The 116,825-nt window shown below is 37.1% G+C and overlaps 7 protein-coding genes and 1 pseudogene across 11 annotated transcripts; 4 read left to right on the top strand and 4 right to left on the bottom strand.

The window, feature by feature from the left end:
* The first annotated feature begins 3,268 nt into the window (after positions 1-3,268).
* Positions 3,269-34,322, top strand: LOC114464925 (neural Wiskott-Aldrich syndrome protein-like). 4 transcript variants are annotated; one of them, XM_028449594.1, is made up of 12 exons: positions 3,269-3,648; positions 13,335-13,469; positions 14,754-14,840; positions 16,925-17,021; positions 17,938-17,961; positions 21,473-21,653; positions 24,833-24,875; positions 26,565-26,718; positions 26,832-26,849; positions 28,778-29,331; positions 29,428-29,536; positions 31,757-34,322. In XM_028449594.1, exons 1-12 carry the CDS (start codon positions 3,544-3,546, stop codon positions 31,813-31,815), a joined length of 1,566 nt encoding a protein of 521 aa, XP_028305395.1. In that variant the 5' UTR covers positions 3,269-3,543; the 3' UTR covers positions 31,816-34,322. The 4 variants fall into 4 exon arrangements, with proteins under 4 accessions (XP_028305395.1, XP_028305397.1, XP_028305396.1 ...); XM_028449596.1 differs by lacking the exon at positions 17,938-17,961; XM_028449595.1 differs by lacking the exon at positions 26,832-26,849.
* Positions 34,323-39,162: 4,840 nt separating this feature from the next.
* Positions 39,163-47,550, bottom strand: lmod2b (leiomodin 2 (cardiac) b). The gene is made up of 6 exons (XM_028450692.1): positions 46,918-47,550; positions 45,672-46,112; positions 44,084-44,344; positions 43,799-43,996; positions 42,881-43,315; positions 39,163-39,763 (listed from the first exon to the last, which is right to left on the bottom strand). The coding sequence occupies exons 1-6, from the start codon at positions 47,191-47,193 to the stop codon at positions 39,737-39,739; spliced, it is 1,638 nt and encodes a 545-aa protein (XP_028306493.1). The 5' UTR covers positions 47,194-47,550; the 3' UTR covers positions 39,163-39,736.
* A 4,261-nt stretch (positions 47,551-51,811) lies between these two features.
* On the bottom strand, positions 51,812-53,957 carry LOC114465508 (ankyrin repeat and SOCS box protein 15-like; annotated as a pseudogene).
* Positions 53,958-61,862: 7,905 nt separating this feature from the next.
* Positions 61,863-70,582, top strand: LOC114465665 (uncharacterized). Its single transcript, XM_028450821.1, has 7 exons — positions 61,863-62,018; positions 63,887-63,994; positions 64,086-64,142; positions 64,324-64,482; positions 65,849-66,008; positions 66,314-66,414; positions 69,743-70,582. The coding sequence occupies exons 1-7, from the start codon at positions 62,007-62,009 to the stop codon at positions 69,908-69,910; spliced, it is 765 nt and encodes a 254-aa protein (XP_028306622.1). The 5' UTR covers positions 61,863-62,006; the 3' UTR covers positions 69,911-70,582.
* Positions 70,583-74,511: 3,929 nt separating this feature from the next.
* On the top strand, positions 74,512-81,328 carry LOC114465267 (zinc finger protein 880). Its single transcript, XM_028450169.1, has 7 exons — positions 74,512-74,676; positions 76,473-76,684; positions 77,466-77,558; positions 77,665-77,757; positions 77,924-78,034; positions 78,384-78,507; positions 78,824-81,328. Exons 1-7 carry the CDS (start codon positions 74,652-74,654, stop codon positions 80,602-80,604), a joined length of 2,439 nt encoding a protein of 812 aa, XP_028305970.1. The 5' UTR covers positions 74,512-74,651; the 3' UTR covers positions 80,605-81,328.
* Positions 81,329-82,466: 1,138 nt separating this feature from the next.
* Positions 82,467-97,058, top strand: LOC114465299 (zinc finger protein 160-like). Its single transcript, XM_028450224.1, has 9 exons — positions 82,467-82,958; positions 89,957-90,304; positions 90,398-90,769; positions 92,093-92,295; positions 92,809-92,916; positions 94,028-94,120; positions 94,262-94,372; positions 94,493-94,616; positions 95,793-97,058. The coding sequence occupies exons 1-9, from the start codon at positions 82,559-82,561 to the stop codon at positions 96,791-96,793; spliced, it is 2,760 nt and encodes a 919-aa protein (XP_028306025.1). The 5' UTR covers positions 82,467-82,558; the 3' UTR covers positions 96,794-97,058.
* A 3,902-nt stretch (positions 97,059-100,960) lies between these two features.
* On the bottom strand, positions 100,961-106,846 carry LOC114466007 (high affinity choline transporter 1-like). Of its 2 annotated transcripts, XM_028451423.1 has the most exons (9): positions 106,732-106,846; positions 105,963-106,156; positions 104,138-104,251; positions 103,076-103,231; positions 102,839-102,987; positions 102,499-102,642; positions 102,231-102,384; positions 101,938-102,155; positions 100,961-101,860 (listed from the first exon to the last, which is right to left on the bottom strand). In XM_028451423.1, exons 2-9 carry the CDS (start codon positions 106,144-106,146, stop codon positions 101,339-101,341), a joined length of 1,641 nt encoding a protein of 546 aa, XP_028307224.1. In that variant the 5' UTR covers positions 106,147-106,156; positions 106,732-106,846; the 3' UTR covers positions 100,961-101,338. The 2 variants fall into 2 exon arrangements, with proteins under 2 accessions (XP_028307224.1, XP_028307225.1); XM_028451424.1 differs by lacking the exon at positions 104,138-104,251.
* A 2,950-nt stretch (positions 106,847-109,796) lies between these two features.
* On the bottom strand, positions 109,797-115,690 carry LOC114466008 (high affinity choline transporter 1-like). Its single transcript, XM_028451425.1, has 9 exons — positions 115,600-115,690; positions 115,294-115,486; positions 115,069-115,182; positions 114,223-114,378; positions 113,139-113,287; positions 112,804-112,947; positions 112,198-112,351; positions 111,719-111,936; positions 109,797-111,487 (listed from the first exon to the last, which is right to left on the bottom strand). Exons 2-9 carry the CDS (start codon positions 115,481-115,483, stop codon positions 110,981-110,983), a joined length of 1,632 nt encoding a protein of 543 aa, XP_028307226.1. The 5' UTR covers positions 115,484-115,486; positions 115,600-115,690; the 3' UTR covers positions 109,797-110,980.
* Between the last annotated feature and the right edge of the window lie 1,135 nt (positions 115,691-116,825).

Here is a 116,825-nt window from a genome sequence, read left to right as displayed (position 1 = left end):
CTATTTTTGTTGTTTCCTTTGGATTTTAAAAGAGCTATAAGTTTTGTGATTTTAAAATGCATTAAAAATTTAGAATAATCATTAATCCACACAAGCATTAATGTCTTTATGGTAAATACTATCTCAGTCAGCCATGTTTTTAAGATATTTTGACCTAGACCTAGATCTAGAACGCTTCAAAGTCAGAGATCAGAGTTTTCCTTTCTTTTATTCAGGAGTATTCAACTCGGAAATGTCAAGTTCCGAGTTTCCTGGAACGCAGCATAAGCTATGTAGACTTAACATTGAATTCATTTCAAAACTCAAATGATCAACCAAATGTTAGGTCCCATGGTTGCTGTAAAAGATACATTTTTTTAAATGATTTATTTAGGATGATTCCTGCAGTCCTGATTCCTTCATGTTCCCTGTGGAGACAAACTTTTAAACAAATAACTGGTGATCTGAGTTTGCACATGTACACTGATCACCACATTCGTCCATGTTTGCACATATTGAAGTGAAAACAAACTGATACGTCTCTGTAATATCCCTCCTGTCAAGTTCAAGCATTTTGTCACAGCGATGACGAGACGAGACATGCAGAGAAATGCGTTTCAGCCAAAAGCCCTCATGAAAACATCCAGCCATAACAAAAATGACATCAGGCTCTGAGATTATCTTAATGTAAAAATGTACCTAAACAATGTATCTAATGGATACATTTCACATGAGTTGGGCTCTGTTTAACATTGTTATGTAAAAAAGTCTTCTTTGAATAAATGATTATGAATAATAAAAAAATAAAAATAAATTAGGGAAGAATACACAAAAGAACAACAGAAATACATAAAATTACAGCAAAAATACACAAAATAACAACAAAAATACAGAAAATGACCACAAAAATATCAAAAGTGAAAACAAAAAACTAAAAATGACAACATAAAGACACAAAATTACATAGATAAAATACATTAAAAAAAACACAGAAAAATATGCAACATGGCAACAAAAATACATAAACTTACTCCAAAACAAACGTGATTACAAAACACAAAAGAACATACAAAAATCTACAAAGGTGAATTCAAAAACACCAAATGACAACACAAATAGACAAAATGAATCCATAAATGTAACAAACTAAATAAAAATACACACAAACCCGTTTCTTCTGTCCTGTATTAATGATCAGAATGGTTTTATTTCTAAATGCTGGCCTGATTAAAGTTAACGCGGCCCTCGAATCAGACGATTGCAGTTTCAACACTTTATGATTAAAGTTGTCCACCTCTGCACTATTGATATTAGTGACACAACGCAACTTACAACAACAAAAAAAAAAACTGTAAAGCATTCTTTCTGCTTTGGTATTTAGGTATCACTTGTAAAACAACAGCATACACTGCCTCTGAGTTTATCCAAGACATTTAAATACAAGGTATTCAGGCTGTTTATGAACCTATTAACATTGGTTCAATATTTAGATATGTAAAAAAATTGCATGTAAACTTCACTTTATGCTAAAAAAAAAAAAAAAAAGGAAGCAGGAAGCTTTATCATGTGATTTATGTAACTTTAGCTTAAATGTACACTTTAAAACCAGACCTTTATTAGCTCACATCCTTCAGGCTATGTATAGTAACTGGAGCGGCCCTAATATAACTTTGCTTTATCTAATTCTATTAAAAGATTGAGAAAGGAAAGTAGTATGCTTCTTAAAAGGATTGTTTAAGATCAAGGGTCAGGTTTTCTTATCACACAGGAAAAGTAGGCCTGTTAGATAACTATGTCACTAGTGCTTTCATTCCAGTAACTTTAGGAATATAAAAGCCTATATATCATCCTGAGGTGAAAGTTATCTGCCGTAGTTTTATAAACGATGAAAGGATTTATTTCAAAGGCTGAATATGCAATAGGTCCGTGTTCAATAAACTTTTCATAAGGAGCCTTAGGAAACTCCATCAGATAGTTTTACCTTTTATTTCCTCCCATTCTGCACCTAGAGTGTTGCCAGATAGTGCTGAGGATTACTGAAAATATGGGGAAAGTGCTTAAATTATCCTCCAAGACTATACGAAATACCAAATATGTATTATTGTCATGCTGCAAATGAACAAATCATCTTTAAATGTTAAGACAATATTAAAGATATGAAAGCTATTTTTCTCTTGCTGTTTAAGAACATTACTGTTGGTGCTAATACTGTGAGATTACGGGCACTAAATTTATATTTCATTGGAGTGAAATTATTATCGTTAGTATTTTTAAATGGCAGTTCTTTCCACTGAAGTTGAAGAAATCTGTTGATTATAAATCTTTGTCTTGGTAAATAATTACAATGTGTGCCTCATTTGTGTGACTATAGAAGCATCTGTTTAAACATATTAAAGCCTCACTCATTATTTGTATTATATAAACAGGAAGTTGCAGACATAATCTAAAAGCAAATGTGAGTGTACAAAAACTTTAATTAGGTATATTTACACCACCACCTACAAATAGTTATAAAAAAAAATAAGGCTATAGATGTTTTTGGGGGGCTTCATCTGTTGCTAAACACATTTTTTTATAAATATATTGGATACAATGTTTTGAAGAATCTGGGAAAGTATATTGGCCAAATCTAAAAAAAAAATAATAATAAATGCATTTTGGCTGTGATTTTTGTATTTAATGTTGCATGTAATTGATGAACAGTTGACTTTTCATAGTGTTAAAGCTTGTTACAGATCTTGAAGAGTCAAAATGTCCATCCTTGCATAGGAGACAATGTACGAGCATCAAGCAAAGGCCTTGTTGATGAGCAGGGTCCATTAATGTTAAAACTCACTGTTTGTGCACCTTCTTTTTTTTTTTTTAAACATGGTTCACTTTTAGATTGTTCACGTTATACATTTTAAGTGTTATTACTAATAAAACATATTCTCAAACGATCCCAAATGTTGCAAAAACTTTAAAGATTTCGATTTTACCCAAACTCGACTGTAAAACAGCAAAAATACAGCGGATAATCGCCCAATTTGGCAACTACATTCACACACATTCCTGCCATAAAAGCCACGGGCGGACGGGAACGAACCATCTAAGCAGGGGAAGGGCTTTCAATTTCATTTTAACATATTGTAAGTTTAAAATGTGATAGTCGTCATAATAAGGAAACTACAGTGAGGCACTGTTTTATATATTGTGCTAATGAGAATTAGCGGTAAATATACGTTGGTGAGCATATGAGACATATTAGTGAAACCGATGAACCCCCATGTTCAGAGAGTGGACTCGTCCCCACACTGCCATGTTTGATTGAACTGGCTCCGGGCTCTGAAAGTTTTCCTCCTTCCCTGTCTTCGCTCACTTACTCCAAATTTGTTCCTACATTGAGGAGGATCTGAGCCCAGTCTCTGGAAGGCTCCTGGTAGCGGTGGCCCTGCTCTCTGTCGAAACACCGGGACACAACGGAACCGGCGGCAGGCCACACGGATGACCGCGGGATTGTTGATGTCTGTGTCCGGGTCTGTGCAGTCAAGAGTCGGCGCTGACTTTATACGTTGAACGCTAATAATGAGTGTACATCCGTCACAACGGCGGCCAACAAATGTCGGCTCACTTGTACTGACACCGCAAGAAAATGACAGCCTTTTCAACTACCTTGGCAGGAAATGCATCGTAAGTTTACACTTTAATTACAACTATTCGATTAATCCTCACCGTAAACTGTATTTCTCATATTTATTAATGTGTCATGGTGCGTTCATGGCCTGCTGCGTAAAAATGACTTTTAGCATGAAGATGTTTGTGTTCTTCACAGGTGTTAAGACCTCCAACATGCAGCGGTGCTTTGTTTTGACGTGTGGGGGCTATAAGGGTCGAACCATTAGGGACATTGGAGGAAAGTGTAGTAGGGCAAGTTTAAACCGAGGTGGTAACCTGAAATCCTTCCCATTACACCTGAAGTCATCCAGGGAATCGTGAAATTCCTGCTGTCACCAGCTTCAGTCGAGGCTGTAAAATCCATCAGCGGTGAATTATCATTATTAAGAATAATAATGATAACATTACATAACGGGGTTTGTTTTCAGGAAGTGTCTACAGGGCAGACTTGGACAGAGAAAGTCCGTTTCCTGTCTATCTCAATAGTGCCTGTATTAGTAGCAGGAGTAGCGCAATGTCACGACTCAATATTAGTCTATTACACAACATGTTTAGAACCCAACTGACTCACAATTACATGCCCTCCTTATGCATATCGTGCAAAGTCTGCAGCATAATGCAATGCTTCATTACATGGATGTATTTCTATATCTCACAAACATTGTATTGTATTGTACATCGAAGCAGATTTGTTTTTTTAAAAAAAAAAAAAAATTTAAATACATTTTCCTAGTGTTTACTGTAACCCAAATTTCCCCACTCACTGTGGCAGAATTTAGGGAATAAAAATAGATTAAGGAAGATTCTAGACTGCATCAGTTCACATCAACAAGAGAGACATAAATATCAGAATTAAAAAAAAACAATACTTTTGTAACAGTGTGACTCCAATCAGAGATTATAACAAGGTGAAAATAAACACTAACAAAAGATGCATACATTATTAAAGTAGAAAGTAAACATCGACCAAGTCAATTATCATGTTAACACAGGAATAAGGATTAAATAGAAGTGTAAACATAGGATAACTATGCAAGAATATACACGTATAGCCAACCGTCTACAGACTACACAGTATAAACCAAGAAAGCTGTTGGGTTAAATGATAGTATACTGTCAAATCTTTGATAATGAATTGAAATCTACAATATTTGCACATGAAACATTTCAACCTGTAACATAAATGTAAGCCTGCACACTAAAAAATATACAATACATGTACACAAATGTACAAATACAGGTCATCAACTATCAAAGTTTGAATACTTTGGCTTTAGAAATATATACATCTCTGTGCTACAATAAAACACAATATAAAATAGGGTGTATTGATACGCTAATTTTTTTGTACTAGAGGGCAATTTGCACATTGGTTTGCATCGCTGTCTTTCAGTGCAAGGGTAGTGGGTTTTTTATGGTAGTGACCCGCTAATGCCCTGAGTCAGATGGGATTGGTGCTAGCAACCCAAGCAACGTGAGAAGATATAGAAACTAGAGATTAGATTTTCAAGATCATTCATTTAGGCTTATGCATGAGCCATGTTTTCGGCCCAACGTTATTATTGACCGATATTAGCCATAAAATGTGATATTGGTTGACACAAGTATAGCTTTTTCATCCGATAAGGTGTTTTAAACAACATATTAAAAGATATGGCACATTTTCTATTACTAAAGTTAAACAAGTTTTCTTTTGCACAGATGACGTTTATAAATGGAATAAATCCAGTGGGACATCCCATTAAAGCTACCCTTAACTAGGGCTGCACAATTATAGAAAAAATATATTGTTAAAATCCTTTAAACATTAAAATCATGTATGTTCACTTTTGCACAAAATAAAACACTTCTTGCACGTGATGTGTCTTTGCTCTAGGTCTTCATCATCAAACCCAAAGTGTCCCATTAGAAGAGAATTTGACTTGCCACTTGTTTACCACGTGTTTTTGCTGCGTTTCTGCTGCCATGTTTCAAGACAACTTTCTTCGTGTTGGCCTGCAGACTAGCTTTAGCTTTAGCTTTGACAGGGGCGGGGTTTAGGTCCTGGCAACTCAAAGTTAGTATTAAATATCGATTTTTCTCATGTGTGCCAAGCTTCGTTGTAGATATCCGAAATCGTGGAAGTTGGCTTTATTTAGCAAATAAAACATATATAAAGTAAAAAAGGATTTTTTTTTTAATGATAATTTTTTTCTAGATTATATTATTAATGTAATTGTTTAATAATCAAAATCATAATCGAATTTCGATTAATTGCACAGCTTTACTCTAAGCTGTCATTTCCATGAAGATATATATTATGTGGCCTAAGATTAGGTTGGTGGGGACTCAGAGGCGACTTTTGGAAATAAAGGAAATCGTTAATGTTGCCAAAAATGATCAATCATCCCTTCTAGGGCTGCTCAATTAATTGAAAGTCGATTACGATTTTGATTATTACGCCCAACGATTACAAAAATAACATAATCGAGAAAAAACTATTATTGAAAAAATAATGGTTAATAATTTTTTTATATATGTGTTTTATTCGCTAAATAAAACAAACCCACTATTTTGGACATCTACAAATAATAAAGCTTGGCACATACAAGATATTAATACTAACTTTGAGTTGTTTAATCCATGCACATGCAAGCTCCTCCCCTCCGACCCGCCCCTCTCAAAGCTAAAGCTAGCCTGCAAGCCAACACGAAGAAAGTTGTCTTGAAACATGGCAGCAGAAATGCAGCAAAAACACGTGGTAAACAAGTGGCAAGTCAAATTCTCTTCTAATGGAACACTTTGGGTTTGATGATGAAGACCTAGAGCAAAGACACATCATGTGCAAGAAGTGTTTTGTTTTGTGCAAAAGTGAACATACATGATTTTAATGTTTAAAGGATTTTAACAATATATTTTTTTTTGTACAAAAAATAAATAACTTTTTGGTTGACAAATAATCGTTTGAATAATCGTGATTTCAATTATGACTAAAATAATGGTGATTATTATTTTTTCTATAATCAAGCAGCCCTAATCCCTGCTTCGGTTGATATCATATAGCACACTAAAAAACAACAGTGTACCAAGATTTCATTCATTTTAAATCGTAGGTTAGATTTTTTACATTATATTTGGGTCATTAAAATAAGACGGACACCTTGAGTCGGCACCACATCAGCTTTATATGCAGATTGATTTATTATTTTTTATTTAACCACCTATGATAGTAAGATGAATTAATATGCTAATGTAAATTATTTTAGAAAACTGTGTCCTCATGGTGTTTATAGCCCGATTGTAACCGATAGACATGATTGTGAACTTTGAGACCATATTTTTTTCAATCATCAACCAGGGTATCAACACCTGCAATAATATCTGGCACAGTGTGTGTTTTTCCTTAAAGCAGATGTGCCTGACTCTGCTTCTATCAGCATGTTTTCATACCTCCACCTTATTAAAAGGGAGTTCATCGTCAGGCTTTAGGTAGAGCTGCATGATGTAGACATCCAACACATGCATGCATAGAGATCAGCACTCTGGTCCAAATATTTTGTATATTATATTTAATTTAAATAATAATAATAATTGATGCCATCACGTATTTTTCCCCCCATTGCTTTAGCCAAAAAACCATTACAATTACAATGATTCAACATCAATACAAGATAATATGGGTGGGAAATATGGAAAAAAAATCATATTGTTATTTCTTTTTGCAAAATCTTGATTTTTATCACTATTTACCAGTAGAACAAACTAACTTATCTCTTTAATCATAGCCCTAAAAAGGGAGGAAATGATAAGAGCATTTCAAACAGTTACTTATAGCAAACTTGTAGCAAGTACAAATAAAATCAAAGAAAAAGGTTGACATGTAAACCGCTTCTAGTTCTTTTAGTTTTTTTCTTGTGCTTAACTCAAAATGAATAAAAACTTAAAACACAACATTAAAGTAAGGAGCATACTTGCTACGTAACAAGGCAGCTTATTAAGTGACTACTTTTTTAGTCTGTAACTTTGTTTTTGAGGTAACACGCTCATGGTATTGACATCCTACTTGGTTGTGACTCTATATTGTTCTTCCAAAGAACAGCGGTTGTGTTTTGTTGTTCTGAAAGCTGCTGTGTTCATTAACAAATCTATCATGATAATAGACTGCGTGTTGCCTGTTGTTTGGCTACTTCCTCACAACAATCATTGCTTCCTTGAATTGTGCAAAGTAAAATTGAACTTTTCCACCGACTGAGAGTTAAGCTCTTCCTCTTTCTGCTCGTAAAACTCAACTTTGTATTTATTGACGCAGCCAGCACGCTACTGGCATGGATAGAACATGCTGGTATGTGTGTGTGCTTCAGAAAAGGCTCCATTTCCTGTCATATGGCACAGACAGCATGAGGTCACGCAGCAATAGGCCCCGCCTCCTCCTGTTCTACGTGAACACACAGGTTTTTTTAAGGTGTGTCTCACAACTATGTAACCTGTTAAATCATGTGACAGCACTCCTCGAGTACTGAGATTGTGGAGTATGTGACAGAAACGCTGGAATTCCTGGCAGTCCCACGCAGTGGGTCGTGCACATGTTCTCTTGCGGAGAGAGCCAGGGAGGGATGAACTGGGCCAGTTGCAGAGGAGAGGGAGACTGGGAGATGCATTGTTTGTCCTCCTGACCAAACTCATTAAAATGCCCAACAGTGATGTAGTGGCTGACGGAATGATTGCAAGTTATGTAAGATGCATATTATACAGGAAATGTAAGAATCACAGCTATTTATGAGCTTTCAATGTTATATACTTGTGGATAGCTAATAGATGTCTTCTTAAAATCAAACTTTTAGCAGCTTTTCATAGAAACATGCATAATGCTTAGATTGAAATGTTATAAATAAAACATGTACGGTACTCTACACCAGTGGTTCTCAGCCTTTTCGGCGAGCAACCCCCAAAATAAAGACATCAGAGAGCGGGGATCCCCACTGTACCTGAAGGTGGTTGAACACAGACATGAACATTGAAGAACAGTCATGTGGAGACAGGGCCATCTGTAAGGGGGAATAAAGGGGAGGGATTTTTGGGGTCCACCCATAAAGTCAGAAAAATGATGGTCCATTGTTCTATGAATGTGTGATAACATGTATTTATTTATCTGAGTAATATCCACTGTTAGTCAGGAAGTTTATTTTTATTTGCATCATAGTATATAGTCATCTTAAAGATGTAAATCCCTGTTTTAAGCAGAAATAAAATGGGTTAAAAGTGATCAAAAAGGGTGGAAAAGGTGGTGAAATGGGATTTTTAAAACCACCAAAATTGGTTAAAATTTGCAAATTAGTGTCCAAAAATGCACTAAAAAAGTGGTAATAAGGCCTCAAAGTGACAATATTGGAATAATTGGTTTAAATAGGCAAATAATGGGCATGACAAATTGTGAATGAGGTTAAATTGGTAAAAAATATGCATGAAATGTGGTGGAAAAATGTCAAAAGTGACAACAATTGGTCAACTTGTGCAACATTAGGTAAACATTAAGTACCGAAAATGTCTTTAAAGTCAAAAAAAATGTGCAGAAATGGGAGTAATGTAGCAAAATGCATTAAAAGAAGCAAAAACATGACAAGAAAAATTTATGAAAATATATTAAAATATGCCAAGTTTGGTTTATAAAAAAAAAAAAAAAAAAGCAAAAGTTGTTCAAAAAATATTCTTAGTTTCTTAAAGGCATCTGGCGACCCCCCCTCCCAGTTTATCGCAACCCCAAATGAGGTTCTTACCCCAAATTTGAGAGCCCCACACACAAGCTTATGCTGATGTAATGATAAGTTCTAGGTTGTCAAACATTAACAATCCAACATTTTAATTGTTTGGAAGCTCAAATAAAATACAACAAAATCACTCTTTATGTAAAATGATTCATCCTGCGTACACAAAGGTGTCCCTACCTGTTGCATTAGGGTAAAAATACTGTGTGATTGTCTGTTCATACTCAGAAGTCCTACTCCTTGTTTATTGGTATTCTCTGAGCTGTGTTCCCACAAGAAACCCTCTGTCTGACTTGGCAAAAGGGGCCGGGGGTCTAACTCGCTGTGTTTGTGGAGAAAGCTTGATCAGCACTTCTCTCCTACAGGAAGTGCCGTGGTCGTGGTCTCATCTGGTGATTTGTGCTGGTGAAGCAGAACGCAACTCTTCTTTCCCTCCTAGTTCTCTCTTTTTCCGTTTCCTTCCATGCATTTAATGTTACAGTAGCCACATTACAAAGTTACTTTAAGTCTATGCAGTTGTTCATATCACATCCTGCACTTAATGGCAAAGATCTCCTAAAGCCCAACCCCCATTCCAGCACATCAGACATGTGCTTTGTTTTTCTCTAAAAAGCAACTCAACATTCAGCTTTGTTTGCTTTCAGTTTTTGGATTATTCTTGTCATTCTTACATCATAGGGTTGGGTTAGAGCTGGGCAATATGTCCAGATTCAAGACGCATCAAGTTTTCTATTTTGGGGATTTAAAAAATGACAATATCGCATATATATATATATGCCCTGCGACGGACTGGCGCCCTGTCCAGGGTGTACCCCAGCCCAGCGTCCAATGAGAGCCGGAAATTGGCACCGGCAGACCCCCGTGACCCTGATAAACGGGAATTAGTGGGTTTGAAGATGAATGGATATATATATATATATATATATATATATGAGATGTAACGATTAATCGTAAGGCAGTTAAAAATCGATTCATAAGTATCACGGTTCATATCGATACTCTGAAAATTGAATTACAGTACTTTTTTCAAACATCTTATTATCCTTCTCGTAGGCGGCGGGCGGGATCGCCTACTACTCTTAAACATGTTCATAAATGATTCCTTACCCCTTTAGCACCGAAAAAATATCTGTAATATTACATGAATATCTGTAAAAGTCACGTTTTTCTATTAGCTCTGTCTGTTAGCGCATAGCATCTATTCTTCACTGCTAGAATAGCTGCATGCCAACTGACCACTGGGTTACCAGCGCCCTCTGCTGGTCCAAACAAATATCTGATGTAAATTAATAGGCTTCTTCTTCATTTGTATTATTCCTTTATTAATTTCATTCAGGATTTATTTTTAGTTAAATTGCATTGTTTTGAATAGTTAATCAAGGTATTCTTTTGACAATGAAAAATAAAAGAAAAATAGTACAGTATTTTCTAAAAAAAAATAAAGGAATATTTTTCAGTCATCATTTGTCTACAGTCCCATTTTGTAAAATAAATCATGAGAGAATCGTATCGTGAACCCATTATCGTGAATCGAATCATATCGGGAGTTCAGTGAATCGTTACATCCCTATATACAGTATATATTTTTATAGCTTAATTAGTTTAAAAATACTTGTTTTAGGAGAAGCTGCTTTATCTACTTCTCAGAACAGCGTTAAAAACACACTTTGATGGATTTCTGAGTGTGTCCTAACCCGGACCTTCATCTAAACAAGCCACACTACAGAACTCACTCACACGTGCTGTCCCTAATAGGAGAAAAAGTCAAAAGTTGCACATATTTTGCAGTTTGTTAATAAATGTGTCTGTGTGGCATTCTGCGTCAGCAAATTTAACCCAGGATTGTCTTGGTCAGACTTAATTTGAAATAAAATTATTTAGATTTATATTGTATATCGCTATTTTAAGGTATGAGTTTTGGTTCATATCGACCAGTACAAGGTTAGGTATAAGTGACGAGACATTATCCACGTTCAAATTACATTTTCATTCAGTAAAATTAAAGGTATGGTTAAGCAGTAAGCCTTAATTTTAAGTGTTCATGCACACATTATTCCTGTCAATTATTATTGTGTTGAATTGCAACTTTATATATTATACTTTATAACTAAACTACCCACAAATATCTCTGGAAAGGTGTGTTTTCACATTGATTTTTCATTTCTCCTTTACTACTTCACATATTATAATAGTGTCTTGTACTTTCAAGCTAACCTGTTATCTTTAAATGCATCTTAATCATCTGTAGGTTACATAGAATATTGGTAACTGTAATGTGTTATCCAATCATGCCTTGAAAGTGCCCAATGCTTCTAGGCTCAGTAATGAATGAGACTCAGACCGTGTTGACTTAGTGCTGAGCTGTCGGTTGTGTAATTTTTGTAGCCCAGATGAGTCCAAAAAAAAAAGTCTTAAGACCAGGAGATGCTTTGTTGTTTCAATTGGCGAGGTCAGTGTTTGATGACATCATGGTTGCAGCTTCACTTCCTCTTGCCCGTGGCTCTGTCACCACCAATCAGAGCCGAGGAAACCTTCGGGGCTGTGGATGTGAGACATCATTACAGCCTGTGTTAACGAGAGAAAAATCACAGAGCAGAATAGATCAGACTGTAAAAGTAATCTAACAAGCTCGACTCATTTGTCTGAGTTTCCATTTTGACATAATTAAAATAATGACAATTAATTTTCATCTTACAGCATCAGGATGTGATTCTTTTCTAACCTGCACAGTTTCAGTCACTGATCCGCTTATCCTCAGCCTCAACGGAAGCTCCACGTTCTGGTTAAAAACCACTATTTCCTACAAAATACAGTCAGGAGAGTTTCTGAGATGTGTATGTCATTTAATTAACTGTTAGGAGCTCGTGCACTAATGAGTTGCTTCATTTAGGGTTTAAGTTTAAGTGAATACATTTTGTTTGCTTTTTGTGTTTTTTTTTTTTGTTTTTTTGCACTGATATAACACATTTGCTGTAACAGGGATATTTAATTAATTTCCATTTCCAAAAAGTATGGTTCAAAGCATGCTGCAGATTTATTAAAACTATGTAGAAGATTGATTACATCCAATTATTTGATTTTTAATTCGTGTGTCAATGCCCCACTTGCATTTTTGGAATTTTGTGACATGCATAAAATCATTTGCTTTGCCTTGCCATCCTTAATGAGTAGGGCTGGGCGACATGGACCATAACTTATATCTCAATTTTTTTCCTCTAATCGGCGATATACGATATAAATCAACATTTTTAACTTGATAAAGTCTGACCGGGAAGACAATTCTAGGTTAAATTTGCTGATACAAATTGCCACACAGACTCATGTATTAACATCTGCACAATATGTGAAATTTGTGACACTTTTGGCTTTTTCTCCTATATGGGACAGTACATGTGAGTGATTTCAGTAGTGTGGCTTGGTTAAGGTTAGGTCTGGGTTAGGAGCACTCAGAAATCCATTCAACTGTGCTTTCCATGCTGTTTTGAGAAGTATCGAAAGCAGAGACTCCTAAAACAAGTATTTTAATACAAAATAAACTATAAAGATATGGATATGGATATAGGCAATATTGTGATTTTTGATATCGCCAAAATAGAAAACTCAATATATCTTGAATCTCAATATATTGCCCAGCCCTATTAATGAGCAATGACTTTTGACACAATTTTACAAGGTTATGAATACGTGCAGTGCATCTAACTATAAACTGTTGAATTTCCGAATGGACAGTCGATAATAAACACAAGTTGAACAACTTTGACCAGACAGTTAGTCTTTGATTATGCCAAGCTATGTCTTTCAGATTCATGTTGTCTTTAGCTGTAACAGAGCTTTTCTATGTACTTGCTGCCGTAAAGATGGAGCTTTGAAATCCATGAGAAATGCATTGATGAAGGTGCCAGAAGTTTTTTAATCAGACATAAAATATGTCTAATACGCGCCTCTCCATTCTCCTTTCAGTCTCTGTCTGCTGCAGTGGTCCAGGTGTACTTTGCTGACAGGAGCTCCAGCTGGAACAAGAGATGCTGCGGAGTGGTCTCACTGGTCAAAGACAACCCTCAGAGATCCTACTTTTTCAGGGTCTTTGACATCAAGGTAGAAACTCGAGATTTAATGAGGAAAATCTGTCAAACTGAATGAATAACCGTCCTCAAAGATCTGATGTTGGGCATCGTTTGGATTTTAACAATTCTGATTCTCAATTTTGATTCCTGTCCTAAACGATTCTCGATTCCGATTCTTTGAGTTGTGCAGGTTCATTTGAAAAAAGCATAGGCCATTTTTTAATTAGTTGATACAGTTTAATTTGGTTGCTGTACTGTAACTAGGGTATTCAATTACAAAGGTCCCCAACTGTAACTGTAAAACTGAAGCTTGTAAATGGGTAAATGCGTGAATTGTTTATATTGTAATAGTTGTATGGCGTGCACGTGTCAATAAAAATAAAAAATGAAAAAAAGCAACAACTGGCCGTCACCGTCTGTAATACCGTGGCAGCAGCCCCTCCCCGGCTACAGAGAGACAGCAGCAGCAGAGGACTGTCCTACACTTCCTCATTTAGCGGGGCTAAATTAAAGCTGTTAACTTCTTTAATATGCCTACATTCTGGGTGAACTCATCCTTTAGTAACTTTAGTAAGTTGATCATTTAAGATCGTGGCTATGGATACGTTAAACGTATCTATAGACTGTCTCCCTTATTGGACAGTTTAGGTCACGTAATAAGTGCGCCACGTAACCTAAAGTTCCGTCAGTTGTATTTTAGCTCATATTTATTTTTAGCTACACGCTAACCTTTTATTTTAGCCCTAACGCTAACTCTGTCCTTAACCCTAAACTAGGAAATACCCTAAAATGTTTTTTTTTGTCGGATATGTGTTTTTAAAGGTGGAATTTGCCGTGTTAAATGTTAAAATGAATGAATTGTTAGTCAAATGTGGGATTCGAACCCTCGTTAGAGAGTGCGGCACCTTAGACCACGTAACTCATCTCTTGACACTTTCATAATTTAAACCTTAATTTAAAGCGGCGTTGTCTATGATACGGCCGGAGAAGAAGTGATCAGCATGCTCTCTCTCCCCTGTCAGCCTATGGTCAGCGGCTCCGCAAGCAGGCACACACACACGCAGACTGCAGTCACTACAGTCGTGTTCTGAATGCACCTTATACAAACCCCGCAGAAACAAACAGCAAGGCACGGAAACAAACTAGTGTTGGCATTTAGGGATCGAAAAAACAAATTGAAATTCAAACAGTCTTCGTAACGGTTCCGGAACCGGACGTTAGGAACCAGTTCCTCTTTGGAACTGGTTCTTGGTGCCCAACCCTACTCAAAAATCTGATGTTGATTAATTTAGTTGATCAAAGCTTTTTTTCACAGGATGGCAGGATGGTGTTTGAACAGGAGCTCTACAACAACTTTACCGTCCAGCTTCCCAAAATGTACTTTATGACATTTGCTGGAGATGTGAGTTCTCTTCATTCATTACAACAGCATCATCTGCATATTGGCTCACAAAATGGTTGATTTCACTGGAAAATAAACAGTTGAACCAAACTCCTCTGTTTCTGTTGGTTCATCTGCAGTGTGAAGTAACCTGTTAACCTGTTCTACAAGGTTTGTCTGTTCTTTTAGCCATACAAAGAGTTCCTCTTATGTTTAAAACCCACTCCTTACTTGAGTCATACCTAATGAACCGACCAGGTTGGTGCTTAGAAGTATTTTCTTGATTCAGTTAGTAAAAACCACAACTCAATTTTAGTCTTACATTACTTTTCCTCTCAAAGGGACATGCCTATATTAAATATAGTTAATTTTATGTTAGTTTTTTCTTCTATGTGCTTTGCAAACTCTTAAGGAAAACCGTGTATACGATGTAGCACCTTACACATTAGGACAACTAGCAAGCGGAATTGAGAAAGTTTGGATTTGAAACTGTACAACTTAATTTTTTAGTAGTCTCTCATGTCATCTTAGACTTTTCTTTTCAACTAATGGCACTTGTTTTAGTTGTAGTTTTATAGGCTGCAGTTATTAATAAGTGAGCTATAAACTCTAAAATTGCCCACAATTACAAGCTGCATTTGAAGAAGAACGCACCTGGTTTTTTGTGTTCATGTAATGTGAAAGTGACAAGAAAAACACTTTGGGTGTTGCCGTCCATCACCACTCCCAGACAGCAAATAAAGCCACGGGCTCCTGCTGCTTTGCATCATGGTAAATATACTGATGTTAAGTGTGTTTTATGAGAACAACGTGTTTCTAGTTAAATAATATATTTATACTGCTTCATAAGTAACAAATATTAATTTTTTTTTCTTGGGAGCATATGAAAATTGGATGATTGTAACCCAAGTCTTTTCTTATGCTTATGTATTAGCATTTTTCTACACTTTTACTGCTAATATACACAAGATTGCTGTTGTTATGGGATGTCTTGATAAATGTAAATAAAATCTCATTCTAGGTTTTCTTATGGACCTTTGCAGCTATTAAAGCTTCAACTCTTTTCTAAAGATTGTAAAGTTTTAGGGATGTTTTAATGGGAATTGTTTACAATTCTCACCGGAGCTCATTAGCAAAGTCAGGCACTGATAAATCTCCACTTTCCTACATTTCAAAATCATCCACTCCAAACTTCCTCCTCTGTCTATATAGACCTTTACACAATAGACAAGTCACAGTCAAGTTTAGAGAGCTATTTTGAGAAGTGCTTCAAGGTGACTATTGTTCAATTTGCGCTATATAGATAAAATTGAATTGAATTTCATGTTCATTTTGTATTCTTTTTTCAAATAATATGTTAAGGTTTCATTTATTCAGAAAACGTTTTTCAGGAAATGTACTTTCAAATTGACTTTGATTGCCCACTGATTGCTTTGATGTATCATATACATCAAAGCAAAGTATTGCCTTTGAGGAAGACTGACAGTTAGCAGTAAATTTCCTGAAAATGTTGTCTGAATAAATGAAACCTTAACATAATATTTCTGTGGAGATTTACAGTTGCTGTTCAACATTTGCTAAACTTGTTCGTCGCTTTATGTTGCTCGTGTTGCTTTCACTTTTTTTAAAAATTTAATACAGCAAAATATTTACGTGCCAATTAAAGTGTTAAGAACACCTAAATTAGGTTGTTTGGAGGAGTGTCCCAATAATGTTTTTAACATTCTGTCGTCTTTTCTCACAGAGAAAGTTGTTTATTGTTTAAGGCCAAATAAAATTAGCATGAGTTTCAGGTGGAATGTGAGAATTTATTTAGTGAAGGTACACGCAGTATCGGCTCAATATTTGAACAAAAACTTTTAAAGTTAGCTCTAAAAACATTTTATTAGGAAATGTGTAAATAAGTCACTTGCTTGTTTGTTCATCGTCATTAATATATATTATATTACTGTTATTTCTGAGAGGATTTAAAGAAGGAAATGCAAGATAAACAGATCAAGAAGACAATTATTTATCCAAAGAACAGCTTTCCTTCAGGGCTGGTGTTTAAGCGTTTGCACGCATCACTGAGCACATTTGGACAAATATGTGTTTTGTGTCGACAGACCTGCCAAGTGGGTTTTAACTTCGCCAGCGAGGAGGAGGCCAAGCGTTTCCGTAGCCAGGTGATGGAGTTGATGACTAGAAGACAGAGAAAAACGGGTACGAAGACATCCATTCGTCGAAAATGCTTAAACCTGTTGCTGCAGGCAGTGGGTTTGAATGACATATTTATAATCTGATCATGTTCTTTTTTTTAAAGGCTAGTAAAACTGAGATGGAGCTGTGCAAAAATAAGTGCACTTCAGTAATTTTTAGGTTCCTAATGCAGTCAAGTTACACATGAGCCCCAATCCCATTAGAAAGTTTGCTTTTAGTCACCTTTAGCTTTCTTATATCCCAGTATGATCTTTTAAAAAGTACATAAGCTCACACAAATTGCACTTAAAGATGGCATTAGTTTCTGTACACATTTTCTCATTATCAAGATAAAACAGATTTTCAGTTATTGGCTGCTTGCATGTTTTCAATGTCAAACAGGTTCAATATCCGACTTGTTGCTCCTTCTCATTTTCTTTTTTATTCTCTCTCCAATGTTTACAGCCTTTTCTGTGTCACTTTTCTGCAAATTCTTTCCAAGCTTTGAAATGGAGACTCTGGATCTCTTTCTTTTCCTTCGTCCTTTGCATCGGCTATCTTATCTGGTCTCCCAGGCTTCCTAAGTTGAAAGCTCTCGTAGTATCATAAATAACCACCTTTATGCCTTCAGCAAGTCATCTCCTTCAGTCATTACCATAAGGGTTTATATGATTGTTGATAAAAGTCCATCCATTAATTTTCTGTTGTTAATTTATTTGTCTCTTTGTTTATGATCTTCTATATCTCCTAAATACACTAACGGAAACTTTTGCTTGGCAATATTTTCTCTCCCACCAACCTCCTTTCTCTAAAAAAAAAAAAAACAACAACTTTTCTCTCTTTGTCCGTCTACGTTCTGATGCTCTGAGTCACTTCTTGCTAACACATGCAGTTACATATAAGGCACGATTGTAATGATACCATTTATCTGTGTTCACAGAGAAGAGACGCGACCCTTCAAATGGTACGTTTTCCACCAGTTTCCTTCTCTAGTGTCGAAGCAGAAACGCCTTTCTGATGCTACTGGCAAACAATCAGGAGCATCTGCTTTGTATGTCAATTTCCTGGACTCTCGGCAAGGATTTCTTTTAGCTCACTTTGTGGAAACTTTTTATCTTCTGTAGCATGTCGTGCTTAGTGGAGTAGACACTATTTCAGTACATACAAAGGGAAAAGCCACTGCTTCCTTTGTCAACATGTGAGGGTTTTTTTCTTGCCTGTTAGTTGAACGTTAAAGTGCAGTGTACACATTTTTAAAAACAGCTGCATAAACATGACTCGAAGTCGCGTGATTGACTGATAAGAAAGCAGGACAAAGTGACAGGCTGTTCCACAAATGAATTTATTTTGGAACAATTCCCACCACTGCTTCTTAAACCAAGGGGAAACAACACAGTTTGAAGATAAACCAAAAAGACTAGTAAAAAAAAGACTAAACCTTGAGGTTTTGGCTGACGTGCATCTAGGCTGGAAATTAAAAAAAAAATCCTTGATTATGGGTGGGACTCCTTGAACAGTTAAGACACGCCCAGTCTATACTATAAAATCTCCAAAGAACAATCTATGCTATGCTAACTAGTTACTTAATACTCACTTAATGTCTTTATTCACAAATCCTCCCAATCCAACCTAGAGTCGACAGGTGCTAGTTTTTATAAAAGGGGCGGAGCCAACAGTGATGGTTATTGATGTAAGAACCTACCATTCTTAGCCAATAGCAAAATTTGGTTATAATGATTGGGTTTCAATCATTAGAGGGTAGTCACTCTTGGATTTTTACAACAAAATTTCATTTCATTTATTGCTTGATTTGACAGAGACAGTGTACATTAATATCAACACTGAAAATATACCAGATTTAGCCAAAAGGCTCTTTTGATATAATGTTGAGTTGGATAAGAATCACTCAAAAACACAACTTGGTTCCCAAATACATTTGTTTACTGCAGAAATAAAGGACAAGGCCATTATCGCCCCCTACTGTTCAGGAGACTGAATAGATGGCCAACCTCTGCACAAAAAAAATTAAAATCTAGACTCTAGACCAATGGTCCTCAAACTGAGGTCCAAGCAATAGCTTGGGGGTCCGTGAAATATTTTTAAGATATTAATTATGAAGTATCATCACAAAAGTGTATGATGACCGATGCTCCAATAAAAGAAACATACTTTAGATGGATACTGGACATAACACATGCAATGGTTGTATAAATGGATATAAAATCATGCAAAAGAGTCCTTCAATGGTTTTTTCGTTGTTTTTATTTTTTAATAAATGTGAACATTAGTTTATTGGTAACACATTAAACACATTTTGTGTTAAGTTCAAGACTAGTAAACTTGAAAGCAACTGTCTGATTGGTCAATAGACTGAGAGCTTTTGTAGACAGACAGGCAGCCAATGACAGGGAGGTGTGTGTATTAACTAGAGATCAGCCAGTGGTGACACATCTGGACCCATCATTACTGCTGTGTGAACGAGCTCTAATATTTATAATCCATCCCTTGCATATCTGCTTTATTATCACACAGTGACTGGTTTGAGTTGGCATCTCTTTGCTTTGAAGCAGCAATGGTCCCTAAGTTCCACAGAGCTGCTAAATATAACCTGAGGCTGGATTTGAGCCTTGGCCGAAGTTTAGCAACTTTTAATTGAGATCCAACTATTCAGTCATGAGCACGTGCAATCCGAATATTATCAGCTTTTTTTCCCTATGAAATAAACGGTTTTCTAGGAAACAAAGCTGATTATCTGATACTGTAATGGGAAGGGATTTCAATTCCAAACTCTGGCTTTCCTCCACTTCCTTTCTATTGATGTAAGCGACTGTTTTTGTTACTATTTAATGCGTTTTGTTCACGTAGAGCCCTTTTGGAAATCGCTTTCCTCTGGAAATATAAATCTGTAATCAACATGTTGGCTTTTGCATCATAGGTATAATTTTACAGACTTTTGGGCTTGAAGATTTAATGTAGGGACCAATTCAGTAGTTAATTTGAGGGTCTGCTCTTTAAAATTGTGCATTTTTTGTCTGTGTAATATATTCCGGTTTGACCCTCTCACAGAAATATTGTCGTCTTTTCTTGTTCCAGTTTTTTGGTTTCCTATTCATTTCCTCAGCTGATCAGCTCCTACAGCATGTCTTTTCCTTCATTTCTGCCACTGCTTCATCAAGTTTTTGAAACCCCCAGAGATTGAGAGTGGATTAAGGCATGGGCGGGTTTTATTTGGTTACGTAAAAGCCTGCTCTAAATCCGAATAATTTGCTGGGATTAGATCCATTTGTCTGGCAGGGACAAGGGAGCGGGTCGTCGTGCAGTGAGCCAATGGGAGCACTTTAATCTAGGAGGAGGAAGATCATGGATGGATGAACCTGGGCTGCTGGATAACTGAGCGTAGGCCCACTTTGAACGCTGGATCTTTGGCTTCCCAGCTGAGACGTGATGCTTATCAGAGCTACAGAGAATGAAGATTTGAGTGTGCTCGCTCTAAGCGACCAACAGTACCAGCAAAGGAGATTATTTTCTTGCTTAAGCTTCATCTGAAAGAGGAAAAACTGATTTTTCCCTGTTGGGTCAAAGATCTTTTTATTCAATGGTAGCCGTTGGCTTCCACCATGTTTTGCACCACCTTTCTGTCTGCTCCTGCTGAGGAGTTGAAGGCTCAAGGCAGAGCTGCACCAGTAAGGGATGCAGGTTTGAACCAGGGTAGATGCTTGTCCACGTTGCACTGCCTGGTTCTCCCAGAGGATGAAACGTACCCACAGTTGTCTGCTTCAACCAGTCGACTCTCTGTCTGCAGCGAGGACAGCCCTCGAGGCTCTGTGGGTAGAATGGTGCTTGATACTCGAGCTAGTCCATGCGCAGTGAGGTATGGCGCGTGCATTTGGGACAAACTGAGAAGACGCAGTCGGTCAGTCTCCCCCTCGCCAAGCAAAACTCCCAGAAGTCCCTGTGGAGATGGCGATAGAGGTATGATCCATTAAGAAGTTACATAGGTTGGTATGCTCTGACTTTCTGTTCAGTTTGTCTCTAGAAATATGGTTTATATGGCTCATTGTGATTGCATATTGTAAAAACGGTGACAAAAAGTAATTATTTCATTTTTTTTTTTTTACTACATTTTTTTTTTTTTTTTACTTTTTATTCTTGAATAATGTTTAATTTTGGTTGCCTGATGTATGTTCCTTCTGTTCTGTGCCCCTTTCACCATTAAAACCTTATTAAGTCCTCGATGCCACTGTGAAAGTCATTAAATAATGAGTTGCATAACTAGGCTTAAAACTGTCATGCTTCTATTTTCGTATGGACTTGGAGTCGTTTGTCATGCTTTATTAAATTACAACATTTTCCTCCTTGAATAGATTCGAACCATCTGCACTTTACCTTTTAAAAACATCTGTTCACACATGATCTGAAACAGCCTCTGGTTTTTAACGTCTTGGTGTATTTTCTTTTTTCGCATCATTCTACAGGACCTGCGTTGCCAATGGCAACTGTCGACATCAAAAACCCAGAGATCAGCCTTCCCCGTTACCACAACAACTCTCAGGTCAACAACCTCATGCACTCCACTTTCCAAAAGAAGGAGAAAAAGAACAAAAGCAAGAAGAAGAGGTTGACCAAGGCTGACATCGGCACACCAAGCAACTTTAAGTGAGTCACCACGGACAGTGTTTGCCTTGCTAATGAACCGCATCATCACTTAAGAATAGTAATAAGAATAACAGCAATGAGGAGTTGGCAAGAATTATGTTCTGTTGTGTCTGACTGTATGGTTGGATTTTAATGTGTCCCATTGTCCTTGTACTGCCCCGCCCCGTCACTCATCATGTATCAGGATTTCACTGATGTAGTGGTACAATATTAGATCAGATTAGATCAGTTTGCCACACTTTAACGAGGCAACTTAATAAATCATTGGTTTACTGTCCTGATTCTTAGTAGGATTTTTTGCTGTTTTACTTTAAAGGGGCAATATGTAGAATTATTGTGAATTTTCGTTCTTTTAAATAAAATCAAAATTCGAGTTTTAAGAAACTGGCTGGCATGCCATTTGATTTTTTTTAATTTTTTAGATTACATAGTTATATATACTTTATTAACTATTGCCGGCCCGACCAACCTGTAGTACTTTTTTCCACAGGTTGGGTGAGCATAAGCCTATTTACAGCAGAGCCGTTTCTGAACTAGGCCATCTCGTGCGTCAAAGCTTTTTTCTGTGCGCAGTGTCTTTAGACAGTTTGATGTAATGTCCACTAGCATCACAGCTGTGTACAAGTCCATATTTGCGGCTTGTATTAGTCTGTTAGGTGAAATATATGCCGGTAGGTATATAATTTCAAACACACACTAAGGGGTCTATTCTTCCGTCTGGACTTAGCGCTTTTTTATGCGCGTGCAGTTACGCCCTTCTCTCCTATGTGTAATCTCCGGTCCAGGCTGCTGACACGCCCACCGTGCGTAAGGTAGACCAAAAGCGGGTATGTGTGAATGAAGGCGGGTTGAAGGAAAGGAGGCGGTGATGTCATTTTTTTTGGGCTGTCTAGAAATCACAGAACCTGGAGTTTTCTCAACGCTTGTAAATGTCAATGAATTCCGTGAAAATTATAAAGTTCACTTTTAATATGAAACGCCTTCATTGATAAACATTGTAACAGGTTGATTTGATCAGATCATCGATCAGATTATTGCAGTGTGACTGAGTCACAGTTAAAATCTCTTTCTTTGGTCGTCATCATCATCATCATCGCTGTAAAGCAAGTTAAATGCGCTGGAGATATGAGGAAATAATGTGGCCGCAGAGCGTCCTGCTTTAAGACAGAGGGATGTTTGCAGTGAAACAGAACTATTGGCTTCCATAATACACAGTTTTAAATATAAATTGTTTAAAGAGACCTGAGATGAGCCATATGTGTGGGAACAGTTTCTGGTCCATCCTCATCTGCATGTGACAGCTTGTTTCACTCTGTAGTGGACAAAACTGTGACTTTACATTGGACATAGTATGAAAATGGTTGAATCACTGTGACCAACGTCTGTCTTAATTAATTGTGCAGCAGCAGCTGAGTGATCGCTGCTGCTGTGTGACGCACGAGTCCGTGTGGCTTCAAATGTAACTAAGTCCATATTTCTAGTGCAAACCTGTGGTGGCAGAAATTGCTTACAAATTTTACATATGGCCCCTTTAAAACAAACACCCAAACTAAAGCAGTGAGAAAAATTAGCTAGAGGAACATACAGACTATGGGTGTGCATTGCCATGAATCTTACCATACAATTCACAATTTGTATGTCGGTACAAAATGGTATGAAATGCAATTATTTCATTGTTTTTTTTTTACTTGCGAGATCAAGTAAATGATAACTAGTTGTAATTCAAGTACTAATATCAAAAACAAGTTGCATGTTTATCAAACTGTCAAATTATATTTTTCTAAAAAAGTTAAACTTTTGCTTCTACATCAGATTCTGATTCTGTTAAGTTCTTTAAAAACCACATACATTTATAAAAGTGTCCAGTATGTTTTTGGAGTGAGGTAGTTTAACAAGGTCTGATGTGGTTTACTGACACCTAGTGACTAGGCATTTACGTGCTGTGCATATGTTGGCGCATAGATGTTGCTTTTAAAACATGATTTTAAAAACAATATGGACATTTTATGGATCTATACAACAATCGCACTGTGAAATATTGCAATATATCGCCGAATCTGTTTTTTTTTTTTTTTTTTGCACTCTTAATACAGAATGTGTAAATCAGTTTCTAAGTCCTTTCATTTTTATACATATTGGTAATGGTGAATGCATATTGGATAGATATCGCTATTAATTTTTTTATTTATTTATTTTTGGGAAATATTCCCTTTTACCTTTTTCTTCATTGTTGCTCAATGATTAGGGGACCAGTTTGCAGGGATAGACGATATGGATTTTTTAGGACCGATACCAATTTTTTTTCCATCAACCTTTGCCGATGACCAATACAGACTGCAGATTTTCTTGAGCCGATATTTGGAACCGATACTACTTTTGTTCCCTCAATTTACATCATAAAAATAACACAATGATGATAACAAATGGTACGTGTCTCAATTTATAAAAAAGAAACATTTATTGTAATTAACAAATGGGAGGTAGAACGACAACAAGTAAAAAATATTTACAAAATTTTAAAAACAGGTGATGTAGAACAAGAACAAGTAAAAAATATTTCTGCTGTTTGTAAAAAAAAAAAAAAAAACACTGATCGGCGAACGCAGCAGCCCGCATTGGCCGATGCCGATACACGTAAAAAAATGCAAAAATTGGCCGATAATATTGTCCAGCTGATGTATTAGTCTATCACTAGCTAGCATTGCTTTAAAGTTGGGCTTAGTTGTTTATTTCTAATGTTTCTACATGTTTTAGTTTTATTTAACCAAATAAAGTGTTGTGTTGCCCGTTATCATGGTAACACACAAAAACATTGAAGATCTACATAAAGTTGATTTTTTTTTATTATTATTATTATTATTATTATTATTATTATTATTATTTTACCCCAACAGAAATAAAGTGTTGGTGGAAAACACAGTGGAGCAGTTCAGCACTGAGCATCATCTGTAGTGACTAAAGATTACATAATTGCCAAGAATGGGGCTTGATGCTCACATATCTAAGATGACTACTAATATTGTTATAATAATAAGTGAGAGATGAATGTGTAGTGAAATGGACTAAGGTCCAGTCCCAGTGTTGCATCTTATTTTGGTGTGTAATAATGAGAAGCACAGAATACACGATGTTATGTCTAATGTCGACCTCTAATCATGTACTTTTTGCTTCCCTCACAGACATGTTGGACATGTAGGATGGGACCCAAACACTGGCTTTGATGTAAGCAAACTTCTGATTATATGTGTGTGACTTTGAAACTTTGTGAAAACTTGCTTATGTTAATGAGTTTTCCTTCTCCATGACTTAGTTTTACATTCTTTTTTTAGAAAGGCTTAAGGTGAGCTGTTTAACATCAATCTTCAGCTATGTTAAATTAAGGAGATTTTGGTAAAAAGAGAAACCTGCATCTGCATAATCCAGGGACGGATTCCCACCGAGTATCATCTCTAAATACGGGCTGTGAGATCACAAAGCATTAGAGAGAATTCTGTCAGTAAATGGGGAAAATAAAGTTTAGACAATTACAGTTTTATCATTTGCTGCTTTTGAAGATTAGGTTAGTGTGCGTCGTCACTCGAACATAGCTGTGGAATCCACTGGCAGCCAAAGCTGAGGCACAATGACTGGGGTTAAAAACTAATTTGGAATATGTTTTATATCCTGGTCTATTATCATTCCTACTGCAAGGATTCAGCCTCATAAAGGTGTGCGCATTTGGAACAAAGGCATTTTTGTAAACCCTTTTATTGGAAGCATGCAATTTTTCAAGAGTTTTTTATATCAATTTTGATTCATCATTATTTAGTTCATATTTTGTGATAATTATTGGGTGGGGGGGGTTCTGTTTATTTTAAAACATTTCGTTTATTAAACTCAATGAGAATCTTTTGTTCTTTTATTATTGAACACCTTCTGTTATGTAGGTATGAAGGTATAAGATAATCTTAAGGGCAGAACAGATTAAAAAAAAAAGGCTTAAAAATCCCAAAAGTCTTATCTTGACATGAATGGACTAAATACAACAAAAACGATGTATTAACTATTATCTGCTGCTTGTGGTTGAATTGGATTTAATCACCCGAGGAATTTAAGCACAACCAGATAATCCAACTATTCTGTGGATGTACAGCAACCATGACAAACAACAGGAGCATTGAAGAGCTTGTCGTTAGTCATTGAACCAACAGGTGGCAGCACAGTAGAGATTTAATAGGAGTACAACTGGACAATAAGAGCTGAGTTTGTTCATTAGCGAGATTATTTATCAGTTAATTTATGATTGTTATTATTTGGCCATTTTGAGATATTATGCCTAAGTCATTTTTTTTACATTTTTTAAGAAATTAATTATATATGTATATTACTTTATTTTAAAAGACATTTTAAAATGTGATATTTTTCCACTACAAAATGCATGAGTTGGGCATAAAATCTGGAAATGGCCAAAAAAATCAGATTTTTACAAAGACTTAGCAACACTCAACACAGTATCATGAGTAACCTTAACATAAACATCGATCAATACCACTTCTAGCTTTATTAGTTGTTGTTGTAGTGGTTTTAATTGTACGTATTAACCTTCAATGCAAAATCTGATAGAAAGCTTTAAATCACGCTTGGTAAACTCGTTATTTCTTTTTCTTATAATTTAAAAGTTGATGCCTGATTTCCAAATGAAACTTGAATATAAACTTACATTAATAATGAATAAAAAATGAAATTATTATGCACCTCTGGGAGGAATCCAAACAGATTATTGAGTGAGATTATTTCAAATTCAGAGTTTTAGGCTTGACGATGACTCGGCGTTTCTTGCTATATGCAGACCTCTGGTTTCATGTTAGATTTGAAATGTTCAGTCCTTTTTAACCCAGTTTCCTTTAATCTCGTTGTTTTCTGTTTCTTTAGGTGAATAATTTAGACCCTGAGCTGAAGAATCTGTTCGATCTGTGCGGCATCTCTGAGGCTCAGCTGAAGGACAAGGAGACATCTAAAGTCATCTATGACTTCATTGAGAAGAAAGGAGGCGTGGAGGCTGTAAAAGATGAGCTGCGGAGACAAGGTAGGGGCCCAATGGGAGTCCTGGGAGCACTGGGAGGATCTGGACGAATGTTTGAAAAGCAGCCCACGGCGACGATGTCTTTCACAGTCTAACTGCTGTGGTCTTATTCTCAGGTCCACCCAGATGGAGCGGTAGGTTCATAATGCATGAATGCATGTAGAGTCACTCTATGACTTCTAACTGTGGAGGTCTGTGCAGGGACCTCAGGAGTCACACGGTTAGAACTGACTGTCAGGGACAAACCAGGCTGTTTGGGAATATTTTGTTGTGTAGTGAAGCATCCAGAGGTGTAAAGAGTACTGATCTATCCTATACTTAAGTAGAAGTACTGTTACTTGATTGTAATTGTACTCAAGTACAGTCATACATCAAATACACAAGTACAAGTAAAAAGTAGCTTAACGGTTCCCTTGCAGATGGTAAACATCTCATGTATAAACCTAAAAAAATGTAATTCTAGGTGTGTACTGACACAAAAAAAACTCAGACGCCCACACCAAAAATATTAAAACCTATATTTTTATTGATTAGGAAGCTTAACAAGGTAACCAATAGATGGGAAATAAATTCCATTGATAGATATTAGTTTTTATTGTGTTTTACATCTGATTTAGGATCCGTTATCATAAGAGATGCTAAAACAAGAAGGTTAACTTTTATTAGGTTATTTATTTAAGGCTCAGTAATTGTGATTAAATGAACTTTCGTAATTGACAATGTAATTGTACTTAACTTTCTGAGGATAAAAAATAAATGTAATTTAATTGGAATTGGAAAGACATGCTGGTCACTGTAATCATAATGAAATTGTAATTGATAACGTAATTGTAACTGAAAAATGTTATTGACCCCAACCCTGGTGGTTGGGCGTTCATCAGAAATGGCACTACTAAGAACATATGAATCATGTTCAATGAGACCATGAAACGAAATTAATCTCAAAATATAATAATTTGATGAATTACTTTATTTCTTTTAAAACTACTGTAAAATTACTGTTTTAGAAATAAACTCAAAAAAAGTACAAGTGCCCATAAATGCAACTCGGTTAATTCAATTCAATTCAACTTTATTTATATAGTGCAAATCACAACAATAGTCATCTTGAAGCAGTAACGCGAGTACTTGTAATCCATTACTTTCACCTCTGGAAGGATCTTTATTTAGCTCTTAAAGTTGTGCCTTTGTTGACGTTAGGAGTTGTTTTGCATGAGGTTTGACACATTTCTAACAAGCATTCAGCTTTAAAAGCTGCAGCTTCAATGGACTGAATAGTTTTTTATGCTGATAATACTGCTGCCAAAGCTTGTTAGCGTCTTATTTCTTGAGGCTGTTGTAAATAACTCACTTTTGCAGGTAAAAGAAAAAAAAAAGAGAGAAAAGAAGGAAAGGCTGCCCCCTAGTATTCCAACCTTGTTATTGCATGGCTCAGCATCAGCAGGAACTCAGACATTTTGGAATGAGATGATTTCATTCATTGGACTCTCTAATACAGGGTTTTTCAACCTTGGGGTCGTGACCCCATGTGGGGTTGCCTGAAATGTCAAGTAGTAATAATAAAAATGTTATTTAAAATGACTGATTCAAATTTCATTTTTTAAATTGTATTTACTCTTTTTTTATTTAATTTTTAATCTATTTTGCACATTTAAAAAAAATAAATAACGTCACATAAATAGATTAATAATTATAATTAATGATAATAATTATTATTCTTTTTCAAATTAAAACACCACACACAATCTTAAACAACTGTGTTCCGTACTTTCACTTTCTCAAATATAAATCCAGCTCAGATAAAATGCAGAATAACAATATCTGAGTCAGCACATATTGTCACTTTCTTTAACACACATTTGTGTAACACAGTTTAACAAATATGATTAAAAAAAAATAAAAACAAATTTCAGAAAAAGAAAGTCTCTGGGGTCGCCAGAAATTAGTGATATAAAAATGGGGTCACGACCCAAAAGAGGTTGGGAACCACTGCTTTAATAACAGCAGCACATGACGATGCACAGACTTCTTTCATCTAACTCTAGTTTTTATTTTATTTTAGCTCCTCCCCCCCCTCCCTCCAGAGGTGGCCCCCCTCCTCCACCCCCACACCACAGCTCAGCCCCCCCTCCCCCTCCACCCGCCCGAGGAAGAGGCGCTCCCCCTCCTCCACCTCCATCCCGAGCTCCTGTCTCCGCCCCCCCGCCCCCTCCTCCCTCCCGACCGGGCATGTCAGCCCCGCCTCCTCCTCCACCCAGCCGGGGATATCTCCCTCCCCCCCCTCCACCGGCCCACACCTCTATCCCAGCGGGGCCGCCCCCGCCTCCACCTCCTGCCCAGTTTTCTTCAGGTCCACCCAGTGCAGGTGGACCCCCGCCCCCTCCTCCACCTCCACCTCCCCCTGGCCCACCCCCACCTGCTCCTCCTCTTCACTCAGAGTCTAACGGGGGCGACGGCGGCGCTCCTCCAGCCAATGGGAAGTCGGCTCTGCTGAGTCAGATCAGAGAAGGGACGCAGCTGAAGAAGGTGGACAATCAGGAGAGACCAGTATCCACCACAGGCACTGGCAGGGATGCTCTACTGGACCAAATCAGACAAGGAATCACACTCAAAGCAGTGAGTTGGCTTCATCCATCCGACCTCACAGCGCTCCGTCAAGTGTGTGTGTGCGTGCATGCTAACCTTTGTGTGCTTACTCATCGTCTCACACAGAGAGAGGACACCATGGACACGCCACAGCCCACACAGGCTCGTTCTTCAGGTATCGTTGGAGCTCTGATGGAGGAAATGCAGAAAAGAAGCAAAGCCATTCATTCCTCAGGTAAACATCAACCTACTGTGGTGTTTTGGTCAACTTTGACCCTTGAACAATATTACAGTCAGGCAAAAAAGTATTTAGTCAGCCACCAATTGTGCAAGTACTCCCACTTAAAAAGATGAGAGAGGCCTGTAATTTTCATCATAGGTATACCTCAACTATGAGAGACAAAATGAGAAAAAAATTCCAGAAAATCACATTGTAGGATTTTTAATGAATTAATTGGTAAATCCCTCGGTAAAATAAGTTTTTGGTCAGCTACAAACAAGCAAGATTTCTGGCTCTCACAGACCTGTAAGTTCTTCTTTAAGAGGCTCCTCTGTCCTTCACTTGTTACCTGTATTAATGGCACCTGTTTAAACTCATTATAAAAGACACCTGTCCACAACCTCAAACAGTCACACTCCAAACTCCACTATGGCCAAGACCAAAGAGCTGTCAAAGGACACCAGAAACAAATTTGTAGACTTGCACCAGGCTGGGAAGACTGAATCTGCAATAGGTAAACAGCTTGTTGTGAAGACGCTCCACGCAAGATCTCACCCCTCGGGGTCAAAATGATCACAAGAACGGTGAGCAAAAATCCCTGAGCCACACATCGGGACCTAGTGAATGACCTGCAGAGAGCTGGGACCAAAGTAACAAAGGCTACCATCAGTAACACACTACGCCACCAGGGACTCAAATCCTGCAGTACCAGACGTGTCCCCCTGCTTAAGCCGGTACGTGTCCGGGCCCGTCTGAAGTTTGCTAGAGAGTGTTTGGATGATCCAGAAGAGGATTGGGTGAATGTCATATGGTCAGATGAAACCAAAATAGAACTTGTCGTGTTTGGAGGAGAAAGAATGCTGAGTTACATCCAAAGAACACCATACCTACTGCAAAGCATGTGGGTGGTAACATCATGCTTTGGGGCTGTTTCTCTGCAAAGGGACCAGGACGACTGAGGAAAGAATGAATGCCATGTATCGTGAGATTTTGAGCGAAAACATCCTTCCATCAGCAAGGGCATGGAAGATGAAACGTAGCTGGGTCTTTCAGCACGACAATGATCCCAAACACACCGCCCGGGTAACGAAGGAGTGGCATTGTAAGAAGCATTTCAAGGTCCTGGAGTGGCCTAGCCAGTCTCCAGATCTCAACCCCATAGAAAATATTTGGAGGGAGATGAAAGTCCGTGTTGCCCAGTGACAGCCCCAAAACATCACTGCTTTAGAGGACATTTGCATGGAGGAATGGGCCAAAATACCAGCAACAGTGTGTGAAAACCTTGTGAAGACTTACAGAAAACGTTTGACCTCTGTCATTGCCAACAAAGGGTACATTACAAAGTATTGAGATGAACTTTTGTTATTGACCAAATACTTATTTTCATCATTAAAAATTCTACAATGTGATTTTCTGGATTTTTTTTTCTCATTTTGTCTCATAGTTGAGGTATACATATGATGAAAATTACAGGCCTTTCTCATTTTTTAAGAGGGAGAACTTGCACAATTGGTCAATTGGTGGCTGACTAAATAATTTTTTCCCCCACTGTAAATGAGCCTTCAACAGTGTGTTTATATGTTAATATGTACAGTATGCTAATCTTAGTGCAATGCTAATGCTAGCGCAATGCTAATGCTAGCGCAATGCTAATGTCAGCGAAATGGTAATGTTAGTGCAATGCTAATGCTAGCACAATGCTAATGTTAGCACAATGCTAATGTTAGCACAATGCTAACGCAATGTTAATGCTAGCGCAATGTTAATGTTAGCGTAATGCTAATGCCAGCGCAATGCTAATGCTAGCACAATGCTTGTACAATGTTATTGTTAGCACAATGTTAATGTTAGCACAATGCTAATGTTAGCGCAATGCTAATGCTAGCACAATTTTAACACTGACGCTAACGCAATGCTAACTTTTTCAAACTTTTCAACCTTTTCAAACTTTTCAACCCTTTCAAACTTTTTCAACCTTTTCAAACTTTTTCAACCTTTTCAACCTTTTTAAACCTTTTTCAACCTTTTTCAACCTTTTTCAGCCTTTTTCAGCCTTTTTCAACCTTTTCAATCTAACTGGTTTTAGCGATTGTTGCTAAGTTATTACAACGTTAAGGCTATTGCTAGGTTAATGCTATGCTAATGTAGTGCGACGCGGGCCAGCACATGCATCCTCACTTGCATTTTCTTCAGGAAATGCAAAAATTCTAGTTTTTTTTGTTTTTGTTTCCACAGATGATGACGATGATGAAGATGATGAGGACTTTGAGGATGATGATGAATGGGAAGACTAGCCGTCCCCTCTCCCCTCCCCCGAAAGATGACACTAAAAATTGTTTCTTCATTCTTTACAAAAACAAAAAAAGCCAGAAATCTTTATTTTTAAATTTCTCAATGTAAATGTTCATTGGAGTCGCTGTATATTTTTTGTTGCCTTTTATGCTTTTTTTTTATTAATCTGTGCAATACCTCATTTCATCTTTAAATGTTTGTTTCTCGTGTTCAATTATTTCTCTTTACTCTACTTCTATATATTATTTTCTACATCTGTCTTTTTTTTTCCATCTCACTTTATTGCGTTTCCCTTAAACCACATCCCAACATATTTTGCTCCGTTATGCAGACATCTTTGTGTTTTCTACACCCAAGTCACTCCTAATATTTAATTTTGAACCGACTTATCTCCTGAACCTTTAAGTTAATGTGGTGTGCGTGTGCGTGTGTGTGTGTGAGAGAGAGGGGGTGGGGTTAGGAATGAATGGCTTCTTATGAGACAAGTTGCCACAAATATTTTGTTTATGACAAAGACGGTTAAAAATGAACTATTTTCATACCCTATGGTAAGTTTATTTTTGTGTATTCAGAAGATCCTAGTTTGGGGGCTCGTATTTTCTTAATTGCGTTGGACTGTAAATTTGACTTGTTATATTATTTTTTGCACAAGTTGAAAGTCGATTCATAATTACAGGATAGTTTCAGGTCTGTCAAAATGAATCGTATGCTTTACAGTTGAGACCGAATATACTTTGAAGATTAAGCAGTTTGATTTGTTGAAATAGTACACTACATGTTTCTTTTTTCATCACACTACACACTTGGTAGATTTGTAACTTCCTTCTGTTGGTCTTTCAAATGTATTAAGATAATATAATGTCATTTGCAATCAGGTTACAGTACAGAACTGAAGGACTAAGGTGTTTTTTCCTCCGTTTTAGACTTTCAGACCCTATTTTGGCCATATATTTAAAGGTCTTTTACAATAAAATGAAATATTTTTAAACATATTTGCCGGAGAAAGCATTAGAAATTAAATTGCAACTTTTCCCATAAGTTTTTAAAGAAGGAGCAGATCGTCGTTCACTTCATCAGGCAAACCCATTTCGAATAAAGCAATTTAAAATCACTTGTAATCAGCATATTTGTTAATTTTACTGACTTTCTCATGCGTAGTTGAACAGTTTAATGTGTCCAACATTTTTCGGTCTCTTAGGAACTCAAAAAAACATGTTTCATTGATAGAAAATCGCTAAACAAATATGGCGTACATATTACCGTCTGTGCCAGTTTACAGAAAGGTCTACATAACACATAAACATGGGGGTGAAATACTCCCAACAATCATGATCGCTTCACGTTAGCATGAGGCAAAGAATCTCGCCAGATATCAAAGAAATGCAGCTGTAGCTGTTTGGCTTCTTGCTAGCTCCTTCCATTGGTTACTCCATTAGTTTTCATGACAAATTCACAGGCGTTCATTAGCTAGCACCTAGCTAGCTACTCAATTGTGCAACACACTAATTTGTGTAATGGCAGAAAAGGCTTCAAAGAAGTTTACAGCAACAAAATATACAGACACGATGTAATACTTTTATTAAGGGACACAATGTGAGGAAAAATTGTTTCATTTGTCGTTATAAATGGGGGCGTGGTTCCCGCTACAATAAGTCAACAATCAAATTTTTTTTGTAATAAATAAATGAATTTTAAAAAAACAGCTAAACCATTAATGTAGGTTTGGTTAGCATATGCTAACTCGGCACGCAAAAGGTGGCTTTCTTTATGCTAATTGGTTTGGCTAAGCAACTAAGCTTTAAGTTGGCGAGATTTAGTAAGAGTTGCACATGAAGAAACCACTCATTGTCACAACATCTTTGTACCAAATGATTTTCAAAAGCTTCCTGTTGTCCTTCAATTTTGAACGTTTGTAACTTCCTCGGCTCTAGTGCTGAAAATGTTCCGTCTATTTTTTTTAGTTAAAGTTGTCCAGGAAAAAAATTGTGGTCAGTTTTGCGTCTCTTACTTGATAAAACATATCTTTAAAAAAGTCGTCTTCTTTTTTTTTTTTTTTTTTTTTATCAAGGTAAGATGCTACGTAGCATTTAGCTGCTATACCTTGATCTGCATTCCAGTCACTCAGCTATTGAACATTTTTGGGTTATGTACAAGATGATAGAAAAAGGAAAAGCATTAAAGAAAAACGTTATTTATCTAAATGCCTTTAAAAAAAAAAAAAAAACATTGTGTCTTTGATTTACCTTTTTATTTGCTTGGTAGCAAAGCAGAAATCCTTTGGGTTTTTCTGAAATTGTATCATTTGGAGAAACAAAATGCTCATTTTGATGTGTAATTTGAACTGAATTGTCAAATCCAGCAACCCTTTTTTGGGGGGGAAGGCCTTGTCTGTGTTAGCCAGTATCTGTATCTCTGTATATACGATACTGTTGACGTCAAGTCTTATGTGAGCCGCCAGACAGATTGTGCTTCCTTTATTGTACACTCCAATAAAAAAGGTAAATATTGACGTGGGTGTTTGAGTGTCTTTTTACATATGTACGTATTATATTGTCTAAAGCAGGGGACAAATATTATTGGGCAGTCTTTGTCCAGATCTTGCACTTTTCTGACCAAGGATGGCAAACGTCAGATTATCTTATGTTTTATTAGATAATTCTATATGTGTATTTGTCCTGTAATCGGCTCTGACAACCGGAAATTAAACACGTTTATGACCAGGTTAGTGGGGAAAGCAGATGAGTCCCGACTCATGACCTTGTGATTTGTTACGTGGAACTGAAAGTAGCCAATGAACAGGTGAGCTGGCGGAGAAACACGTAATGCTGAGTTCAAGGCTGATGATCCTGATTATGGAACCATGATCATTCAGATTTTAAAGGCTTGGAACAAATTTACTGTATATCCCATTGAATAACTATACATTAGGTCCAAACCCAGATAGCATACAGATGTGGGCCACAACCGGCAATGACTCGGCACTTTTGGCATTTTTCTGGCCCGTACAAAACAGATGTGAGCCTTAAGTGGCCCATGTGGTGAACGCTAAATTTGGCCCAAACATCACAAAACAAATATGGTCCACAGCTGGTAAATATTTGGCAAAGTGACAGTGGTCTGTTCGTTATTATGGCACGTTAGCATCAGCAAATCCAGATATGAGCCAAAACTGGTGCACATATAAAGTACCATCGACTAATCTGGATGTGAACCAAAACTGGCCCACATAAAGTACCAAACATGACCCAGCTGTCTTAAGACATAATTGGACCAGTTATGGCTGAATTATGGCAAGTTAGCATAAACAATTCCAGATATGAGCCAAAACTGCCACACAAAGTACCAAATGTGGCCCAGATATCTTAAAAAATATTTGGGGCAGTTCTGGCTGAAATGTGGCAAGTTAGAATCAACAATTCTGGATATGAGCTCAAACTGGCCCACATATAAAGTACCAAACGTGGCTTAGCTATCTTAAAACATATTTAGGCCAGTTATGGCTGAATTATGGTTAGTTAGAATCAACAATACTGGTATATGCGCCAGACCAGAAAATGGAGTTTATGCCAGATATGGGCCAGAATAACAATGTACTGTGGTCCACATTTCGGTGAGTGCAAGTTTATTTTGTCAAATTTTTGGTTGACATCTGGTATTGCTGACTATGCTGTGGCCTGGATGTGCACGGCAAATAAGCGTGGGCCACTATAGTGCCATCATTACACGTAGTATGTGGGCCTGACCAGACAACTGAGTCTATAGCAGATGTAGGCCAGAATAACACATTTGGACCAATGCTGGTGTATTTGGCCTGTTCTTGGCTGACATCTGGCATTGTGATGGCTTGGTTGTGGCCCAGTTCTGGGAAATGGGTGTGGAGTGCCTGTGTGCCGTCATTCCATGCGGTATGTGGGCCGGATGAACGTGTCAGGTCAGGCCCAGAAAAATGTTGCAATCTGGGAAAATGTATGGGCAACCCAATTTTTTGGAAAAATCGCGATGAAATATGCAATCCAAATCCAATCTGGATTAAACTTGGTGAAACCAACCTGACATTACGGAGTCAAATTTCATAAAGATCGGTCAATTCCAAATCGGGATATAAATATTTGAATATTCAGTAACACTTTACAATAGGGGTGCCTTAATTAATATTAGTTAATAGATTAATAATAAGTTATTAATCATTATAACGTGTTACCTAATATTATTGGACATATAATTAATTTTTACTGCACAGAGTTAATTAAAACATTATAATCATTAATAAAAGTGACATAATGTAATTACTTATCTTTATGTATGCATACTTAACATCTCTAGTAGTCATTTGCTTATGATGTTTATTAAGTAAGGTGTTATATAACATTAGTAACCTGACAAAAAAACAAAAAGCAATTACCATTGGTTGAGTAATGCTTATCAGGCACTACTATGCTTTTATTAAGGTTTATGTCAGCTTATTGATGCATTAACTGATATGTTAATTAATGTTAGGTAACACATTACTATGATAATAAACTGTAAATGAATGCTAAAATTTTGTCCAAACTTTGTGAAAAGAGAGAGAAAATTCAAAGGCGAACGTCTCAATGTCCCTCCCTAAACAGCTTCACTTCCTCCCCCTGTCATTCTACCAGAAGCCACACACGTGTAGTATTGTTTTTCACTAATAAAACATTTATAGTAGTTTGATTAAAACAAGTTTATTACCTGTCCATGAGAAATGTCGCCAAATCAGGGTCCGTTCGGAATCCTTTGAAAAGCCACAAGTCCCTCCACCTTTGAAAAGCAGCTCCGAGATAAATTCTGTTGCAAAGACGTTTATCTACAAGCTTTGTAGATGGACTTTTCTTTAGTTTTTTAGTGGAAGCTTTGGTGTTTCGCAGCACTCCTCTATGATGCTATGCTGCTCAGAGTGATAGCTGTTTTCTGTTGTGACGCGCGGCCGTGCACAGTTTACACACACGCATTCACTTTGATTGACAGTCTCCGCTACAGGAAGTCGAAGCCTATTGGCTGGGCCATCACGATGCAATTTTTACATCTGTATATAGGGGTTTATAGGACGAAGGAGGGACTTCTAAACATTAACGTATATGAATGACCACCGGCAGTAGACCATAGTAAAAGACTAGTTAGTTACGTATTTTTTCGCATTTCAAAAGAATGATACATAAACATAGATTTCTCAGAAACTCCGGATATCAGCTTTAAGTGCATACGGTACTTTTGAAGTAATCCTGCTAACACAAACCAACCAGAAACATAAAGCGCTGGTGAGAATGATATTACTTTCTTGGTGAAAGTAAAAAATCCATCCATCCATCCATCCATTTTCCAACCCACTTGCTCCTGTTTTACAGGGTCACGGGGGTCTGCCGGTGTCAATCTCCGGCTCTCATTGGGCGCTGGGCGGGGGTACACCCTGGACAGGGCGCCAGTCCATTGCAGGGCAAAGTTAAAAATGTTTAACTTTATAATTGTATTTATAAGTTTTTTCATACAGTGGTTAGGGCATGAAAATAAATGTGCAGAAATAATAAAGCTCCGTCTTCTTTGAGGAGTGTAGCTGACACTTTGGAAACCACTTAGCCAGTTCTGTTTTAATTATTTCATTTATTGCTCCCACTTTGTCCAGGATACTGGTGGAAATAAGATTTTGTTGGTTAAGGTTACGTTTTTAAAGGGTTTTTCTTAAGAATTTGATATCTTGATAAGTGTTACAAGATGACTGGTTGTAATTGGTGCTATATAAACTAAATAGAGCCCACGGTGGCTCAGTGGTTAGCACGTCCGCCACACAGCAAGAACATCCTGTGTTCAAGCCTTGGGGTGGACACTTGGGTCCTTTCTGTGTGGAGTTTGCATGTTCTCCTTGTGCTGCTTGGGGTTTCCTCCAGGTACTACAATCCAAAAACATGACTGTAAGGTTGAATGAATTCTCTAAATTGCCCGTAGGAGTGAATGTGAGTGTGAATGGTTGTCTGTGTGTTGCCCTGCGATGGACTGGCGCTCTGTACAGGGTGTACCCACTATCGCGTCCAGTGTGAGCCGGAGATAAGCACCGGCAGACCCCCGCGACCCCCCGAAAAACAGGAACAAGCGGGACTGAAAATGGACTGAAACTAAATAAATTGGATTGAATTAAGGGAGAAAATGCACCTCTATTCAAATGTTGTTCCTTATTACCTGTGAGTAAAAGTGGTAGATGTGAAAATACGAGAAATTGAGAATAGATCAAGGATTCTAAGGACTACTTCACTAATTCCTAAAACAATAACAGGCTGAGCATTTATTTTTAGGTGATGTTGACATCAGCTGACCTTGTATCATCTTGCTTGGCTGCAGGGCCCTGGATTAAAGCAGGTATGGTACTTTCCACTTGTGTTTTACCACTAGGACACTTATATAGAAACCAACAGAAGATATTGGTGTTTGAGTGCTACTGTAGATATGAATATGGGCACAAGCGTCACTTAATGCGTGTGATACAAGACGTAGCAGGTGGCAAGTGGTGATTTACTAAGATATTCAATAGTTAAGCAGTCATAGTTGTTAAAAGGATAGCCAGCACCCAGGGCTCTTAATTTGAAAAACTAGAAGTGAATAGAGGTCGGTATTGTGTGTTTATCACTTACTGGGTACTACAACAAATGTCTCAGTCACAGTTTTAGTCAACTTTTTGTGTGTGAAATGCACTATACAAATACATTTGCCTTGCCTAAGTGATAATATAATAATGACTGACTAATTTAAAAAGAATACATGTGAACAAAAACTATATAAAAATATATCAATACTTTCATACACTAATAAAAATAAACTATAACGTTCACATGGGTCGAAATGCAATTAGAAAAAAGTTGATTTTTTTTTTATTGTTTTTTTAAAGTATCCAATTTAGTTATGTGGAAGACAGGATAAGCCTCCCATACAAATAGGAATTGAATCTGTAACAGATCTAGTCGACTGCAATGTTAATGCCATTTTGCTGACTAAAACAATATGTAACTGAAATAAATAGTCCTCATCACTAAATTTGGACTAAAACTAAGTTGCATTTTAATCAAATGACTATAAGACTAAAACTAAAACTTATACGGATGAACTTTTTGTTCCGACAGACTTTTGCCGTAACTTATTTTGTTTTTATGATGATTGTGTCTGTTTGTCTTGAATCTTTGAAATGTACTTAAATGTTGTTGGGAGGGGCATATGCAATTTCACTGTACTTTGTGCATATGATTCTATTCTATTTTATTCTATTCTGAATCAAAAATAACAGCGCATCACATGGGGAGTTTTCTTTTCTTTTCTCTTCCTTCTGTACACCATTATATTTCTAATATCCAAACATCCAACAGCTTTTTTTTTTAAAGGCCGTCAAAGTCATGTGACGCCCGACTGTGTTTCTCATCTTCTCCTGTCACTCATCACAAGTCGTGAGATGTTTGAAGTGCACAAAAGTCATGCTGTGTTACAAGTTGAGAGGAGTGGGAGTATGTATCAGCAGTGCATAACAAGTGCGTCTGACTCAACGCTGAACAAAACTGTGTCTGTGCTTCTTTCACAACATCGTGAGTTTAGTGCACGAATATAAAGAAGAAGAAGAAGAAGAAAACAGGTCGCGACGCACACTGGGACGGCTACTATTGTAAACAAGCAAAAAGGGCTGTTTAGTAACAACAGATTATATTTACAATTTTACAAGCGTAAACAAATCAGTCAAAAGCCATCATTTCAAAGTCAAATGAAATTTCTCAAAACATTCTTTTCAAAATAAAATACAAACACAGATAAATCTGTTGGAAAGCAGTGCGAGTTCCTGTTCTAGTTTGCCTTCTTAATGCTTCAATGTTTAAATCACTGTTGGTCACTCCGTCTTTATTTTGATGCCCTTCATGGTTTGAACTTCAGCTGTTATTGGAGATGTTTTGGGACTTCAACCTGGAAAGAAACACACAAAAAATAAAAAATATAGACTAATCTTTATGAGACTTTACCTCTGAAAAGCTACAATATTTGTTATGCAAACTTGATTATAGCATTAAAGGGTTTTTTTCTTTTTTAGCTTTAGCGTTGTATCAGCCTGTGTCAAAGCTGCAGTGAACAGCTTCTATAAATACCTGCACTAAGTGGCTGGAATTTTCACAGCTATAAAGGAGGAGACCTCGCTATCAAAGGCCACGGCTAATTTTCCACTCCAACAATCATAACAAGCTGAAGCGTATTTAAAATAATGGCAAAAATCAAAACAAGCACTTAAAATGAATCAGCATCATGGTTTATATAATGCTTGAATCACTTTTTATAATTATCATTTTTGAATCGTTATTATAATTATTTTGTTTACCGTTCCCTTTTTACCCTCATTATCTTCAGTCACGCTGCATTCGATTGCACTAGGAACCCAGAAAGATCCAGGTCGTCGATTTTGACCTCCGAGGTAAATGTGTTACATTCAGCGAGCTCGGAAAATATGACTGGCCACACCGAGAGAGAGAGGGAAACGTCATATACTTTAAAGGTCCAGTTTTATGCTATTTTTCACCCATTTCCATTTGTTGTAAGAACCCCAACAACATAGTATTTGTGCTTTATTTTCCCAAACTCGCCTGTGTTCCAGAGTTTTTGTCCTCTGAAAAGTCATTTTATTGAAGCTTCTAAAAACAGGCTGTTTTGGGGCCTTCATACATATGCATGAGTGGGCGTGTCTGTAGACGCAGGCTTCATGCCACAGCTTTATTACTATAGCAATTTTTTTTTTTTAGCTATCCACACAATCTTTTTTATTGTTTTCAGCCAAAAAACTGCACATTACAGTAAAACACATGGCTATATAAGCGGTTATAAAGATTGTGAGTCAGACAAACGCTGCTCCACGGTGTGTTTATCACAGCAGCAGTGTAGTCGGTCAGCTGTTTCAGCTGCTTCAAACACTCACCGGCGCTGCGTCGTCACTTTCTTGTCATCCTCACTACTACTGATTATAGGACTAGTCCATTTAAGACGATTGTCCATTGTTTTGTTCAACCGCTGCGTCGCATTGGGTCACAAACACGTCAGATCAAAGGCGATACGAGGCAGTATAACGGCTACTAAAAGTGGAACTGCTTGTAACTGCTCCCTGGGCCTACTGCTTCCAGAACTTTTTCAACTTTTGCCCTCTGAAAAAGGTTAAAATAATGGATATTACTATAGCAAAACCATCATAAAGTGAAGTTTTTCATAATACTGCCCTCTTAAGGCAAGGCAAGGCAAATTTATTTGTATAGCGCATTTCATACTCAAGGCAACTCAATGTGCTTTACATGATAAAACATTCAATTGTTTAAAATCAATAAGAACATTTAAAATCATCAGTAAAATCAATTAAAATCATCAGTAAAATCATCATGACATCAACAACATGACTAAAAATCTCTCAATCATAAGTATGACTTGAGCGCTCCAGGAGACTCCTACATGCTTCATTGAACCATAGACTGTAGAAAGAATGCATTGAACTATATAAGTGGGGATGGAAATCCCACTACAAAGTTATTCTACACCTTTATTAACACAACAGCCAAATTAGACGCCACATAAAAGTAAAAGTCGAGGAGAAAGTGACTGTGATGGTGTGTGCCATCATCTTGCTACAACGTCATTCCAACAGACTCTGACTGCTTGGATCCTGCCCGAATTCCTGAGTTGGGGTCCCGAGCCCAAAGGCTGTTTTATCACACTTTTTTGATTGGTTCAGTCGGCTTTATCTGGGTTCCGAGTGCAATCGAAAGCAGCACTATTCCCTGACTTTTGTGTGAAACATGGTGATGATTCTGGTGACTACAGTAAAAGCCTGCCCATCAAAGTCTGGAGGCAATAAAATAAAAACGTCAGCCGCACAGATGAGTCACAGTGTTAAGCTTGTGTCATCCTCATCTAAACAAAAAAAAAAACGCCTTCTTGTACAAGCAGAAGCATTTGCTTTTTATGTAAGCTCGTGTTTCTGTTAATTACCTCCTTTGATGACATCTACTGCATGTCATAAGCCCACAGATTGCATGTTTCCCTTCCAGAGGTGAAAGTAATGGATTACAAGTTCTCATGTTACTGTAATTGAGTTGCTTTGATTGGTAACTTTTTGTCTAAATCAGTATTTTACTTGTACGTTTTGAAGTAATTCATTACATTTCTACACCAAACCATCACTGAATAGATCATTTTTTTATGTTGTATTTTTTTTTTTCATGGAACATAATCCATATGCTCTTAGTCATGCCATTTCTGATCAAAGCCCAGCCACTTTCTTTAGTTCAGGTTGGGGTTTCTACTGATTATTTTGTTATCCACATGGCACATTTAGCATGGCACTGTTTGAGTTCATAAATGTAGTTACACTTGGAGCCTGAGAATTTGTTTTTTTTTATTTTTGAATTGAATTGACTGGTATTATTTAATTTTTTAGAAATAATTGTACATTTTGAGAAAAAAAATAAATCTTTATACAGATGCCTTTGTGGAAAATAAATGAAGTTCCAATTGTGCAATATTTGGTCTCTTCCTTTTTAAGTTTATACATGAGATTGTGTGCGACTATGGCTCAGTAGTAGAGTGGGTCATCCAATAACCGAAGTGTTGGGGGTTCGAATCCCGCTCTATCCAAGTCATTGTCATTGTGTCCTTAGGCAAGCCACTTTACCCACATTGCCTCGTATGAATGTGGTGTGTGAAAAAGTGTTGGTGGTGGTCGGAGGGACCGATGGCGCACTATGGCAGCCTTGCTTCTGTCATTCTTCCCCAGGGCAAGTGTGGCTATAGTAGTAGCTTACCACCACTATGTGTGGAGTGAAAGAATAATGCACATCAATGTAATCTTGTACTTGATGTATTTTATGTATGACTTGCACTTGTACTTGAGTAAAATGTCATTCAAGCAACAGTACTTCTACTTGAGTAGGATATATCGGTACTCGATCAGTACCTCTGTTTCCTTCACAGGAAGAAATGCTTTTGAGGTTTAACTGAGTGAGTGGGTGCCACTAAAGCTCCTGATAACAAGGTTGAAAAGATGCCCCTCACCCGTCTCAGGTTGCGGAGGCTACTGTTGCGGATGGAATCCATCAGCTGGTCGTGGGCCGACCTCATTGGCGTGGAAGGCCTGCTGCCCTCCTCCCCCTTCCTGTCCACGTCCACAGGCCTCAGTGCGTTCTTCAGCTCCTTCAGGATGCTGCCCGTCTCATCTTTCACTCTCTCTTTACACTTCTTGCCCTTCTTTCCTTTTGTCTTTGCCACCTTTTTGCTGCTCGCCTCGTGTGCTTTGATGACCTCAGCGATCATCCTTGTGGGGGCCTTTTTCACCTGTTGTTGAGGAAGAGACAGAGTTGGGGGCAAAGGAGGTGGAGGAGGTGGAGGAGGTGGTGGAGGAGGCGGCGGTTGTTTTTTGACCAGGTCTTTTCGAGGTAGTTTGGGCGTCGAATACGGGGAGTTGTAGGGTGATGAAGAAGGTGTTCCTCTCTGTAAGGGGAAAACCATAAATGGATTACAGGATTTTGTGCATTAAAGAAAGAAATCAAAGTATATTTCTAAGTATTACTACAAAATAAAATCTAAAGTTATTAAAGGACAGGTGTTGGAAATCGAAGATCAATGGCGTTCCAGGACAACGTGCTTAAAAGTTTGTTTTCATAAGAAAAAACATTCAAATCAAAATATTAAGGGAAAGGTAAAAAGTGTGTGAACAAGTATGATAAGGTAGTCAACATATTTAATAAAGGCAGTTGGTACTTAAAGCAAACAAATTCATGTTAAACAGCTAAGTGTGCATACATCAACTACACTTATTTAAGGGTCAGAATTCTCTTAGCGGACATTATACATAATTATCATTATTATACATTTTGTTAAAGCTGCTACCACAATATTTTTTATGAGATAACTCCAAAAAGAAAGGACAAAAGGTTGAAATTTCTGCTCCAAAGTTAGAGTGAAGCTACAAACCAGTGCTGTGGCCCTGGGGTTGACAACTCCATCCTGCTGCTGCTGTCTCTGCTCCTGCAGCCGCTTCTGTCTCTGCCGGTCCTGGTTCCTGGTGAGGATCCCTGTCATACTCATCCTTGGGCCAGGAAGGTTGAACTGGTATCCCAGTTTGATTAGTGTGTAGTTTTCTCTCAATACCTTCACCATCTCCATTTCTACCTGTTGAGGTTAGTTGCATACCAGTACATTGATTAGCATGTTGTTGTCAGGGAACCAAAGAGGTGTCAAACTAAAGAGAAAACCAACCTGTCCACCACACATGTGTCTCTGGTTGTGGAAGCGGAGCTCTGTCAGGGTGTTGTTTCCTGGAAGTGCCTGAACCATTGCCATCACACCCTTCCCACTTACATAGTTGGACTCTATATTCAGACTGATGATGGAGGAGTTTTCCCTCAACATCTTAGCAATAGCCATAGCCATGTGATCATCAGCTCGAGTGTTTGCGAGGGTGAAGACTTTGACATGTGTGTTGGTCCTCAAGGCCTCGGCAAAGCGAATGAGATTTTCCTGGAAATCAAATAAACATATTACTCATCGAAGAGGTACAATGCCTGGAAGCATCTGGTTATGTTATAGATATCATGTGAAACAGTAGAAAGGTTGGTAACACTTTACTTGAAGTTTTATACAGTATATTAATTCTAACATTTCACCATCATTATTATGACATGACACCTGTCATTAGCATCAATAAAGCGTCATGAATGTTGTCATTAAGTGTTGTTTGTTACCCTAACCCTAAGCCTTAGATACCCTACCACCCTACTAACCTTAACCCTAACCCTAACACTAACCCCACTAGATCCCTGCACCTAACCCAAAAAATGCCAACATAGCTCCAAAGGTGTCATAATTTAACCACACGCAACGGAAGATCTGTGTCCGTCCAGTACAGCTAAGTCTTGCATCTAAGTCCACATAAACGGCTTCATCCGTAAGTTATGCATTATATATCATTGTGTTACCATGTTTGGTTAATTTATATGTACTTTGCATACTTTTTTGAGTGGTGTTTTGGAAGATGGCTACGAGCTAACAGTTAGCATCAGATAAATGTGCTAGTCCTATAGTTAATAACTTGAGTGTTATGCAGACTTATTTACATGTGTACATTTCTTTGCATGTATATATGGTCATTTAGACATTTGGGATGTGTTATGTTAATTATCTTATCTTTTGTTGGAGTACAAAAAAGAACATTTATATTTGTATTGTTTGTGTTCTTTTTTCAGTTTTACAAATTGAATGTATGAATATTCCCAATCATTAAATCCTGCCACTACATCACCAGTCTGATCCTTGGAGGATGCAACATTGGAGAATAAGAATACTATGTTTAGCTAGCTGAATAGCTAAAAATCACGTTGCTTGCCAACAACTTTTAGTGAAGACAGCATACACACACACACACCTCTCTTTCTCAGCAAGCTGTAGATGTATGCTAGCCTTACAGTGCTAAATATTGAACCTCCGACTTTTCTATAGCAATACATGCTCCCTACGGTCACTGCACTAGTTTATGCTTATGACAGATAATGACGGCGTAATGTCATTCTTATGTATAAAACTTCAAATAAAATGTTACCGAAAGGTTTAGATTTAGACTTAAAGACACCCTAAAGAAGACACCTTGTTTTTGTTTGTCTTTTAGTACTGAGATATGTATGTGTATGTCCTTTGTTACATAGCTATGATAAGTACATGTTACTAAAAATATAATTGGCTCACAACGATGGGACAGGACGTCTTACATTCCAGTCTCTAACATATCCTGCAAATCAAATGTTATGCAGCTGTGGAGAATTATCACAGTGACCAACATGCTTGTTCTAACCTGTGAGATGTCGTCTATGTTGTTGAGATTAACCTCTGTGAGATCAGGGTCGTTGCTAAGGACTCGCTGCAATGCATCATCAACAACTATGGGGTTTCCAGGCACATCCAGTGGTGGAGGGGGAGGAGTCAACCTCATAGGCTCCACCCTCTGAGGTTTTAGCAGCATGGGGCTGCTTGCTTGCGATACCAGTTGGCTAGAAAACTTGATCGGTTCAGGTACTTCGTTATCTTCCTCCTCATCTTCATCTTCTTCCTCTTCTGTTAAGGGTTCTTCTTCCTCACTCTCTTCATCTTCTTCTTCGTCATCCTTGATCTGATTCTCTTTGTCTTCCAGGCTTTCGTTTTTGTGACTTTTCCGTTCTTTCTCGTTTTCATTGTCCTTTTCTTCCTCTTCTTCAGTGTCTTCTTCACTGACACAGTCTTCATCATGTTCTCCATCCTGTGTTAGAGAACATTGTACATTTAAGTTTTAGTCAAGTTACAATCACACCCTTTTACACTACGGTTACAACCTGGAAACAATGATTAATTACATTCTGATTGGTCTCTAAGAGCATTTTTCCCTCTGCAAAGGAGGTTTGTTTGTCTTTTAACAGGATTACGTAAAAAGAACTTAATGAATTTTGACTAAATTTTATCCAAAGATAGACCTTACCCAATGGGAGATTCCATTAAATTTTGGAGAGAATCTGGATCAATATACTGATTCTGAATAGGTCTCAATAATTTTAAAATTGCTTTGTCTCATCGAGGACAATAATTGTAAATATTTCTATCTCGGGTCGTAATCGACTTCATTTCTTCATTAAATTAGACTTAGTTATGCAATATTGGTTCCTCAATGACCTCACTGAGTTTCATCTGGATCGGATTTAAATTGCGCATTTGGACCTATTGTATCATTGTAAATTTCTTCCGAGCCTTTAAAGTGTGAATGATCATGGTACCATTATCAGGATTACTGATCCAGATATAGTTGGCACTTGGCAGAGATTTGTGCTCTCTAGTGCCCTTATTTCAAGTTTATGTTTGTTGACAAATATCCCACACAGTTTTAGTCATCCTGCTTTAGTTTACATGTTGCTTTAAACTATTGACCTATCAAAAACTATAGTCTGCATTGCCACCAATGGCCAAAAGTGAGATATTTTAATCCAGCTTTTGTGACTAGTTCATATAAAGAAATTAGAGGATTTTGTTTTGTTTTGTGTTTAAACCAATGACTAGTAAAAGTTATCACTCACCAGTTTGGGGCTTTCTCCACACATCTCATTCTCCAGTAATCTCCGAGTCTCATTTTCCCAGTACTTCATGAGGGCTTCTCTGCTAAACGTTCCTGTTGGAGTCTTGTCTGTCTGGTCTCTCTGTCTCAGCCCAATGGGCACGTTGGCATCAGGATCGATGTCTACCAGTTCCTTCTCCAACTCAGCCAGCTCCTCTGGGCTGAGGGAAGCCAGGAGCTCGTCCTCGTCCACATCCTCGTATTTACTCAGCTCTCGACGATAACCAAAACAACTCATCGCCAAAGTGTAAAAATCACACACCCGACAGTGCCAACTACACCAGAAGGAGCAGCTTTTAATTTTGAGCAAACCAAGAAATGTATTTTGTTGCAAAGGATTACAAAAATATCATCCAGTCCAACACCAGGATGTTCCAGAACCACAAATACAAGCTAGTCATTGAAAATTAAAAGTCCTGGTGTCAAACAAAGTTGAATAAACTTAGTCCAGAAGTTCTGATGAAAGTCCACACTGGTTTGAACCAGATCTGCACTGGTGGCTGGAGTTTATCTGAGAGCTGTTGTATGTGTGTGTGTGTGTTTGTCTCTGTCCTCTCCTTTCTAATCTCACCAGCTGCTGTCGAGGCCTTAAGAGAGGGATCAGAGGGGAACGTACCAGCATTATGGCCTAATGATGCAGCATCTTTTTTGGGAGGCACTGCACTTAGACACAGAGCTACAAAAAGATTGTGAGCTCAGAGACTGTGTATCAGTCCGTCACTACGATTCTAAGGCCTTTGTTCATGTCCAGGAAAGAAACTAACAGCTGGACCCAACAACAAAGACAAACACATGTGTGACTTATTGGTCATTGGCCTCTTTGAGCTCATTGGTGGAGTTTGATTTGGAGTATTGGCTATGATCAGTTATCAATCAGATGTAAATTAGGTGGCCAATGACTTTCTGTTTCTGTTCTGAAATAATACGCGGTAACACTTTACTTGAAGTCTTATACATAAGGCTTACATTGCACTGTCATTATGATGAAATAACACCTGTTATTAGCATGAATAGGGTGTCATGAAGGCTGTCATTGTCATTCGTAACCCTAACCATAACTCTTGGTTACTCTAACCCCGATCCCTAAGAGTTAAACCTGCAGTTTGTACTCTCTGTGCACCAAATACTTCTTTAATCCAGGAGGAAATGGAAGAACAGCCAAAGCCTCAGAGTTGTTCAGCCGTCGGAAGCTTATCCGTCCTCACAAATGTCGACACATATGTTGCAGAGATTGTGGGTTCTCTACAGGCACAGAAACACACTTAACTCCTATAACTGAGAAGCTCTAACATTAGGGATGTAACGATTAATCTAAGGCAGTTAAAAATCGATTCATAGGTATCACGGTTGATATCGATTTTCTGACAATTGAATTGCAGTACTTTTTTAACCAGCAGAGGGCGCTATCCGGAAGTGTTGGCGACGGGCGGAGTCTGCTAATACTTTCTTTATGACTGCCTTCTACTCTTAAATATGTTAATAAATGATTCATTACCCCTTTAGCACCGAAAGAATATCTGTAATATTACTTGAATATCTGTAAAAGTCACGTTTTTCTATTAGCTCTGTCTGCTAGCATAGCTTCTCTTCTTCACTGCTAGAATATCTGCATGCCAACCGACCACTGTGTTACCAGCGCCCTCTGCTGGTCCAAACAAATATGACGTAAATCAGTGCAATGACATTTTTTTTTTTTTAAAGTCCAATTGTTAAGGCACAAAATACATTTTCAGTTGCACTTTTAAAAGAAAAAGAACTATTATGCAGTTTTGCATTGTTTATTATAGAACCAGAATTTAAATTAATAGGCTTCATTTTCATTTGTATTATTCCTTTATTTATTTAATTCAAGATTTATTTTTAGTTAAATTGCATTGTTTTGAATAGTTTATCAAGGAATTCTTTTGACAATGAAAAATAAAAGGAAAATAATACAGTATTTTCTAGTTTTTTTCCCAAAAAAAAAATTTGTCTCCAGTTCCATTTTGTAAATGAAAAAATTGTGAGAGAATCGTATCGTGAACCCAGTATCGTGAATCGAATCGTATCGGGAGTTGAGTGAATCGTTACATCCCTATCTAACATCATATACGAGGTTCGGGGCAATCTTACTCAGTATGCCATTAATCTCATTCCACTCTGGCTTCCTTTCTAGAATCTGACGGGGTTTGGAGCAGATTATGACGTGGCTCACGTAATCCAACAGCATCCTCACGACACCACCGATAACATGTGTCAACCACGACACAGACACAAACTCACAGAACTGTGGAAAGAAGTGAAAACAGTAGAAGAGATAAGGGACAGTATGGGCTCAGTCACTGCAGCAGATGTGTTCTCTCTTACTGTGATGACTTGATCGTTAAACAAGGTACAATCCGAATCCTGACTGTTACTATGGCAACACTGGAAGCACCTTTGAGAATCAGAGTTATTGAGAAGCATAGACTTGACTTGTAGCCCTGCGTGCTTTGGGAGTATGTGTGTATATGTGCTTGTAAGCTTGATATCCATTGTTAAGCAGCAGTCCCAGTATAGAGCTGTTTCCCAGGCAGTACTGCAGGGCTGTTGGAAACACTGTGTTACTTATCACCCTCATATAACAGTTGACATCCGCTCCATAGGACAACAGCAGCTTTACCAGCTCGTACCTGCACACAGACAGCTCAGAGGTTCCAGTGGAACCCTGCTACCCGCAACACGAGCCGTGATTAAAGCTACGTTCACACTGGAGGTAAATAGGACCCAAATCCGATGTTTATGCCCATATCCAACCTGTATTCAATCTGTCTAAAAAACACAATTCCGATTTTTTTTTTTTAATCTGACCTACATCACTTTCTTATGTGGTCCTAAATCCAATACGTCTCACATTTTTTGTAATGTGACTGCTGTCTGGACAGCTGAGGTGCTTTCTTATCTGACTCCTACGTCATCACCATGCAAAAATGTCCTAATTCTGAGTCCCAGGAGAAGCTGCGAGGAAAAACAACTGCCATCGTAAACGGTAAAATGGACTTGGTTTATATAGCGCTTTTGTGACTTCACTGAAGTAGTCCCAAAGCGCTTTACAATATCAACTCATTCACCCCTTCACACACCAATGGGACTCAGCCATGGCGAAGGATGCAGCAGAGAGTGGACAAGCGAGGTGTTGGAATTAATTTCTCAGCACACAGACTCCTCCTCAGGTCCCTGTAGTTCTCTAGGATGGATGGATGGATGGATGGATGGATGGATGGATGGATTAGTAAAGACAATCAAAGTCCCTTGCTAAAGCCATTGTGCTACATTGTAATTATAATGCCAAGCGCAAACCTCTGCCAAGCACCAAATCTCCTCTTTTCCAGATAATGGCAGTTATCTGGATCACCATCATCATGGTAACATGAGCATTCACACTTTCAAGGCCTTGTCAAAACAAATCTATAGCATATGGCTGTGCTTTTGTATGCCTCAAAAGAGAAAGCGAAACGGAACTTTTGACTAGAGCATGTAATGCGCAAAGTCACCTGCAGGAGGTGTTGTATAACCAGCTCAAAGAGCCGAACATAGGGATGAATTTATAAATTCTTCAAAGCGATCCTGAAATAGTATATGGATCGCTGAAATCTAATCACTTGTTCCTCATCCCATTTTGGATATTTCCTGTAAACCTCATCAAATTCCGTTCTTCAGTTTTTGAGTTAGACTGTTCAAAGCCACTGCGATGGACTGGCACCCTGTCCAGGGTGTACCCCCACCTAGCGCCTGATGACAGCTGAAAATAGGCACCAGCAGACCTCCACGATCCTGAAAAAAGGAGCTAGAAACTAGAAGGATTGATGGATGAATGTTTACAAACCAAGAAATAAAATGATGACTCCAGGTAGTCAATGACCTGTTGTTCAATTGATTTTGTTTCTTCGTCACTCGCGTAACTCCTGGGTTTTATCTTTAGGCCTGTGATGATGACATCTTTCTCTCTTTCCTTTTGTTCCAGCTGTTCAACCCTGGCGTTCAACAATTTTATCTCTTCAGCATTTCTTTCATTCTTTTCTTTCAGTACCTTTGCTTCGCTTTGTAGGTTTTCCAGTGAGTTTTCCAGCGTCTTTTCCAACGACTTTATCTTGGCAGATAGGTTTCGTAGACCCTCGCGTATCATCTCCTTGACCTCTTCCAAACCCGAATTGGATTCTGAAGGGGCCTCCCTGCGGTTTTTTCACCATTTTCCTTCAGTCTTGGGCCCAATTTTTCAGGCTGTTCAGCTGTAGCCAGCTGTAGCCAAGGTCGTGTTATCGGAGCGAATGAAAACACGTCTGCTCTCTCCAAAGACCAGAGATAACGAGATGCTATGCTAGCAGACAGAGCTAATAGAAAAACGTGACTTTTATAGATATTCATGCAATATTACAGATATTCTTTGGTGCTAAAGGGGCAAGGAATCATTTATGAACATGTTTAAGAGTAGATGACAGCCAGAAACAAAGTAGTAGCAGATTCCGCCTGCTGTGTACACTGCTGGACAAGAGAAGGGATAATATACTGTATAGCGCCCTCTGCTGTTTAAAAAAGAACTGCAATTTAATTTTCAAAATATCAATGTCAATCGTGATACCTATGAATCGATTTTTAACTGCCTTACAATTAATCGTTACATCCCTAATTGCTATATAACTAAACATGCGTTGCTGTCGTAAAAAGATTGCACTTCATGTAGCGTTGACCGTCGACATCATTTGGAAAAATGGCAGTCACCGTAGTCATAATTGAGTTGTAATTAAACATGGATAATTGAAGACATAATTGTAATTGAAAATTGTAATGCAACCCTGGTAGCAACACATCCAATGTTTTTATTCTGTAGTTCTATAAACAGAAGCTTGTCCAATAAGCAGCTCCAGACTTTTAACCTGACCTCTGTCTGCTGCACAGTGCACTGGACTCTGGCCTGACAGACGGATGGCCTTCAGTGTGGTGATGGGGATGAGGGTCCTCAGGGCTCTGAGGAGTGAGGGAGGAGCAGGAGGTAAACAGGAAGACAGTGGAAATCACAAAACAGAACAGAGAGAGGGAATGATCATTATTAGACTGTGGTTGGCTACAGTGTTGGAGACAGAGCTGGAACACAGAGAGAAACAAAAGCCTCTTTGTGTGCAGAGACACTGCATAGCTGTGAGGTTGGAAACAGGCACATGTTGACGGCTCCACTTTGATCAATTTGGCTGCTAAATGAGAGGAAATCACTTCAATTAGTCTGAGCCAGTGCTTTATTTATCAGAGCTGTATCAGTTAAACATCAGTATCAGGGGTCACCAACCTATCTGAAACTGTGAGCTACTTCATAGGTACTGTATAGTCCGAAGGGCTACCAGTGTGAAAAGAGCTTCTTAAATACAACATTTTCATGGTTTCACTTTGCTTTGATCATGATGGGAGCCACAAAAATGTGGTTGTCCGATCCGAGGGCCACAATATTGGAATTTCATCTCAGAATTAGCATATGGAGTACTGACCAATCTGTAGAGTAATGCAGGGAACAATAACGAGCTTAGTCTGTTTTTTAATTTTTTTGTTGTGCATGTTTTTCTCTAATTTTGTGTTTGTTTGGTCATTTTGCATTTTTTTTGGAGTCTTTTTGTGTGTTTACGTAGTCATTTTGTCAGTCTGTATTTTGTTCATTGTTGTTTTGTATCATATGAATCGTTTTGTGTGTTTTTAGAGGCATTTGTGTTCTCGTTTTGTTTATTTTTTTAGCTATCTTCTGAGTTTTAGAGTAAATTTGTGTATTTCTGTCATCACTTTGTACAGTCTTTTGTAATTGTGTATGTTTTTTGGGTAGTTTTGTCTATATTGCTGTTTTACAATTGTCATCAGTTGTTTCATTTTCATCCCATGTTGCTATTTTACTAGCTACAAACTAACAACTTTTAAGTAACTAATCATAAAAACATGTAACATTTTAAATCTGAATCTAAAAAACAAGTCTGTATCTAAATGTTAAATTTATTCTAAAACTTAAATCTAAATGTTAATATTTAATCTTAAATTTAAATCTAAATGCAAAATCTGAATCTAAATGTTAAATTAACTCTAAAACTTAAATCTAAATGTTAATATTTAATCTTAAATTTAAATCTAAATGTAAAATCTGAATCTTGATGTAAAATCTAATTGTTAAATGAAAATGTTAACTCTAAATCCTAAATCTAAAATCCAAGTCCAAAATCTAAATTTAAATTTAAAATCTAAAATCTAAAATCTAAAATCTAAATCTAAATCTTCAATCTAAATCTCAAATCTAAATGTTAAATCTGAATCTAAATTTTAAATCTGTTTGTAAATGTTAAATCTGAATCGAGAGTTGAAAATATTTTGTTTTGTTTTGATCTTGTTATGACAGAACTAACACCTGCAGCAGACCTGAAATCATGTACTTCTCATGTGTTGTGTTTATCAGTGAGTGTGTGGGCTGACTCTATTACCCAGCAGCAGAGGGGACTCCTTTCTGCTGTTAGTGTTGTGAGGAGATGCTCCGTGCTGCAGCAGCATTCTGACGTTCTCCACCCAGCCGTTCCACCGCCAACGTCAGAGCTGTGTCCCCATCCTCTGTCTGCTCCTTCACGGTCACATCTGTGGATGCCATCACTGCAGCAAACACAGATAAAGTAGATGATTAATTTACATCACTGAGTTACTTTATGATACATGTTTATTTTAATCTCACCCTCAAGCACCACACACAGGACTTCAGGCTGCGGCTGCACAGTTGCTGCATGCAGAGGCAGTCGATTCCTGCAGTCGCGCTCTGTAAAGGCAGACACACAACCTGACAGCACCTGCAGAATTATCACATCACCTGGAACACATGGCACAGGGCCAGGGTCAGAATCATTACCTACCTCTATTTATTACCTCTATTTATTATTCAAGTTGTTGTTTTAAATGAGCACAGTGCCAATATCTGATTATTATATGGTCACATCTAAGTAAAAACAGCTCACCTTCATGAATGGCTGCCATGATCGTCATAAATTCTCTACTGTTTGTTTCTTTACTTAAGAAGGAGAAAAAAAATGTAATATCCACATTAAATATTAATAAATATTTAGTGCTGTTTTCCTGACGTGGTACATGTAGGCGAAGGGAGTTGCAACCTTTTTACTGTAACCTGTAAATATGGATTATAATTCATGGTTTCTTTTTTTTCCATACTATAATTCAATGTTCAATAGCTCTTATTTAACCATAATAAAATATATTCAGGTCAACTTTCTCAAAGCCAGAACATCTGATTTCAACTTAATCTAAATCTAACAATAACACAAGCAAGTACATATGAGATGAGACAAACCAGATATAAACAACTGGGACACTCAGATTAACACTAAAAAAGACAGTTTGAGCGAAAGGCACAAAATCTAATAGTTAACAAATAAGAATATATATATTTTAAAAACTAAACTTAATACACATTAAACAACTCATTTACATATCTCTATCTCTCTGTAAAAGCCAGGAAGTTCTGCATGTGTGTGTGTGGAGCAAATTCCTCCCTGACGTGGTGTCTGTTCAACCTGAAACTTTTTTTACAGCTTCCACATAGCCAAAGTGTGTGCATTCGTTATTTTGGACTTATTTGGTGTTGCAAAACGTTTATTTAAATTTTCTTTCGTTTTTTCGTTTATTTAAGTGAAACCTATTCAGCTTTTTACCTCAGTGTGAGGGGGCGCTAGCGTACCAATCTGTTAATTTACTACCTCTAATAATCAGTAGAAGAAGAACACATGGCCACATGGTGTGTATCCATTACTTTGGACTTATTTGGTGTTGCAAAACGTTTATTTTTCCTGGTACCTCCGGATCCGTTTTTTTTTTTCTTCTTTCAAGTCTCACGCATTGGGCGTGAGACACACGCATTTCATCAACCTGTGACGGAGTATGTGTATGCGCGCGGCTGATGCGTGTGCGTGTGTGAGAGAAGAGACGGAGAGTCCCACATGGTAACCAGGAGGACAGGTAGCGAGTCACACACACACACACACACACACACACACACACACACACACACACACCTCAAAACACGCCCTCACCACACATAAGGTATTTATAATGAAAATATACTAAATGAGTAAAATAAAACAAAAAACTGAAAAATATTTATACAAAAAGTACACAAAATGACAACAGAAATGCACAAAAACATACGAAAAGCTCCATAAATACACAAAATGACTCCAAAAAAACATACATTACAGAAAATACACCAAACGACAACAAAAATATGAAAATGACTCAAAATATGCAAAACTAAATATGCATACAAAAAATAAACAAAATGACAACAGACTCTCACTTCAATGGCAACCAAAAACCATATTTATACAAAAAATGCACAAAAACACAACAAAAAGATACAAAATACTAGGGATGTTACGATTAATCGTAAGGCAGTTAAAAATTGATTCATAGGTATCATGGTTCACATCGATATTCTGAAAATTTAATCGCAGTACTTTATATATATATATATATATATATATATATATAGCGAAGGATATATTTATCCTTCGCTTGTTTAAAAGTGTTGAGAGTGGGCGGAATCTGCTACTACTTTCTTTCTGGCCGCCTTCTACTCTTAAATATGTTCATAAATGATTCCCTACCCCTTTAGCATCGAAAGAATATCTGTAATATTACATGAATATCTGTAAAAGTCACGTTTTTCTATTAGCTCTGTGTGCTAGCGCATTGCATAGCATCTCTTCTTCACTGCTAGAATAACGGCATGCCAACCAATCACTGGGTTACCAGCGCCCTCTGCTGGTCCAAACAAATATCAGATATTTGTTAAACATAAACTCAATGCAATGACTGTTTTTTTTTTTAAAGTCCAATTGTTAAGGCACAAAATATTTTTTAGTTGCACATTTAAAAACAAAAAGAACTATTACGAAGTTTTGCATTGTTTACTATAGAACCAGAATTTAAATTAATATGCTTCTTCTTCATTTGTATTATTCCTTTATTTTTTTTAATTCAAGATTTATTTTTATTTAAATTGCATTGTTTTGAATAGTTTATCAAAGGATTCTAATGAAAAATAAAAGGAAAATAGTACAGAATTTTATATTTTTTTCCCCCAAAAAAATAAAGGAATATTTTTCAGTCATCATTTGTCTACAGTCCCATTTTGTAAAATAAATTGTGAGAGAATCGTATCGTGAACCCAGTATCGTGAATCGAATAGTATCGGGAGTTGAGTGAATCGTTACATCCCTAAAAAATACACATATTGACTGCAGAATCACATTACAATGGCAACAAAAAACAATATTTATACAAAAAATGCACAAAAACACAACAGAAATACACATTACAGAAAAATACACCAAACAAAAAAAATATAAAAATGAATAAAAAACAACAAAGACATTTATCATACGCATGTCCCATAGAATTAAACCAGGGAAATCGCACATGCTATTTTACTTTGCACCCACAAATATAGCCCTTTATAACACTACAGAGCACAGAGTATGTACACCTCTTTGTACATCCAACATTCAAACACACTCATTTGGCCATAATTGACAACTCAACTTAAGCTCCCACTATATGAATACATACTTCAGACGGGCACTGTACTAGTATACCTAATAAATCAAATAAATATACACAATAAACCACTAAGTGATAAATGATAATAAATCAATTAATAAATCTTGAACATAATTTGTATTGCTTTATATCAGCAGTAAATGTCATCTTTAACTAACTACAATAACTGATAGTCTAAATGTAAAACATACTGTTAGATATAAAGTTTGGAAATCTATACTTTGATCTATATAATTTGTGTATGTCTTTATCTTTGATGAGATCATGGTTGACCCTGACAATCACAAATGTCTTGCGTATCATCACAAAGGAAAACACATGTCCCATCCATGTGCCAGCAAAGGGAGGAGAAACACTAGATGACAACATAGAATAGAACCCTGAAAACCCTGTAAGATGAGTGCCTGTTCTCCTATTGACATGATAATGTTGTTGATTCATTTCCGTTCATCTGTAATAAATTGATTGTTTGATTCAGCAAAGCAAAACCTCTGACTATGTCTCTCTGTATGCAGTCTCAAAACTCTAACAAACGCTTATACTGAAATAACATGTCTAGATCTAAAGGTATAGAATATTTGCATTTCCTAAAAAAATTGCAGATGCAGGTGCTGGACCCATGTTACACTGCAGTAGCTTAGCATTAGGATAGCATTAGCACTAACCTAGCATTACCATTAGACTAAAAATAGCACCAACCTAGCATTAACCTAACAATAGCATGAATCTACAATTAGCACTAATCTAGCATTAGCATTAGCACTAACCTAGCATTACCATTAGACTAAAAATAGCACCAACCTAGCATTAACCTAACAATAGCATTAATCTACAATTAGCACTAATCTAGCATTAGCATTAGCACTAACCTAACATTAGCACTAACCTAGCATTAGCAATAACATTAGTCTAATATTAGCATTGACCTAGCATTAGTAGTAGCCTAGCATTAACGTTAACCTAAAATTATCACTAACCCAGCATTAGCATTCAACTCCTGTATCCTCACTAATTATTGTATATTTCACATTTTACAGTATAAAAAGTTGCTTTGTGTTCAATGGATTTTCATTGCTAAGGGGAAGAGAACAAAAAGAGTCTTAAGGTATTTAATTTGATTTGAAAAAATATGTAAACTGTTTATTTGTGTGCTTTTGCTTGTTTAATGGGTCACAGGGGTTTGCTGGCAGGACATGGAGTCCATTCTTTCATAAGCCAACACAGAGGAATGGACAGACATTCCCAATCCCATTCACTCCTATGAGCAATTTACAGGCTCCAATTAACATAAAATGCAGTTTTAATACGGGAACATCCAAAGTTCACACTGAAAGGCACAAGTGGTCACTCTTGAGGATAAACACAAGGGCCTCTTTTTTGCACAGCTCTTTTGCGCCTGATTTCTCAGAATAGCGCTTTGCTCCCCGTGCTGTTTCTAAAAATAAGATTTGGTGTAGGAATTTTGCAAAGTAGTGCAGTTGGAGGACAGCGCGGCGCACTGTGCGCTACGATAAAGGATGAGAAAACAGGCTTTGCGCCATGGAAGAAGTTGTTTTACATCACAGGCAGGGTCCAGTGCAGTTCACAGACACAATGCTAGTGTTCACCTGCATAAGCAGGTTTTTAAACATCTGCGTTTTTATCAGAGTAAAAAAAAAAAAAAAACAGAACGTGAAGGAGTGATTATTGCTTGAGAGTCAACATTACAGGCACCTGCACCGTGTTCCAGGCCACTATACCAGTCCCCCCATGTCACAGATGTTAGTTCTGTAGCACAATCAAAAAACACGCACATACCTTTTTTTGAGGCAGTGTGCTGGATCAAAAAGGTCCAAAGATGCTAAGAAAAAAGGTCCGCACAACTGTGTGGTTAGCTCCCAATTTCAGTTTTAATTTACACCAAAAATGTGATGTTTCAGGCTGACCGCCCTTAATCAGTCAAGTGATGTTACAGATGTTAGTTCTACCTCAGGTGTGAAGTATATATTTATATACGGTATATAACTTTTGAGACTTTAGGTTGGTTCTTCTTCTGTTGTGCAATTCTTCTTTGGCCTGATTTTATCATGAATTTACAACATTAAATGACACGTCATTTAATGTTTCATTTTTGTAGTCAACATTATCAATTATGTTACTAATCATTTTTGCATTATTTTATGTGTTACACACACATTGTGGTTGGCGAGGATGTCGAGACGATATATACATATATATATATATATATATATATATATATTTAATTCTATTTTCTATTATTTCTGTTAATGTTTCTTCTTTTCTTTAATTCTCAATTAGACACAAACTGCCTTAAACCCTGCAACACTCTCAGTAACCATCTTCCAAGCTCTAAACTATCAACAGTCACAACATTCTTTGTTAACACTGATAGAAATACTTTTCCTACCCTTTTGTCCCGTAGATATCTTGGATGCTCTCATGAATACCAAACTCAATCAGGGCTTCATTTATTCCTTCTAGTTCACTGTTATCCATTTTCTGGCTCTGGAACCATTAAACCAGCTCTTATTTACATATTCAGAAGTTTCATGCAAAGCTGCAACATTCAGCAGACAATTGCTGATGTGCAGTTTTGTCTCCTTAGAGAAGGTCAGTGGCACAGTAGCACTTTAGTTCATGCTGGTAGTTGCAATAATGTGTTGAAATATTTAGTGGTATTTTACGTGACTTACTTTTTGAGGATATTAATGAAGCTCTGTCAGGTCAGGTCTGAGTGTGTTTGTGTCCGTGGTGTTCGAAGGTGTCGGTTTATATATAGATTTGACCTGGTTTAGTTAGACTACCTGAGTCAGCTCAGTATATGGGTAATGGTGTCAGTCCAGTGTACATATCAGCGTTCATTTTGTTCAGTATAAATGGCTGGTGACTTATTTTCTTGTAGCAACCACACCTGTGTGCAAAATCTAAATACTAGGGATGTAACGATTAATCGTAAGGCAGTTAAAAATCGATTCATAGGTATCACGGTTGATATCGATTTTCTGAAAATTGAATCGCAGTACTTTTTTTAACATAACATAAGTGTAGGCGGCGGGCGGAGTCTGCTAATACTTTCTTTCTGGCCGCCTTCTACTCTTAAATATGTTAATAAATGATTCCTTACCCCTTTAGCAACGAAAGAAAATCTGTAATATTACTTGAATATCTGTAAAAGTCACGTTTTTCTATTAGCTCTGTCTGCTAGCATAGCTTCTCTTCTTCACTGCAAGATATCTGCATGCCAACCGACCACTGTATTACCAGCGCCCTCTGCTGGTCCAAACAAATACGACGTAAATCATTGCAATCACGTTTTTTTTTTTTTTAAAGTCCAATTGTTAAGGCACAAAATACATTTTCAGTTGCACTTTTAAAAGAAAAATAACTATTATGCAGTTTTGCATTGTTTATTATAGAACCAGAATTTAAATTAATCGGCTTCATTTTCATTTGTATTATTCCTTTATTTATTTAATTCAAGATTTATTTTTAGTTAAATTGCATTGTTTTGAATAGTTTATCAAGGAATTCTTTTGACAATGAAAAATAAAAGGAAAATAGTACCGTATTTTCTAGTTTTTTTCCCAAAAAAAAAATTTGTCTACAGTCCCATTTTGTAAATTAAATCGTGAGAGAATCGTATCGTGAACCCAGTATCGTGAATCGAATCGTATCGGGAGTTGAGTGAATCGTTACATCCCTACAAAATACAAATGTATACACTTAATCAGTGGTTCTCAACCTTTCAAATTAGAGCAGAAAAAGTGTTAAAAATGATTCAAAGCGTCAATATTGGCTTAAAAGTGGCAGAAATGAGGGGAGGGGTGTTGGTGTAATGTAATTTAAAAAGTAGGAACTGTTAGTTTAAACTGGCAAATAATGGGCAAGACATATGGCGAATGTGGTTAAATTGGCAAAAATAAGCATGAAATATGGTGAAAAGGGGTTAAAAGTGACAATAATGGGTCAATTATGTGACATTAAGTGGGAAAAGTGGTCTAAAGGGTTTATAATGCTGAAAATGTCTTGAAAGTTAAATAAAAATGTGCAGAAAATGCATTGAAATTTGATGGAGGAGTGGCAGATATGGGGGTATTGTAGCAAAAAGGCATGTAAAGACGCAAAATATGGCTATAAAAAGTGATGAAAATAGGTTAAAATATGGCATGTTTGGTGTAGTTGCAGAAAAAGTGTAAAAATAAGCAAAAAATTGTTACAAAAATATTCTTAGTTTCTTGAAGGCAACCTCCTCCCAGTTTCTCCTTGGGGTTCCAACCCCAAGGTTGTGAACCTCTGCAGTAAATGATCCAAATCTATTATTAGGCCAATTTGAAAGTTTTACTACATTTTCTTCCTGAACTTCACCTTGAACTCTGACCCCCTGTTGGGATCAGGATGATCCAGCTTTTTTGGATCAAAGTTGTCCAAATCCTACTGAAACGTTTGAAAACAACACAAACTGAAGGTTTTATCCAGATTAAAACGACTCCTGGATTCCATGATCTAATCTGATTTCAGATTCCTTAATCTTTCCCTTTTGAACAACCCATTTTCAAGAGTTGATCCAATTACCCTTGAACAACTGGTCCGTTATGCTTTATATTCTCGTCGACCATATCTATACTAGATTTAGTCAACTTAAATCTTATCGCCATTTAGTCCTGATGAATACATTTTGACCCAAACTAAGTTGCATTTTCATCACAAGTTTGCAGTCAGAATAAACACTGCCATTTCATTTGAGCAAAACATTTGATTGATTCTGACTCGATTCTTCACGTCTTCTCCAACACTTGTCAGTTGTTGCTTTCCCGCACATCCGCTCCTGTTTATTTTCTCAATCAATATGCTTCGCTGATTCTTTGCGAATGGTATTGATTTGGTAATGGAGATCAATTATGGGTAATGGCCATTACTTGGGCTTCCTTCATCAGCATGTATCGTGTAGATGTAGCAACAATTCTCCTCTCATCCACTCATGAACGAAAAGCTGTCTCTGAACTACAATACATGACAAATAACAAATCACGCGGGATGATTATTACCAAATATGAATATACGAGCAATGGCCCCTTTTTTCCTCATTTCCAGCAGAATTGGGATAACCTTCATGTGTTTCCAGGCAAAGAGCTCTCAGCCTTGAGAACAAGCACCCACCGTCTCCTGATGAACAAATCTAAATGTGGGAGTTTATGGAAGTCTCAGACAGCGTCAGTGTGTGTGACACAGTGACTCAGCCTGTAGGCGGCCTCTCCTCCACGTCAAAAAGACCTCCGCAGTTTGAATTGAAAGCAGACAGCCGGCCCATCCTCAAGTTTCAGCACTGGCTTGGACAGCAGACACACACACATACACACACACACAGAGCACGCACAGAGATGAGATCCACCTCCAAGCTGGAAACACTGAATTTCATGCACTGGGTTTGAGAAACCTTGGATTTTTCTCCATATGAGGAAGAAAGTGAGTATTTTTCAGCATTTTTGTACTAATGATTATTTCTTATTTTTTTTATTTATCTAAAAGGGAGCCGACTGGATATTGTAGCATGGAAATGTTGTCTGTCTTTGTCCTGTTGGTAATTCACCTGTATGAGGGACATAAATGCTACAGACAATAAGTACTTTTAATTGCAATTATCCTATTTTATTAAAATAAACAACATTTTAACAGTAAACTATGCATAATAAATGATGATGATTGACTTTTAATTCAGTAAAAGGTGTACTGTGCTGTCATGATTTCACTTTTTCTGATTTAAAGAAAAATACGATTATTTTAAATACTGTATAATCACGTCCCGTCCTTTGTTTTCGGGCAAGTTGTGAAGCAGAATTTTACTTTTGGGATTTCACAGCATGATTATGGGTTCAATTGGATTTTTTTTTACCTGTGTGGAGTTTGCGTGTTCTCAGTGAGCCCCAGCTCTAGACCATGGGAAGATGAGGTTTGGTCAAAATGTGGTTGACTATTGTATCTAACTTTTTCATCTGAGGGTTTGAAGCATTGAATCACATATTCTCTCTTTGAGTGTGTGGGATACTTTGAATTTTACAGTTTTTTAGTCATGATCTTACTTGATCATGAGTGTTCCTGTGATTGGATGTCTCTGTTTTTGAGACCAGAACGAGACCAGAATCACACACCAAACAAATTTACACCAAGATGTTATCCACCTTTTCCTGGGGCCGCTACTTCCCAATTACTGGTGCATATTTTAGTGTGATTAAAAGATAAATACAATGGACAAGATTAGGACATATAACTGTAGAGGCTTTGCTGATACATTGAGTTCTTGATACTATACGATTTTTTTTCCTTTTAACTCATACCATACATACACATACCCTTGATAATATACATTGTGATGTTTTAATATTGCAATATCTTGACGTACGATATATTGTCCCATACAAACTACCAGTAGCGCTCTTACAGAACACCAACTTCCACTACTATCCTTTCACAACAAAATATCACTTGAAATCAATTGATAGGTTTGACTTTTTTTTTTAATCAACCCTACTGATGACGTGTTGTTGCTGCAATAGTAATAATTATGTTGATTAAAAAATGTCATCATAGTTTTCGTCATCAACATTTTTCTAGGTGACAATAACGAGACTATGTCTAATTTAAAGAAAAACTTAAATGTGAATGAAAACTGCATAAAATATATTGATATTTCCATTGACTAATAAAAACAAAACAATAATGTTCACATTGGAGGGAATACAATCAGAACTAAGATTCTTTTTTGAAAGGTATCCAAACAAAGCTACTTTTGTTGCAGAATAAGCCTGTACGCTATCCAATAGGAAGTAAGTTGACTGTTCATAAATAGTCTTTTGATCTTTTAAAAATGCATAAACTCGACTAAAATCTTGATGTCATGTCATGTTGGCCAAACTAGACTAGAACTGAAATAGTCCTGATGACTAAATGTTGACCAAAACTGAAACTGAAGGAGAATTTAACAGAACAGTTCTGGAGTTGATCTAAGGTCAGAGTGGACGTCACTAATCCTTTTAACCCAACGAGAGAGAAAGTGGTTCTTCTTTCCAGTAGAGAAACAAAGACGTGGTCCTTTACATCAAGCTACAACAGTATCCGTGTGCTTTTACAGGTCAGCTTTCAGGTCTGCATGTGTAACTGCATTACTGTGCATCAGTTTTGTCATCAGTTAATGCTTTAGAGATCATTTTCTCAGATTAGCAGCCTTAATACATTAAAGTTATTCCATATTGTGATAGATCCGGTCAATTACGCTTGATCTGCTTCCGTACATCATCTGATGAACGTGTTTTGTTTTGTTTTTTTTCCCCTCTCAGATCTTGAAAGCACCCTGTCTCTTCCTAACTCTGTTAACAAGCTTCAATCTCTGCTCTGGAAAATTTGGAGAACCGATAACTGATGATGTGAACAAGCTGACGATACTGGTGAGATAAACATTCTTCTATTTCCTCACATATAAAGTATTCCACTTTGTGTTTGAGTGATGATGCTACTTTGTCATTACATCTTCTATAGAAGCAGAATATCCCCTTGGATTATGAGATTCCCATCACATACATTCCCAAAGAAGTGGTACGTACGGTACAAGGCAGATAAACACCTGCACGTGGGTGCATGGGAGACGCTTGCATTAACAGAATCTCCACTGTGTGTGTGTGTGTGTGTGTGTGTGTGTGTGTGTGTGTGTGTGTGTGTGTGTGTGTGTGTGTGCGTGTGTGCGTGCGTGCGTGCGTGCGTGCGTGTGTGTGTGCAGGCAGGCACGTGCTGGGTGGTGTTGAATATCTATCCTTTGGAGCAAAGTCTTGAAAAGCTGGCCAACATGTTTGGCACCATTTCCTCCAACAAGGAAAACATATTAGTCTTTATCGCCATGGTTAAGAGTCTACGCTTCACGTTTGACCACCAGGATCTGGTGAGTAGCAATTAGGTTTTCAATTATACAGTAATCAGCATTTTTACTTACTTTAATTACTATTATTTTTATCCTCAGAAAGTAAATTACAATTACATTCTCAATTACTAAAGTTCAATTGCCAGTACAATTAATCCCGATGACTGAGCCTGAAATAAATAACCTAACAAAAGTTAACCTTCCTCTTCTGTTAGCTTTCTGTTAGCGTCTCTTATGATAACGGGTCCTAAATCACCTGTAAAATACACTAAAAACTAATATCTATCATCTAATTTATTTCTTATCTATTGGTTACCTTATTAGGCTTCCTAATTGATGAAAATATAGGTTTTTAATATTTTTGGTGTGGGCGTCTGAGCCTTTTTTGTGTCAGTATACTACTGCATTTAATTTTTTTTAAATGGTAAAATGTTTCAAAGCTTGATACGAAACATATTTTAATAATTGTTACCTACATATGTGTACAACTGTACATAAAACTGTAATTTTTAGTTAAATTATAATTGACAATTTTTATAGAATTTTCATGGTAATTACAATTTACAAAGGGAATTATCTGAATTCAATTACAATTTAATTATGATCATAATTATGCCATAATTGTAAATAATCGTCAATTACCCGATTACAATTATAATTGACTGCAACCCTGATATAAATACTGCATCTCCATTTTTAGAATATATAATGCAGCGATTCTCAACTGGTGGGTCGTGGCCCTGTACTGGGTGGTCAAAAATAAATAAATACTGAATGTCTCTCATGTTGGACTTGTCTTTTATTTTGAAAGAAACGTTTGGTTTTTGACCAGTGTAGTGTCGAGTAAACTTACCGTAAAAGTTTCCTACGGTAGACAGTGGGCATGCACACATGGCCACTGTGCATGCGCGTCCGTCATTTTGAAAAAAAAAAGGTAATAATCTTTCCTTTAATTTTTAGAGTTAGGGTTCATCATAGTAGGAAAAATTAAGGTAGCAAAATATTGTACGTATACGTGTAAATATTTACTCTGCTATTAGTGCGCATGCGCCTGTAGGAGGCTTTCACACGTCGGATTATTTTTCACTACACCGGCATGCTGTGAAATGCATGTTGCACAGGAAAATATGTTATATATTTTATGTTATAAAAAAGATTATATACTGTATGTGTGTTTTCAACAGATATTTTTGAAAAACTAAATTTAATTGGTTGAATTCTACAAAAAAAAGTGGGTCGCAATTTAATGACTGTGGCAAAATGTGGGTCCCAGGGTGAGACCAGTTGAGAACCCCTGATATATTGTATATATTGGGATGTAAAAGACTGTTTTGTGCATTTATTTCAAGGATTTCCATCCAAGATAACATGTGGTCTAATCCTTCAGGAAACAGCGATGCAGGTCTTTAAGTGTCACTATCAAGAGGAGAGCCTACAGTCTGGTCTCTACTTCGACTACATCAAAGACATGTTACACAGTGCTGCTCAGGGAACATCCGGCTTCTTATGCAAGCCCCCACCATGCCTTCATACTCATGATACTCCAGGTACATCGATCAGCTGCTTTTATTTAAAATAAGCTATAAAAGGATTTAAAAAAAAAAAAAAAGCTGAAGCATCTGTGTGTGAGCAAATTCTGACTTTAAATAACAAAACCTGTGTATAAAGTTGTAACACAAGGGCTTCTTCTGTGTTAAAGCCTTTATGCCATTCAATATGATTTAAAGATGAGAGTTATTGATTGAAGAAAAGCGATCTGTGTTCAGAGGTCCGAGCGAACGGCTCTGCCAACGATCATATTTCTGAGATGTAACTGTAGTCAGATACATGTCCAATAATTTCTCTCTTTCAGGAGGTCGGGAGGAGAACGGTGGAGACAGCTGGAGGAGGAGAGCTCCGCTGCTGTTGGCTCTCATCCCTTTCACAGCTTGTGTTATTCTCATAATGTGGCTGGTAAGTTAGCCAATACACGTTTGCTATCAAGCTCATGTAAATGGTTTTAATGGTTTATTGGTTTTAAACGATATCAGACAGTACTTATTATTTTTGCTCTGAGAAGGATAGATACATATTTGGTTACTAAGAGATAAAGGATTGTTTTTTTCTGTATAGCAGACATCTTTTCATCGATTACAATCAGAAATACTTTCATAATCTCAGGGGGGAATTACCTTTGTTACAGTGACTCCATGTAGAAATGATAAGAAAGTGAGAAGAAACACTGGACAAAACCAGAAAATGACTAGATACACACAAGAATAATAATAAAAAATATTAAATATTAAATCAGGATTAAATACACATGCGAATATAATACAAATATATAAGTATTATCCACTGTCTACAATCTAAATGCTAAAGAGATCTTATGAAAATGCTGAATCAGAAGCTTGTTTCAAGCTCATTTGTTTTTCCAATCTCTATAGAGATTCTTGCTGGAGGTGTGGCCACAACTTAGGAAATAAAAGCTTGTTTTATTCAGAATGCTCTTCAGAAAATATCAGATGATACAACTGATCCTCCCTGGGTGACCAAATATGACAGCTGATCAGCTGCTCCTTATGTGCATTGAGTCAAAAAGTTCAAAAACAAGAGGCTTTCACAGACTTTAATCCCCCTCTTTACAGATAATTGGTCAAATAAGTCAATGAAATACAGCAATTTAAAACAACCATATGAATGATCTGTTTTGGGACAGAGTACTATGTATTTTTCATTAAAAATACAAACTTCTAAATTATTAATCTCTGCGTCAATCCATCAATCAAACCATTAAATGTACTGATTATATTCAGCAGGGTTGTGGTAAAATTACATTTTCCACTTAAAATTAGGTCTTCAATTATCCATGTTCAATTACAACTCAATTATGATTAAGGTGACCAGCATTTTATTTTTTCAATTACAATTAAAATTACAATTATTATTTTTCCCCTGAAAGTAAATAACAATATGTTCTCAATTATTAAAGTTCAAATTCAATTAATCGTAATTACCGAACCTGAAATAAATCAGAATCACAATCAGAAATTCTTTAATAATCCCAGGGGGACATTTTCATTTTAGCTCCAGATATACAAACAACATATATTATGGAAGCCACATCTATTAAGAACAATATAAATATAACTATACATTTATAAAAGGTCAACTGTACAGTTTCATGATGTGCAGAAAGTGCAAAAAGAGCAAAATGAAAAAGGCTGTCTGGTTGAGTCAGGTTACCTTATAAAATGTTTTTAGGGTTTTATGGAGGCCTTATCTCAGAAAAATAAATTAAAAAATTCCTTTTTTTATGCCTTACTAGCCTTACCTCTGAAATGTGGGTGTTTTTCCACATTTTTCACACGTTACTGCATTTTCACTCTAGTTTAATTGTGCTCATCACATTTAAACTAGAAAAAAAAAATAGCAAAATGTTTCCATTTTTATGCCTTTTTATAGTCTTACCTCTGAAATGTGGGCGTTTTCCCACATTTTTCATGCCACATGCATTTCCACCAAAGTTCACGTGTGCTCATCATATTTGAACTAAAATTTGACCTTCAATATATTAATTTTTCCCCCCATTTTCATGCCTGTTCACTGTTTTTTTGTAGAATTTCCATGCAATTACGAATACAAAGTCAATTATCTGAACTCGGTTACAATTCAATTACTTATGATTACAACAGCAACAGATTTTTTTTTCAATTACGCGATTACAATTACATTTGACCCCAACCCTGATATTCAGTATTGTTCAAACACAAAGTCGTTTATTTGCCACTCGACATATTGCATCATGTACTACTGTCTCCCAGCCATACGTGATGCGGCTCACACTTTTATGACAGCAGAAAGAGCAAAGAGAACCCTTTAAAAAATATATCACCCCTGGGCTGCATCGCCCTCGGGTACTTTGACTTGTTCCTGTCGGTCTCTGCGGCTCCGTCCAATAAAGCCCACCTGCTAATGTGAGTGACCACATCCAGGAAGCTAATCTCTGTAAAGTTGAAACAAGTCATTAAAAATTCAGAGGTACTTTGAGGCTGTGTTGATGTGATGACTTATGAGCTTCACATTAAGTCATAATACATATAATGACATTCTATATATCAAGGCACCAGTTGGTCTAATCACCATGGGGACCACAACAGCATCTCTAGCTTCTCTCCATGACACCATGATTGATTATTATTTTCACATAATTTTCTCACATTTTGATAAGTTGTTTTGTGTTTTTTTTTGAGTCATTTTTTTCAGTTTTTGTTTTCATTTCATGGGGCGCCCATTGTAAAGTTGCGCATGCCAAAATAAACAGCAATTTTTTGCAACAATTACCAAAAAACACGTTCACAAAACGTATGTGAATTTTTTAATGTTACTTTTGACCAGATTTACAGCAATATTTGTGAAATTTGCGATATTTTTTTTTCTCATAAAATATAACGTCAATGTGTAATTTGAATCTTAAATCTAAATCTAAATGTAAAATTTAAATATAAATGTTAAATCTAAATTCTAAATGTTAAATCTAAATGCTAAATGTTAAATCTAAATTTTAAATTTAAATCTAAATGTTAAATCTAAATGTTATATTTAAATCTAAATGTTAAATCTAAATCTAAATGTTATATTTAAATCTAAATGTTACATTTGAATTTAAATGTTGAATCTAAATCTAAATGTTACATTTGAATCTAAACGGTTAATCTAAATGTTATGTTTAAATCTAAATGCTATGTTTAAATCTAAATATTAAATCTCAAACTAAATGTTAAATTTAAATGCTAAATGTTAAAGCTAAATGGTAAATGTTAAATCAAAATGTTAAATGTCAAATGTAAATGTTAGATGTGAAATCTAAACGGTGAATTTGCATTATAGCTAAATATTTAGTTACACCTGTGACATTTAGATTTAACTGTTTGATTTATTATTTAACATTTAGATTTTACATTGCCACTATATTTTGAAGAGAAAAATAAATTTCACAAATATTGCAGTAAATCTGGTCAAATGAAACATTTAAAAAATTCACATACGTTTTGTATACTTGGTTTGTTGCTAAATGATGCAAAAAGTTGCTTTTTACTTTAGCATGTGCAACTTTACAATCGGCACCCCATATCATTTTGTGTATTTTCTTTTCATTTTGTGTATTTTTCTTGTCGTTTTGCACATCTCTTGTATTTCTGTCAGACATGGAGCCTATTAATTGTAATTTGTGAGTCAAACGCAGAATAGGAACATTGATCTGACTGTATGTGATTAAGCGTCTCTTTTTAATGATTCTTAGGTCAAGTCTAAGAAGCGGCTACCGGCGTGCAACTCTGAAAACAGCCAAATGGCCTCATCTGAAACCATCCCAACTGTGTCTGTTTCCATCCCACTTCACACTCCCACCCACGCCACTGACAATCAGCCAGTCGGGGGGGAGGAGATCAGTGAACACGAGAGCGGATAAAGGATGCTTGAAAAAGAAAAGTGGAAATCCGACGGCTCTGTATCAGCTTCTTCTTCTCCAGGTTGTTTCTGTTAACAACGTGAGGTGGCTGGATAAAAGAGGGGCCCTTTGACCCTCTCATGCACATGTGCAAAGACTCAGATTACTGCAGGAGGGGTGGGGGGATCTCTCCTATTGTTTGATGATGACAAACACTTCTCCAACTTTTACTCGTCATAACTTTGCAGGGGAGAAATGATAATCTTCACATGGGCTGCCAGTTATTTTCCCTATAAAGCTGGCTGAGAACTACACCATCTTGACTTTTTTTTTTTTTGATAGCATTTGGTTGGACGGGACTGGGGAGTCCAACTTTTATGGGCTTTTTTCCAATGTCTCCTTCTGGAAGGGTTCGTCCCTCGTCTGGAACCACACTGAAACATCTCTCTGGAGCTTATGAATGAAGACAAAATCTGAGTGAAGGACATCGTAATTCAGATTTAGGATAACAGCAGTCGTTAGCATGAACAGCAATTATAAACGTATGGCCTTTTATGCTCTAGCAGATGATACAAAGAGGGTTCCTACCAGGGGTGGACTGGCCACCTGGCATACCGGGCATCGTTCCGGTGGGCCGTCGACCCAAAGTGGGTCAGTCCTGTCATCAGCAACGTTTTTTATTTTTTTTACGAGCGAGTGGAGGCAGATATGGTAACAGGTGGCCACAAATGGTCCATAAGTGGCAAAAACGTGCCAAGAAAATAGTGAAAAGAAATTAAAATGGGCCAAAAGCAGTGAAGGATATTCAAAAAAAAAGGGGGCCAATAAAGAGGAACCAGGTGGTATTTAATGGCAAAAGATAGCTTAAATGGGCAAAATGTGGCAAAAAACGGTGGAAAAGGCCAAAAATGTGGAACAAAAAGAGGCTAATGTAGGGGGAAAAGTGATGTTTATTGGTGCAAAAATTTGCATATTTGGATCAAAAGTGGTCAAAAAAGACAAAAATTTGATGAAATTGTCATAAACAACTTGAAGAAATGGACAAAAATAGAAAAAAAATTGATATTTATTGGCAAAAGGTATAGCTAAAGTCTTAAAAAAGTATCGGAACTTTTTGAAAAGGGGCAAAAATGGGACAAAGGAATTTGCAAAATGGCCAAAGGAAATAGGTAAAAATGGGTTTAAAGGTTTCCCCCTTCCCACATGTTGAGCATCACTAACTTAATAACAGCTTCTACATGGTGTCACTGATAATGTGACACAAAATGCCAGGGCTGAATCTTTGTCCCAGTCCACCCCTGGTTCCTACCATCGTTGTGTGCAGTTGAATATCAGAAACATTACCGCGGCTCGCCTTGTACTTGCTGTTGACATTATTATGATCTGTGATCTGTCATGAACTGCAAAAATCCCGCTGGTCACAAACAACACACTGAGCAGTTCAACAAGCGTCTCACTTTGTGTATCAAAGCTCTGACCAGATGGCACATAGCCATGGCCAGAGGCTCCTTTCAATCCACTCATTGTGTTTGCCATGCAGTGATCTATAGTTGCTGCTCCAGTCACAGTGTGTGTGTCAGTTTTTTAATGCCTCATTCAGCGACTCAATCATGTTCAGTCATGAGAACATGACTGGTGCCTGAGTGTGAACGCTGTTGTGTGTCAGAGGAAAGCGAGCACGAGGCAGGACAAGCAGGACGAAGGACAAGTGAGGAAGACGAGGACGGATAGATGGATGGACGTAGGGGATGAGCTCAGTGAGGAGCATAAGGAGGGCTTGTTCTCGTGACAAAAGGCCTGGCCGTAGGCTGGAGGAAATACCAGTTCCAAACACAACCAATGCCGACAGATCCCGATGAATCAACGGGCGAAGAATCTGTCCTAAACCGCAGGCCATTCGGTTTCCCTCGTCTCCAGGGACCCGTCCTCATTTCAATAACACTTTTCTGTTTTTGAATCCTTGACTTCCACAACACTGCAGTGACCAGTACTTTAACCTCCAGAATGTCCAGATATGATTTATCTGTATTTGATATGAAACATATTTCATACAGTTCTGTTTTGGTGCGTTTATATATATATGTATATAGGTATACCCACAAAAAAAGGTCTCACTGTTGTGATGTTGTATATACTGTATAAATCTTGTTGGATTTTTGAATGTCAGTCAAAATGCTGTGAACAAACAAGAAGAAAAAATAAATCAACATACCGAACAAGAAACTATCAGAGGAATGTAATATAAAATGCATTATTCACTTTGATAAGTAAGACCAACAATGGAAAATTAAACAATGAAAATTAAATGAAAGCGCATATTTTCAGATTTAATCTGTCGAGTGTTGGAGGGCACATTTGGATTGTTTAATTCTAGCAAGTTCATCTTGTCTTCTTTTTGAATAATATGTTATGGTTTCATTTAATCAGACAACTGTTTTTCAGGAAATGTACTTTGATCTCCTGACACTTTTCGATTGTCAGCTGCCAGTCTTCTTCAGAGGCGTCTGCTGCTTTCTTTGACGTTTTTTTTACTTCAGCATCGTAAGTCGAGCAAGTTAAATTTGTCGTCAAAATGTCTTCGTTATTAGTGGAAGTCAAGAAAACATCAAAGTGAGCAGCAGACGCCTCTGAAGAAGACTGGCAGTTGACAGTGGAAACATGTCAGGAGATCAAAGTACATTTCCTGAAAAAAGTTGTCTGAATAAATGAAACCTAGCATTGTATACACCTTCTTCTTTTTTTTTTTTTTTTTTTTTAAAGGCTAAAGTCTGCACTTAAAGAACATGTATTCTTTTAATTCCTATCCGTTGTGGTGATGTACAGGGATTAAACGCGGGAAGCTGCATCAGTGTCCAGATATTTACCGACCTGAGTGTCGTTTGTGTGCTTGAATCTGTTCTTATTGATCTTTAACTCTAATAATAAACAGCACTCACTGTGTTGTGTGTTTTATTGCTGTCTGTAATCATCCCACAAGTGTTATAATGAGTCGTATTTACAATATAAAAAGTGCTTCACTTGACTGAGCCAACTTTAACAATAAACGTCTACTGTTCCTTAAAAAACACACACGTTTTTTGATTTTTTTTTATATCCATGAAAAGATAAAAATGTCAGCAAGATTCAATGATTTTGTTTTCCAATTTGCTGTGATTATATGTCAACAGTAGCACAGTGGATCTTATGAACTGTATTTATATATTATGAATAGCTATTATATATATATATATATACAAAAAAATATATATATTATATTTACTTTATCCAAATTATTCCTGGGACAATAGTACCTAATTATGCATGCACTTTCTTTTGTGACCTACAAGAACAAAATGTTCCTATCATTTGTGAAATTACATTAAAGCTGCCAGAAAAGCTTTTCCATGTTGAGGAGAGTTTTTAGGTAGAAAAAAACCACTTTCCTCTCCATTACAAATTCTGAGCTCCAATTTTTTTTTTATTACGTATTTTTTACAGTAAAAAAATATTCTTGAGGATTACATTTTCATATAATAATTGACCGAGATTTGAAGCCAACCATTCTTTGAATGGGAACACATAATTACCCACAACAGTGCAATATGTTCTCTAGATGCCTCAAAGGTGTGAAAGTATATAATTACATCAGTTCAGCTCAGTGCTTCACTATTGTGAAAGAGTTGCAGTATGTTCCCCTGCTTTCAATAACCAAACCATTCCCATGGTTTATTTTGGGAACATTTGAACCAGAATAGAATAGAAAGGAATGAGCATTTTCAATCATTTACAGGCACATTAGTTATTTTTTTAGTCTTTTCATTAATATGCTGAATAAGTAAAGTTGAATCATCCTGAGTTTCAGTGTCTGATGTGAGGTTTAAAAATGCAGATTTCCCTGAACATTTGGGTAAATCTTAGACTGTGTAGAACAGAGATGGGTAACTTTTAGAACAGCGGTGGGGGCCACAAAAATGTGATTGTGTGACCCAGGGACCACATTAACAACATTCATGTCAGCATTTAGAATAATGACCATACTGGGCATTAACACAGGAAAGAACAAAGAATCGTCTGTGTGTTTTTGGAGTCATTTCATGTGTTTTTGTTGTTGTAATTTTTTTTAACACAGGAAAGAACGAAGTGTGTATTTTAGTTGTTATTTGATATACTTTTCTCACATTTAATGTATTTTTGAAATTGTGTATGTCTGTTGTTGTTTTGTGTAATTTTCCCATGTGCTTTTTAGGTTATTTTGTGTATTTTTTTGCTGTTGTTTTGTGGTTTTTGGAGTCGATTTTGTGAGTTTTTGTTGGCATTTTTCACAGTTTTTCTCATTTTATGTATCTTTGTTGTCATTATGTATCTGGTGTAAATAATAAATTGACTAAATCAACACTTTTTGGTGCTGTTTCAAATAAATAAATAACGAAATCAATTATAAAAATAAAAAAAAAACATGTTCAAATAAAACAAATACACACAGCCAAACACAGACTATTAGAAAAACGGACTATATTAGTATTTTAGGGTCGATTTAAGCATAACTTTATGATGCCACGTTCGTACTAAAATTCAAACGTTTGCTCTTTTACTTTCAACGGAAACATCCGCCGGAAGTCCTCTGACTTTTGTTTTGGAAAGCCACTGCCCAGCCGTCGCCATTATTATTCCTGACTTGACGCTGCAATCAAACACAGTTTCGTGAATTAAAAACAGTTTTACTTTGTTTATTGGATGCATAAAGGCGTCCATCTGTTAATCAGCAGAGCATCGTGAGTTCACCATGGCCCGACGCTCCGACACGGCAGGTATGTGCGGAGGCTAACGCTAGCAGGCTAACTGTAGCTGACAACAGGAGCGGGATGAGAGAATAATATAACATATGTTTGTTTACTGTAAGGCTCGGTCTGTTCATACTGAAATATCAGGGACACATGCGTGTGTTTGGATGAATTCCGCGAATATGAGGCTGTTCCAGCATCCAACAGGCTTCATACGGTCCATCCTCCTGACGCACTAAAGGCTTGGTGTTCTATTTCAGTTGGTCATCATGTTAATTAGTGATACGCCTCTCCGACTGAACCACTTTAGTCCTGTAGGATTTGGGCGGAAATGCTGTTCAATAGTCGTGTGAAATGTGGTTAAAACGTCACTAATGTTGGTAAATTAATTGACTCAAAGTATTAAATTGACAGGCAGCAAAACATATACATAACGTTTTGTGAAAAATACAAAAGAAAAAGGTAGTTTCATTAATTATTTTTAAATATGTATAATATGTAATGTGTAAATACAACTTATTTATAATTGTCAATTTTTCAAAACTTAATTCCCCCCCGAGCTAGGATATTTAATTTAAATAACGTGCTTCCGGTCACTATTTAAGTTGGTTATCGATTGAACAGGAACACCTACTAGAACGACACTTGCTTTACCAGCTTTTAAATGTAATGCATCGTCCATCATCTAATCCTGGTGCTGTTTGCCGCTCTTTTCCGTACACACCCCACTTTTCTAAACCCTCAAAATGTGTTGTTTTTAAATAGAGCGCCTCCTGCAGATCAACCATATTACATACCATAGATATACCTGCATCTGATTCATTATTTTGAGCAATTTAATACAAACAGAAGAGCTTTCATAGTATGTGTACATACATTTTTCCATTTGTAGCCCACATGGCTAATATACATGATATGTATTAACATAAATACTGTCGATAGACATCAGTTTTATATTTACAGGCCCCAAAGATTAAGTTTATTCCAGGGTTGGGGTCAGTGACATTTTCTTAGTTACAATTATGTTTTCAATTATTCATGTTCAATTACAATTTTAATTACGATTACAGTTATCAGCATTTTTTTCCCTATTAGTTATTTTTGTCCTCAGAAAGTCAATTACAATTACGTTAAATTACACAATCACAATTACTGAGCCTGAAATAAATAACCTAATAAAAGTTAACCTTCCTCTTCTTCTTTCTGTTAGCATCTCCTTTGATAACGGGTCATAAATCAGCTGTAAAATACACTAAAAACAAATATCTATAATCTAATTTATTTCCTATCGATTAGTTACCTTGTTAGACTCCCTATTCAATGAAAATGTAGGTTTTTAATATTTTTGGTGTGGGCATCTGAGCCTTTTTTGTGTCAGTATAGCCATTGATTTCATTTAATTTTTTTTTAATGGTAAAATGTGGGAAAGCTACATATGTGTAGAACTGTACATAGAACTGTAACATGGTTACCCAGTTTTGCATTCAATAAAAAAATTCATTATTTTTTTATATAAAATCAATTTTAATAGAATTTTCTTGACAATTACAAAGTCAATTATCTAGACTCAATAACAATTTAAGTACGACAGCAGCAGATTTTCAAATTACAATTATAATTACAACATAATTGTAATTTATTATCTATTACGCGACTAGTTATACTTGTTGCCAACGCTGGTCTATTCCGATCAAATATTTCTTTTACTTTAATAGAAACACTTTACAGTATCTTAGCTCGACTCCTTGTGTAATGCCTTCAAATTCTCCGATTCAAGCGTGCGATTTAAATGAGTTATTAATCAATTCCTCTGTTCCCTGCAGGTGTTGGAGGAGGTAACCTTCCTCTGTCCTCACTTTGCATCCTGGCGTCCCCCCTGCAGCTGACTTACTCCTTCATATGGCAGGTGGTCCGACAGAAAAATGTGAAGCTGTACGGGAGGGTGGAGGAGTTTGTCACCACGGTGACTCAGACAGTTCCTGAGCTCCTGAGTTACAAACAAACTGCACAGCTGATCCTAGGTTTGAGAGCCAGGGTGAGTTAGTTCTATACGTCCATCACAAAGGGGGTCCTTAGTCAATTATTGATTGTATCGGCCTACATCTAAAATGTCAGTTATTTTTCAGAATTGTGTAATTTATTTGATTAAATTTTTTTATTCAATTGCAGAATATTTTATGTTAATATCTATGTAACCCATCGGTTAATAATAAATGGGTCAGTCTTTCTCATACTGTACCTACTGTTGCTGTTGAAATATCACTTGATCAAGCCTTTACGAACCTTCCACGCTACAAAATAAGTAATAAAAGTATGCATACATTTTCACTGCCTTTGAAAAAGTGAATTATGCTTGCCCAAATTAACCTAGTGCATCTTGTAATCACCCACCAGTCGAAATGTCGGGAATAAAGTTGAAGTGTCGAGAATAAAGTCGAAACTTTTTGAATAAAGTCGAAACTCTTCTAATAAAGTCGAAACTCTTCTAATAAAGTCGAAATGTCGAAAATAAAGTCGAAATGTCAAAAATAAAGTTGAAATGTTGAAATTTTTTTAATAAAATTGAAATGTCATCAATAAAGTAGAAAGTTTTCAAATAAAGTCAATATTTTTCAAATAAAGTCAATATTTTTCAAAAAAAGTTGAAATTTTTCAAATAAAGTTGAAATTTTTCAAATAAAGTTGAAATGTTGAAAATAAAGTCCAAATGTCGAACATTAAAGTCGAGAATAAAGTTGAAATGTAGAGAATAAGACGAAATGTCGCCTGGATAATGGCTAATATTTTGGTAATAAAAGTGTATTTTTGAACTGTAGATCATTTTGGATATGCTTCAAAATGAGAGCCCACCAGACGCCAAGATGATCCAAACTCTCATCAACAAGCTGAAGGTCACAACACCAACAGTGGTATGCTTGTCAACTTTGCATTTAGTATGGACAATATTCAGTATTTATTTATTTCGTTTTGTTATAATTTGATGAAGGATTTTTGTTAAACATAACTTTATTACAGAAAGATGACGAGGTGGAAAAATCCCAAACCAACTTCATGGTTCTGGTCCAGAATCTTCTTAAAAATCCAGTGGAAAAGAAGAACTTTTTTGAGGTACTTGTTCGTGTTTGCTTTTCATCATCATCATCATGAGGATTATTTATATATATATATTAAAGGGCATTTTGCTTATTAGTGCAGCTATTGCTGCTAAAGTTAAAGATAGGGATTTAGTTTAAAACTCTGATCATTTTTTTTAATGTTTTCTTCTTCTCTCCAGAACATTTTTCCTGTTCAGTACGGATTAAAGTTTGACATAGCAATGCAGACTCTGATTGCAGGCTTAGTGTGCAAGATGGAACAACTGCTACCTGTCCCCAACCTGTCTCAGGTACACAAGGAACACATTGAATGTCTCAGGCTAACATGTGCTGCCTTCTTCTGCTTTATAATTGTAGCGTTTTAGATTGTTATCTTAGTGGCAGCTTGTCAGTAGGGGTCACTCAGATGCCGTACACTAATATTTTGTTAAAAGAAGACAATCTACTGTGTTTTCTGGCAGTTTTTATCTGGGAAGCTTTACTTTTCAGTGACATTTTATTGTGTATATTCTAACATTGTGCTGTCAGTTGATTTATGGTTAATTCTTTTTTGTTTTTAATTTATAGGGTTTTTTGGCATTCATTAAGGAAAAAAATAGCAATCTTAACATAGTATTATCATTTTTTTCTCTCCTTCAGCTCGGTGCTATTATCACTGCAGAGCCCTCTGTCCTTGAGGCATGTGGGGGCTTCATACCTGAATCAGGGGACTTGAAGAATCTCTTGACTCACCATAAAGCTAAAGGCCTCATCCCTGTTAAAGGTAGGCACCTCAAGAAGTCCTAAATGTCAGCTCAGATATATATATATATATTTTATTTATTTATTTTTTTTTTAATTATTATTTTAAACTGCATTTTATTTTAACTACATTCATATTTGGCAAAGTGAAAGTATAAAATACAGTTGTTAAGATTGTTTTAATTTGAAAAACAAAATGTGAGTTTTTTTTTTTTTCAATTACTAGACATTTCGGGTGACCCCATTAAAACTCCAGGTGACCCCACATGACCCCAAGGTTGAAAAACTCTGGCCTAGTATAAATTGACATTTTCTATTTTTCTGTTTTTTTTGTTCAGCAACCATTTCATCTTCAGTTGGCGATTGTGTGCTCAATTCCCTCGCCTTCCGCCCCCCACCAGTAGAGCCACCACCACCAGCACCAGCTCCAACACCAGCTCCAGCACCAGTTCCTGCTTCAGCACCAGCTCCACCTCCTGCACCAGCACCAGCTCCACTTCCTGTTTCAGCTCCTGCTCCCGTTCTAGCTTCGGCTCCAGAATCACCAAAGCAATCAAAAGTAGCGGAAACGAGTGCGCCCTCTGTCAGTGACACTGATGACTTGGGCCTGTTGTCTGATGACTCTGACGCCACAGAAATCCCTGTTACTGAACCTCAGCACAGTACACTTGACAGTAATGCAACAGCTGATAGCGTGACAAAAGAAAAAAGCGTTACTGTAACCCCCGAGGAGGAGGATTCAGGACAGGAGAAAAGCTTACAAGACAAATCTCCATCACAGAAAGAGTGTGTGGACACTGCACAAAGCAAAGAGGCCGATGCTGCAAAACCCAATTTTCAGCGCTTGTCCATGAAATCAATCCCCTTCAGACTGGTCCAGTTACCTTCTAAACAGACCACACAGAATGCCAGTACGGCGGCAGCTAAAGACAAGCCCAACACTCAGCGGGTCACTTTGCATCAGTGGGTGTCACAGATTGCCACAAACTCACTGTCACTACCAGCCCTGCCTCCTCTTCCTCCTCCTAGCCTCATTGAATACGACTCTAGCCCGAGCATACGGAAAAAAAAGCAAATGCGCCCTCCATCGGATAAGTACTCGTGCACTGTGTGCGACAAGAGCTTCCCGTACCACTCCAAGCTCCTGGACCACGAGCGCATCCACACGGGCGAGAAGCCATTCGTGTGTACCGCGTGCAACAAAAGCTTCCGAACGCAGGCCTTCCTTAACAACCATCTGAAGACGCACAGCACGGCGCGTCCGTACGTCTGTGGCCAGTGCGGCAAGTGCTTCACCAAACTGCAGAGCTTGTCCAAGCACATGCTCGCCCACACGGGCCAGAAGCCCTTCTACTGTCACTTCTGCAACAAGGGATTCACGCAGTCCACGTACTTCAAAAGACACATGGAGTGCCACACCAGCCAGATCACTTACCCCTGCAAGCACTGCAGCAAAGTGTTCCCCACCGCCTTCAAGCTGTCCAACCACGAGCGCTGGCACACCAGGGACCGTCCGCACATGTGCGAGACGTGCGGGAAGAGGTTCTTGGTCCCCAGTTTGCTGAAGAGACACATGGGGTACCACATCGGCGAGCGCCAGTACCTCTGCTCCCAGTGCGGCAAGACCTTCGTATATCTGTCTGATTTAAAGCGCCACCTCCTGGACCACATACCAAAATCCAAAGTCCCTTGCCCGATCTGTCAAAAGAAGTTCTCCAGCAAGTACTGCCTGAGAGTCCATTTGAGGATTCACACCAGGGAGAGACCATACCGCTGCACCATATGCGAAAAGACCTTCACTCAAGTAGGGAACCTGAAGGTGCACATCAGGTTACACACCGACGAGCGTCCCTACAGCTGTGACGTCTGCGGAAAGACCTACAAGCTGGCCTCTCACCTCAATGTCCACAAAAGGACTCACTCAAGCAAGAAGCCCTGGACGTGCGAAACGTGCGGTAAGGGGTTCTCCGTCCCCGGCCTTCTGAAGAAACATGACCTGCTGCACGCGAGGGAGGCCAACCCTGAGTTTGCTGCCAAACGGAGGCACAGGATAAAGCAAAAGAAGCAAGCTGCAAAGAGGAAGTATGATGAAGAGGAAGAGGCCAGTGATGATTACTAATCATCTGAATTATTGAAGTCTAATAAATGTAAATCTTTATAGATATTAAAATCATTGAATGTTATACCGTACTGTTATTATCATAGGAGGTGTGTGTTTTCATGTATTTTCTATAGCTGAAGCAGCTCAAAAACCTTTGTCATAATGTTTTATTGCAAGGAATTAATATGACAGATTACAGAGTAATTCAATTGTAGCAATCCATCATTTCATTTTATTCAAGAAAATAAAGTAAATCATCTCCTTTTCACTCTTTACAAAAAGCCTGTGAAGTGTATTGACTGCTTCATATGATATTCATTTGATGCAATATACCTTTTTTTTTTAACAGAGATTATAGTGTTTTCACAATTAAACCCAGCCACCACAGAAGCACAGTTGCTAGAGAGATATATTGACTTAGGAAACAGAGAAGTTTCTTTGTCCCAGACTAGTCTTCTGTAGCTGCAGCTGTATGTCATAAAAGTGTCCGAAACCCACCACACCTGTTTAAAAGGTTCACAAAGCAAATAATGATGTAAACAACATAATGATTACTGGGCATGTGACTGTAGATCATGTATCAGCTGTTGTAGTGTGGCTATAACTGATCAATTATTACAATTCACTTTCGTTCACTATTTCAGATTTGTGTTGGTTCTTTACCAGTTGGTCACTGAAGCAGTGTCCAAATAACAGCCTTTGTATAGCTTGAATCCAACTTGTAAATGTAATAATGTTGGACATGAGGGTTTTTTGTGAATCATTGTTGTATCGTCCGAGTGTGCAGTCAGTATACAACAAAATAATTCACCTGTAATGGTTTTTGTTTTTTAAAGTTTTTTTTCTTTTCAGAAAAATAAAAAGATTTACAGAAAAAGTCATGTCACGTCTCCTGGTTTTGGTGACACTAATCCAAATCACATTTATTTAACATTTCTTATCAGTGTTAATTTTATTCATAGTCTTTTTTATTTATTTATTTATTTATTTATTTTAATAAAATTCAACTTAGTTTTAGTCCAAATTTAGTCATCATCAGGAATATTTCAATTATAGTCTAGTTTTAGTCAACCAAATATTAAGATTTTGATTAAATCTGTCACGGCTATAGTCTAAAATATACAGTATAAGAGTTTATATATATATATTCTATTACCATTTTTCAACTCTCGACATGGGATGTTATTAATGTTTGTAAATACACATTTGATGTGATCAATCCGTGAAATCACAAAAGTTCTGATTGGATTTCGTCCCATGTGATCAAATTATAGTTTGGCTTTTATTATTTGACGAAAAAATATAAATATATTTTGATACTGTTTTTGTTAACATGCATTTTTTTTCAGGGATAGTTTATCCATTTTCACTTTAAAAAAAATTTAGTTAATGGAAACTTTTTTTATTTTGTAATTAGCACTGTTTCTTACAGGATTAAAATAATGTTACAATATTGGGTCTTGACACATTTCACCATCAATTTTTTCCAAGCTATACTAGCACATTTTTATTCCGCCATCATACCTGTGGAAAATCACATTCATCTTAAATTATCTGAAAATATTTTGATTCAATTTGTTATTCTAAATAAATCCAATTATGAAAATAGAACAACTGTTAAATTACAAAAATATTTAGCTTAAATTTATCACGCAAAAAACGTAATATGTTTTTTAGATAATGTCTTAACAAAATCATTATACCCTGATCCGTTAAGAACAATAACTATTTTGATTTATAAACAAATAAGTGTTTCTGTATTTTTCTAGAATTATTTTTCAATTTATTTTGACTCTTAGTTTGTCAATGCTCTTTTTGTAAATAAAGCTGTAAAAAAAATGGATGGGCGGGGCATCCAGAACCGACGTTTGATTGGATGAAGTGGTCAGCGTTCAACCTCCGCCATTTTCAAAGCCAACTGTGTTTACAGTGGCGTTATTTTTAAAGTAAATATTGAATATAAACCTGGATAATGGAGACTTCGAGCTACCAGAGGTTCGACCGGTGGATGGACCAAGAGGTCAAGACGCTCCTCGCCATTTTTGGTGAGGACGAAATCCAGCGCGACCTGGCGTCACCGATTCGCAACGACATAGTGTACGCTCGGATAGCAGAGCGACTCCTGTCCCTGGGCATTCGGCACTCAGCGAAGCAGGTCAGAGAGAAGTTAAAGAAACTTAAACAAGATTACAAGAAGATCAAGGACCACAATAACAAAAATGGCTACCACAACCACCGAACCAGCAAGTGGTTCGACCGGTTGGATGCTCTTTTAGGACACCGGCCTACATACACCGGGACGTCGCAGACGAATGACCAAGCGCTCCGGTCAAGCAGTGAGGAATCTCAGGCAGCGGCTCCACTGAATCTAGGTGAGAATGGTAGTGTTTGTTATGGATAGACGAGCCAACAGCTCTGTTAATGTCTCTGGTGAAGGAGAATGATCAGTGGTGCAGTAACAGTAGTTTGTTGTGAAAAGCCCCGTGTGTAAGTTTCCGGTGCAGCATTGCTCTACTTCCTGGTCACTGATCTCACTTTTCCACCTTAACTATCAATGGTTTGTAGCGCTTATCAATGCCGTCAGTCAATAGACTCGCTAAGCCCTATCCCTAACCCAGGCAATACCCTAAATGTTTATATTTTTCGTATATGTGTTTTTAAAGGTGGAATTTGCCGAGCTAAATATGTTAAAATGAAAAAATATATATGACAAAAGTGGGATTCGAACCCACGTTAGCGGAAAGAAGGATCTTTGAGTGATACGTTTTAGTATCAATAGGCACTTCGATTAAGATTATAGGGACTGTGTGTTTCTTGCCCTTCCTTAGGGAGGGCTGGTGATGGTCACAATTATGCAATAAAATAAATTCATTTATTTAATTGCAATAACAAAACATGCATTGCGGTGTCTTGTAGTGTTGACCTTTGACAGCATGTGCAGACAAGTTTTAAAAAAAAAGATTATAGGGACTGTGATATATCTTGAATTGATGCCTCTAGATCAGGAATGAGCAACTGGTGGCCCGGGGCCACATACGGTCTTTGGTCTAATTGTATGCAGCCCCCAAAGTAAATGTACAAAAATGACAGAAAAATACACAAAACAAAAGTAAGAACATAGTTGCCGTGACACCCCCATGTGATGATGTAGATGGTAAAAAAAGGTCTTTGTTGAAACAGATTTGCATAATAATACAAAGTTTATTAAAACAAGCAGAATCAAAAAACAGGACAACCGGAGACAGAAGCCCTGTGAGAGCATCCGGGGTCAAATCATACCCCGAGGAAAAACAGGAGAGAAGCTCATATATCTTTCACAGAGGTTTCAGACACCATATTTTAACTAAATTAGCCTTAGCTTGGACACAAAGAGAGAAAGCAACAAATGTTTATTGTGGTCTAAGGTGGTAAAACTCTATTTGTCAAAGAACTGGAGGCGGAGACAGACACTTTAATGACATACAGCTGCGGTTGCAGGAATGAGTAGTCTGAGACAAAGGAACTTTCCTTTTTCCCGGGTCATTATAACACTCCAACTGTGTTTCTGTGGTGGCTAGGTTTGTGTTCAAAACTCCCTAAAAACACAAAACTACAACAACAACAAAAAAAACAAAATGACAACAGTAATACACAAACTGACACCAAATAACACAAAGCAACAACAAAAACACACAAAATCACTCAAAATATACATAACTACAGAAAATTATAACAAAAGTACACAAAAAGACAAGGAAAACACAAAAAATGACTCCGCAAATTCACAGTACTAACAAACAAGCAAAACGACAACAGAAATACACAAAAAAGACTGCTAAAAAACACAAAACGACAACACAAATACACAATATGACTAAAAAAAACATGTATTTTACAGGAAAAATACAAACATACACAGTTGTTAAGTTGCCCACCTCTGCACATTGTCACAGCATTTCTTTGTTTCTTTACTAAACACCCAAAGAGGTATTTTTATTTAATCATTCATTTATATTATATGTTTTAGTTGGGCTATAGTGATTTCCTTTTTCTTTTTTTTTTTTTTTTTGCTCTGTTCACAGGTTCGCCCTGGTCCTGGTCAAATGTTGAGATAGTAGCATTAGCATTGTTGACACTTTGGGCACAACCTCTTATTCAAAACGAGCTTCTCTTGAATACGGCACATCATAAAGTTTACCCGTATCTCAGTGACAAACTGGCCAAAATTGGCAATCGACAGACTTTCACAGCAGTGCCGGGATAAAATCAAATACCTGAAAAAAGACTACAAGAGAATTAAAAGTGGGCTGCGTAAGGGTAAAAAGAACAGTGTATGGTTTAAAATAATTTATCAGTTTTCACAAACAGAGGAACCAGCAGAATGTTTCTCCACTGAACCGTTCTTACCAGCACAGTCTGATGTTATGGATTTTGCCTCGAATGGTAAGTGAGACCTGTTTAATATTCTAATTCTTCCTGTAAGGCAGAGGTAGGCAACTTTAATCACAGCGGGGCCACAAAAATGTGTTTGTTTGATCATAGGGCCACATGATCAACATTCAAGTCAGCATTTAGAATAATGACTAATCTGAGCATTAATACAGGAATGAACAAAGAGGTTTTATAGTAATTGTGTTTTTTTCTTTCATTCTTTGTATGTTTGTTGTTGTCTTACTTGTTGTGAGGCATTTTGTGTATTTCTGTAGTTCTTTTGTGTATTTTTCCTCTAAAATATGTTTTATGGAGTCATTGTGTATTTATGCTTTCATTTTGTGCTTTTTGGAGTAATTTTTGTTTATTTCTGTTGTCGTTTTGCTTGATTGTAGGGCTGAACGATTAATTACATTTGCGATATCGTTACAATATAAAACGCAAAGGCTGCAAATTTTATTAAATTTTTTTTGTCTTTGTCTGGTCTTGTACTGTCCTGTTAAGTTCAGAGAGTGTTTAAAAAGTGCAGTAAGTGAAGTTAGTGAGATATGTTGAAGAGGTAAAGCCACAGATTTGTTTGCTTTATTGTTGTAATCTGTGCTTTATAGTGTATATTTTATATTTATTTAAAGTTTAAACAAATCTGAAATTGTTTATTATGAAACCGATTGATTTGTTGCTTGTGTTCATTGAAAAATACATGACAAGAGGCCCTTGAAAAAATAATTGCATATTAAATCGCGATCGCAATATTGAGGAACAAAATCGCAATTAGATTATTTTCCAAAATCATTCAGCCCCACTTGTTTGTTAGTACTGTGGGTTTATAGTGTCATTTTTTTGTGTTTTTCTTGTCTTTTAGTGTACTTTTGTTGTCATTTTCTGTTATTTTGTATTTTTGTCTGAGTAATTGTGCATTACTATTGTTGCTTTGTTCATATTTGTAGTCGTTTTGTGTGTTTTTGAAGTATTTCTACCGTATTTTCCTGCAATGTTGTAGTTGTTTTTTTTAACCTATTCTTGCTCTTGTTTTGTGTATTTTTGTCATTTTTTACATTTCCTTTGGGGGCTGCATAAAATTAAACTGAGGGCCAAATGTGGCCACCAGTTGCCTATTTCTGCTGTAGGGGCTCTGATATTTTGTTTCAAAATCACCCAAATTCTATTTCAGAGTTTAGCCATTTCAGCGTCACGTTACACTTTTTCATTTCTTTTACATTTCATCATCCTTCCCTGTTTAGGTGACTTTACTGGTTATTAAACTTTCTGAAATCTTACCAAACATGATAAATAGGTTCAATAGAGTCAACTACTGTTGTTAACATTACATTTATGTGCTTCAGAGGATTTACAAAAATGGGATGTTGCGCAGAATTCACACGAGATCACGTTAGCAACAATACTAGACTCTCAGCCACCAGTTTAACAGGAAAAATAGCGTGAATACGAGTGATTTGGTCCCAACACATTATTTGAGAAACTTTTAATAACCACAAACTGGTGAATCACCCTCACAGTTTCCACTAAATCCCGCTCAGCCACGTGTGATTGTAAATACTTCTGCTGTGTTGTGTCACCAGGTAAAATGGGCACCAGTTCAGCTAATTATACACCAACTGATAAACCTGTTTTAAATTTGAATGGAGTTCTAAAAATCTCAACCGCTTAACAACACACTTCATATGACGTTCTACATGCATTTTCAGTCGCACGAAAACATGTTCACGAGACAAACCATAACATGTAGCGTGTGATTTTTAAACAGGCTTATCAGCAGAATTGGATATATTGGTCAGTTTGTCAAACGTTCTAGACATTCAGTCATTGTTTTTCCGCTGAAGAATTGTGTGTAAATGCGTGATATTGTCCTAAAACACGTGTCCAACTCTAGGCTTGGGGGCCAAATCCGGCCCTTTAGAGCATCCAGTTCAGCCTGCAGGAGAAAATAAAGAGTCATTATGTAAATGAAACTCAACAACATTGCAGGGGTTTACAGTTTTTGCGGTGCTTATATTGCATGATTGCAGTCATCTTTAGTGTTAAACTGTTGGAGAAACTCAAAATTCTTACAAAATCTTACAATTTTCATCAATTTATGACAAAATATTTAATTAATTAAATGAATATTGGTCAAAATCTTGAAAATTTAAAGCGAAGATTGTGTAGAGACAGATATTTATCACTGTTCTCCATAGAAGTGCAAACTAGCATACAATAATGTTGAAATTACTCGTTTTTCGGCATAAAATCTGTGGCTCTCTTAAGATCAATCTGCTCCATCCTAAAACATTGCATGGGGAGGCATTTCTGTGCCATGTTGGCCGGGGCCTGATTTGAAAAAAAAAAGAGAAAAATAGTCAGATTGCTTTAATGTAATTTTTTTCCGTCTGTTTTGTGCATTCACTGATTCTAACATGTGGCTTGGTCGTGCAGTTTTAACTAAGTTACAGGAGGTGTTGCTAAAGCTCAAATACACACTTTGTTACGCCTCTGATAAACCACACTGCACAACAATTTCAGTTTAGAATGAAGTTGCAGGCTCATTCACAAGTAAGGCTGCACAATTAATCAAGTTTTAAACATGATTACAATTTTGGCCTCCACGATTAAAATATACTGATTGTTGGCTTTTTTTACATTTAAAATGCGAAATGCGTCCTCTAATGGAGTTTTAGGGGTTTTTTAAGGTGGGGTGCTGGTATTGAACATGTCGACACGACCCTATCAGTTGATTGACATGAGTACCTAATGAATTAGTATGTATTAATTAATTCATTCATTAATCCAGTGGACACTCAAGCTAGAAAATGTTTACAGGCTAGTGTTTCTTGCTCAAAACCTGTCAGCTTAAGCCTAATGTTCTTAACTTTTCTTTTTACGCTGTAATTTTTTTCAATGAGTTGCACTCTGTAACAGTGTATTTATAGTTGGGTCAATTTTAATATTTATCAATATTTAGGGATGTCCTGATACAACTTTTTCACTTCCGATACAATACCTTTTTTGCAGCCTTGAGTATTGGCCGATATCGATACAATAACAGCACGAATCATACACACGTTTATGACCTGTTTTGTAGTGTGAAATGTTAGAAAAGGCTTAATTATTCAAAAAAACAGACCCATTTATTATTACCCAATGGATTACATATAATTAACCTTTTAGAAAAATAATTATCTATGATTGAATAAAATAAATTACAAAATAAAATAGAAGATATTAAAAAAAATAAATCCAAAAAAACAATATATGTTACATCGGAGATTTTAGATGCAGTCCGATAAAATCCGATATTTGTTTTCTGGCTGATATCGGACCAATATCACTATCGACACCCCTATCAATATTTGTCTTTAAAGTTGTTTTTTTTGCACTGTAAACTGTTCACATATTGTTTGTTAGAAAGTAGTTACCGTATTTTTCAGACTATAAGGCACACTTAAAATCCTTTCATTTTCTCAAAAATCGACAGTGAGCCTTATAATCAGGTGCGCCTTATGTATGAAATTAATATGTCAAAATGTTTTAGTACAACTTTGGTAAACTATGAAGCTGCACTGCTTGATGGATTTTTGGCACTTTAGGGCTACCGTAGTCAGACGCCTCTTGGAGTGATATGTACCTGTACTGTGCTTCAACATACTGAACTGAAAAAATTAGTGTATTGTTCTTTATCTTATGTGTTAAACCTGAACAATGTTGAGTTATTGTTAATGAGTTGAATAAAGTTTGACTTATCTGACTATTTTGTTTCGCTTAATGTGTCATAGGGATGTAACGATTAATCGTAAGGCAGTTAAAAATCGATTCATAAGTATCACGATTGAGATCGATCTTCTGAAAATTGAATCGCAGTACTTTTTTTAAACAGCAGAGGGCGCTATCCAAAAGTGTAGGCGGCGGGCGGAGTCTGCTAATACTTTCTTTCTGGCCGCCTTCTACTCTTAAATATGTCAATAAATGATTCCTTACCCCTTTAGCACCGAAAGAATATCTATAATATTACTTGAATATCTGTAAAAGTCACGTTATTCTATTAGCTCTGTCTGCTAGCATAGCATCTCTTCTTCACTGCTAGATTAGCTGCATGCCAACCGACCACTGGGTTACCAGCGCCCTCTGCTGGTCCAAACAAATATCTGACGTAAATACAGGGCAATGACGTTTTTTTTTTTTTTTTAAAGTCCAATTGTTAAGGCACAAAATACATTTTCAGTTGCACTTTTAAAAAGAAAAAGAACTATTATGCAGTTTTGCATTGTTTATTATAGAACCAGAATTTAAATTAATAAGCTTCTTCTTCTTGTATTATTCCTTTATTTATTTAATTCAAGATTTATTTTTAGTTAAATTGCATTATTTTGAATAGTTTATCAAGGGATTCTTTTGACAATGAAAAATAAAAGGAAAATTGTACAGTATTTTCTAGTTTTTTTCCCCCCAAAAAAATAAAGGAATACTTTTCAATCATCATTTGTCTACAGTCTCATTTTGTAAAATAAATCGTGAGAGAATCGTATCGTGAACCCAGTATCGTGAATCGAATCGTATTGGGAGTTGAGTGAATCGTTACATCCCTACGTCCTAATAATAATAACAAACCGATGCGCCTTATAGTCCAGTGCGCCTTATGCATGAAAATAGACCCAGTAAGACCCATTCATTGATAGTGCGCCTTATAATCCGGTGCGCCTTATAGTCCGAAAAACATGGTAAATAAAATTACAGACGTTTTTCCTAAAATGATAAATAATCATGATTCAAATATTGAACCAAATAATCGTGATGATCTTTATGGCCATAATCGTGCAACACTAAATACAATAATAGTGGAAAGTGTGTTTAGAGTTCTAATAAACTTGTTCTCACAGTGTTAGCTTAGCAATGATGCTAAAAGATGAAACATGCATATGTGATGATGGACTGGTATGTAACGTGCCTTTGTTCATTATGTTTACAGGTGAGTGGCTGCCAGATGAAGTCCAAATTCTCTTAACCCTCTGGGCTCAGGAAACCATTCAGAAGCAGCTACTGGTCCCAGCAGCAGACACACAGGTGTTCACGTACCTCAGCAACGAGCTGGACCTGGTGGGTTTCAGCAGGACACCATTTCAATGCAGACTCAAAATAGAAAGTCTCAAAGCAGAGTACCACAAAATCCAGCAAACTGGAGTCAATGGGCATAGTGGGAGCAACTGGTTTGCTATAATGGACAGTGTGCTGGGGCCTGGTGCAGAGGGTCAGAATGACGTGAATCCACATGCTTTCCTGAAAGAGCTGAAATTAGAAGAAGAAGAAGGCATGGAGGGTATGTTGTGGAAATCACACGTAGCACAGATTGTTCTGGATCTTTTCCACATGTCCCAGTAGCATTCCCATCATCACTCTGCTGTGTTTACAGATGCGTCAGGGGTTACATGGACGTCACAGGAAGTCAACCTGCTGCTCCAATGCTGGGCAAAGGAGGACATCCAGGAGCAGCTTAGATCAAGCGACATCAGCGACAGGGCATTCGCTCTGCTGAGCTCCAATCTGGCAACCCATGGGTTCGATAAGACCACACTGCAATGTAAAGCTAAAGTAAAACTGCTGATAGAAAGTTACAGACACATGAAAGAGCAGGAGGACTGCATCGAGCAGGGAAGCACATGGTTTGTCACCCTGGATAAAACCCTTAGTGGACACCAGGAAGTGGGTGAGGCGGAGCTAACCGCCACAAACTCAGTCCCTGACGGTCTACAAGCACGTGGAGATTTTTCTGAACCACAACCAGGTACAGACCTCACCCAGGGTACAACATGTCGTTTTTCACTACTCCTGATTTTACCTTTTATCTCACCTTAAAAACTGTTTACTTTGCATTCAGCACAACCTCTGCTGTGTGAATTTACAGTTAATGTTTTATTATTGTTTATTTATTTTGAAAGGACAAATGAATGAGAAAAAATAGATTAAAATGAATAAACAAAAAATCTGTATAAAATAAAATAAAACAAAAAGTAAATTTCAATGTAATACACCTTTGACTCGGGTAGAAAAGAAGCCTAAGCTTGTCAAGTCTTACCCTGATTTTTCACCATTACCAAATGCAAAGTCCAATAAAATAAACTAAATGGACAATACATAAATACTCCAATCGAGCTTTTAAGAAAAACAGAACAACAAAACAAACAAACAAACAAAAAAAACTCAAAATGAACATGCGCCATCAACATCTGTGAGATTTACACATATATCTTTTGTAAAAAAAAAAATTAAAATAAAACTGTGTGCATTATATTCATACATTGTTGAATCGTTTCATCAAGGTCGTTCCACAAAATCACCTCACAAATGGAAATACACATACTTTTTAAATTGGTCCGAGCATGATGTTGTTTTCAAGTTTAGTTTCTTTCTAAAGTTTGTATGTTTACAGGTATTTTTGGCTTTATACATTATCAGCACAGTCTTAAAATCTACCAGATCCCCAAACTTCAAGATGTGTGATTTTAAAAACGGTGTATTGGTGTGTTCATAATATCCTACATTGTTTACTATACAAATGGCTTTTTTTTGGTAGCATGTTTAGTGATCGTAAGGTGTTTTTGTAAGTGTTGCCCCATGTTTTTTGACATACTTTATCAACACTTTGGACCTAAAATCACACAAAAGACACATCAACTCCCCACTAGAATTGTATTTATTTATTTTTACTGTGAAAACTACAAATCTGTTTTAGGAACCTTTTTGATAAATTTGAATACAAACATTAAGTGTCATTTTCAAAAACATGCACAAATTTGCACAAATTTACACATAGAACAAAGGTTTCTACAGAGTCATCCGTCGACTCCTGGAGGATTAAATAAGAGACAAATTAAATGATTAATGTTTTGTAAAAACAAAAAATCACCAGGATTCATGACAAAGGAATGCAACAATTCTCTTACAAAACAAATCTGTACAATTAAGTTTTCTAAATGTTTGTTTTGCCTGTGCATTCGTCCCTATATGAAGTTTAATTTCTTTGTAATATTACCACATGAATAATAGTTTTTTTTCATGGACATACGTAGATAACACTGGCTTTTAATATCCTCTCCTCTCTTTGCAGGTCGCTGCGTGTCCGTCTCCTCTCTGTGTCTCCTGGTTCCCACTCTGCGTCTGATGTGTGCCTTCGCCTGGCAGGTTGTCCGCTCGTGCAATGTCGCACATTTTGGGAAAGTAGACGAATTAGTGAGTTTGGTTACAGAGCTGGTCCCAGGGGTGCTGACACCCAAAGAGAGAGCACAGCTTCTGCTACGGCTGAGGGCCAAGGTAGGAAACGTATGTCTTAAATTAAAGGGGTAGGATTAGATACGTTTATACTTCTTCCTACTCCTCTTCATTCACGTAAACTGAGATGTGTAAGAATTTGAAGAGGCAAGATACTGTTTTGTTATTTCTTGACGTAATTATTTTTTTAAACTGCTTTTAAGTTGTCATTCACACAATCGAAATAATTGAAACAAATCAAATCTGAAACGTGTACAGAACAGCTGTATTTTTACCATTGATCAACCTGTTATGGAATGGTATTAATCTATGTAAATACAGACAGACAGATTGGATGTGATCAATGCGTAACAACACATGAGTTCTGATTGGATTTCGTCTCATGTTTTGTTTTCATTAGTCAGTGAAAATCTAAATATATTTTGATATAATTTTTGTTAAAAAAAAAAATGTATTAAAGTTGTCTTAGTCTGGTTATTGTCGCTTAAAAAAAAATATAGTCTGAGTACATTTTTAGTCGACCAAAAAGAAATTCCTTTTGATTGTGTTTTGCAGCTTGTGCTAGAATTGTGTCGCAGTGCGAGCACAGCAAATATGACGACCATCGAACCTCACATGAAGGTTATTCAAGAGCTCGCTATTGGCTCCAGCTGCAGCCAGGAGGTGGGTGTCCCACGCACTGAACAGATATTTCACAAGTAACCCTCCTAATCACATGACCTATGCTATATTTGACCGCTAATACAGTGATGGTGTCAAAATGGCATACTAACGTACTACTCATACTAACGTACTACTCATACTAGCGTGCAACTCATACTAGCGTACAACTCATACTAGCGTACAACTCATACTAGCGTACAACTCATACTAACGTACAACTCATACTAACGTACTACTCATACTACTCATACTGAGTTTGATGTCAAAATGAGTATGTAGTGCGCTCACATTAGATAGTATGAAAAGATTGAGTATGCGAGTAATACCCGGATGTATACTACTATATCAGGACATTTTTTAAGTATGCATGGTGGGCACACTAGTCATACTAACCACCCCATGATGCATTGCTGGGACTGGAGTGGCTTCAAGCCAAAAATCAAACTTCCCCTTTTCAAAACAAAAGCATATTTTCTTGTCTCCCATTAGTTTTTTTTTAACACTTCTGTAAATAGGGCTCTTGTTTTGAAGTTAACTGGAAGTTTAGTCAGTAGCACAATGGCAGATCTCCGAAAATCTGCGAAATGACGGCATGAAATGTGTGTTTGTGAGTTTTATGCATCCAATGACCACATGTTGATATTCTACTTTTTCATTTTCTCGCTTAAAATGTTTTCCGAACTTTCAAATGTGGCGAATTAAAGGAGATATTTAGCCTTAGTGTGCTTCTGGTTTCTGCCATTGTAGGTTTGAAATGCATCTTAGGAAACTTGGAAGTATACATCAGTGGGAATGGTCACTATACTAATCATACTTATAGTATATAGTAGACAGTATATACTCATTGAGTTTGTAGTGCATAGTACGGAGTGTGCCATTTCAAACACAGCGTTACTGTTTAATATTTTACCTTACGTTGCTTTGACAACATTGCTAATTCAGTAAAACTGTTGTTCCCTCTGGATCTGATTTCTCAGAGGTGTCTTTCTAACTGGAATAATCCCAATTGATTCATCGAAAAAAAATTAGCAAATAAGGGAATTTAGATGTTTTCCAGATCCAATCATTTCAATCCACTAACATTTTTTTTGTATTTGTCACACATTGGCAGGAGGTGGAGGAGTTGGAAAATTCCACGTCCAACTTTAAGGAGGTTGTTGGTGCTTTGCTCAAGGACGCAGAGGAGAGAGAGAGGTTTTTCAAGGTCAGTTAGTCTCAAATCAGTGAAACTCCCTCAACAATGAAAAGCTTCATTGAATCCTTAGAAATCTAACTGAGGATTTAAAGACCAACTACTTTTATAAGGAACCTGAACTTGTGATTTTGCACATCTGTTTTTAATCAGGAGATCTTTCCTCTTCACTATGGACAAAAGTTTGATGTTACACTGCACTCATTAACCTGGAACTTTATATCCAAACTTGATCGCCTGTTGCCAGTGCCTGACATTAAACAGGTAGGGTAGATATTGTGGGCAAATGTTAATGGTTTGAATTCATTCCAGTCACAAACTAGACTAATGTTAATTAGTTGGAAATGATTTTTGACAGTGTACAAACATCTGCTTCTGTGTTAGACTGCAGAGTGGCTGAGTGCTGCCCCCGGTGTCATAGAGGAATGTGGACAGATGGATTTAAAACCAAATCATCTTAAAACGCTGCTGATTTTTCATGAAGAACAGTCAGATTATACACACAAAGGTGAGCATCATATGTTAGTTTTCAGGGTTCTCGCCAGCGCTGTTGCGCGTAGGTGCCCCATGGTGTGATTTTGATTCCCTACGGCAAATATAGGCAACTGGTGCCACGTGGTCTCACTTTGTGTGGCCCCCAAAAAAATCTCCAAAAATTCTATTTCAAGAAGTTGTGAGGAATATAAAGCCCAACATAATACACCAAATAACTCCCAAAACATACAAATCGACAGCAAATTGCACAAAGTACACAAAAACTCACAAAAAATTCCTAAAATACACAAAATGACACCGAAGACAGATGCAACAACCACTTAAACAGATAACACAAAAAAAACAATACAAAAGTCACACAAATGTTCAACAAAATTTCACAAAATGAGAGGGAACTATGCAAAATTTCAACCAAAACACAGAACACACACATAATGGCTAAAAAATTGACAAAACAACAAAACCACCGACAAACCTCTTGCCCCTATTGTGGCCCTCGGATCAGATATAATCAAATTTTTGTGACCCACGCTGTGATAGTATTGCCTATCACTGCCCTACGGTGTGATGTCGCCCCCTACGCTGTGTTTCAACCAGTGTATGGGGCTTTTCTGTTTTTTTCCCCTTTTTTAATCGCTACCGTCATAATAATTGTTGCACACTTGGACACAAAAGGGACTTCCAGGCGTGCACGAGTTGTTTTAACTCTTTTTTTAATTTGCATAACCGAGAAACAGTCCCAATATTACTGCAGATCCCACATGATACCTTATTTAAATTTGAAAATCAGTCTTTTGAATGAAATGTTGTGTTGTCTCTACAGTGTCTCTGTCGGTGTCTTTATTTATGGAGGACCTATACAAAGCATGAGTAACTCTCTAACTTCATTCATCATGACCCTTTACCAATTCAGAAATAACTTTTGGCTTGAAAATAAGGTAGTAACAAAGATACAAACAAAGACAAAACAACTTTAACTTTACGTCACCAAATTTGTCCCTCAGAGAGTAATACATTTAAAAAAAATTGGACCCCCCTACAACACTTGCGCCACCAGCACTCGCTCATGCGCCACGTGATCCCCTACGGTGTGAAACATTCCTGGAGAGAACCCTGGTGTTAAACAAGCTGAAAGTTTTATTGTGGCATCATTTTTTTTATTTTCATGTTTTTTTTCGTCCTTTTCTAGATTATTCTGAGATTCAGAACTCATTTTTACCAACATTGACGCTTCGCCGGAAAGCAAACCCTCTGCACTGCAGCCACAAAAGACAAGATATCTCAAAACAGAGCAAAGGGGAGGAAACTATAGATGCTGTAAAACTTTCAAATCTACAATTACATAGATTAAATGTTAAGAAAAACTCATCTCTAAACGATTCATCGTTGCCCCTGGCCACCTGCTGCCTGTGCCCGTACACTCACCACCACTTCTCAGGACTTCTGGAACACATCAGGAAAGAACACCTGCCCCTGGAGTCCAGCTGTTCTCCACCTGGGAAACACGGGGACACTCGGGAAGCAAACTCTCCAACATACTCTCCTGAAACAAATGGCGTGACTGTCTTTCCGTCCATTTCTGACCTTAATCAGAACCTGAAGTCCCATTTGCCAGGATACCAGTGTGACAAGTGTGATAAGAAGTACTCGTCCAATTCCTCTCTTATCGTCCACCAGCGGATACACACCGGTGAGGCTCCCTTCCTGTGTTCATACTGTGGTCGGAGCTTCCGCTCAAAGGGGATTCTTGATTGGCACGTCCGCGCGCACACCGGAGATCGACGCTACGAATGTCATATCTGTGGAAAGACGTCCGTCCAACACCTGGCCCGACACATGCGCATGCACAGAGGGGAGAAGAATTACCTGTGTTCTCACTGCGGGAAGGCGTTTCTCTCCTCAGTGGAGCTACGGCTACACACCAGGTACCATACGGGCGAGCGGCCTTACAAGTGCAGCCAGTGTGGGAAAGGTTTCGTGGCAAAGTGCCATCTGACGAGACACATACTCCAGCACACGGGCGAGAGACCCCACCGGTGTTTGTTTTGTCCGAAATCCTTCTCTTCGTTGAAAGCAAAGAAAAGACACATGTTCATCCACCAAAATAACAAGTCTTTTCAGTGTGTGCATTGTGGTCGAATATTTAGAATAGAGAGTACTCTCAAAAAGCATATGGAAATGCATAAATGAATGGGATTTATGTTTTAAACAAAGTCCTACAGTTTTGTCTTGGTTTATTAAACTCTTGGTTTATTAAACGTATGTGTAAGTGCAGACAAAAAGTGGTGGTTTCCAAGTTATGGATTACAATGAATATATTTTTATACGATGTTTTTACACCACAATGAACTAAAAGAGATAATAGTTTTCTTTGCCTCAGCAAATATCTAGCTGTCCATTGATAACAGTGGTGCTCACATACAGGTTATTGCCACTAACACAATACTTGTTAATACTTTTACTTTATTTATCTGCATATTATTTTGAAAAGCTGGTAATTATAAATGAATGAAACAATATTTGTCTACAAACTGTGTGTGTGTGTCAGTCACATTGCGGGGGGGGGGGGGGGGGGGGGTGTATATATAAGAAAGTGTCTATTTGTACGGTTGTCATAAGGACAAGTACGTAGCGTCTTAGGGTTAGGTTTTAACTCAATATCGCAACAATTTTTAGGGTTAGGTTTAGTCTTAGTCACGCGACCTAAACTGGCCAAATAGGGGTCCTGCGTACAGATAGAATGTAGATATATTGATATGGCAACTGTACGGATAACCACTGCCTATATATGACAGATGCAAAAGATCTTTAATTTGATGAGCACTAACAAAAAAACTCTCAAGCCTTTGACTAAATTTGTGAAATGTAAAATGTACAGCCTTGTTTGGCGTTTTCCTTTTACTGTAATTAATAATGATTATATATATATATATATATATTCACTAATATATATATATATATTCTTTTTTTTTTTTAGTGTTATCTATTAATTAATTGAAGCCCTTGTAACCTTTATGTGCTTATTTTGTATTTTATTTTATTTCTTTTTATTAAAAGTTTTGTGGCATATACTCAGAAAATAATGGAAACAAAAGGGAAGGAGAGGGTTTGTAAGGTTAATACCTATGGAAGTTTCTAGATGACATCATCACCCAATTAGCATAATTGGTTACACATGTAATTGTCATCAAGACCGGAGGGGAAGGAGATAAAGGAAGCGGTAAGTGAGTCCGTTAAAACCTTACGGGTGTACTGTATAAAATGTCCAACATAAAATAATAGTTTTGTCCTAAGTTTTTAAATGTAAGAATATCAAAGTTACGTAAAAGACGTCACAGGTGTGTGTGGAGAGGATAAGCTAGCTCCGTTGAAGCCTTTACAAAGGCACGGTAAAACCGCGGTGAAGTTGGTTTCGCGTTGGACTAAAACATTAGCTTTGATGTAGGCCAATTTAAAAAGCCTCAAAGTTTTTCCTAACTGGAGAAAATTTATGATATGGAATCGATATGTTAAAATATCTGGTTGACATTGTTTAACACGGTTTCACTGGCTAACCGAGTAATTCACATCGATTTTTACATTGTGGACATGGTGAGTGTATTCTTCGCTTCCTATTTTACTAAAGTGATAAATAAAGGTTACATTATTATTGGACATTAATAATTTTCAGGGCATCACTAAAGTCTCAACCAATTCAATAACACTGCAAAAAAAAAAAAAAATAGATATATTGGCTTAAATGAAAGCAATACATTTTTGTGTTTTGTGATTGCTAAGATAGTTCTTCTTACCAGTAAGTTTTTGTTTAAAAGTACTTCAAAATCCTTTTTCTTGTTTTAATTATTTTATTGTTGACTTTTTAATGTTTTAGTTGTTTTGACATCTTCGTTAGCCAAATTTCCCTGCTTTGTTGGCAGATGATTTGGCTTATTTTTGCATAATACATCCCAGATTATTATTTTTTACCTAAAATAAGCAAAATAGATCACCCTTATTAAAGTTATGTATTAATATCTGCCAACAGGCTAAAAAAAAATATTTGGTTTACCAAGATTTTTTAAAACAAGTAAAATAATCTTTAAGTAAAACACACTTAAACACTAACTGGTTAGAAGAAATATCTTATTAGGCAACACAAAAAAAAAAAAACACACATATATTGCCTCAGTTTAAGATACTTAATCTTGTTATTAGGATTTCACTTTTTGTAGTAAAGGCTCTTTAAGAAGTCTAAATGGAGTATGGCTTGGGAAAACCAATATTATTGATGGTACTTGGAGATAAAAATGGACAGCAGACAATGAGAAATAATCTGCACTGGTTATGTTTTCAATAGTTGATATTTGAGTCCTCTCTTAGTGATTTGATACTGGTAAAATCACACAATTGTAAATAGTCTTAAATTTATCATTGTTGGATCAGTATTTATAAATTGAAAATAAAATGTATGAAACAAAAGAAATGTAGTTTTTGTTCCCAATTGTATTAGACCTAAGTACTGATTCAGGGGAATAAATGGGAACAAATTCCTAGAAGTTTGCCCGCACAATCAATCAGAGATGAGGTGTTGTTTTGCCTTCGCTGACGTCAATGAAATAAAAAGTATTTTCTTCCAGCTCTTAAGTGAGTGTGTTAGAGCAGAGTTATGTGTGAAATACAGAACAGCAGCCCTCATGGTCATGTAGAGATCGATGCTTGTGAAGTGTTCATTCAATGATACCTGATCCACTAAGATTTTTGTTTTTGCCTCACAATGGCAGGAGCTTTAGGAGTTGGAAAATTCCAAGTCCCACATTGAGGAGGTTGTGTTGGTGTTTTACTCAAGGACAGAGGAGTGAACGAGTTGTTTCAAGGTCAGTTAGTGTTGTCTCAGCGAACAGAACAAAAGCAACATTGAGCAACAAACCACCGCAAGCTGATAGTTTCTCACAGTATAAAAGACACTAAGATATCTCACTGAGGATTTATAGACCAAACACATCACAGCTGGAACTGCATTTGATCTACTTTTGTAAGGAACCTACTGTACTGTATACTCCTCATTTGACACATCTCTCTTTATTCAGAAGCTCTTTCCATGGCGCTCATTAAACAAGAACCAAAATGTTCCCCAATAGGTTCCCCACTCGTACATTTTTATTTTTATTTCACAATTCCTGCCATTCAAACTCTCATTCAGTAGTTAGTGAAACATTTTACACATTAAAAATCATTTTACAGTTCTGGTTTAGTCTCAGAACTCTGTGACTAGAGAATGTATGTCACAATGTCACTGCTTCTTCCAAATATCTATTAAACACTTATTCTTTTCTTGACCGTGAAAACTGTGTCTGTTTACCACAGTTTTCATTTTTTACAAGTAAATGTGATAGGGCTAAAATATGTCCTTATACAGTGTTTTTATACCACATTGAGCTGGAAAACCTTACTTATGTGGTTGGCTTGAGCAAACATCTGCATATCAGTGGATAGAAAAGGCTCTCTTTTTCTGTACTCCGTGCATATGACTGAGAGGGACATTTTTTATCTTATTCTTGATTAAATTTTTTTTACTGCAGATTTTAATGTTCTTGTTTTTAAAACTGTGAAATGTTTTCTGTTGCACTTTTTAATCATATAAAGCACATTAAATTGCCTTGTCTATGAAATGCGCTATACAAATAAATGCGCCTTGCCTAGAACATGAATGATCAAAATCAGGCCGATATAATACAAAGTGTGACAGACATTGAAAACCACATCATAATGATATTAGATATTGACATTTTGCTCGGTTCACCTTTGTTTTGCTGCATCCCTAACCATGTTTTTTTTTTTTTTTTAAACAGAAGAAAGTTGACTTAATTTTCTACACAATCCATTACTTAAATTACAATTAGACATTACAGAGATGTTTTAGTCACAGATACTATAAGCCGACTGTTTTATGAGGTTTTTGTCTATGTTTTATGTTCTCCATAATCTTAAACAAGTCAGTGGGTTGTTGTTTTTTCTTGAATTTTTGACAAATGGCACAGAATATTAATTTAAACAAGCTTCAAAGACATGGACCCAATGCCTTTTTCTTTGTTGAACCATTCGACCAAGGTGAAGACAGTTAATACGATATTATTCAGAGATGATAACTTGCATGTTAAAACAAACTAACCTTTCTAGACTAGACTTCTAAGTATTTCTGAAATAATGACTTAATTAAGTGTAGATTGCTGTTTAGGGTGAACAGAGCAGTAATTACAAAAGTCACAATGGTTTTGCATCTTGCAACATCTCTTTTTAATAAAAAAAAAAAAAAAGTACTTACAAATAGTTATTACACAAATGTTCTGTTCTTGTTTTTTGACAATGCAGACGGTGGTGTTTGTCTCAAAGGTTTCTTCTTTCTCCTTTGAAGAGAATACATTTATTGGATGTAGTTTTTATCTGTATCACTTTTCACTTGAGAAAATAAACTTTAAAGAAGTGACTTAGTGTTTGGAAAAGTGTTCTCAGCTTGCTGGAATGTTTTGAAATGCTCATATTTTAAGTAACACATGAAATAACTTATTTTACTGCTTTACTTTAAAAAAAAAAACCTCTTGACCCATTTGAATAGATCTTGATATTTACTGATGTGGAAGGGTGCAACAAACTGCTACATTTTGGAGTCAAACTCATGCAAACGTCAACTCATGATAAAAGAGAATACCCTTGTAGGTAATCGCTTTTTTTTTTTTTTCTGTCCTTACAAAACACATTTCAGTCTTTCTCGATCGCTTTATTTTGCAGATTGTCCTTTTCGTTCACATCATCTTCGATGATTTCCATGTTGCATGCAATGCCATCTGTTTCGGCATTAATTGCCATTTGCAAGGGCCTCTTCTTAGGCAGCCTCTCTGCCACCTGCGATACCAAAACTATTGTACCAACAGTAAGGATCATGATTATAGTGCGAAAGGGTAGCAGTCGGTGTCTGCGACCGTCTTCTTGAATCTTGTCCAATGGTAGGGGCAGTATGTCTGGGAGGCCTATGAGAGGCTCCCCAACCAAGGCCCTGACCAATATTGCAAACACAAAGCCAAAACAGACCCCATACTGATTAACATACTGGGGCAAGAAGAATGTGCATAAGACCTGAGCAGTCATCATTGAGTACAAGACGTCTGCACTAATGATCCAGAACAGATGAACAGAGTTCGACGTCATAGCAAGGCCTGCTCCTATCAGTCCACACAGGAAAACTGACACCTTAACCACCACAAGAATACTTTTTTCCGAAGCCTGAAATAAAGAAAACATTTAGTTAAGAGTTGTGTTATGAGTTTGCATTGACTGCTTCATTCACTCGCACGACTCACCCGCTTGTAAATGAGATTCTTGAAGATATTTCGGCCCAGCTGTGAAGCAGCTGACAAAAGTACAGAGTCAGCAGATGACATCACAGAGGCAGTGAGTGCGCCAATACCAATCATTGAGATGTAGAAGGGGCAAAGATGCTGAAGAGTAATTGGTAGGATTTGCCCAGCTTTCCCCTGTTCGTAGGGGCTGGGTGAACCAAAGGAGGTCTGATTCCAATCTAAAAGATATGAATCATGTTAATAATGACACACAAAGCCACTCAAAAATAGTTATAAAAGCAGGTAGTAGTTACTGGTCGATGCTGCCACTGCCCCCACAATGAGTGATGGGATGCCAAGGATTGGACATAATACTGCCCCGGCATAGCAGGTGATCTTTGCTTGTGCGTCAGTGGCTGTGGACAAGACTCTCTGGTAGAAAGACTGGTAGCAAATCCCTCCAATACTCTTAAAAAGGAACCAACACAATAAATTATTTGCCTTCTCATTTCTTAAGTTTTTTCCTTCTACTGTTTTTATTTACAACGGTAGCAGTAAAGCATCCATAAATGTGTTTATTACCAGTAACAGTAATTCATCTATCCAGCGACCTGAGTTTTCCAGGTCCAGTTTTCCAATCCATGGGTCCTGGTACAATTTAGTCACAGCAGCTACTGTCAGGTTAGCAGCATGAGGGGATGCCAGGACAAAAGGCACACACAGCCACTGAAACAAAAATAAGGTGTGAATGAAACACTGAATCAGAAACATTAGGCACAAAACAACAGTTCCTGTGAGATGATAGGGGTTAGATTAATGATGTGAGCTAGATGTATTTTTCAAACTCATTACAGCTCTTTACAATATTTTGGATAAAAAAGAGTTAATGATTTTTCAAATATTTTGTCAAAGGTATCTCTACCAATCCAACAAGCATGAAGCACAGCTGGATGACATCAGTGTAGGCCACGGAGTAAAGTCCCCCTATTGCTGTGTAAATGATGGCCACTGCTGCAGAGATTCCCACGGACAGCGTGGAAGGGATATCCATGATTACACTTACTGTCCCACCTGAAATCCAAAGAACCGTGACATAACATATTTAGATTGTTTACATCAGATTAAAGGTAATTGTCTAATAGGTGTTACGCTGATTTACCCAGTGCGCTGAGAATACATGCAATCCACAGTATATCTCCTATGATGACTGGAATGAAGAGAACAGCTCCCACAGTGTTGCCATATTTCTCTTGAAATGGATCCATTAGGGTTACATACTTCTTGGAACGGATAGGTTTGACAAGGGCGACTCCACCTTTGGTCAGATGGAGAAACATTTTGCCTCTTTTGTGAAGTTGAAATGTCACAGCAGCAGCAAAACCATATCAGAGCCATATACCATGGATGCAAGTGGCTGTTTTTTTTTGTGGTATGCACACGCCGCCAGGGTGTTGATTATAAAATGAGGTGTGGTAAGGCGAGTTTCTTGGTGCTATTTTGTCAGTGGAAGATCTGGGGTAGATAACACAGATAAGTAAGATTCAGATTTGTAATAGCTCACATGGAATAGCTGATCAGCTGTCATATTTGGCAAGTCAGCCTAAGGGCATCTGGAGGTTTGATGACAAGAGAGAGAGAAAGTAGAGGTGAAGATGAAAAGCAGTTGGAAATAATGGAATGCAGAAGCTTGCCTGCACCAGTAAGCCTCCCCAAAAATACTTGTAATACTAAAATTTGCAAACAACTACCATTCTTACAGTCTGATGAAGAGGAGTTGAGCTCAGATTCTCTTTGACAAGACTTTACGGTAATTAGGATATTAGATTAAATTATACAAAAGCAAGGTGCAGTCTATGAAAGACCAAAACAAGGATTTTACCTTGCTTGTCAAAAGGACAAGTCTTGTTGTTACATTAGATAGAGCCCATGATTTTTCAGAGAATGAAAACTCTCTGAGATTTCATGAGACAAAGCACAATACAGTCTTAGGTTCATCATATCTTCTCTGGTATATAGGACAGAGCCCTGTCAAATATACACCTTGGGGACAAAACTGTATGTAACCCTATTTCACAACACTCAATTATAATAAGTAGCAGTTTTTTGTTTTTTTTTTGTATTACTATCGAAAAAAAGCAGGAAGAAATCTCAGAAATGAGGAACAACCTTGACGCCCCAAAATTTAAGTCAAAATTAAAAACATACATTAAACATGACTCACCCAAAATTAGGTTTAAGGCAAAGGCAATGGGTCCAACAGCCCACAGCAGCCCCTTTGTCGGATTGTAGATCACCTCAGCACTACCCAAAATATAACCTCCTCCCACCCATGTAGCTACAAAAAGCACACACAAATGAGAAAAATATTATTTTACCAGTACTTGCATACCTAAGTACCTTTAACTTGGGTTCCCTATCTTCCATTCAAGGGCTTCAAACCTAAGCTCTTATTGGTTAAAAAGTGAGATCCTAACACTTATCAGGACAATCCTATTCTGATTGACACTAATGGGTAAACATTTAAATTCTTATTGAGGCAAGATGGCTAACCCTGGTTCAGGTACAGCGGTTACAAGTATATCTGGTTCTTAATCAGGATGTAATGGATTATGGGCAACAGGCAGCAGTGACACAGCCACTGTAGCACTCTCTTTCTACAAAAGGGAAATTAAACTATTATTATTCATTGTTTAACGATTCATTTAGAAGCCCTCTCACCACTGTTCTTGACCCAAAGAATGACATTACCATTCCTATAGGGGACAACTACAGATACCTTTTCATATTTTGTGAAACCTGCTGAAAAGAATAATTTGTAGAGTTTTATTGACCTTTTGGGGTGTTACTACTAGGAGTGTGACGGCAATATATCGCAATATTTTTCCCCACGATCGATTATCGATATGCTCGCGCTATCGATTTTTTTTCATTTGTGTTTTTTTTTTGTCAAAACCTTTTCTGCTTTTTCACTAAAATGTGCAGGTAGGTCTATACAGAAATGTTGTCACTGTTTGTTGAAGCAACCAATATTTTGTTTACTGGAGTATTGCACTATAATGGTGTCACTGGTAAGAAATACCCTATTTTTTGTTTACAGACAGCACTATTGGAGATACTTATTCGTTTACATTGGTATGTTGACACGAACAGAAATGTTGCAGATTAGATTATTGTAGTTTGATTTCTGACCAATATATCGATTATCGCAGTATCGTTTTATCGTGAGATCATCGTTATCATGAGCTTTGTATCGTGTATTGTATCATATTGTGAGGTACCCAGAGGTTCCCACCCCTAGTTACTACTGTGATCCACCATGAATTGAGAGTAGGGCTGGGCAATTTTGCCTAAAAATAAATCTCTGATTATTTAAAGAATAATTCGAGTTTCGATTCGATTTTCTATTTTTTTTTCAATGCACTTAAAAATGACTGCAGACATCAGATATATTGTCAAAAGTGCAACTTTATTGCTGTGATTGTCCTCAAGAGTTGAAATACATAGAACAATCCCAAAATAAAAAAGCTTACATTTACTGATTAAGAAAACAAATAACTACATATTTTATAACATATAACGTTACAATTAAAAAAATAATAACCTCTTCCATTAGCATCTCAGCATAGTGCGAATAAAAAATTAAACATGCCTCTGGCACACATATAGCCTACTCAAAGGGTAAACAAATGTAAACAAAGAGGGGGCTGGCTCACATCGCGCTATGGTAACCCACAAGGAAGGAACGCGAAAAAGTTGGTACAACCTGTGGTGGTTAAAAGAATGTAAAAATAATTCGAAAAAATTTGAATTTTTCAATTATTTTTAAACTCGAATTTGAAAAATAAAATCGTTTTTATCTACAAATTTGATAAATCAATTAAATCGATTTTTTTTGCCCAGTCCTAATTGAGAGGTTAATAATATGTAGACAATCACCAATTGGAGAATTGGAGTCACAAATTATCCTTACAGACGTGTCTCTCTACTGAATGTGAGGGAATTCCTGTAGAAGTATATTCAGAAGGTCTGGAAATTGGTCCGTTTACCTGTCATAGTGAATATGCTGACCCAAGTGTTAAGATTCCTTCCTCCAACCATTGTAACTTCACTGAGGCTGCCAGGACTCTTTTTCTCTTCATGTTTGGACTTCCAGGATGCCCAGATGCCTGTGACAAGGATGATTATGTAGAAAACTCCTATAGCCACTAATCCCAGCCAGTTTGCTGCCATTTTTTCAGTCCTTGGGAGAAGAAACATAAATTGGAAAAGTTGAATAAATAAATACAAGATTACATCTTAGACTCAAACAGCTTCCTAGGTTTACTTCAGTAGGAAATATAACATATGAAACAACAATGAGTGGTATACACTCGGGAGTTGTATCATTTACACAGTAAAACAATAGGGAATACTTGGAGGAAACATTGCTATTCAGTGGTAGGTAATTCTTTTAGCACGCTGTAAATTTTTTCCTTTGTGGATTCATCACTCCCAGATTGTTATCCAGGAACAGACTTCCTAAATCCCAAGTGTATTTTTAGATTGTAAACTTACGGAATGGCTCAACATTCTCACAAAAGACCCAAGGCTGAAATTCATCATTGGCTTGTCTCATAAAGCACTTGGGTTTTGATGTCTTTACATGAATAATTGCAACTGGGGTTTGTTTTCCCTGCCACCATTCTTCAAAAAAACTGTAGCAAACTTCTCAACTTATCATTAAACAACATTTATAAATATATATCCATCCATTGCTTGATTGAAAATAAAACAATTTTAAAAATGCAGTTTTCATTAAGAAATTAAGTTCGTTACCTTTGTTGTCTTTTGATAACGTTGGAGAGGAGACGAGTCTAGGATGTCCAAAGCCGTTAATCACAACAGTGAGGAGACGTAAGATTCCTGTCTCCGGGTAAGTTGGGGAGAGTGGGTGTACTTTTGTATTTTTGCCAAACATGTAACTGACACCTGACACTCACTTACGTGAACCTCCCAGCTTTAGCACCCCCGCCCCTCCTGCATGACCATGCTGTTATGAAATGGAGGTTGTTGTTGTTTTTTGTCTGTGTGTGATTTTGGCTGAAAAGTGTTTTCAAACATGCCCTGTTTTGATCTGATCAAGTGTGTCAACATGATGATAGGTTATGCAAACAATCAGATAGTTCTGGTAGCTTAATTGAGTTAATTGGACTTGGGCCTCTTTTTTGAGCCAGGCAGCATAGCGTGCATTACTCACCGAGAGGCCGAGTTGTGTAAATATACAAGGTGTTTTCTCCCCCTATGGAGAGACAGGGCACTAATGAGCTGAGGATGCTCTTACTTCATTCAGTTGAATTACACTTCCTCACTATTCAGTGCCATGGTTCAGTAAGTCTGTAGAATAATATTTGATTGGTTTGGTAATTGACCAAGAAATGTTAATGTTATTCAGCTATACTTTACCTTATCCATTAATAAATGTACCAAATGTTGAAGATGCATAAGGCAGAGAAAAAATCTGTGGGATGTATTTCGCAGAGGTAGAGACAGGCAAAGGACCTTAAAGAGTAGCTAAACCTCAAACCCACTTTTTTTCTGCTGAATACATATGTATTTGGGTAGTAAGGAGTGTTGTTGTTTGATTCTAGTCCAACTTTTAACATTTTAGTAAAAGTATTTTAATTTTGCGTATTTAGTTGTAAAATGTCAGTTACTTACCTCTAAGGGTTGAACGCCAGCTATTACAATCAAATTTTGCTATTGGCTGAGATGAATTATTTGGATTGGAACTTTCACTATTGGCCCCACCCCTCCTATAAAAGCTGAGAGGAGGGAGGAGGATTTCCTCCAATCACAGCCCTCAGTGAGCATTGATTGACAGTTTTAATAAGGAAGTCTATTGTTCTTTGTGAAGCAGCCCACTACAGCGGTGATATTACTCTGTGTTTCCATAAAGAGCAGATTCTGGTCTAATCAGGGGGTTCATCAACCTATGTGTGTATGTACAAACACATAGTGTGTGTATCCACGTCTGTCTCTGGATGTGCACGAATGTGCATTTACTTCTCGCTGCTGTGTGTGTAGAGCAGAGACTGTTTGTAAGTAATATATCATCTGTGGGGCTGTGTGTGCTGTGTGTTTATGTTTGTGAGCTGTGTGTTGTGTGTAGTAGTTGAGCAGGCAGCGGTCTTAGCGCTGTTAGACAATGGGGAAGGACGTAGCAACGTGGCGACCATCTTACCTCAGACAGTTGGCCCCGCTCATTACATTGATGTCAATGGTGCCTGTACAATTTAAATAACCCTAACTTGCTCAATTTTCAACCAATTTTTCAAACTGTTTGATTTGTTATAAACGTCAGAGAGTAGCTGTCAAGTATCTCCCGTAAACAAAATACGAGCATTTTACTCCCAACAAAGATAAGCCTATCTGATTCTGATCAACCAATTGTAGTTTGTAAATAGTTGACAAGGTGGTATTTTGGATTTTTTTGTACATCACATAAAATACGATTGTTTCCAGTCCAAAACGGGAGACTTGACAGCTGAAATGCAACAGATACTGAAGCTTGGTTAGTTCGTTGGAACGGGTCGCGGCGGGCACCGAAAAATAAAATCCAAAACTTGACAGGTATGGTTGGAGATGTATGTTCCTGCATACTCAATGCATAATTTTAACCATAGTCTTTCATAAATATTGAGCAGATAGCTAAAACAATGGCTACACGCATAAGGCATTTATATGAAATAATTATTTATATGTAAAACATTTAATTGTTCCATGTATGTTGCATTAGAAACTTCTAGTATAATTATAACTATATACATAACAGTGAAATATAGCCTATGTATTTATTTTAGATATAAACATCTTTATCATGTTACCTTTATACATCCCTGTTCTGTGAACTAGGAGTTGTTTAGAGATGAAACTTCAAGGTTGAGAATGTATTCTGACATTTTTTTTGATAGATAGATGGATAAATACTTCATTGATCCCGTGATGAAGAAATTCAGGTATCCAGTTGCAACAACAAAAAATATTGTTGTCTCAGCTTTGATAACTTGAGTAAATAGGCGGGACACAACTATGTTGCACAATTTAGTCATTTTTCAAAAGCAAAGGTTTCAATTTCGACATGTGCAAGCATCCTATGTCATATCTACGTATAATCAGGTTTGTAATAAGGCAAACCATTTGAAAACCCGTCAATATTTAATCGAGTTAAGGGTATATTTGTTTAAGCTGATCACACACATTCCAACAGCTACCGTAGTGCGCGCCAGAATGTCAGAACGTCATTTGTCTGAGGTACGCTGGCGAATCCCGCTTGCATCATTTAGTGGTTATATATATCTATGTCTGTCACAGCCAGCACTTCCTGAGTGTCTTACTGCTCCAGAAGTAACGCCTATAATCAAGGCATTTTTTTTTTAATTTCCCCGCTCGTGGCAGGTCAGCAGAAAGCAGGGGTTTAGTTACTCTTTAAGTAAAGTAAAAATTGTATTGTTTGTCATAAAATGAAAACAATTATCAAGCACAGAAATTAGCACATAGACAGATACGCCAGTTTAAACACCTATGAAACAGATATAAGCTGAAATAAGAGGGTGAGAGGATGTGGGCTTGTAGTTTATCCTCTATTTAACACATGTAAATAAACAGAATAATCAATTTATTTCCTTTTAACTCCCTTTTTTCTATTTTTTACAGACATTGAAAATCAGTCCCATTCTCATAGTCAAACTAAACACTTAAAGTAAGCTTGTAAACAACACCGTTCAAAAATTAAGGGAACAATGAATGTAATATTCCTGTTGAAAATCTTTATTCTTTACATAGTGAAAAAAATGAGAAAAAATTTCAGAAAAAAATGTATAAAGATGATCAATCGAAATCGAAATAATTATTTAATGGAGGTCTGGATTCAGAATCACAAGTACAGGCTCCACTTGTGGACAGTGGGCCCTCTAATGACTCTCATGGAGTCTGTTTCTGATAGTTTAGGCAGAATCATGCACATTAGTGGCCTGCTGAAGGGCATTTTGTAGGACTCTGGCAGTGCTCCTCCTGCTGTTCGTCTTTGCACAAAGAAGCAGATAACGGTCCTGCTGCTGGGTTATTTCCCTCCTGTGGCCCCCTTCACGTTTTAGTTTACTGGTCTGTTTCCTGGTATCTCCTTCATGTGCTTGACACTTTGCTGACGGACACAGAAAACCTTGCCACAGTGTGCATTGACGTTTCATCCTGGATGGACTGCACTCCATGAGCAGCATTTGTGTGTTTTTGACACTGCCTCATTCTACATCTGGTGGTGAGAGAACTGGCCACATGCAAAAGTGACCAAAAATTTGCCAGAAATTATAAGGACAGAGAAATGATCTGTTGTTACGACTTGCAGAACCGTGCGTTTATAGTAGTGGTTCCCAAGCACCGTTGGTGGCCTTCGACCAGTACCATTAGGCACCGGGCCACAAAGAAAAACAATAAAGTTTCAAAAAATAATTTTATTTTATTTTTATGTATGTTATGGTGATTCTATTTTGAAAAATCTCCACTTTTGCTTTTGTGCTCAAATCTCCTTCACTTGACTGCATTTGGTTAGACTAAATGATTACAATCCGCTGTGGAGCGTATTTTCAGCACGGAAGTCTATCTCGTCCGCTGAAGGAAAGGCAGGTAAGAAGTTGGTCTGCGACAGACAAAGATCAGGTTGGGGACCATTCCTTTAAAAGACTTTTCTTGCTAATTGCCTCTCATCGCCACCTGTTGTCTGTTCAGGTGAAATTGATATACAATCAGAGTTGCTTCCTAACTGGACGCGTTGATTTCCAATTTTTTTGGAGTTACATTGTCTTGTTTAAGTGTTCCCTATTGTTTTTATTTTTTGGCAGTGTATTTTAACAATAGCATAAGTTTGATCATTCTATGCAACAAGAATATCCTGTTTGGTCTGTACAGACATTTAAAGCACATTCAAATTGTAACTGTTTTGAGTAAACAGATTGCTGATGAGCAGTGAGTATCAAAACATGTTGTTGTCAAACAATTTTTTTACTTGTCACTGTTAAATAACAGATTCTCTTTAAGTTTGGGTTTGGTTCAGTTTCTCTTCTTCCTCTTCATCTCTTTGAACTGGGGCAATGTAGTCCATGTTGGTGTTCATTTTATCAACACTTTTCTGAAGCCCTCTCTTTAACATCCACTCAGCTATTTTCGATGTCAGTAAAACAGTGATGATAGTGACGAGCATAATGGCAGTCCTAAATGGGAACAATCGGAATTTGTGACCATCGTCCTGTATCTTGTCCCATGGCAGGGGCAACAGGTCAGGAAGACCTAGGCCAGGTTCTCCAACTAGAGTTCTGAGCACCATGGCCAGCAGAAAGCCAGATACCACTCCGTACCTGTTTATCCACTGAGATAAGAAGAACGTGCAAATCACCTGAGCAGTCATCATTGAGTACAAGACATCTGCACCGTAGATCCATAACAGGTAAATAGAGTTTGTAGACAAAGCCAGCGCTGCTCCTATCAGGCCGCACACAATCACTGACACCTTAATCACCACAAGGATCATTTTTTCTGAGGCCTGAAATAGAGAGACCAAGGAATTAGTGGTCAGGCTGGTCAATGTAAAGTTTGACTATCAAGTTAGTTTCAACTTAAGTATACAAATCCAAAGTGTGATTCTAAACCACTTTCTCTGTTTTACTGGCATGAATATAATTGTAAATGGTGAATAGTTTAGGACTCGTCCAATAGATATTGAAATCGTCCTCCTGCATTGTTCAAAGATCAAACCAAAGCTTTTTTTCTGCACCTTTTTATAAATTATATTCTTGAAGATATTTCGGCCAAGCATTGAGGCAGCTGAAAGTAGTGCTGAGTCAGCAGATGACATCACTGCAGCAGCGAGTGCTCCGGTAGAGATCACTGAGACATAGACTGGGCAGAGATGCTGAAGGGCAATTGGCAGGATTAAGCCAGATTTACCCTGTTCATATGGGCTGGGTGAACCAAAGGAAGTCTGGTTCCAATCTAAAAGACACAAAGAATGATAAATGATTACATGATATGACCTGTGTGTGGCATTGTTTGTGGCTATACAAGCTATCACTAGCAGAAGTTGATTGTGTTTGTCCTTGTGTCAGATATTTCTCTTTGCTACTCAATTTCAACTGCAGATCGAGCCCATCTTCTGCTTTTAGCATTAATCATCACTTTTTTTCCAAAGCTACAAGTTAAAGAATTCACTGAAATTCAAGCTGAAACCATAGAGAGATACAATGAATTGGATACTGGTTGATGCAGCTACGGCTCCAATGATGATTGATGGTATTGCAAGGATGGGACAAAGTGCTGCTCCAGCATAACACGTAAGCTGAGCTTGTTTATCAGTGGCTGTGGACAGGACTCTCTGGTAGAAAGCCGGGTAACAAAGGCCCCCAAGAATCTTAAAGGGAATGGAGAGAAGAGTGATTGTTGGTTTAATCAGGAAGGGCATAGCAAGCACTTATCCACAACTTCAGATTCCGAAATGTACATTTTCTGTCCAATTGTTCTCTTTAACATGAAAACCTCAAAGACTACATTCTTTAGATAAGGAGGCATTTGTACTTGCCCTCTATTTTGCATTTGAAAGCCTGAATACCTGAAGTTTCTAACGTTTTATCTAATTTCTTAACTATCTTTTATCTGACTTTGTCATGCCATTTTTTAAACCTTAGCCCACCTTCAGTTTAAGAACCAAAGGTCTACACAAATATCTACGCTGTTTAACTAAGAATCTAATTAACCTGAAAGCCATTATTATGCTTAACTGTTATTCACCCTTTCAAAAACAAACGGATATTATAACTATGGCACTAATTGTATTTTCAACAGGGCATTATTGGTTATTTTTACAAGCAGTAGGCTTCCATCTATCCAGCGAGCTGTGTCCTCTGTCGTGATCTTTCCAATCCACGGTTCCTGGTACAGTTTAGTTACTGCCGCAACTGTCAAGTTAGCGGCTTGAGGAGTTGTGAGGACGAAGGGAACACAGATCCCCTGAAACAAAAAGAGAAATGTAAAAACATGGTGTTTTACTGCTGTTAATTAAACTAATGTACTCTGTAATGCAGACTAAGGTAGAATGGTACTGAAGTTGGAAATATAGAGCTTTGTATCAACTAATAATTGCTGAGGAAATATTGTATGATCAAGTTGTGAAGTTTGCTTTAAAAAAAAAAAATCACTACCAAGCCAACAAACATGAAGCCAAGCTGGATGACATCAGTGTAGGCCACAGAGAAGAGTCCTCCCATTGATGTATAAAGAATGGCCACAGATGCAGAGATTCCAATAGACAATGTAGAGGAGATTTCAATTACCGCGCTAACTGTTCCACCTAAAATCAGAAACACTGTGTTTGGTATAAAATCCCATTTATCACTATCCTCACCAATACATGGAATATGCATTTTTACCAGCCAAGGAAAAAAGAACACAGTAATACTTTAAGCCATTTAAAGTCCGTATAAAGCAGAAATAAATTTGTGTTATGAGTTTGTCACACCACAGAAACATGTGTCATTGACCCCTGAGACAAATTTGAAAGATGAAAAAAATCGCCAAGTACATAAAATTAAGTCTCAAAATCCTGGAAAAACAAACACTTCTCTCTGCTCTGAAACGCTGGGGGCGTGTCAGTTAGAGGCGCTAGAACCACTTTCATGTGCAGGAAGGGCTCCACCTCCGTGTACTGTGTCTATGGGAGAGAGCAATGTGAAAGCGGCTCCATTGTCGATAGTGCTTCTCCCATTGGTTTTCCAAAAATGCTCGGATCGGTCCAAATGAAAGCGGAAAGGTCTGCTCCGCCTGATTCCGAATATGTGCATCTCTCCCGGGTAGAGTCAGAACTGCACCCACTAGAGACAAAACACAATCGCGGTGCAAAAAAAGTGCTCATTTCATGGAAAATGTGGCACTACCAGATGCGTTTTATTCCCCTGAGTCCGAATATGTGGGGTTTGTGGGCTCCACAATCAAATTATAAATGGTTGAATGGCTTTTTACATGTTTTAAGGAAATACATTTATGACCTATTTAATGTGTTTAGAAGAAAATTGCTTAATTTGCTGTACATGGACTTTAAAAATATATATATAAACTTGCAATTTATCGCTTTGAATTGTTTAAATCAACCAATGTACCTTTTAATGATCCATGAAACCCAAAGAACCACCTTTGAAGCATGGTAAGGGCCATGAAGGGAAAGGAGAAACTGCAAAATTTCACGGTTTGGCTTACATTCTAATGAGGTTAACATAAACTCACACATACCTAAACCACCAAGACTGCATGCGATCCACAAGATGTCGCCCAAAATAGCTGGAATGAAGAGAATGGCTGCAATTGTGTTGCCATATTTTTCCTGAAATGGGTCCATTAGTGTTACGTAGTTCTTTGCCCTTATAGGTTTGACAAAAAAGAGCCCACCTAAATGCACACAAATGAGAAACAATCTTTTGAATGATATATCGTACAATTTCAAGACACAGTTAAAAAAGACTGTCGCTGCAGTACATCCTCTCAAGTATAAATTAAATCATTTGCTGGGATAGGACAAGATGAAATTGTTTGACCCTGATGAGAAATTTGTCTTTGGCACAATGCACCATAGTTAAACTGCAAATGCATCAAGGACGTATATACGTTACAGGTTGTGCAAACCACCACCACATAGTTATCCTTTCAACCATCAAGTGTAAAATATTATATAATTGTAATGTAATCAAACAAAAAGGCAGGAACAGAATTTTTTTGTAATAACTTTGTCAAAAATGAAATCACAGGAGAAAAAAGCTAAAATGTAATTTTCTGGTTTTTGGGAGCTCTCAGTCTCTGTTTAGATTTGCTTAACATAAAACTTCCCAAGTTTATTTCAATGTACAAATGAGTTTGCCCCACTTCTGAAAAAGAGAGTGCCTGAATATACTGTACACCTACTATCTTTCAATGGATTGGTGAAGAATAAGTAGGCTGATGTATAAAAAGCAGTTTGAATCTGTACCAGATTGCAGTAGCAGCGATAGTTAGTATTGTTTTGAAGTGAATTGACATTGATTGATTTACTTTTAAGCATCACTACACACATTGTAAAGCTCAACATGTTTAATTTGAGCTCACCTAATATAAAAGTTAAGACATAAGCGATAGGTGCTGTGGTCCAAACCAGCCCCAATGTCGGATTATAGATCGCCTCAGCCACACCTAAAATGTATCCTCCTCCTACCCACGTAGCTGCCGAACATCAAGACAAACACAAGAAAAACAACAAATTAGAATCTATCTGTACTTCCACTTTGAAATAAAGAAAGAAAAAGTCCTTCCCTGGTCCTTTGGTGCTTTTACCTGTTATTGTTAATATGCTGACCCAAATGTTAAGGTTTCTGCCTCCCACTATTTCCACCTCACTGCGGCTGCCCGGGCTCCTTCTCTCCTCTCTTTTGGTCCTTCTGGCTGCCCAGATGCCTGTGCAGAGGATGATCGCATAGAACACTCCGATCGACAGAAGCTTGAGCCAGTTTGCTGCCATTTCCATCACCTATTTGAAGAGGACCCATTGGGAAAAAAGCACAAAAACGAAACTGAATGCACAACACTGATATACTATAAACAAAACTAAAAAAATATATATCACTGGCTGTTTGTTTGTACCTGCACTGCCCAGTGAATTTACTAGTATGGAGCAAAAGACATATCTAAAAGCCACCAAAGAAGTTGTCGCTGGTTTTGATTTAACCATTACTGGCACAAAGATCAAAGTCAGGTGTATGATTAACCTTATATACTAACCTTTCACACAGAGTACAACTCCTACCTTGTTGCATATCCAATCCTTACCTTACCTTCTTACAGTTAGTTCTTATTAGCTTTTCTTTTTGAATTGTTTTAGGATTCAAATAAAAAAGATAATGAAATAATTTAAATAACATGTTAGCAACATAAGATCAAAATTTAATCAGAAATGCAATGGTCATAATGAAAATTACTTGTGTTGTCTTGGAAAGGTCATGGTCGGTTTCTTTGATGATTTTAATAGCAGCTTTTCAAATGAGCCCATAAAAACTATGATCAGTAAGTAGATTATTTTTATACTACTGAGTTTATTTTTAACCAGTTTTAAATGTACCACTACAATGTTTTATTTCCTCCCTACCTCTGGACTTCTTCCAATGTATTTGGTTTATACCACATTATTAATAATGTGTAATTAATTAATTACTAATTAATTAATAATTATTAATAGATAAAATACAGTGTGTTACTCATTCTACTTTATTAGGATGAACCTGATTACTCACCCCTGACTTATAACATTAAAATATAAACTGAGATGTATTTAGGATGGCAAACCATTGTATGACAACACTTATCACTACATAGATTTTCTATGCCACAGATTATGATTCAGTCCTTCCTTCCAAGGAAATCATACTTGCCATGTATGAACAATAGTCCTGAAGCTGGACCTACAGCAGTGACATGCCGTGAGCACTAGGATTGGGTAGGCAGGGCGTTGCAAATCGAGACCACCAATGTCAACCCCAATGACAATTTCATATGTTTCTGCTGGTAAGTGTTAATTCAACTTTATTTGTATAAAGCAATTTGCAACATAGTAATCTCAATGTGCTTATCAAAATATAAAATTCATAATAATAAAGAAAAAACCCAACGAGATCTACATGAACAAGCATTTAGCCATCTAACAAAATCAACATCGTAAAACACCATTAAAGAAACATAAACAATTATTCAAAACAGCCTTCATACTTTCCCAACAAAATATTTCTCATGACACGACAGCGCATCCGTTGTTTGTGTTGGAAACACAGAAACACGGAGAAAATAACAACAACAACTCAGAACAGCTTCATCGA

This window comes from Gouania willdenowi, chromosome 6 (genome assembly GCF_900634775.1).
Source record: "Gouania willdenowi chromosome 6, fGouWil2.1, whole genome shotgun sequence".
Lineage (NCBI taxonomy): Eukaryota > Metazoa > Chordata > Actinopteri > Blenniiformes > Gobiesocidae > Gouania > Gouania willdenowi.
This window is presented reverse-complemented; position numbering and strand designations above follow the sequence as displayed.

Bases quoted from the DNA above. Each gene is read 5' to 3' on its own strand.
- LOC114464925 (XM_028449594.1), top strand. From the start codon at position 3,544: ATGAGTGTACATCCGTCACAACGGCGGCCAACAAATGTCGGCTCACTT. The intron at 13,470-14,753 runs GTAGAAACTCGA...TTTTTTTCACAG, and splicing joins TCAGGGTCTTTGACATCAAG to GATGGCAGGATGGTGTTTGA. The intron at 29,537-31,756 runs GTAAACATCAAC...TTGTTTCCACAG, and splicing joins CAAAGCCATTCATTCCTCAG to ATGATGACGATGATGAAGAT.
- lmod2b (XM_028450692.1), bottom strand. From the start codon at position 47,193: ATGAGTTGTTTTGGTTATCGTCGAGAGCTGAGTAAATACGAGGATGTG. The intron at 44,345-45,671 runs GTTAGAACAAGC...TTTGATTTCCAG, and splicing joins ACATAGACGACATCTCACAG to GAAAATCTCATTCGCTTTGC. The intron at 39,764-42,880 runs GTGAGGGGCATC...GTTTCTTTCCAG, and splicing joins GCCTCCGCAACCTGAGACGG to GTTGAAGTCCCAAAACATCT.
- LOC114465665 (XM_028450821.1), top strand. The intron at 64,143-64,323 runs GTACGTACGGTA...GTGTGTGTGCAG, and splicing joins CATACATTCCCAAAGAAGTG to GCAGGCACGTGCTGGGTGGT. The intron at 66,415-69,742 runs GTAAGTTAGCCA...AATGATTCTTAG, and splicing joins TTATTCTCATAATGTGGCTG to GTCAAGTCTAAGAAGCGGCT.
- LOC114465267 (XM_028450169.1), top strand. From the start codon at position 74,652: ATGGCCCGACGCTCCGACACGGCAG. The intron at 76,685-77,465 runs GTGAGTTAGTTC...TTTGAACTGTAG, and splicing joins TCCTAGGTTTGAGAGCCAGG to ATCATTTTGGATATGCTTCA. The intron at 77,758-77,923 runs GTACTTGTTCGT...TCTTCTCTCCAG, and splicing joins AAAAGAAGAACTTTTTTGAG to AACATTTTTCCTGTTCAGTA.
- LOC114465299 (XM_028450224.1), top strand. From the start codon at position 82,559: ATGGAGACTTCGAGCTACCAGAGGTTCGACCGGTGGATGGACCAAGAG. The intron at 82,959-89,956 runs GTGAGAATGGTA...TTATGTTTACAG, and splicing joins AGCGGCTCCACTGAATCTAG to GTGAGTGGCTGCCAGATGAA. The intron at 92,296-92,808 runs GTAGGAAACGTA...TGTGTTTTGCAG, and splicing joins TGCTACGGCTGAGGGCCAAG to CTTGTGCTAGAATTGTGTCG.
- LOC114466007 (XM_028451423.1), bottom strand. From the start codon at position 106,146: ATGGCAGCAAACTGGCTGGGATTAGTGGCTATAGGAGTTTTCTACATA. The intron at 102,988-103,075 runs GTAAATCAGCGT...TTTGGATTTCAG, and splicing joins ATGTATTCTCAGCGCACTGG to GTGGGACAGTAAGTGTAATC. The intron at 102,385-102,498 runs GTAATAAACACA...TTCCTTTTTAAG, and splicing joins TAGATGAATTACTGTTACTG to AGTATTGGAGGGATTTGCTA.
- LOC114466008 (XM_028451425.1), bottom strand. From the start codon at position 115,483: ATGGAAATGGCAGCAAACTGGCTCAAGCTTCTGTCGATCGGAGTGTTC. The intron at 113,288-114,222 runs GTATGTGTGAGT...TTCTGATTTTAG, and splicing joins ATGCAGTCTTGGTGGTTTAG to GTGGAACAGTTAGCGCGGTA. The intron at 112,352-112,803 runs GTAAAAATAACC...ATTCCCTTTAAG, and splicing joins TAGATGGAAGCCTACTGCTT to ATTCTTGGGGGCCTTTGTTA.